The 144,179-nt window shown below is 44.9% G+C and overlaps 1 protein-coding gene across 1 annotated transcript; it reads right to left on the bottom strand.

Annotated features, from left to right (window-relative positions):
• Window positions 1-32,813: 32,813 nt before the first annotated feature.
• On the bottom strand, window positions 32,814-139,910 carry LOC124719879 (poly [ADP-ribose] polymerase tankyrase-1-like). The gene is made up of 5 exons (XM_047245060.1): window positions 139,796-139,910; window positions 130,258-130,493; window positions 82,713-83,289; window positions 73,722-73,844; window positions 32,814-33,306 (listed from the first exon to the last, which is right to left on the bottom strand). The coding sequence occupies exons 3-5, from the start codon at window positions 83,276-83,278 to the stop codon at window positions 32,814-32,816; spliced, it is 1,182 nt and encodes a 393-aa protein (XP_047101016.1). The 5' UTR covers window positions 83,279-83,289; window positions 130,258-130,493; window positions 139,796-139,910.
• Window positions 139,911-144,179: the final 4,269 nt, after the last annotated feature.

The raw sequence follows: 144,179 nt of genomic DNA, 5'->3' as shown, positions 1-144,179 counted from the left end.
AACTTAGAACTACTTAAACCTAACTATCCTAAGGACATCACACACATCCATGCCGGAGGCAGGATTCGAACCTGCGACCGTAGCGGTTGTGCGGTTCCAGACTGTAGCGCCTAGAACCGCTCGGCCACAACGGCCGGCGCTAAATGGTTCCTATTGTACAACATAAAGGGTTAGTTAGTTCCCAGATAGACCTCTCCCCGACCAAGTGTTGGTAGTGGTGTATATCAGGTCTGATCTTATAGCGTTCCACTGCGTCGTGTAGTGAGTCTACTCAGCTGACACCCAAGTCTTGGGAGAGTGCACGGAATTTTGTTGATTGTAGTTGTGGGAACAGTTTCTTTCGTAAACTTTACTGGGGTGAGTCCCACGTGAGCCCGGTTTAATTGGGAGATTGATTTGTTAGGTGCTGAGTTTTGTGGAATCGGTGTGACCAATATCACGTCTGCATTGTATGTTGAGTGGTCACGAAGCGCCCGGAGGTAATTGGGTTGCTTGTCGTTTTTATTGAGGTGGTTTGGGTATTGTGCGTGTGTGTATCGAGAAGGGAAAGCCTCGAACACGTGTTGGTAGCTGTATTTTCAAGACCACTAGCTTGCAGCAGACAGCGAATTGGCTCATAGAACGACAAACTGTTTCACTATACGGTGATGGTGTGCACGTATCACTGAGTAGACAAGCGATAGTGAATTGAAGGAACCATTTAACGAGCTACACGTAGCTAAACCAAAACTTGAATCATCAAAGTTCAAGAATGGTTCAAATGGCTCTGAGCACTATGGGACTTAACATCTGTGGTCATCAGTCCACTAGAACTTAGAACTACTTAAACCTAACTAACCTGAGGATACCACACACATCCATGCCCGAGGCAGGATTCGAACCTGCGACCGTAGCAGCCGCGCGGTTCCGGACTGCGCGCCTAGAACCGCTAGACCACCGCGGCCGGCGAATCATCAAGGTGACGAGTGGCCAATTTAAGTGTTAGGGAACTTAGCGGGTCGCGTGTGGCCAATGCCTGAAGAGGTCAAGATTTGCTTTCAAGTTGTAACTTAGGGTTAGCTGAAAAGTGGCGGTGACATTTAGGATTTTTGTTTGATTTTTTTTTATTTCTTGTGTCCGTATTGTGGGGAATGATAATATATTTGCTGGCACTCGTTCACTGATGATAACCAAGGTGTATTGAGATACCTAGAAGGAAAATAAATCAAATTTTATTGGGGTTAAAGGAAACCTTCCAGTCTAATTAATTCGTATCTAGTGTGAATATATCTATATCATTTTCGGAAGTATAAAAGAGTGTAATTCAGAGATATTGATACAGTGGAGTCTATATCACGTATTCTGTGGTGTTCTTAAATGTGCTTGGTAAAAGGTTCTTGAACGAATGAAATTATAAATAATCTACTGATAGTAGATCTTCACAATATTAAAGAAAAGATTTCAATTAAGGGAAAAAGTTTTCTAAATGACGAATAAGTTTAATTGAAGTAATTGAATTATTCACGGAAAGGCCAAAGATTTTGCTACTAACAAAGATTCGTTATTCTGTGACGCATGCGAAGTCTCATCACTTACATATTATCGCTGCGTCGAGTTGGAAAAATATTTAAGGGTGAATTAAAAATGTTTTAATTCCTAACAGAAGTGATGGAAGTGTCCATAAACAGAATAATCATTTCAAGACGGTAGACAGATTGGTATTTTAGTAAAGGTAATAAAATAGTTCCGAGTTTATGTCAGAGAGTACGTACTGCGTTGTGAAAAGCTCGTTGCGAAAGATAACAATTGCTAGTTGCATGTCGCATTTTTCATCACGCAAGATAATCAGGTACTGAAATTAAAGTAATTTGTTGCTCTGACGAGATCAGTATCGCAGACAACGAGAGTGGTTCATTAAATACGCCCATTTATTCACTACTGCTTAACTTCAGTAATCATTGGTGTGTGAATATTGTTAACTGATTATTTGTAGTTCCCATTATTTGGCAGACAGGCTGTTTGCATGGTCAGCGGTTGAGGTGGCTGCAATATCAACTGTACTGAGGCTGATTTCGTGTCCGATTAATTCATTGCCAGTGTGATTGCGGCGCGGGCTAGATTCTTGTCGTCATCAGGGGCTCGTCTCCAACTGGAATCTTTTGCAATTAGAAAGCGTTCTGCAGTCTTAACATCTACTTAAAAATAAGAAACTGTACCTAATTAAAGGTGTGGTGGTCGACTGGTGGCCTAAGGATACTCTGCAGTAACGGCACAGAGACGTTGGTACAGTACGATCCCTTGTCGTTGTCAGTCGATCTTGGGTACTGCCAGTCACGGATCAGTACACTGAATAGGTCGTCAGATAACAGTCTAAGCCTTAACATCACAAAGGTTCATGGACTGACGTGTCAAAAGTTGTGGGATAGTGACACGACACACACAGATGATGCTAATACCCCCCCCCCCACACACACACACACACACACACACACACACATACATACACACTCAAACACACATGGTATGAAGCGGATGAGCTGTCATTTGTACTAAAGTGATTCTGGCACGATTGTGCCCACATGAGGGAATTAACAGGCTTTGATTGTGGAGACATTTCATTTCGGAAATCGTTAGGGAATTCAATATTTCTAGATCTATAGTGTCAAGAGTGCTGAGAATACCAGATTTCAGGCAATACGTTTCACCACAGACAATGAAATAGTCAACAGCCTTCACTTAATGACCGAGAGCAACTGTGTTTGTGTAGAGTCGCCAGTGCTAACAGACAAGCAACGCTGTTTGAAGTAACTGCAGGAATCAATGTGGGACACACGAAGAATATATCCGTTACAGCAGTGTGGCGGAATTTCGTGTCAATGGGCTACGGCAGCAGGTGACCGACACGACTGGCTTTGCTGACAGAACGGCGTCGCCTGCAGTGTCTCCCTGGGGCTCGTGCCTGTGTCGGTTGGACTCTGGACGGCTGGACGACCACGGCCTGGTCAGATGAGTCCCAGTTTCGGTTGATACGAGCTGATGGCAGGGTTCAAGTGTAGAACACACCCCACAAAGCCACGGACCCAAGTTGTCAACAATGCACTTTGAGAGCTGGTGGAAGCGGCATAATGGTGTGGGCTATGTCTATGTGGAATGGACTCGGTCGTCTGGTCCAACTGAACCAATCATTGACTGGAAATGGTTACATTCGGCCGCTTGGAGACAATTTGCAGCCATTCGTGGACCTCTTGTTCCCGAACAATGACAGAATTTCTGTGGATGACAATGTGTCGTGTCACCGAGCCACAGTCGTTTGCATTTGGTTTGGAGCACATTATGAACAATTTGAGTGAATGATCTGGCCTCCCAGGTCACCCAGTATGAAGCCTGTCAAACATCTATGGGACATAATCGAGAGGGCAGTTCGGCTAAAACACTGTACACCTGCAACGCTTTCGCTGTTATGGAATTCTATTGCCATCCAGCACGGTTCGGTGTTCCTGCAGTGGACTTCCGACAACTTGCCGAGTCCACGCCACGTCGAGCTGCCGCACCCGCCAGCCAGGAGGAGGTCTGACACACTGTTAGCAGGCGTCCCGTGAGTTTAGTCGTCTCAGTGCATCGTCCAGTATCAAAGAAGCAGTAATGTCCTTTTAGCGCCACAGGTAGGCATTCGTGTCATGCACCAAATGAAGCTCCCTGCGCTGGCCGGAGTGGCCGTGCGGTTCTAGGCACTACAGTCTGGAGCCGAGCGACCGCTACGGTCGCAGGTTCGAATCCTGCCTCGGGCATGGATGTGTGTGATGTCCTTAGGGTAGTTAGGATTAATTAGTTCTAAGTTCTACGCGACTGATGACCTCAGAAGTTAAGTCGCATAGTCCTCAGAGCCATTTGAACCATTTTTTGAAGCTCCCTGCTGCAAGTTCCCTGGGTGTCCAGCTGGATAACAGGTTGAAATGGAGTCAACACATGGAAAAACTGGTGCACAAGCGCAGTTCAGCATTTTATGCCCTTAGACGAATCTCTGGTTGTGTTGACCTAAAGGTAAGAGTGTTGTGTTATTCTGCATTTTTTGGCTCTTTTTTGTCATATGAAATTATCTTCTAGGGCTGTGTTCCATTCCTAAATCAAGTGGTTGTTCAGCAGAAGTGAGGAGATGTTGTTGAAAAGTTTGTGACAGTCTTGGAACTCTACAGCCACTTGCCAATAAAATTACTTCTTAAACCGTTCACTTACTAATATTATCCCCACAGCCGAGCTATTTTTAGCATTTACATTTAGAAAAATCAGCATATCTTATATTACAAGTAACCCCTTGAATGCGAACTCACAGGTTCATTCTTCATAAAGGTTCATTTGAAAGTGTTGTGTTAACAATTACGACAGGAAAAATATTAGCTGCTAATGATTTACCATGTGCATGAGCAGGTTGACAGAACACAAGTGTCCAGGAGGTGGAGGAATCAAACTTCTATGGGATGTACGAATCGCACTTCACAAAATGGACATCGTCAACATCTGATTTATGTTCTGAACAAACCGTCAACTCACAACATGAACACCGAATGGAAAATGGCGCACCACGTTGATCACAAATGTTCACAACATCAAGATTGAAGGCGACCTCCAGGGAAGTTCCGAACCTTGCAGGACGTTCAGCTACAAATCTACTCTTAAGAAATGTATATAAAGTGATATTAGTGTAACAGGGTGATGACAACTGATGGAATGAGGTTTCATGCAACCAAATGCAAAACAGTCTGTTGTAGATTTTATCATGGAACTCGCCATCTTTTAAGGCATAGCTGCAGATAGTGCGATAATACGTGTAATAGGCACGGAAAACAACAAACATTCCTCCAGTGGGTCTAGATCGTGTGAACTGCGATGTCACACACTTTTCATGGCGATAGTTTGCTATAAGGGTGTACGATTTTTATACGTAGAGCAGGAATCGGGCAGAGCAAGGTACTTTGACCATGCCTTGCCCAGGAGCTGTGCTCACACCACACTAGTTGTTCTCTTCCACTCGTTTTCCCACTCTCTCACTGCTGTGGTGTAAAAACTCCCCGCTGCCCTTGCAAGATCACGCATAGCAGAGAGAATCGTAGGGAGCAGAGCACCTCTGACGTCTCACAGCACAACAAATGGCTTCCCAGGCAATTTACCGTCCAGATTAACAGACCACATCATTGCATCCGAATACATTGTGGCACTGGAGTCGGCAGATCTTGATACAAGTCTCTTGGTAACCCTAGGTTCCTTTAATATGCATATCCTCTTCAAATCCCGACTGGTCACAGTTGGAAACAATTTCCTTACTGAATGAAGAGATAAACTTACCTCATCTACCAATTTTTGAGCCGATTCCACTGGTGGTGTGCGCTGTCAAGTTGACGTTTTGCTCGAAATTTGGTTATCTTACGTATCGCAGTTCTGTATAACTGTTTGCAGCCATGCGCTGCTTCCTTCAGAGTGGCTGTAAGCTGTATGTCACACCAAGTATGGCACGCGTAACGTAGCAGGTCATTGTCGCGCACATCCGGTAACCTATATCGAACATTCCCGAAATGCGCAAATGCCAGTTTTCGCAGCAAGTGCACCTTGTCCTCCTTCGAATATCCGTAGTTTTTTTTTTTTTACACACTACACGGTCATATTGCTGCAGTCTCATTCGAAAACTGTTCCTAATTGTTTCTTACTGTGCTTCGGACTGTTTCCTGTGTCATGATCATGTTTAGTACCCGCTCCTCGGACAACAATTGTCCTTCACTATGTCTCACCGGATGCAGGCTGTGTGGCTCCCCGCCTGGCAAGATTGATGAACTACACGGCCAGACGCCTGTTTCCACATTACTTTCACTCACTGAGCACGTATCGTCATCACTCAACGCCTCACATACATGGCCCACATAGTAGAGCATATGGGACACCACACACTCCACTGACTTGCAGAAATGATAATATGTCACCGACATCTTCTTTCTCACTCTACGAAGTTCATTGGGTTCCTTTCTGATGAACTGTCAACTTCAGCATCTGTTGTTGTTGTTGTTTTTTTTTTATACAATGCAATGTTTCCTTCGTTTATCGTTGCCATTGCTCTGCTTTGTATCAACACCCCTAGCACTGTTGCACTGTTGTGAGTTACTCGTCGACTAAGCAGTTCGACTACGCTCCGTAGCCTCGAGCTGTGGTGTATAATTGATACCTCTGGTCCTGCCCCCCCTGTTGCCAATGACAGCCAATATTGTGGTTGCACAGTAGACAATACGTGCGCCATCCAATGCCATAAACATCATTCGCCTTTTGTGACCTCGGACTTGAGGGGATCTTTGTTACACTCTTTTCCTAATATTATACAATTTTTTGATAGGAATTCTTTATAAATCTTACCTTACTATTTACTGAAGCGATGAGGAGTGAAGATAATACTGATTTAGAAGTTTTTGTTGATGTGGTATGCCCAGAAGCATTAGATATTTCTTACACACATACCATGTCACTTATCTTCTTCCTTGCTTTAGACACTACACAATTTTTGGAGGGTGTTTTCTTGATGGGATTGGGAGGGGATAAACTAAACCAAATGAGCCCAATTTGATACTTGCAGTCTTATAGGGGAATCTCCATGTTGGGCCATCCACATCTAAGGTAGTCTGCTATAGAGTCCAGCTCTGTTATGTGCCAGCCAGCTAACTGAACTAATTGAAACAATCTTTCTTTTCCCCGTCACTTTGTTTACTAGGATATATTAACTGAAAATCCAACTTTTTCATCAGGTAAAAGAAAATTTCCTTGTATCTTCCGGCATATTTTCTCATACGAAGGAAAGATGACAACTGCCAGTCCTGTGTGTCAACTGCATTCATTGGACTACTGTATTACATAATTTCTCGGGTCTTCTCGACTGGAGTTTTGGTTTTCCCATCAGGTTCTCCTGTTTCTGTCACACTGACATCTACATAGATAGTAGACAGAATATTCCCTTCTTTTTTATTCATCTGCTTCAGAGCTATGAGCTTGTGTGAATATAATACAAGTCTCTCCTTTTTTTAGTTTATATTTTTGGAACTGGTCTGGCATATTTTGCATTGTGGATCTATCTGTTCCTATGGTGTTTGTGCCTCTTTCAGTGAAACTCACAAATAAAGACAGGAAAATGTACCAGTTGTCAACGTGTACTGTCTGACCATTGTCCAAATACAGTTGAACGAGGTCCATAATGCAACAGCTTGACCAGTTGAGATATCTTTGTTGCTTGACTCAGGTTTTTTTCACGTATAAACATCAATTGTGGAATGCTAACCACTATTTGACTCACAAATTTTGAAGAACTCTATTCGAAAATGTGTCTTTTTTGGGGCATTGAATTGGATGTAGCAGAGTCTACCTCTGAATTTCATGAGGCTTTCATCATTTATAATAGCTTCTTCAGGATAATAAACACTTTGGAAATTTTGTTTGAGATGGTCAATAAGACTGTGCAACTTGTCCAGATGATTTGCACGGTTCGCATTTTCATTATCTGCAAAATGAAGAACTAGAAATATGTAAGATTCTTCTATAAATCATGACATCAGAAAAGAAAGGAGTATGAATTGATTTTTTTGTGTACCAGCTGACTGAAGTGTTGGCTCCTTTACTTCTGTCATAAGAAAACATACAGCAAAATATGTTTGAATTTCATCAGATGTAGTAGAAAACCAAGCACTGTTTGAGTTCAAAGTAGGACCTTGTTTATAACAGTCTGTTGCATATCTGTTTCTACCGCTACATCCTCCTCGAAAGACACATGATCTATTTTTCTGTACATATCTAAGGGGGTTTGTTGTTGAGGCAGTTATCTTTGAACTCTCGAATTGATGCCACTAGAAGCAGAAAATGAAATGTTGGACGGTTATCCTTATTTATTTCTCACTTTCATTTTTCTACCTTCTATTATTTCAGCAACACTCGCAACTGTTGCTGCAACATCACTGTCCTTTCAGTTTTGTGTCTCTCACTGCCTCCGTTATTGGAGCTGTGAGAAATGTCACTCGGATTAGCATCACTGCCACTTTTATTCAACAGATTTTAGATTTCCTCAACTGAAAAAAAGAACTTATTACTGTACGGCATTGCTCGCTACTAAACAGCTGGTGAGAAACCCTGGTAAGGATTGCTTATAACTTGAAAAATATTAAAAGAAATTAAATGTGTTGTACACCACTAAATAGTTCGATTTCTGAGCTTTCCATTTGTGTGTAACATGTCATACCATCCATTAGCAGAGAAGAAGGAATGCCCAGAAGTCGGGATACCAGCAGCTGTTAGCCGCGCTCACAGTTGGCTGTGTAGTAACAGACTCGAAATCTGTGACCGGCTGTGAGCCGGCTGTATAAGCAAGCGGGTTAACAGTTTTTATTGCCGACGATAAAAATTGGCTTCTGCTGATTGTGATACACACTGTCACAGGATGAGAGATAAAAGTAATTTTCATGTAGGATTAGCTTCCATTTTTAGGGTCTAGAGTGAAGATATGTCTCTGGTTGGAAGATTTTCAACAAGCTCCTGTCTAACACAGCAAAAAATTGGGAATCTGTGGCAGTTCAGAATTAAATTAAAAGGACACCTCACCAGGCACTCTTTCTGTTAGGTACACAGCAAGCAGCAGTTACTGAAGCGGGTTAAATCGAGACGCTTTCAAAAAGTAATGCAATGTAGTTTCCTTGCCTCATAAATCTCGGTTCAGAGAAATTGTAATTTTGAAACTAGCTGGAAGATTAAAACTTTGTGCCGGACCGAGACTCGAACTCGGGAGCTGTGCCTTTTGTGAGCAAGTGCCCTGCCGCCTGCCATCCGAGTTATCCGAACACGACCCACGGTCCGTCCCCACACCCTTAACTTCTTACAATTCCTCGCCTCCTACTCTCCTGTGAAACTTGCGGAGACTTGAAGTCCTGGAGGAAAGGATATTGCGCCGACATGGCCAGGTCACAGCCTGAGGGATGTTTCCAGAATTAATTTTTCACTCTGCAGTAGAATGTGTAGTGATATGGTAGATTTGGTAGAGCACTTTAATGTGAAAGGCAAAAATTCCTGAGTCTGAGTCTTGATCCAGCACAGAGTTTCTGTATCGGTAGACCCTCCACTGCAGAGTGAAACATTGATCCTGAAACTGTAATTTTGTCCGTCCAATCCAGAAGCCTGAAGCAATCACACAACACAACACTTCAATGAATGCAGTTGGCACAAAGGACCAGCAGTTGTCATCTTACCCTCTTATGAGAAGATATGCCAAATGATACACGGAAATTTTGTTTTCCCTGATGAACAATGGGATTTTCTAAGGATATATCCTTGTAAAAAGAGTGACAGGAAAAAATATTGTTTCAATCAGTTTAGAACTCGGCTGGCTTAGACATAATAAGAGTTGGACGCTCTAGCAGACCATCCTAGATGTGGACGGTCCTAATCGGGGTTTTCCCTATTAGACTGCAAGTAGCTAATTGGCCACATTTTGTTGACTCCCGTGTCATACCATATATTCCCAGTAGCTTTCGGTCCATGGAAGTGTTATCCCCAGTCTTCAAAATGGTATCTGCAACCGAGGTGCATTCCAAGCAAACAGCAGTTACTTTTAAGTTCTTTTGGCAGAAAACCACACCACCACAAATATTCACAGGCATTTATGAAACATGTACGGACACAGGAGAGTTAATGGAAGCACGCAAGTCACTGGGCAAATCGCCTGCCATCGGAAGGGCAAGGAGGAGCCAGCCTCTGTTCCGTGAGACACCTGGCTGGTCTCCCACGAGCTGGCTGTCTGCACACGGCTGGGAGACCCGCAGTGCTGCAACGTGTGGGCCCACTTGTCTGAGGCGATTGATGAACAACAAACAGCCGAGCAACTCAGTGCTCAACTTGACGTCTCTGTTGGCAGTGATGACTCACTTGTCCACTGGGTTTGTGTCGCTGGATTCTTCAAAGCCTCACAGAAGAGCACACAGAGAGGAAAGAAGAAACATCTGCACCAAACTGCTCGCTTGTTACGAGGCTGACGGTGATGATATCTCGTAGAAGGTTACCGCAGGAGATGTAACGTGGCTTCACCACTTTGAGCCTGGAACAGAATGGCCCTGTGTGGAGCGGCACCACACGACATCTACTTACTTCAAAGAGGTAGTTTAAAACAGTACTCTGAGTTGGCAACGTCACGGCCGCAGCATTCTGGGACTCCAAGTTGGCCGAGGCACGGGCCAGTGGAGAGGCAGTGTGGAGGCGTGCCGGCTCCCACACTGATGTGGTGCCAGGCAGCAGAGCTGAACAGAGGCCACACTGAAGTAGGGGGGTTTATAGCCAAGGAGCTGTGGAACAACGTGATGGATGTTTCGAGAAAAAAAATGTTGCATTGCTTGCTGAATGACCCTTCTGTTTTATCTGAGTAATACCACTGTAATCAAGTCAATATTAAGCTACCAACAGCAGACAAACAGCCGCTATGTAATATAACTGAGGAGTTTAACCTCACTACCCCAACAAAATTAATTACGTCACTACATTATTCACCTTGTGAATATAGGGGTACAAGAACAATGTGGGAAAGAGAAAAGTTCAGTACTTAGCTTCGGATGTGAACTGGGTTTGGTCCAAGCTGTTTTACTGAACTAACTACAGGGGCACCTGTATCTATACCCCAGAAACCACTGCGAGGTACATGGCAGAGGGTACATCCCATTGTACCAGATATTAGGGTTTCTTCCTGTTCCATTCACATGCGGAGCGCGGGCAGAATGATTGCTCGAGTGCCTCTGTGTGTGCAATAATTATTCTAATCTTATCCTTGCAATTGCTATGTGAGCGGTACATAGGGGACTGTAGTGTATTCTTAGAGCAATCTTTTAATGTCGGCGCTTGAAACTTTGTTACTGGTAATAGACTTTCTCTGGACAGTTCCTCAACCTTGAAGAGTCTTCCAGCTCACTTCCTTCAGTATCTGTGACTCTCTCACTAGGATTAAAAAAGCCAGTGAGCATTCCTGCTACCCTTCTCAGTATTCTTCCAATATCCAATGTCAGTCTTACCTGCTATGGATCCCACACACTTGAGCAGTATTCTAGAGCCAGATGCACGAATGATTTGTAAGCAGTCTCCTTCGTATGTTGACTGCACTTCCCCAGTGTTCTAACAAAAAACCAAAGTTCACCACCTGCTTCACCCACGACTGGGCCTAAGTGATAGTTCCATTTCTTATCCCTACAGTCTTATATCCATGTATCTGTATGAGTCAGCCGATTCCAACAGTTAGTCTCTGATACTACAGTCATGCCGTACTACATTTTCTCAGTTTGTCAAGTGCACTATTTTACAAATACTGAAGATTTAAAGCAAGCTGCCAATCTCTGCACCACGTCGAAATCTTACCGAGGTATGACTGAATATTTATGTAGCTTCTTTCAGATAGATTTATTATACATAACTGCATCATCTGCAAAAACCCTGAGGTTACTATTAATACTGTCTGCAAGGTCATTAATATAGAGCAAGGGTCCCAAAACACATGTATATCAGCTAAAGTGGGGCAAACCCCGCATCTGAGATGGGGGAGTAGTATACTATGTACATGTATTATACTTAAAAATAGAGTGTTAGAGAAGTTTAGTGCAGTGGCGGTTACCCTAGTTCTGTAAATACGTGACGGGACGTAACTGTGGAAGCGAACTCATAAGGCTGGGCTGCAGTTAGATAAGGACGTGCTGTACAAGTAGTGTTTCTCTTCTACCCTCCGTCACACCTCAAGTCACTTCTACATCTGACAATGACTCTCCATCCAGAATAACATGCTATGTCATTCCTACCAAAAAGTCCTCAATACAGTCACCAATTTCACTTGATACCTCATATCATTGCACTTGTGACAACAAATGTATATATGATACTGAATCAAATGCTTCTCAGAAATCAAGAAATACTGCAACTACCTTGCTGCCTCGATCCAAAGTTTTCATTATGTCATGTGAGAAAAGTGCAAGTTGGGTTTCACATGGTCGATATTTTCAAAATCTGTGCTGGTTGGCACTGACGAGGTCGTTCTGTTCGAGGTGCCTCATTGTGTTTGATTCAGAACACGCTCTAAGAGTCTGCAACAAGTTGATGTCAAGGATATTGGACAGTAGTTTAGGTGCATCACTTTTACTACCCTTCCTGTAGATGGGTGTGACCCATGCATTTCTGCAAGAAATGGAGAGGGTTTTTTATTCAAGGGACCTACAATAGATTATAGTTAAAAGAGGGTCTAACTGAGCTGCAGATTCAGTATGGATCCTGACAAGGATTCCACAGCAGCCTGGAGCTTTGTTTAGTTTTAACGATTTCATCTGTTTCTCAGCACCACTAACACTAATGTCTATTTCATTCATCTTCTCAGTGGTACAAGGCTTAAATTGGGCAATTGTGTTTTACTTTGTAAAGCTACATTTGGAAATGGAGTTAAGCATTTCAGCCTTTGGTTTGCTTCCCTCAATTTCAATTCCTGTCTCAATCACTAGGGACTCGACACTAGCTTGATGTCACTAACAGCCTTTACATACGACCAGAATTTCTTTGGGTTCTGTGAAATGTCACTTGACAATATTCTGCTACGGTAGTCACTCAAGGCATCGCTCATTGCTCTTTTGACAGCCAGACATGTGTCGTTCATCATTTCTCTAGCTCTGTTTCTTTAGAAGTTTCTTTATAGTGGCTATATACCCCGAAGGTTTCCTCACATTACGGACTGCTCTACTGGGTACATATCTATCCAGTGCATGGTCAACTATTCTTTTACACTCGAGCCAGAGTTCCTCTACATGCTCCTGACCTGTGCCGAAAGTTTGCCTACCCCTGATACTGAATCTTGGCCAATCAATCTGCCATGCAACTTTGATTTCTTCCACAGTGAATCTGAATTCACCCCCTCTATTTCCCATATGCATATCCTTTCGATATACATTTAAATTGTCCCCAACATTCTCACTGTTATCAATTTCAGGTTTCAAGCAGCTTTCTGTACATCGTATTGCGTGATCTTCATTGCTTTTCAGCAACGCTTCAAACTCTGCACTTTAAATGCGAATGCTTTGGCAGTTTAACATTAGCATTTTAATATTCTCACCTGCGGGAATCATTTCTTTCGATCTTACACTTATACTTCTGGGTTTCCAACAGCTATTGTTATCTGTATTGGATGGAGAGTCACCTAGTCTGAAGAACCCTTATGTCCACCCCACAGACAGTCAGTTACTTGAGTAGCAGCCTCTGATACGTAGCACAGACCTGACCTGCTTAGGGGGACCCCACAGTTCTCAAACCTGTGCCGTAAGTCCAGAAAGGCACAGCCCAGCTTGTCACAGAACCTTCAGAGTTTCTGGTCCGGTTCTCCCACTCCACTCAGAAGCGAAGGGCCACGATGGCTTCTTGGGACAATGCTGCAAACTGTGAGCTTCGTCGAGACTCTGCGTGCGAGGCTGGTCTTCTCAACCTGTCACTGGAATGACTACAGACGACAGGCATCACTTGTTCCAACGGCAGTCGGTTGCAGCCCGTTCCCTCAACGGCTGCCGGAATAGCCTCCTCAACATGCTGAATGAGGCCCCAGGCATACCCACTGAGTGCACCCGGTGTTCTTTCCTGACCCTCGCTGCCACCTCCCTCAGGGATTCCACCATTTGCTGTACATTGGAACCGCTAACAATTCATAGACCCCTGCCCTTTTGCGTTTGCCTCCTCCTGACACCAGACACAACAATTTCCCAAAAACATGAAAAATGAGTCCCACTGCACCCGTTTCAGTTTCAGTTTCAGTGAGAGACAGTGCCTCAGACTTGTCGGTGAGGGGGGTCGGTAAGACACCCCGAGTCCTCCCTGGTCCCCTTCCACCCTGTACACGGCGCCCGGGTCTGCCACTGACACACCACTCGCAGTCAGGTGCGTGAGTCGTGGCAGGTCCCGTGCTTTCTGCAGGGGAGACGGGCTCCACGGGAGAGGACAGTACTCGAGGAATCTCTGGCACAGGCGTCACGGGTACACCACTCTCAGGGAGCTCTTCCAGCACACCGGTTCGCAGCAGCTGCCATTTGTTTGGCAATAGTCAGGATGATTTCCAGCTGGTTGCGAACGTCAACCAAATCATTCCACGTCTGAGAACATGTATCATAAGACAGCGAGAAAATAACTTCGAATTAAGTGCTCTGATTATCTTTTAATAAAGTTGCTAATCCCCTGTAAGAATTTAGGCAATTACGCGATTTCTGTTAAGGAACACAAAAACCTATGGCAAAAACTACTGGTTTCCCAAACCGTTTTGCGGTTAATTACAGTTGTTAGCAAACTCAACAAAAAAAAACACAGTTGATTTATGATAAATGCAGGTAATACATAGGGCTAATGCTCTTGAAAGGAAAACTAGATGTTAGTTAGTAAATCTGCTACAGTAAATATATCACAAACGTCGATTGTCTACAAATTGTTCGTAGATTAGGCAAAATACAATGATAGCTTCCAAAAATTCTCAAAACTGCACGTTTATTTGCATTGATGTGGTTCAAATGGCTCTGAGCACTATGGGACTTAACATCTGACGTCATCAGTCTCCTAGAACTTAGAACTACTTAACACTAACTAACCTAAGGACATCACATACAACCATGGCCGATGCAGGAATCGAACCTGCGACCACAGCAGCCGCGCGTCTCCGAACTAGAGCGCCTAGAACCACTCGGCCTCAACAGCCGGCTAAATATCACACCGACGCATCCTTTTAAGCGCAAAACAGCTTAGGCTCTGAAAAGATAAACTGTTTCACACGTCCCTTGTCTTCCTAGTACTTTCTGTTCACGATACGTCCTACACCGAGTGCGTGGTTTGAAGGAACCCGTTTTAAAAAATCAAATGCCTCACCAATGCAACTTTTTCACACCTCATTCGCCTTCCTACCGTCTTCTCCAAATGCTTTAAATTTGCTACTTGGTAGTCAGATACCACATGTGTGTGGCTTTTTATGCACAAGACAGCTAGGCCTGAGGCGGTGAACTTTTAACGGTTCGTTTCATTACAGCAGTTTCCGCTGTCGGTTTGGTTGTGTGCTAGTGTGCATTCCAAACTACTTGTTCATTTACGTAGCTCGCAATACCTGTTTCGGAAATTGTTCGTTTTCCCCTCAGATCAGAAAATAAGTTTTGTTTGAGGACCCCGTCTTGTGCGTTATGCGAATCTGATGCGTTCTTCTCGTCGTCATTTCGCTACACGGGACCAGCCGTAGTGCTTCTGGAATCTTGACACGCCGTTTTAGACCGCTGTGAAGTTTCCCTCCCATCTTTTGCGATCCTACTGACATATTCTTGTGTAACCGCGAGGCAGGGAGATTGTAAACGTTGTAATAACCATCTCCAGACTGTCTCGAGCAACAACTGGTCATTTTCAGAGTTCTTCTTCACTGTCACGAAATTAGTGGGGGGAGTGTCACGGATACGATACCGCAGATGGGGTGGCAGAGATCAAAACAGTGGCGCTTTTCCCTGCGACGAGATGTTATCCGAAATTTCGGTCACCGGCTTTCTGATCGCAATACGAAAATATTTTGCTGCCGTGCACCACATAGAGAAAACTCTTTTGAAAGCCTTACTGAGTATTTCTGCAGGTCTTTTCCGACGTTGTACCAGTAAGTACAGATAGCGGAAGTGCTCTCTCCATGACAGACTTTGGTGACGTCACGACAACCATGCAGTAGTGTTTTGGAACATATACTGCACTCGAACACTATGAACCACCTCGAAGATTTACTGAGAAACAGCCAGCACGGAATCAGAAAACAACGCTCTTGTGAAACAAAACTAGCTCTTTATACCCACGAACTAATGTGTGTCATTGACAAGGGACGTCAATTGATTCCATAGTTTTTAGGTTTCCATATCGCTTCTAACACCGTCCCTTCTAGTTAAATAGCGCACCTGTGGAGTTGTGTGACTGGATTCGTGATTTCTCGTTAGAAAAGTCACAGTTGGTAGTAACCGACGGATGGTCATCGAGTAAAACAGAGGTAACGCCTGGTGTTGCCCAAAGCAAGAGGCCCTCTGCTGTTGCTGATCTCCATACACCACTTACGAGACAATCTGAACAGTGTTCTTAGATAGTGTCTAGCTGGTGCTGCCACTTACCGTCATGTAATGTCATCAGATGACCAAAACGAATTGCAAAATGATTTAGACAAGATATCCGAATGGTGCAAGAAGTGGTAATCGACTATAAATCATGGAAAGTGTGAAGTCGTCCACATGAGCACGACAAAGAAACCACTAAGACGATAAATCACAAAAATGTGAGGGATATAAATTCAGCTAAATACTTAGGGATTAAAGTTGTTAAAACCTTAAATTGCAACGATGACATGGATAATGTTGTGCAGAAAGCAAGCTAGAGACTACGATTTACTGACAGAAGAAGTAGAAAACGTGACAGGTACACTAAAGAGACCGCCTACACTACACTTGTACGTCCTCTTCTCGAGTACTGCTGTGCAGTGTGGGACCCGCCTCAGACAGGATTCACGGAAGCGATCGAAAAAGTTCAAAGAGGGCAGGTCGTCTTGTATTACCGCGAAATGGGTGAGACAGCGCTGCGGATATGATACAGGAATTAACATGACAGCCGTCAAAGCGAAGCCGTTTCTTGCTACGGCAGGACCTTCCCATGCAATTTCAATCGCCAGCATTCTCCTCAGAGTACGATAATATTTTTTTGGCGCCCACCTACAAAGGTAGAAATGATCTTCATAATGAATTAAGACAAGTCAGAGCTCACACGTGGAGATGTAAGTGTTTGTTTCTCCCGCAACTGTTCGAGAGTGGAACGGTAGGGGAGTAGCTTAAAGGTGGTTCGATCAACCCTCCGCCAGGAACCAAAGTATGAATTGCAGAGTAATCATGTAGATGTAGATTTGGAATGAGCGGATCAGGATCTGCACGGCCCCTCTTACACTGGAAATGAGCCACACTCTTAGAAAGAATGTTACCACGCGCCTGTTGCTACTTCCATGGCATCGTGCAACACGCCCTTCAGCTGCCACCTTTCTGTTTAGGAGCGCGCAGTCTGTTTTCCGACTAATCGTCCAGTCACCTATGTTTATTGTTTACGTTATTCGCAGTCTGCTCCGAAGTATTTAACGGGTTCGTCTGCCGGCATCTAAGCAGAGTTATCGAAATGAAAGATATCGCATCCTCCAGCCACGCCACAGCACCCTCTAATGTAAAAATTACGAGTCGCAGACCGGGAACATCGAGTACATCAATTACCACGTTACGTGTTTTACGGCGAAGCCTTCCAAGCTTTGGAGTCTTCTGCAAGTAGCGAAAACCGGTAAATACACCTGTTGCACATGAATAATAGTGGTAAATGAAATAAATGGTACTTATTCTCGGTAATTCCTGTCGTTCCCATCGCTAGTGGAACCAACTCGACAATATCAGTCAGCTTTTAGAGTCATTTACCCGATATTTTGGGGGCAGAGCGTGCCCAAGTCAGGTTCCTGATACAGAGAATAATTTTTACCCGATGTCTTACTTACGTTGTGGGAAAGTGTATTTGCCGCTTCTTGGCCTCCAGGATTCTCACCTGTTTTTTGGTTGATTCTTTTACTGGTAATTCAGGGTGTAAAAATATACTTTTCCCCGGGTGAAAATACACTTTTTCCGTGCTAAGTGACGGTAGGTTTCCATTAAATTTTCCCTCGGAACTGTAAAACTTATCAATCCTTTGAATGGTTTACGGTTTATACACTGACGTGGAACTTCCTGGAAAAAATGGAACGGTGAGAGAAGTTTTTGCACGGCCTTTCATTTGCAGCAACATATAGGCCTACGCTGCATATTTTCGTATTGCGAAACTATAAATTTGAATTGCACCAAACACGGCACCCTAGTTTCCGTTGCTTTGAAATCGAGATTGCGATGTCATGGCACCTGACTTGGCCAGCCGATGACAGCAGACATTCAGAGCATAGGACATGCGCTGTATTAAGCCAATAGCAATCACCTATGTAGCGCGAACACACAAATAGGAAAAGTTAGGGGTTTACATTAAAATATGTAGTGTAGCAACAGGAAAAGCCAAGCTTTCACATACAATGTTGGTCTCTAACATTAATAAGCTACAAAGGAAGCTAAGCTTTCACATCTAATATTGATCTTTATTGCGTGTGTTATACTCAAGGTACTTCAGACAAATGTCGCACTAAATTTAAAATAATGTAAATGTCTGGTCTTCTACGTCGAAATTCTTCTACGCAGTTGGTCCTGAAAGTGTTTAGTTTTAAACGAGAGTCAAACGCTCTGTGACTTAAGGAATTCAGCCCACTTTCTCACACGTAACATAATTCATCCTGCGTAGAAGAATATTTACTTTGAAAGTAACACTTTTCAAACCACCATTCGCAATACTATCCCGAGACTGTCACAAACATCTTCGGCTTAGCAGTCGCCAGAGCGCGCCAGAAAACAGGCATTACTGCGTGTGCGCAGCTGCAGTGACGTAGGAAGGCCGCGTGTTTGTGTGTATAAAGCACAAAGAGGTGTTACATTACGCCATAAAAGAAACAGGCCGTCAGAGGATACTCGGAGTGCATCAGAATTTCGTAAACTATACTAACGTGAATACTTCGGTCTGAAGTGCACACTGTTTCATGCAGATTCACAATTAAGTAGGTCCCACCTGACATTAAGCTTTTCGGTGTGGTTTTTGGGACGTAAGTTTTCTTTGAGTAGCAGTACTGTAGCATTTTTTTTTTTCTCTTCATGGCAGAACATGAAAACGTGCCCTTTACATTCAACGAACAGCTGTGGAACGAAACACTTCGTTTCAAATAAATTGACTGCCTCAGCTAAATTTCTTTAGCAAACTGACGATAACTTCATCGTTCTGCAGAGGGATTAATGCTTCACTGCAAAAAACTTTGAAATGAAATCCAGAAAACTGAAACTAATAATATATTTTTGCCTTCAATAAATATGTGAATGCATTTTAATACGCTTCATAGCTCCCGGCCACAGAAATGCGTTGTGTGTTCATTTGATGTGGGAGCTGAATATGAAGAGGAAGCAGCGAAATCACTGAACGCAAACACGGGTCACGTGGACACTACCCCCCCCCCCCTTTCTCTACAACTCTGATAACTCTGCACATGCGCGAATGCGGCAGCCAGGGCGCGCGATACAGCTAACGGCCGGAGCTAGTGATGGGCTAAACTGCGATTTTCCGATATCAGTGATTTCTGTGAACGCTACTTTTCAGTATCTGTTATTCTTAACTGTGATTTGTCGCAGTTAAGGAACCTAGGTCGTGTATCCCTCCGCCACTGCTATTTCTGCGCTTTCTGCTACTTCCGCGACTCCCGCGATTTCTGCTACTTACCACCATATGAAAAAGTTACATCTGTCCACACCGAAAATTGCATCTCAACAAACCTGTCATTGGTAAGTACGTCTTACGTTTGTTCTTCTGTTAGCTTTAATTTTGTATTAAAGAAACAACTGTGAAAATATTAATAGTGTAATTAATATGTAAGTAGCCATACAGTAGCGTAACAGTGTTTATAAAATGAATTCTAACATATTGTTATGTACACAGGTACCCGAACTACATTTCAGTCACTCAGTAAAGTGACAACTCAAAATATCATTGTCAACAGATCTGGAGAAATTGCCACTGCGTCTTCAGACCGTTTTCGTCAGACGAGAGGTTAGTTTCTAAGTGTTTCGATGGACTTGATTACTTCAGTGAGATCGTTCTTGCAAATGTGAAATATACCCCATTGAGTGGCTTTCATTAGAGCAAATATTAGCAATCTACTCTGTCAATTATATTGCTTGTAATTAGTGACAGCAAAAATTATTTAATAATCCTTGTGATTTTGCAGACACAGTTCTGGTTGCTGTACGTATCTATCCATATCAAGGCTGTTGAGAGAGACTCGTGAAGATTCAAGACAGCTCTTAGAAGATTTTGCAGTTTAAAAGTGACATAATTGTGAAATAAGTGTGCAGATGAGTGATTAAACTGTGTTTTATTGAAGTTGTGCGATTTTAAAGGAATAATAAATGTTAAATACAATGAGTGAATAATGAAAATCTCATAAGCCGTCCTATACCCGTAATTTTCCGCCACTTATTTACTGGTAAACACTAGTTGGAGAATGACATTCCCACCCCCCCCCCCCCCTTCTCCACAATCCTGGTACGACACTGGCCCGTAACATATCCCAAAGTCTACAATATGCATTTTGAGGCTGTTGATATGAAAGTGGGAAGTACATCTACATCTACATTTACATCTACATTTATACTCCGCAAGCCACCAAACGGTGTGTGGCGGAGGGCACTTTACGTGCCACTGTCATTACCTCCCTTTCCTGTCCCCGTCGCGTATGGTTCGCGGGAAGAACGACTGTCTGAAAGCCTCCGTTCGCGCTCTAATCTCTCTAATTTTACATTCGTGATCTCCTCGGGAGGTATAAGTAGGGGGAAGCAATATATTCGATACCTCATCCGGAAACGCACCCTCTCGAAACCTGGCGAGCAAGCTACACCGCGATGCAGAGCGCCTCTCTTGCAGAGTCTGCCACTTGAGTTTATTAAACATCTCCGTAACGCTATCACGGTTACCAAATAACCCTGTGACGAAACGCGCCGCTCTTCTTTGGATCTTCTCTATCTCCTCCGTCAGACCGATCTGGTACGGATCCCACACTGATGAGCAATACTCAAGTATAGGTCGAACGAGTGTTTTGTAAGCCACCTCCTTTGTTGATGGACTACATTTTCTAAGCACTCTCCCAATGAATCTCAACCTGGTACCCGCCTTACCAACAATTAATTTTATATGATCATTCCACTTCAAATCGTTCCGCACGCATACTCCCAGATATTTTACAGAAGTAACTGCTACCAGTGTTTGTTCCGCTATCATATAATCATACAATAAAGGATCCTTCTTTCTATGTATTCGCAATACATTACATTTGTCTATGTTAAGGGTCAGTTGCCACTCCCTGCACCAAGTGCCTATCCGCTGCAGATCTTCCTGCATTTCGCTACAATTTTCTAATGCTGCAACTTCTCTGTATACTACAGCATCCTCTGCGAAAAGCCGCATGGAATTTCCGACACTATCTACTAGGTCATTTATATATATTGTGAAAAGCAGTGGTCCCATAACACTCCCCTGTGGCACGCCAGAGGTTACCTTAACGTCTGTAGACGTCTCTCCATTGATAACAACATGCTGTGTTCTGTTTGCTAAAAACTCTTCAATCCAGCCACACAGCTGGTCTGATATTCCGTAGGCTCTTACTTTGTTTATCAGGCGACAGTGCGGAACTGTATCGAACGCCTTCCAGAAGTCAAGAAAAATAGCATCTACCTGGGAGCCTGTATCTAATATTTTCTGGGTCTCATGAACAAATAAAGCGAGTTGGGTCTCACACGATCGCTGTTTCCGGAATCCATGTTGATTCCTACATAGTAGATTCTGGGTTTCCAAAAACGACATGATACTCGAGCAAAAAACATGTTCTAAAATTCTACAAGAGATCGACGTCAGAGATATAGGGCTATAGTTTTGCGCATCTGCTCGACGACCCTTCTTGAAGACTGGGACTATCTGTGCTCTTTTCCAATCATTTGGAACCTTCCGTTCCTCTAGAGACTTGCGGTACACGGCTGTTAGAAGGGGGGCAAGTTCTTTCGCGTACTCTGTGTAGAATCGAATTGGTATCTCGTCAGGTCCAGTGGACTTTCCTCTATTGAGTGATTCCAGTTGTTTTTCTATTGCTTGGACACTTATTTCGATGTCAGCCATTTTTTCGTTTGTGCGAGGATTTAGAGAAGGAACTGCAGTGCGGTCTTCCTCTGTGAAACAGCTTTGGAAAAAGGTGTTTAGTATTTCAGCTTTACGCGTGTCATCCTCTGTTTCAATGCCATCATCATCCCGTAGTGTCTGGATATGCTGTTTCGAGCCACTTACTGATTTAACGTAAGACCAGAACTTCCTAGGATTTTCTGTCAAGTCGGTACATAGAATTTTACTTTCGAATTCACTGAACGCTTCACGCATAGCCCTCCTTACGCTAACTTTGACATCGTTTAGCTTCTGTTTGTCTGAGAGGTTTTTGCTGCGTTTAAACTTGGAGTGGAGCTCTCTTTGCTTTCGCAGTAGTTTCCTAACTTTGTTGTTGTACCACGGTGGGTTTTTCCCGTCCCTCACAGTTTTACTCGGCACGTACCTGTCTAAAACGCATTTTACGATTGCCTTGAACTTTTTCCATAAACACTCAACATTGTCAGTGTCGGAACAGAAATTTTCGTTTTGATCTGTTAGGTAGTCTGAAATCTGCCTTCTATTACTCTTGCTAAGCAGATAAACCTTCCTCCCTTTTTTTATACTCCTATTAACTTCCATATTCAGGGATGCTGCAACGGCTTTATGATCACTGATTCCCTGTTCTGTACATACAGAGTCGAAAAGTTCGGATCTGTTTGTTATCAGTAGGTCCAAGATGTTATCTCCACGAGTCGGTTCTCTGTTTAATTGCTCGAGGTAATTTTCGGATAGTGCACTCAGTATAATGTCACTCGATGCTCTGTCCCTACCACCCGTCCTAAACATCTGAGTGTCCCAGTCTATATCTGGTAAATTGAAATCTCCACCTAAGACTATAACATGCTGAGAAAATTTATGTGAAATGTATTCCAAATTTTCTCTCAGTTGTTCTGCCACTAATGCTGCTGAGTCGGGAGGTCGGTAAAAGGAGCCAATTATTAACCTAGTTCGGTTGTTGAGTGTAACCTCCACCCATAATAATTCACAGGAACTATCCATTTCTACTTCACTACAGGATAAACTACTACTAACAGCGACGAACACTCCACCACCGGTTGCATGCAATCTATCCTTTCTAAACACCGTCTGTACCTTTGTAAAAATTTCGGCAGAATTTATCTCTGGCTTAAGCCAGCTTTCTGTACCTATAACGATTTCAGCTTCGGTGCTTTCTATCAGCGCTTGAAGTTCTGGTACTTTACCAACGTAGCTTCGACAGTTGACAATTACAATACCGATTGCTGCTTGGTCCCCGCATGTCCTGACTTTGCTCCGCACCCGTTGAGACTGTTGCCCTTTCTGTACTTGCCCAAGGCCATCTAACCTAAAAAACCGCCCAGCCCACGCCACACAACCCCTGCTACCCGTGTAGCCGCTTGTTGCGTGTAGTGGACTCCTGACCTTTCCAGCGGAACCCGAAACCCCACCACCCTATGGCGCAAGTCGAGGAATCTGCAGCCCACACGGTCGCAGAACCGTCTCAGCCTCTCAGACCCTCCACTCGGCTCTGTACCAAAGGTCCGCAGTCAGTCCTGTCGACGATGCTGCAGATGGTGAGCTCTGCTTTCATCCCGCTAGCGAGACTGGCAGTCTTCACCAAATCTGATAGCCGCTGGAAGCCAGAGAGGATTTCCTCCGATCCATAGCGACACACATCATTGGTGCCGACATGAGCGACCACCTGCAGATGGGTGCACCCTATACCCTTCATGGCATCCGGAAGGACCCTTTCCACATCTGGAATGACTCCCCCTGGTATGCACACAGAGTGCACATTGGTTTTCTACCCCTCTCTTGCTGCCATTTCCCTAAGGGGCCCCATTACGCGCCTGACGTTGGAGCTCCCAACTACCAGTAAGCCCACCCTCTGCGACTGCAACCTCTGGAACAGGACAAGCAGCCATGTCAGGCCGAAGATCAGTATCAGCCTGAGACAGAGCCTGAAACCGGTTCGTCAGACAAACTGGAGAGGCCTTCCGTTCAGCCCTCCGGAATGTCTTTCGCCCCCTGCCACACCTTGAGACGACCTCCCACTCTACCACAGGTGAGGGATCAGCCTCAATGCGGGCAGTATCCCGGACAACCACAGTCTTAGTCCGATCAGGGGATGCATGGGACGAGCTGGCCGTCCCCGACAAACCGCCATTGGGACACCCACAGTGATGCCCATTGGCAACAGCCTCAAGCTGTGTGACCGAAGCCAACACTGCCTGAGGCTGGGAGCGAAGGGATGCCAACTCAGCCTGCATCCAAACACAGCAGTTGCAGTCCCTATACATGCTGAAAACTGTTGTGCAAAGAACGTCTGAACTAATCTACAGAGAGCGCAAACAAATCGACACAAAATTTAAACGGTTATTAAAATACAAGATTGCCTAGTAAATGCAGTAATGCTGCTACTTGCTCACTGCTGACACTGCTCGGCGGCGGAAGGAGACTACGCGAATTTACACTATTCAGGTACTATAACGCGATGCTACACTCTCAAATACTATAATCTTCTTCTTCAGTAGCTCTACAGCCCTTGGTGAGCCTTGGCTTCTTCAACAATCTTCCTCCACACTTCTCGGTTATTTGCTGCTCTTTTCCACCCCTGGACTCCCATATTGGTGATATCCATTATTACCTCATCGATCCATCTTCTTCTAGGTCTCCCTTTTCGCCTAACTGAATGGATCATACCTTTCATCATTTTCTTTGGAATTCTATCCTCTGCCATTCTCTCCAAGTGTCCTAGCCATCGTATTCGCTGTGATTTCACAAATTTTACTATGTCCCTGCCTTGTATTAACTCTTGTAATTCGGCATTGTAGCGTATTCTCCAGCCTTCTTCTTCCCTTATTGGCCCATAGATTTTGCGTAGTATTTTCCGCTCAATGCTTCTTAGAGCATTTTTATCGTGTTCTGTCAACGTCCATACCTCTGAGCCGTATGTGATAACTGGGCGGACTAGGGAATTATATATTAGCAGTTTAGTTTTTCTTGTAACAAGGCTATTTTTGAAAAACTGCATATTTGCAAAGTAAGCTCTGTTTCCTGCTTGTATTCTTTCTCTTACAGCCTTTCCAATACTGTTATTTGTTATTAGGGCTCCCAAGTAATTAAAAGAGGACACTCCATTGAAGCATTTCCCATTGATGTTTAGGTTTTTAGGGGTTCTTCTGGCCTCAGATTGTGACATTACCATATATTTTGTTTTGTTTTCATTTACTATGAGGCCAATTTTTAAGGCTTCTGTTTCCATTGCCCGGTATGTTTCTAGGAGTGTATTGGTATTTCTTCCTACTAAAGCAATGTCATCAGCGTATGCACATATCTGGCTAGTTTTCATAATTATGGTGCCTCTTTTGTTGATTTTATTTACTGCACTATGCAGGGCTATGTTGAATAGGACAGTGGAGAGACCATCCCCTTGCTTCACACCTTTATTAAAGTCAAAGCTATCACTTGTTCTGCGAACGACCTTTACTTTTGCTCTTGTCTCTGTCATTGTCATTCTGATTAGTCTTATTAATTTAGCACATATTCCAACTTCTTTCAGTACTCTGTATAGTTCTTGCCGATTTATGCTATCAAAGGCTTGTTTGAAATCGATGAATAAGAAATGCAGATCTATATCATATTCATAGAACTTTTCCATCATTTGCCTTATCACAAATATTTGATCAGTTGTTCCTCTGCCTGGTCGAAAGCCACACTGATATTCCCCTAGTATGCCTTCTGCACACTTCTGTATCCTTTCGTTTAATATACTTGTGAAGATCTTATAAGCTGTACTTAGGAGTGTTACACCTCTATAGTTTTCACATGCTGTTCTGTCCCCTTTCTTATAAATGGGGACTATTATTCCAATTTTCCAATTATCTGGCATAGTTTCTGTTTCCCATATATCTGATATTAGTGTGTGCAGTTCCTTTATTACAGCCTCACCACCAGTTTTTATTAATTCAGCAATTATACTGTCTTCCCCAGGGGCTCGATTGTTTTTTGACTTGTGCACAGCCTGGGAGACCTCTTGCAGTGTTGGCTTTCTTGCCTCATTGGTTTCACTGTCTACTTCCAGCTCCACTCTTCCCTCCTGTGCAGAGGTCTCTTCATCTTCTAGGCTGGTGCTTAGTGTATCTTTGAAATACTCTGACCATCTTCCCACTATCTGTTCTTCCTCCCTTATCATTTTCCCATCTTTACTGGAGCAGGCCGTTGTTTTTGGTTGGAATCTATTCTTCATTTTGCCTATGGCATGATAGAACTTATTATTTCACTCTGTTCCTTTAGTTCTTCTAGTTCTTGAAATTTCTTCTTATTCCATTCTCTTTTCTTTCTCTTGCACAGTCTGTTAGCTCTTCTCCTTAATTCTCTATATTGTTCCACATTATTTCTGGTTTCTCTCTGTAGCACTTTTGTTCTTGCCCTGTTCTTTTCCTCTATTGCTGACCTGCTGTCTTCATCAAACCACTCCTGGGTTCTTCTGTTCCTTCTTATGCCTATTATTTCCTCTGCAGCATCCTTAATGGCTTTTTCAAACCTGTTCCACCTTTCATCTACTCCTACTGTGGTCTCTTCATTGCTCAACTTTCTGCTTAGTGTTACTTGGTATTTTTTTACTTCATCAGGGATGTTCAGTTTGTCTGTATTCCATTTCATCATCTTCCCCATTCTGTTGCCCTTTATTAGTGACAGTTTCTCTCTCAAGACTGATTTTATCAAAAAGTGGTCTGAATCACAGTTTGGTCCTCTGCAGCTCCATACATCCGTAACTGACGTGGAGTGGCGTGCAATCACTAAAATATGGTCAATCTGATTGACTACTCCATTGGCTGCAGACTTCCAAGTACCGAGATGGATCCTTTTATGTGGAAAGCAGGTACTTTTAATAATCATATTATTCCTTGCTGCGAATTGGCATAGTAAGTCTCCATTCACATTGTTTTCTTCATGTAGTGAATATTTTCCAGAAACTCCATACGGATGTTCATTCCTCCCTATTTTTGCATTAAAATCTCCTATTACTAGCATCAGGTCATATTTAGGTACTGCACAGCATACTTTTTCCAAGTCTTCGTAGAACTGTTCTTTAATTATATCCTCTTTTTCCTCTGTTGGTGCATGTGCATTAACTATTGATATATTCCTAAATTTACCTTTTAGTCTGAGTCTGCACATCCTTTCATTTATAGGTTCAAATTCTAGAAGGCTTTTCCTAACTTCCCTAGTTATTATAAACCCTGTTCCAAGTTGGCCTGTTCTTTCTTCTGGTCCACTATATACCAATGAGTACTCAGGTTTATCTATCTGCCCATTCCCCCTGCCATCTTATTTCCTGTAGCCCTACAATATCATATTTGAATTTTAAAATTTCATTGGCTATTTCTTTCATTTTTCCAGGCTGAAGCATTGTCCTCACATTCCACGATGCTACTGTTAGATCCTTTATCCGTTTCCTTTGCCGGGGTCGTGATACATGTTTTCCATCCAGTTTCCGAGGCTTCTGTTGAATTTCCATAATATTCTTTTTTTACAGTATGGGGTTATTAGCCCCATGCCCAACCCCCAACCTGGGGGACCAGGATTTGTATGAGGTTTACTCCTCTAGGGAAGCTGGCTTCACTACGCCTCTAGAGCCCTCCCTGCCCTATGTTGTGGGACACACTTTGTCTGGCTCCTCTGTCGAGACCAGTCCGGCTTGGGAGACCCTGCCAGTAGCTATGCTACCACCGGTATAGCTCTCGACTTCACCGAAGCACGCAAACCCTCCCGCCCGGCACTGAAGGTGCCTACTATAAGGCGGTGTCCCCTGGGAGGGTCAAATACTATAATACGCCTGTAATTTATGAATTAAACAAAGCAAGTACCAAAAACACGCAAAGAAATTAAGATTTAAACTATGTAACAACTGAGTGAGCTAGGAGTATACGACTTGCTTCTGCAGCTGCTTATCCAACGGCGGCAGGGAGCACATCTTCCAGTTAAATCAGGAATAGCTTAAGTGCATTACTTGAAAGTAACACAGGAAAAGCTTACTTATGTAGGTGGTAGTAGTTACGGCAAAAAGTTCTTGTGTGTGAAGTTGCCATGTAGAACATCAGGTGTAAAACTGTTATCCCGAATTTTGAACTGTGTCGGAACAAAAGTGAGGCATTCATATGACTCAATAATACTGTTTTCATTTCACTACACTTATACAGATGTCTGAGTTCTGCTATGTTAACATTGCAAAGTGCTGTAGGCATGTGAAGTATTAAGCAAAACTGTCATATCGGAAGCAGAATCAAACACATTTGTTACATTACTTGATATTTTCAGGAGAAAAAGGCAATGTTGCTTCTTATTAATATAATACATTCAGAGTCACAGCTGTGTTTGACCAACCATAACTGGTGCTGAATGTGCATGTCGTCATATGATATGAACGGCTTACTTCAATAGTGGTACAAGTCCATTACCTCCACTTTTCTGTCTATAATGCTTCTGAAATTAATGATCCAAACAAACATAAATAAAGGTTCATCTCTAGCAAGAAGCCATATGCTTGAATATTTCTGGTATCTCAACTGCACATTTTTCAGTTGCTCATTTAACTTTACGACTCTGTATCTCAAAATGAAATGGAAATGCCGTGTGGCTAGGGCCTCCCGTCGGGTAGACCGTTCGCCTGGTGGAAGTCTTCCGAGTTGACGCCACTTCGGCGACTTGCGTGTCGATGGGGATGAAATGATGTAACACCCAGTCATCACGAGGCAGAGAAAATCTCTGACCCCACCGGGAATCGAACCCGGGACCCCGTGCGCGGGAAGCGAGAACGCTACCGCAAGAGCACGAGCTGCGGACATCTCAAAATGAACAAAAATGGACTTGTACCACTATTGAAATAAGCCCTTCATATGCACACACAGCACATCGATCTCGTGAGGCACAAGGCTCTCATAACGAAGTACGTACGTCGGTCAACAGATGGCACTAGGAGAAGAATGTTAACTGCGCTTCTTAGTTGCTACTTGCGACTCTCAGTTGCGACTTGTCACGGAAATCGCAGTTGGACTCGATAGCGTGTCGCAGAGATGAGCGTAGTACGTACGTTGGCCAACAGATGGCACTGTTAACTGCGCGTTTTAGTTGCTACTTGCGACTCTCAGTTGCGACTTGTCACGGAAATCGCAGTTGGACTCGATAGTGTCTCGCAGAGATGAGCGTATTACGAACGTTGGCCAACAGATGGCACTGTTATCTGCGCTTTTTAGCTGCTACTTGCGACTTCTAGCCGCGACTTGTCACTGAAATCGCAGAAAGCAGTACGGAATTCGGCCAACAAATGGCTCACGGCGTTGAATGTGAAATGCTACTTGCGACTGCTAACTGCGACTGAAATCGAAGTTAGATTTTGTAAAGTTGTTATTGTGATATCTGTGACCTCTCAATCACTGTGATTTCTAACAGATACGCCATTTCCTGCCGACCACTAGCCGGAGCAGTCCGAGCAGCGGTGGGCGGGGGAAGGTACTGCTCGCAGGCGAGTCAACTGCGCATGCGCATCAGCCCGCTGGCGACTTCCCAGATGAACCTGACGTAAGCAGCTGTGACGTCACGCTCACAGAAAGGAGTGTATTGTTACGAAGTATCACGTCGTCTTCGCTCTAACGCCTTTGACATATTTTTAGCTGTATTTTCTTGTTGTAAATGGCGCATTTCCTTTGCAACTAAAGATTTATTTTTTCCTCTCGTTTTTGTTTCATTGCTGCAGTATTATTTTCCAGTAGCGGGATACAGTAGCATTCTTTGCCAGAAAATCAGTTCCTGGCAGCCAAAATTACAAAAATTTATCTGAAAACTAAAACAATGAAAAATTCCCGGGTTCTTCCCAGATTTCCGATTGTCCTGGGTCGTATACAGCCTGTAATTTTTCAACACCCGTTCTTTGTACAAATATTTACTCCTTCTCTTCCGAACGCTTTTTTACGCGCAAGACCCCCATTTGGTACGAAATCTCCGTACATGTTTCTGAATGTAGCCACGACTGCGAAGAAAGCAATAAACACACCGTAACTTCCCACCCGAGACTACTACACTTAACTATTTCCTGTACGATGTTAATGAGCCGACGCACTGCAATCCCTCCTGATTGTTCTTCGTACGTCTCTAGCTGATATGGCCACTTGGGCAGTTCTTGCAGCAGAAAGGATAGCTATTTATATGCAAGCAGGCGATCTGTGTGTCTAATTTGGTGGTGAGAGTAGCTAAACCATTTGCAATATATTCCAAGACACCATCAGAGTACATTTATTAAAGAATGCAGTAAAACAGTCAGCATTTAAATAGGCGAAACGGTTCACCACATGAAGTTACAAAAATCGGGACGTGTGTGTGTGTGTGTGTGTGTGTGTGTGTGTCGGAGGAGTTTAAAGTTTGGCATGTGCCGAGATGAAATCTTTATCAGAGCCAAAAGGCGACACTGCAGTTGCGAAAATAACTTTTACAGTCAACGGCGAATATATACATATATTATTGAAAACAGGTTCCCGTTTATGCTGAAACACTAATTTCTCTTGTTACCCAAACATGTTTCGGCACCCCTGTGCCATCCAGAGTGAGATCTGGTTATTGTAAGCTGTAGAAAGTGAACGTATTTTATGTTTTAATTGATCTAACACAGTGAGGCATAAAGAAAGTTTTTGTTCACTTTTCTCCTTACCGAAATTTTCATATTACACAGTTCTGCACGACTATCTGTATGGTGTCCTGCAATGATTGCTTGGCATCTGCAAACCAAACGCTGGAAATATGAAATTTATCAGCAAGTTAACACATCTCTTGATTATTAAACGACTTGATTTTGGCGTATAAAAATATTTTGCTTACATATTTGTTATTAGTCAGGTTTTGTTGCGACATTCTTCTTTTGCGTTCTGAGGGCACTACACACACACACACACACACACACACACACACACACACACACACACACACACATTGTTGTATTTGCTAACACCATTGGCGTTCATTCGTTGTCGAGAGTATTTGGCGACGAATTTGACTTTTGTTTACACTATCTCTCTCTCTCTCTCTCTCTCTCTCTCTCTCCCTCCCTCTCCCTGTGTGTGTTCCTTTTATCTCTACTAATTTGCTGGTTTAATTTCTTGATCATATGAGACTTGCCACTATTTTCCTCAGGTATATGTTATTGTGTGTAGCTGCTTTGTGTGATGGTGTTTGCTTACGGATGTTCTGTTCAGTCTGTACAGTCAGAATCTGAAGATTGTGCGCCACCGGGTGACTCGACAGTTTGTGAACGGCGATGCTTCGTGGCTGTCGGTTTCCCGAATATTGTGAAGCCATGTGTGGCGTTTCTCTTTCGGACGGCGAGATTCAGAAAATTTTGTGTGTTTTCTGATTCCGATCATAGCCTGGTGTGAATGTGTGGGTGTAAGTTGTTTGTTTCGCCGTGTAGCGGTTACACACGTGACCGCCTGCTGCGCCACAGGTGGGCCCTGGCGGCCGATGCTGACTGAGGGGAAGTTCCAGGTCCGTCTCGCAGCCGAGTACTGAAAGCTGGCGGGCGCGACTCTCTCTCGCGGCCCCACGGCTGGCTCACGAGCCTCACTCCAGCCACTCACCATCACGCCGCGTGGCGAATCCGTAGCCGGCGCATGCGCGGGGAACGCCTTCTCGCTCGCCACCGCCGCTTTATTCTGCACTGTTCCCTTAGCTGCAGCGTCACATTGAAACCTGAAACCTGGAAAAATAAGTTGGTGTCGATAGGGAAAGGAACCTCACACACTCAATCCAGCCAGTTCATTTTCGACATCAACATTTTAGGAGTCTTTCACATCGCTTGACACTTTATACAAACCTCTTCTGTGCACACTGGACATGTATCTCTTCCCTCTGTGTAGCCACCAGCGATTCGCTTCAGTGTAGCACTGTTGTCACAGGAAACATCTTTTGAAAGTTAGTTGTCGTAGTGCGTTTTGTTTTTGACATCCCCACTACTCGTTCCGTCGCAGACTCAGGTGACAAAAGTTACGAAATAATGACACGCTCATATACAGATGGCGCCAGTGTGGCAAACTGTATAATTTATATCGACAGTCACGTCTACATTTGAATTAACGTAACAGCAAGTCTCTCATTAGAATCTCACCAGCAGTTGGAAGCAGTTACTCGATTTGTGGGCTAAAGTAGAGAATTTTATTTATTTTACTTTTCGTCATAGCGTGACCTCTACGAATCTGCCTGATGTGTGACTCATTCCGTGTGCAGTGTTGCCAAGTATGTGGTGTAACTCTTGCTACCAATGTGCGGTTGCAATTAAAGGCGGCAAGTATTTGCGAACTGCAGATACGCAGGTACACTCGGCGTGAGATCGGAACTGATGACACATTCTGACTGAACAACTTGTGTGCCAGTAATTTGAGTATGGTGCAGTTTATGCTGGTGTAACATAGCACCACACTTGCTGCCAGCATGTAGTTTCCAGTAATGGGGTAATGCAGTGGACTGGTTCGAACAACTAACGTTAATGCAGCTGCATGATGTGGTAGACAACCAACAATATTGCGCCATTCGTGTCTTTAAAAGAGTTTGATTGGTGAAGTTTTGAAATGCAGGCGGTCATGATAGATGTCGGCTGTGTTCTTGTAAGTTGCTTGCATATGTTGTACACCATGAGGAAGACAAGTGGTGTTTGTTAATACTGGAGTGTTTGAGTTGTTGTTTTGAGCTTTTGCAAAAACTGATCATGTAGTATTTTACAGACTAAATCGTCAAAAGAAGGGCTCCTCACGTTAGTTTACAGGTATCTCTCGTCGTTGCAGTTGTCACAGTGTTACCAGAGTTGTCATACACAGCACAAAATGGTGTGTACAAATAAATGAACAAAGGATTCATTTTTGTGTTCTTTATTTGAAAGACCAACAGATATGATGTAACTGATTGTGCTTCCTGAATGCCGTACGTCAGCCTTGTCTCAGCATATCCACCAGCTCCTGCTTTCTGTTCTGCCTGGCGAGGTCCAGGGGGGTCCTGCCGTTGCCATCCTGGGCCCCCCTGTCCGCCCCCGCCAGCAGGAGCTCAGCCGCCGCCTCTGAGTGGCCCCACAGTGCCGCCCAGTGCAGCGGCGTCCGCCCCCACAGAGCCCTGGTGTTGGGGTCAGCAGAGGCGCCGACCAGCAGCCGCACCACACCAGCGTGGCCATTGTATGCAGCCCAGTGCAGGGGCGTCCACTGCTCACAGCTGTCCCTGGCGTCGACCTCCGCGCCGGCGCCGACGAGGCAGCTGGCCGCCGCCACGTGACCCCCGCGTGCTGCCACGTGCAGGGCGGTCCGCTTGATGCTAGACTCCCTCGCCCCCACGCCCGCCCCCACCGCCAGCAACTCGCGCAGCTGCTCCGCCGCGCCCTGCCTGGCCGCCTGTATCAGCCTCCTCCCTCTCTCCTGTTGAGAGAGGCTCCTGCAAAAAACATCGACACTCTCTCACTCTACTACACACACACACACACACACACACACACACACACACACACACCGAATGAAAGAAATCGTCACAGACGCCAAACTGCGAGCAGCCCTCAATACACTTCCGCCCAGCCACGAGTTACAAATCTAGAAATCTTCCCTCTAGGATACAGATCAACCAGCGTATGACAGACACATACCAGTATCCCATTATCGAAATCTGCTGCCGCTTCCCGTTAAAAATTGGTGCACTGCATCTCATTACCAGCTGTTTTAACTTTTTCTCCTAATTCACTCTGAGGAGTCACCTCCTGTGACCTCAGCATCCTGTTGGTAACCAATCTTTGAGCTTAAGAGAAACACACCTCTAACGGTTACTTGTGTGTGGAGCAATCCCTTCCGAGACTCGAGAAGAAAACACAGGCAAGTAATCAGATGTGTAAGTACAGAAATACAACTTCCTCGTCTGTTAACAAAACGTAGGTCGCCACACGGACAATATTAGTGAAAGCGAGAGCGGTGAATATTGGATCCATTGCTGGGTTTATGTATACTGTATACCAATGTTGTCTTCATCAAAATATTTTCCACTATACGTGAATACATTTATTCCAGTGTTTGTTCCGCTGTGTCAAACAATTCTGCAAGTTTTGTTATGATACCCTGTAGTTCTCTCAGCGGTGCACTTCAAATCTCATCTGTGTATGAAAAAGACAGCCCTTTACGGTTGGTCGTAATTTTTAGGAACAAAATTTCACATCGGGTGATCGTACAGCCAAGGGCGTCACCACAGTATCGTTTGTAGCCAAACACTCACGAACACGCAACGAATTCTAAGCAGATGCGTTATCGCAGTGCAGAAATCATCAACTGTTTCGCCACAAATCTATAGTCCGCGAGACGAGTGATTGGTAGTGACAGTTCCGGCGGGCAGACGGCGCTGTTGCCGAACGTGGCTCACAGCACGCGGCGCCCTGTCTGCTACACGCATTCTTTAGCAGCAGAAATAAAAGCGAGACAAAATACAAGTCGTATTGGTACGCGTGAATTTATTTAAAGTTGATGCTTGAAATATATTAACTCGAAAACTGATAAGAGCTATTTAGTACAAGTATCTAAGATGCTGAAACATAATAAAGTTATTTGTTAAACTTCACAACTGAAATGAAAACTATTTTCGCAAGTTGTTGAACATTAGCAGTTTTGGTTTCCATTGTTAAGTATTAGCATTATTAATTTGTTCTACTACAAGTTACAAAATAATTGGTCAGTGTATTAAGAGCTATAACCTGAAGGAAGTACTCACAATATGATGATCTGGTTGTAGATCGATAGCAAACTCCCTCCTTACATTCCTGAGTACGTTGTAGTTACTGTAATGGAAAAACACCACTCACATCACTGTCAGAATCTGATTTGACATTGTCTTCCTCAGCACTACTCCAACTATCACTGCTCTCTCCCAGATGTATAATTAAATTTTCGATGCATTCTTCCACAACCCCTTCGGTTTTGGCCGCCTCTCTGATGGCACTTGCAGTGCTGTTTACAATTTTAGCCCACGTCTCGTTTGTCACTTTATTGATAGCTGCTGGAAGGAGAGTTTCCACTTCAGAGATCGTGAATTTTTTATTGTTAGCAGCAATGTAATTTTTTATCTGCGCCCACACTCCTTCAATTGCATTGAAGTGACAGTGGTATGGAGGAAGCCGAACGATTTCATGCCTGTGCCTTTTAGCAATCTCGTCAATTACATATGTTGGAAATTGGGGTTTCTTTTGTGCCACAATTTCGAGCAGTTTCGCCTTCCTTAAATCGTCTCTGAAATGTACTTTTCGCCGGTTCAACCACTGAATGATATCGTCTTTTTTTTGTTGCCAAGGTTGGTGCCTTATCGTTAACAACGGAATGATAAGGCGCATTGTCCATAACAATCACTGATGGACTTGTCAGATTCGTCATAAGCGATGTCTCGAACCACTCTTGAAATACTACACTGTTCATTTCTTCATGGTAATCTCCTGTCTTTTTTGACCGAAACATTTTCAAGCAGTTTGGCACAAAACCTTTCGATGTTCCTGCATGTAAGACAATAATACGCCCTCCTTTGCCAACAGGCACTGCCATTATCCCCTCGGGCGTTCCATCATTCCAGCCTCTACGTAAAGAATGGCTGGCATTGACCCAAGTTTCATCTAACCACTTTCGAATTCCACACCCATGATCCTACGCAGAAATCTGCACCGCCATGCAACTACATCTGTCCTTTCCATTAATATTTTGAGTCCGTTAAACAGTGAATAGCTGAAGCCTATGTCTTTCAACACTGTACGCAATGAAAATTTGCTCCCTTTAAAAAGATCGTCTTTCTGAAGCGACACCAGTAATTTAGATAGAGTGGGATGTTCCCTTCTCTTATAATAGCTGTATATATGACGACGAATAGCGTCTTTCTGAAAATCGTCCAAAGCTGTCACCTGCTTATTTCTCTGTCGCTTCTTTCCTGGTGTGTGCAGCTTTGTTGTGCCACTCTCGTCACAATCTACACTATACTGTTCTTTCCCTATCTTTACAACAGTGTTCTTACTTATTTTCAATGCTGCTGCAGTTCTCTTCACAACCTGAACAACAGGAATTAAGGGCCCACCTTTGTCCTTTTCTTTCTCAAAGTAATGCCTCACAGAGCACACGAATTCACGGGCCTGGGTGTGTAGCACACTTTTCTTCCTCCGTTTCACTTCTTGTGTTGGGCTGGTGCTACCCGCCGCACTAGACATTGTTTACAACGAAACATAAACAAAGAAACACTAGAAACAACAAAAACGAAATAAACTGCGAATTCAACTTCAGACAAACGACGAACGACCGCACCGCCTGCACGCGAGAGACACTGGTGAGTTTCATGAGCGAGCGCGACTGGGTTTCAGGGCGGCAACGTGGCCCTTGCTACCCGCTCAGTCTCTGGCTGCCTGCCTGCGGTCGCTAGGCAACGGAAAGACGCTACCGAGCTGTCAGTACCAAAGACTCGTCTCCCAGACTATAGAGGTTTTTCTTTTTTCGGATTGCGTCATGCCGCTGGCGTTGAGCTTGTAGGTTTTACTGCTTGCTGACCGTTTCACTGTGTGACAGGAATTTGTGCTGCACCAAACCGTTGACATCGAAGAAAAATTTACACCAGTCGTAAACACTTCCCGTATTGATAGTAGATTCGCGAAAAGCAAAATGTAATGTCTCTAAAGGTTGATGAATTTGACTCCGTTCGCACAGCCAAATTTAATACAAACGCGATAATCCGATTTTACATTAAACAAATAATCGCCAATTCTACTAACACACCAATAACTTTTCCAAGATGTGACAACAGACAAAATATCCCATTTTCCTGATGTACACATACTTTTCCCGCACGTTTACCATCACAACGACAAAAAAGTCGTGCGAATCTCAGTTATAAAAAAAGCAAAATGGCGAGTTCGCCGTTACTTTTGAGCACTACTCGTGTAGCAAGAATTGTTGCGTTTAAGCGGACTGCATCAAAGGAAAGGCTTAAATTCTCCAGTACAGCTGCACTATGTGTTGTTTAAAAACCGTATCGGACGGAATGTATGCGCCAATTGTGGATGAAGTTGCAGACGAACACGCATTCAGACAAACAGGAATCCGCTTTTATATTTCTGAGAGATACGGGAACGCTGACATTTGATTCCTGTTCCCGCGTTAGTGCAATTTACTCCATAATGTCGTGTTTTTGTGGACAGGGCAGTCGCTGAGCTGGGAGTGAGCGGCGCCAGGCTGTGTGGCCAGACTGGGTCGCCGGGACAGCACTGTGGAGCGGAGAGGGCGCACGACTTGACGGACACACTGTACCGCGTCCAGGGCAGAGGGCGGCCAGGGCAGGCGACGCCCCCTACCGCCTGTCGGCGACTGTCGAACACATTTCAGTATGTGCTCCAAGTATTTAAATAAAGTGTATTCCGTCTACGTACAATTGCGACTAGTTTCTAATTTCGACTTGAGACCAGGTGTTTCACCGTCAGGAAGCAAACGCGTGCCTTCAAAGAGAGACCAGGTCGAATGTTAGACTGAGCCGACAGCCGTGTCTGCAGACGCAGGCGGCTGCGGCGTGGCGCACGCGAGCTGCAGGGAGGGCCGAGCGTCGGCCGGGCTGCCCCCTGTACTCGGCTGGCTCGCCTGCAAGGGCTGCCGCCGTCTTCTCTAATGGCCGCACGGCCGCAATTGACAGACTTCGGCTGCGGAACGGCAGTCGGCGCTACATCAGGGTATTTTTAATAATGTGGCATCCAATAGATCGATATTTACTAAAATGTTGATACCGACTCTCGACATCTTGAAAAAAATGTGTGTCGGTGGACAAAATATCCAGACACTCCTGCGTATAAAAATAGCAGCTGCACATTATAAATATACTGCTGGTTGTAGAGTTGTAGAACTATCAACTTATCATTACATGTTCTGTACATCAACAACCTAACAGGGCGTGTACATGGACAAGGAAAAAAATTCACGCATTTTTCCTCGGCTTCTCGGTTAAAAATAGACTTTCTCCCGGGTCAAAATACACTTTTTCCGTGTTAAGCGACAATATACTCTTCCTCCCCACTGTAAAACTCATCACTTCTTTGATTGTTGTACCGACGTAGAATTCCCAGCACTTTAGGAAACTAAATTCAGCGCGGAAAGAAAAAAAAACGTTTTGCAAGACCTTTGATGTCGTGCATATGTTCCTATTATGGAGGTATACATTCGGATTCCCTCAAACACCGCATGTTACTTTCCGATGCATTGAAATCGAGATTGCGAAGAGCTTTTGTAAGCCAGCCATAGCTCATGTCACGTGATCTCGGCAGGTATTGACAGCACAGGACACGCGATATAGTCAGCCAATAGCAACATCACTCTTAAGTAGCGCCAAGACACAAATAATAAAAGCTCATGGTTTAAATTAATAAACACATACAATATTGGTCTCAAAGATTAATAAGCTGAAAGAGAAGCTAAGGCTCCACATACAATATTGATGATCTGTGCGCGTTTTACACTTTAATACACGTCACACTAACGTGATTGTAAAACTTTTAGTAACGACCCAAATGTCTCATCTTCTGGACTCTAAATTCCTCTAAATAGCTCGTCACCGAAGAGTTGATTTTTAAATGAGAGTCAAACGCTCTGTGATTCAATAAATTCATTGTACGTTCTCGCACATAGTTCATCTTGCGTAAAAGGAAATTTACGCTGTACGTTTTTGAAACCACCATTCTCAATATTTTCCCGCGACCTGTTAGAAATATGAGGTTCGTTTCAGCAGCTGACAGAGAGCGCCAGGTGGAAGGAGTCAGCGCGCTTGCGCAGCTACGATGACGCAGGAGGCCCTCATGTTCCTACGTGTGGAACTAAGGATCTTACATTATGTCACGAAAGAAACAAGACATCACATCTTAAGTGTGCCTTTCAGCATTTCATAGTCCTCGTAATTCGGCACATTGTTGTATCTATCTGCTGAAAGAATCTTACACTCGCATACGAGCTCTAGGTATGTTTTATATCAATTTATTGTATTTACGTGCTAGCATTTGTAATTTTGTACAAATGTCGTCCTTAGTAGCCAAGTCTTATAACCCACTGGCGAGATTATAGGATTAGATGAACAGAATGCTCTCTGGTTCGAGGCCAACAATGTATGTGATGTATGTTATGTTCTCGAGTATGCAAATTCTAGACACGCCTTGAAAGATAATGTTAGAGAAAAAGATACCTCACAGTAAAAAAAAAATTGTAGTGTAGCTGTAAGCGGCAAATTTTGTCAATGAAACCGGACTACATGTTAGTGCTAAACTCAACAATGCCTCTCACTGTTAAATTTAGTGATTGGGTGTTTGACGAAGTCTTGCTTTCCATTAGGGCGGGCGCCCAAGGGAGGACTTTTGTCGTGCAACTGTCTCGCCTTTTGCACAGAGTCTGTACAATCATATGTAAGAGCGCACACACACACACAGCGACTCCCCAGAGACAACTTTTCAGTTGCTCCGGCCGCCGACAGAAGGGCGAACCAACAAATTGGTATTCAGCATCGACCCATGCCATCAATACCACAGGAGAGATTTTTTTATAATTAAAAAAAATCTGAGCCAGAACTTTGAAGTTGTATTATTCGAATACGTTTTCCACCTGTATCTTGTTGCAGAAATGGTTTTTTTATAGAACTGTTCAGCCAACAACTCTTCCTCACATTTCTCTGGCATAACCACACATAGCAAAACATTTCATATTTCAGTGGATGTTGCTTTCACTATTTTGCAGACTGTGCTAGCACAAATAAAGTACTTGTATGGAAGATCATTTAAACTTGATCCAGTCGCTGCATACCTGAAAAGTTATGTAACTGAATAATAGTTTTCATTTATATTTCACGAAAATAAATTAACATCTACAACAATGTCAAACATTTCAATTTATTGTCTGTTTCCTAGGAACACTGGTACAACAAAGACGGAAAAATCGAAGGACATGCTCTGCAAGAGAATTGTGTGAGCAAAAATTTGCCAAGTCGGGACAAGCAGCCACGGTAAGCGTGAAAGTACAAATCAACTTGTTTCTTCTACCAACCGTAGAACTACGTGATGCAAGTGGAAATGCTGACACAGTAATAAGCAATGAGGAACCTGAGGAAACAGAACCTTCAAAGACCACGAACCTTCAAAGGCCACCCATTGTTCTATCTCCACATACCTTCTACAATCCAAAGAAGAAGTTAGGAAGAAACTTTACTCGATATACTTCGAGAGAAGAAAGAAACTGCTTCATCAATGGAAGACCCTGCAACACAATTTGCATTGTCTCTTGTAGCTACGCTGAAACCAATACCCACACACCAAATGATTGATGCACAAATTGAGGTTCTTCAGGTAATGAGACTTTTACAGATCACGTGTGTACCAAATGACACATGTGACGGTTTCAGTCGTGGCGTTCGGTGTTCTAGCTTCTTCACCCCTGCATGTGTGTTTACTGGAACATCTACGTCTGACAATTAACCTACTGCCGGAAACAGCTCCTAAACCATCCTTACTACTCCTCATGATTGAGACAGTGTAAACTCATACCCGACAAATTTTTCTGGGCCTCCACATGGATCAGAAACTATGTACGATGTCACTACATGCAACAGTGTTTATACCTGCATTCATTTTCTGCCATTTCCATCAGTTGCTTTGGACATCTTTTATACAAAATGTAATGATTCCTGTTACTAACTGGATTGCTGGAATTAATAAATATCAAGCTAAATAAAAATGTGTAATTTCATGCAACCTACCGTAACGTAACACTGAGCCTCTCTTCGGGTGGAATCACCTGTCGCATTTGTATTTCGGTAGGAGGCGCGCATTTGTATTTCGGTAGGCGATGGCAGGCCGCAGAACTGCGACTAGCTCGTCACGTGACGTTACACTCGTGCGGAACTGAAGGATTTCTCTGGGTAACATCTTAGCTGTTGAAATATTAAAGTGACTTTCTCTTCATTTAGTCTTTCAGACTTAAGTTGGCGAATCCAGTAATTCCTTTCCCGTTTTGTCCTTTGTCGAATGATAACAGCACAAACCACTGCAGTCTCAAAACAATCCCTGTCAGGAAACAGTTGCTCATCTCGTGCGAGCTCTCGAAAGCAGAAGCAACAATAAAGCAACAAAGACGAAATGGTTGCGTGATAGTAAGTCTTCCGTGTACGTCTGCCCTTAGAAAACACGGTTTGGTGAAGAGCACGTTCAAAATTTACATCAATTACTACCTCATCTTGTCCCTAAAAATGAAAATTTGAAACATGTTCCTACTCTCGAAATTATTTGACGATTACTGCGATTACACTTACCGTGTCATCAGAGTGTAGAGAAGAAATTTGCAAAAGCATCACAGTCAGACACCCAAATAGAGAAGAAATGCCGAGGCTCGAGTACAATCCAAATTCGATAAATCTGAACCAAAGAATGAAGGAAAACTTGAGCACCGACTACCACGTGAACTATTTCAATATCGATGATGATGACTACACCCGAGACGAACTGGTTAACGATATCAAATATCTCCGTGAGGCTAAGTTGTTAGCATAATTTTTTAATGGGTCCAGATCTGTTAAAATTGTTGAAAAAATTTCAGAACCTTCGGTGCCACCTGAAGGAAACCCTGGAGGGATTTTTTCTCATCTTCCACCTTCCAGCGTTTTCTCTCTCTCTCTCTCTCGATAATCCGCGACATGATGGGAGCTGCTCCTTCTTGCATCTGTCGCCCGTCTTTAACTGAGGCGGCAGAACACAGGAACAGTGGCGACTCGCTAGCCTGAGGCAGACCAGGGAGCGAGGTCAAGCATTTGCAACTTGTACATACGGTTGGTGCGGCAATGAAGCACTTTCTGAAAGCACCTACAGTCACCTTATTTCTCGCACGAAATGTAAGGTTTTTGCCAGATAGGTGCAGCTCGTCTGAAGAGACCAAACGCAAACTTCAGTTCTCTCTAATTTTCAGCTGGCATGACCGTCCCATCTGTATTTCCGTAACGAGTAAAGCAAAACACGTACTGCAGTAATCTACACGGCGGAAACCTCGGCGACATCTGTTGACGGAAGAGAGCAGCTGCTGACAACGCCGCCACATCCTGCTTCTCTTAGTGTGCCACAGATTACAATAGGGAATGCTTCGCAGCGGTTCGTGCGCACAAACAGTGTTACGAAAACTGAATTAGCAGAAACACGGATTAAAAAAATATATATTGTGTAAGAAAATTCTCAACAATACTATTAAACATGGAAGGAGCAACACTTGGTAACCATTTGGTAGAGTATTACAGTGGTTTTAGAAAGTGCAGATTTTGCTCAGAACACATTTTCAACCTACAGTCCGTAATTCATCACAGATTTACAAAGTCCAAAGATATAGTTGTAACATTTCTATATTTTAAAAATGCATTTGACTCGGTTGATAGGGAAACACTTGATAAAGTGAACACAGAATTTTTTTTTTTTTTTTTTTTTTGTTTGGATTTGGGGCGCAAAACTGCTATGGTCATTAGCGCCCGGTCCGTGACTTAGGAAACAATAAAAAGCCGGAAATGGAAACCAGCAGCAATGGGAACGAAAGTCATAAAATTTGAGAAACTAAAAGCAGAAGGAAGGCTTAAAAATCCACTACAGAAAGGGGTTGGTTGTCCCCAAAAAAAGCTTCAAATGACTGACGTCATTTCACTGGCGCTAATAAACTGGAGAACGCGGTCGGCTGAGCGCGTGTCGTCTGCTAAAATCGACGATATATCAGGCGTTAGCTGTAGACGGGAGCGTAACGGATTAAAATAGGGGCATTCAATTAAAAGGTGTCTTACCGTCCACAGCTGAGAGCAGTGGGGACAGAGTGGGGGAGGATCGCTGCTTAAAAGATGTCGATGGCTAAAAAGACAGTGCCCTATCCGAAGTCTAGTTAAAATTATCTCCTCCCGACGACGCGTTCGGCAGGAAGAGGTCCAAGCACAAGGAAGAGCTTTCACGTCCCGGAATTTATTATGGGGAAGTGTCGACCAATGCGCGTGCCATAAATGAACAACTCTGCGACATAAAACGCTCCGTAGATCGGTAAACGGAAGAGACTGAAGAGCAGGCCGAGGAAGAGAGACTGCAGCCTTGGCCACTATATCGGCCGCCTCATTCCCACAGATACCAGCGTGTCCCGGGAGCCAGAGGAACGCCACCGAGACGCCCCCCCAGGTGGAGCAAGCGCAGACAGTCCTGAATCCGGTGGACCAGAGGGTGCACAGGGTAAAGAGCTTGGAGACTGAGGAGAGAGCTGAGAGAATCTGAGCAGATTACGTACTGTATTCGCTGATGGCGGCGGATGTAGTGGACAGCCTGGAGAACAGCGTAAAGCTCCGCAGTATAAACCGAACACTGGTCGGGAAGCCGAAAGTGATTTGGGGTGTCGCCAACAATATAGGCACTCCCTACATCTAACGATGTTTTCGAGCCGTCGGTGTAAATAAATGTGGCGTCCGTCATTTGTGCACATAGAGCAGCAAATGCCCGACGGTAAACAAGTGAAGGGGTCCCATCCTTGGGAAATCGACAAAGGTCTCTGAGCAAGTCGATCCGGGGACGGAGCCAAGGCGGTGCTGTACCCGAAGTTGTCAAGATGGTTTTAGGAAAGCGGAAGGAAAGAGAATGGAGCAGTTGACGGAAGTGGACTCCCGGTGGTAGTATGGAGGAGGGGCGGCCTGCATACCCGACATCAAAGGAGGCGTCGAAAAAAATGTCATGGGCTGGATTAGCAGGCATAGAAGACAGATGGCTAGCATAACGACTCAGAAGGACTGCTCGCCGATTGGACAGCAGAGGTTCAGCAGTCTCAGCATAAAGGCTTTCCACAGGGCTGGTGTAAAATGCTCCAGACACTAAACGTAATCCACGGTGGTGGATAGAGTCGAGACGCCGAAGAATAGACGGCCGAGCAGAGGAGTAGACTATGCTTCCATAGTCCAATTTCGAGTGCACTAAGGCGCGATAGAGGCGGAGAAGGACCACTCGGTCCGCTCACCAGGAGGTAACATTCAGGACACGGAGGGTGTTGAGGGATCGCAGACAGCGAGCCGAAAGATAGGAAACGTGGGAGGACCAGCACAGTTTTCTGTCAAACATAAGACCCAAGAATTTAGCGACATCTGAAAACGGAAGGTTGACAGGTCCTAGATGTAAGGAGGGTGGAAGAAACTCCTTTCGTCGCCAAAAATTAACACAAACGGTCTTACTGGGAGAAAAACGGAAGCCGGTTTCGATGCTCCAAGAGTGGAAGAGATCGAGACATCCTTGAAGACGTTCAAGAAGGCTTGTCCGTTGAGAGCTGTAGTAGATCGCAAAATCGTCCACAAAGTGGGAGCCCGAGACATCAGGAAGGAGACAATCCATAATTGGATTTATGGCGATGGCAAACAGTACAACACTCAGCACGGAGCCCTGGGGTACCCCGTTTCCTTGGGAGAAGGTACGGGAGAGAGTAGTGTTCACCCGCACCCTAAATGTGCGCCCTGCCATAAATTCGCGAAGAGAAAGGGGCAGCCGGCCTCGAAAGCCCCAAGACAACAGTGTGCGGAGTATGCCTGTCCTCCCAACAGGTATCGTATGCTCTCTCCAGATCAAAAAATATTGCTACCGTTTGGCGTTTCCGGAGAAAATTGTTCATGATGTAAGTGGAGAGAGCAACAAGATGGTCAACTGCAGAACGATGCTTTCGGAATCCGCATTGGGCAGGTGTTAAAAGACTGCGGGATTCCAGCCACCAAGCTAAACGGTAATTCACCATACGCTCCAAAACCTTACAGACACTACTCGAGAGAGAAATGGGGCGATAGCTAGAGGGGAGATGTTTGTCCTTTCCAGGTTTCGGAACGGGAACGACGATAGCTTCCCGCCATCGTCTGGGAAAAGTACTGTCCGTCCAACTTAGATTATAAAGGTGAAGGAGGTAACGCAGACTGGTTGGTTGGTGTGGTCTTCAGTCCTGAGACTGGTTTGATGCAGCTCTCCATGATACTCTATCCTGTGCAAGCTTCTTCATCTCCCAGTACCTACTGCAACCTACATCCTTCTGAATCTGCTTAGTGTATTCATCTCTTGGTTTCCCGCTACGATTTTTACCCTCCACGCTGCCCTCCAATACTAAATTGGTGATCCCTTGATGCCTCAGAACATGTCCAACCAACCGATCCCTTCTTCTGGTCAAGTTGTGCCACAAACTCCTCTTCTCCCCAATCCTATTCAGTACCTCCTCATTAGTTATGTGATCTACCCATCTAATCTTCAGCATTCTTCTGTAGCACCACATTTCGAAAGCTTCTATTCTCTTCTTGTCCAAACTATTTACCGTCCATGTTTCACTTCCATACATGGCTACACTCCATACAAATACTTTCAGAAAAGACTTCCTGACACTTAAATCTATACTCGATGTTAACAAATTTCTCTTCTTCAGAAACGCTTTCCTTGCCATTGCCAGTCTACATTTTATATCCTCTCTACCTCGACCATCATCAGTTATTTTGCTCCCCAAATAGCAAAACTCCTTTACTCCTTTAAGTGTCTCATTTCCTAATCTAATACCCTCAACATCACCCGACTTAATTCGACTACATTCCATTATCCTCGTTTTGCTTTTGTTGATGTTCATCTTATATCCTCCCTTCAAGACACCATCCATTCAGTTTAACTGCTCTTCCAAGTCCTTTGCTGTGTCTGACAGAAGTACGTCATCGGCGAACCTCAAAGTTTTTATTTCTTCCCCATGGATTTTAATACCTACTCCGAATTTTTCTTTTGTTTCCTTTACTGCTTGCTCAATATACAGATTGAATAACATCGGGGAGAGTCTACAACCCTGTCTTACTCCCTTCCTAACCACTGCTTCCCTTTCATGTCCCTCGGCTCTTATAACTGCCATCTGGTTTCTGTACAAATTGTAAATAGCCTTTCGCTCCCTGTATTTTACCCCTGCCACCTTTAGAATTTGAAAGAGAGTATTCCAGTCAACATTGTCAAAAGCTTTCTCTAAGTCTACAAATGCTAGAAACGTAGGTTTGCCTTTCCTTAATCTTTCTTCTAAGATAAGTCGTAAGGTCAGTATTGCCTCACGTGTTCCAACATTTCTACGGAATCCAAACTGATCTTCCCCGAGGTCGGCTTCTACTAGTTTTTCCATTCGTCTGTAAACAATTCGTGTTAGTATTTTGCAGCTGTGGCTTATTAAACTGATAGTTCGGTAATTTTCACGTTTGTCAACACCTGCTTACTTTGGGATTGGAATTATTATATTCTTCTTGAAGTCTGAGGGTATTTCGCCTGTTTCATACATCGCAGACTATGGGTTGATAAATGCAGCAACATTTGGACATGGATACCATCCGGTCCTCGGGCAGAGGAGCGAGAAGAAGAGAGGGCATGTTGGAGTTCCCGCATGGAGAAAACAGTATTGTAGCTTTCGTGATATTGAGAGGAGAAAGCAAGATGTCGCACTTCCGCTGCACGTTTCTTCGGGAGAAACGCTGGTGGGTAATTTGAAGAGCTCTAAATCTCAGCAAAGTGCTGACCCAATGAGTTAGAAATTGCGACGGGGTCCACTAAGGTATCATGCGCGACAATGAGCCCAGAGACCGGGAAGAAACTAGGCGCGTCTGAGAACCGTCGAAGCCGACTCCAAACTTCCGAGGAGGAATTTTTTTTTTTTTTTTTTTTTTTTTGTGGTTTTAGGGCGCCCAACTTCAATGGTCATTAGCGCCCTGACTACTCTAAGAATGCACCGCGAGGCACAAGTTGACCACAACAACTAAAAGGGAAAACATGATAAAAGACAGACTGACAGGCATAGGATTAAAAAACAGCATCATCAAATGTCCTTAGCGAGGTTTGTCAAATTGATAAAACGAAGAACACGAGCAGCTGCTCGTGGGTCATCCGCTAAAATGGCATCGAAAGTATTTGGCAGGTTAAGATCGAGGCGCAGTGTGTTAAGATCTGGACAGGACATTAAAATGTGTCTAACCGTCAGCAAGTGCCCACATGGGCAGAACGGCGCCGGCGCAGCCGTCAGCAGATGGCGATGGCTGAACCGGCGGTGTCCAATTCTTAACCGGGCTAAAACGACCTCCTCCCGCCGAGAAGGGCGTGAGGAGGACGTCCAAGCCACGGGAAGAGGTTTTAAGGCCCGAAGCTTGTTGTCGGTAAGTGCAGCCCAATCGGCATGCCACAGAGATAAGATGCGCCGACAAATCAGCCTGCTAAAATCGGACGAAGGGACGCAACAAGAAGCTGTCCGAGACTGGAGGACCGCAGCCTTGGCCGCGGCATCTGCAGCTTCGTTTCCAGGGATACCGACATGGCCAGGAACCCACATAAAGCTAACTGGAGAACCGACGTCCACCAGCTGCTGAAGAGAGCGTTGGATCCGGTGTACGAAAGGGTGAACCGGGTACGGATCACTGAGGCTCTGGATGGCGCTCAGGGAATCTGAGCAGATGACATAAGCAGAATGTCGGTGGCGGCAGATGTAAAGAACAGCCTGGTAGAGGGCAAAGAGCTCAGCTGTGAAGACCGAACAATGGCCATGGAGCCGGTATTAGAAACTTTGTGCCTCGACAATAAAGGAACACCCGACCCCGTCATTGGTCCTAGAGCCATCTGTATAAATGAAAGTCATGTCGATGAACTTCGAACGAAGTTCCAAAAAACGGGAGTGGTAGACTGAACCGGGGGTGACCTCTTTTGGGAGCGAGCTAAGGTCAAGGTGAACGCGGACCTGAGCCTGGAGCCAAGGTGGCGTGCGGCTCTCGCCCACTCGAAAGGTTGCAGGGAGTGAAAAATTAAGGTGTTGAAGGAGGCGACGAAAGCGAACTCCAGGGGGTAGCAGGGCAGAGACAGACAACCCGTATTGACGGTCAAGAGAGTCGTCAAAAAAAGAACGATAAGACGGATGGTCGGGCATTGACAGTAGCCGACAGGCATACCGACAAAGCAGTATATCGCGCCGGTAGGTGAGTGGCAATTCGCCAGCGTCAGCATGAAGACTCTCTACGGGACTGGTATAAAATGCTCCGATCGCAAGTCGTAAACCCCGATGTTGTATGGAGTTGAGGCGGCGTAAGATGGATGGCCGTGCAGAGGAGTATACGAAGCTCCCATAATCCAGCTTGGAGCGGACGATCGACCAATATAGACGAAGTAGTACGGTTCGATCCGCTCCCCACGACAGACCACTGAGAACACGGAGGATATTTAAAGAACGGGTACAACGGGCGGCCAAATATGACACATGTGGAGACCAGCTAAGTTTCCTGTCAAATGTAAGGCCTAAAAATTTGGTTGTCTCCACGATTGGGAGAGCAACGGGACCGAGTCGTAAGGACGGTGGGAGAAACTCTTTGTAGCGCCAGAAGTTAATACAGACCGTCTTCTCGGCTGAAAAACGGAAGCCATTGGCGACACTCCAGGAGTAAAGACGGTCAAGACAACGCTGAAGACAGCGCTCCAGGACACGTGTACACTGCGCGCTGCAATAGATGGTAAAATCGTCCACGAAAAGGGAGCCTGATACATCAGCTGGGAGGCAATCCGTTATTGGATTGATCGCGATGGCGAAGAGAGCGACGCTCAAAACTGAGCCCTGTGGCGCCCCATTCTCCTGGCGAAAGGTGTCGGACAGGACAGGACTCACACGTACCCTGAACTGTCGATCCATTAAAAAGGAACGAATAAAAAGAGGGAGGCGACCGCGAAGGCCCCATGTATGCATGGTGCGGAGAATGCCCGCCCTCCAACAGGTGTCGTAAGCCTTCTCCAAATCAAAGAACACAGCCGCGGTCGGGCGCTTCCGCAAGAAGTTATTCATAATGAAGGTCGACAAGGTAACCAGATGGTCAACAGCAGAGCGGCGCCTACGAAATCCACATTGTACATTGGTAAGTAGGCGTAGAGACTCGAGCAGCCAAACCAATCGAGAGTTAACCATTCGCTCCATCACTTTACAGACACAGCTGGTAAGCGAGATAGGTCGATAACTGGAAGGCAAGTGCTTGTCCTTCCCCGGCTTAGGAATCGGGACAACAATAGACTCGCGCCAGCATGCGGGAACATGTCCCTCAATCCAGATGCGATTGTATGTACGAAGAAGAAAACCTTTACCCGCAGGAGAAAGGTTCTTCAGCATCTGAATATGAATAGAATCTGGCCCTGGAGCGGAGGACCGTGATCGGCCAAGTGCGTTTTCGAGTTCCCGCATGGTGAATGGGGCATTATAACTTTCACAATTCGAGGAGCGGAAGTTAGGTGGCCTAGCCTCCTCTGCCTGTTTGCGGGGGAGGAAGGCAGGGTGGTAATGAGCGGAGCTCGAAACCTCTGCGAAAAAGCGGCCGAAGGCATTGGAGATAGCCTCAGGGGTCACAAGGACGTCATTCGCGACCTTCAAGCCAGAAACTGGTGAGTGGACCTTAGTGCCAGATAGCCGGCGCAGGCTACCCCAGACAACAGAAGAAGGAGTAAAACTGTTGAAGGTGCTTGTGAAAGCAGCCCAGCTGGCTTTCTTGCTTTCTTTGATAATACGACGACACTGAGCACGTAATCGTTTATAATTGACACAATTCGCCACTGTAGGGTGGCGTTTAAATGTGCGCAAAGCACGTCGACGAGCACGTAAAGCGTCTCTACATGCTGCGGTCCACCAGGGGACCGGTACGCGACGTGGAGAAGGAGGGTGAGGGATGGAATATTCAGCAGCAGCGAGAATGACTTCCATGAGGTGTGCGACCTGACGATCGCAGCTTGTAAAGGTTTGATCCTGAAAGGTCGCCCTGGAAGAGAAGAGCCCCCAGTCTGCCTTGGAGATGGTCCAATTAGAGAAGCACGGAGAGGGGGTATGCTGCAGGAGATGGATAACACACGGGAAGTGGTCGCTCGAATATGTATCAGAAAGTGCATACCACTCAAACCGGCGTGCAAGTTGGGGAGTACATATAGAGAGGTCTAAATGGGAATAGGTGTGAGATGTGTCCGAAAGAAAAGTAGGGGCGCCAGTATTGAGGCAGACAAGATCGAGCTGGTTGAAAAGGTCTGCTAACAAGGAGCCCCTCTGGCAGGATGCTGGAGAGCCCCAAAGGGGATGGTGGGCATTGAAGTCTCCAGTTAACAAAAATGGTGCAGGTAGCTGCGCAATAAGTTGCATCACGTCTGCCCTGGTAACGGCAGATGACGTTGGAGTGTAAACGGTACAAAAGGAAAACGTAAAAGTGGGGAGAGTAATGCGGATGGCAACTGCCTGCAGGCCGGTGTGCAACGTGATGGGATCGTAGTAAATATCATCCCGGACCAGCAACATAACCCCTCCATGAGCTGGGATACCTACCACAGGGGGTAGGTCAAAACGCTCAGAGGTGTAGTGTGCCAAGGCAATTTGATCGCATGGGCGTAGCTTCGTTTCCTGGAGGGCTACGACGAGCGGACGGTGCAAGCGGAGCAGCAACTTCAAGTCCTCTCGGTTGGAGCGAATGCTGCGAATATTCCAGTGAATAAGTGCCATCGTAAGAAAAGGAAGATGAGAGAAGTGGTCACCTCGAAGGCCGCTTAGGGCCTGGCTTCGAGCGAGCACTGCCGCCGCTATCAGTAGGCGGACAGTCATCGTCCATTGGGTCTATAGGGTCATCGGCCATCTCGGGAGGATGGCCGGGAGGGGGAGCTTCCTCCGCCAGTGAACGGCCAGATGTACGGCTACCAGCGGTGCGGCCAGGCGAAACGGATGACGGCCTGGGGTGGCAACCGCTGGGTGGCGCAGGAGAAGAAATGCGCCGTGGCGGAGAAGGAGAACTGTGCTTCCTATGCGCCTTTTTGGAAGGACGGGTAGTGGAAGTACCGGTCGAAGGCTGGGAGGTCGAGGTACGGAGGAAGTCTGCACGGGATGGTTCCTTCTTGAAGGCCCGTGCATCTGACTTCGATGTCTTCGTCTTAGCAGAAGCTGAGGAAGGTGCTCGTGTCTGTGGGGTGATGGGAGGAAGTGGAGACGTCGACCGCGCGATCTTAGCACTGGCCGAACGGACGACCGTGGTGCTGAAGGTCAGATCGCATGTCTGGGTTGCTACCTCCCGGGTAGTCCGAGGAGAGGCGAGGACAGTACTGTATTTCCCCGCTGGGAGCAGCGTGGGCTTCCTACTAGCCAATAGCTTGCGAGCAGCCGAGGTGGACACTTTCTCTTTGACTCGAATTTATTGGATACAGCGTTCTTCCTTATAGACAGGACAGTCGCGGGAGGATGCGGCATGGTCACCCTGACAGTTCACACAACGAGGAGACGGAGGTGGACAGTCACCCTCATGGGCATCCCTGCCACAAGTGACACATTTAGCCGCATTGGAACAAGACTGTCGAGTGTGGTTGAAACGCTGACACTGGTAGCAGCGCGTAGGTGTCGGGACATAGGGGCGAACAGAAATAACCTCGTAGCCCGCCTTCATGCGCGATGGCAGCTTAACACTATCGAAGGTCAAGAAAATTGTCCGGGTCGGTACAAGGTCATTGTTGACCTTTTTCATGACCCTATGGACAGCCGTCACGCCCTGCTCAGCGAGGAATGATTGAAGCTCCTCGTCAGTCAATCCGTCGAGGGAGCTAGTATAGACTACACCACGAGACGAATTCAAAGTTCGGTGGGCCTCCACCCGGACAGGGAACGTGTACAGGAGGGTGGCCCGAAGCAGTTTTTGTGCCTGAAAGGCACTCTCAGTTTCTAGTAATAAGGTGCCGTTACGCAACCTGGTACAAGATTTGACAGATCCGGCTATGGCATCTACGCCCTTCTGAATAACGAAAGGGTTGACAGAGGAAAAATCCTTTCCGTCCTCAGATCGAGAAACTACAAGGAACTGTGGGACAGGCGGTAGTACTTTTGTCACTGTTGGCTGGTCACGTTTCCGTTTTTGGGTCGAAGTCGAAAGAGATGGAGTAGAATCCATTGCGGAGGAATCCCCCATGATTGCCAGCGTCTCCGATGGCGCGCTCCTTCCTTGTGGGGACCCTCTCAGAGGGCACTCCCGCCTTAGGTGAATGTTTACACCTCAGGTCACACCTCCCGAGAAACAGACGGAGGGACCAAGAGGAGGAAGTGAAGGTGTTAAATGAGCTAATAAAGAATTTCCAGCTTGCCTTCTTGCTATCGCGGATGACGCGACGGCATCGCGCACGGAGCTGCTTGTAGCGGATACAGTTGGCCAAAGTAGGATGGTGACGGAAAATGCGAAGAGCACGTCGCCGCTCACGTATTGCGTCACGGCATGCCTCGTTCCACCAAGGAACTGGGGGGCGCCGGGGCAATTCGGAGGTGCGTGGTATTGAACGTTCCGCAGCTGTAAGAATAACGTCGGTAATATGTGTGACCTCATCGTCGACGCTGGGAAAGCGACGGTCATCGAATGTCGCTAGAGACGAAAAAAGTGTCCAATCGGCTTGGGCAAACTTCCAGCGTCGCAGGCGCATATATGGAAGTTGAGGCTGCAGTCTAAGGACACATGGAATGTGGTCACTCGAGTTTGTATCATCAAGGGCGAACCACTCGAAGCGCCGAGCTAGCGGAACAGTACCGACCGCAAGGTCCAAATGAGATAAATTTGTCGTGGAGGCAGACAAAAATGTGGGGACCCCAGTGTTGAGGCAAACTAGATCCGCTTGGTGGAAGACGTCTAGCAATAGGGAGCCACGTGGACAAGGATGTGGAGATCCCCAAAGCGGGTGGTGGGCATTGAAGTCCCCAACCAGCAAATAGGGGGGTGGAAGCTGATCAAGAAGATGAAGGAGATCAGCTCGTGCCATTGGTGTGGACGATGGAATGTATACAGTACAAAGAGAGAACGTGTATCCAGAAAGGGAAAGACGGACGGCGACAGCTTGGAAGGAACTGTTTAAGGGGTTTGGGTGATAATGGAGAGTATCATGGAGAAGAATCATGAGTCCTCCATGGGCTGGAGTGCCTTCAACAGAGGGGAGGTCATATCGGACGGACTGAAAAAGAGGGAGAACAAAGCGGTCATGGGGACGCAGCTTTGTTTCCTGAAAACAGAAGATGACCGGCGAGTAGGATCGTAAGAGGATCGACAATTCATCCCGATTGGCTCGAATGTCGCGGATATTCCAGTGGATAATGGACATAGGGTGAACAGAAAATGGAGGAATGTGACCAAATTTGCTGTCAACTCAACGACTGCTCAGAGCTTGCGACCGACAGCATGGAATGGCATTCAGCTGAAGGCAGAAGATCCTGATCCATAGGTTGGTCAGGAGCAGCTCCTGCCACCAGCGATCGGCCGGTTGACTGGCCACCAGCAGTGCGCCTCGGCGACACAGAAGACGGCCGAGGGCGATTTCCGCCAGGTGGTGCTGTAGATGGGACACGCCTTGGCGGAGAAGGAGAGGAACTGGGTTTCTTTGTAAAAACTCTTCACGAGTATGCTCTTTTTTAGAAGACTTGTTGTCTGACTTTTGGGCTCGAGATTTAGCAGAACCCGACGAAGGGTGAGCCATAGAGTGGGCAGGCGAAAGTGGTGAGGTTGAACGGGCGATCTTTGCGCTGGCCGATCTGACGACCGTGGCACTAAAGGTGAGGTCGCATGTCTGCGTGGCCGCCTCCTTTGTTGGCTGAGGAGAAGTAAAGACAGTGCTGTATTTTCCTGTCTGAGGCACGGTGGGCTGTCGACTGGCGAATAATTTTCGAGCAGCAAAGGTCGACACCTTTTCCTTCACTCGTATTTCCTGGATGAGCTTTTTGTCCTTAAAAACGGGGCAATCTCGAGAGGAAGCAGCGTGGTCACCCATACAGTTGATGCAGCGAGGGGATGGAGGTGGACAAGCACCCTCATGGGCATCCTTACCACACGTAACACATTTGGCCGGATTGGAACAGGACTGGCTGGTGTGATTGAACCGCTGACGCGTAGGGTTTGGGACGTAAGGGCGAACGGAAATTATCTCATAGCCTGCTTTGATTTTCGATGGGAGTTGAACTTTGTCAAATGTCAAGAAGACAGTGCGGGTTGGAATGATGTTCGTGTCAACCCTTTTCATAACTCTATGAACAGCCGTTACGCCCTGGTCAGACAGGTAGTGCTGAATTTCTTCGTCAGACAATCCATCGAGGGAGCGTGTATAAACGACTCCATGCGAGGAATTTAAGGTACGGTGGGATTCCACACGGACAGAGAAGGTGTGTTTGACACCTTTCTGAATAATGAAAGGGTTGACCGTGGAGAAGTCGTGACCTTCGTCAGACCGAGAAACAACAACGAACTGTGGCAACGATGGAAGAACTGTCTGTGGCTGAGACTCAGTGAACTTACGTTTGTGAGCAGACATAGTGGAAGGTGAGGAAACCATTGCGGAAGAATCCCCCATGATTACCGGCGTCTCCGATGGCGCGCTTCTCCCTTGTGGGGGCCCTCTCTGAGGGCACTCCCGCCTTAGTTGATTGTTCACACCTCAGGTCACACCTCCCGACAAACGGACGGAGGGACCAATCGGCACTTTCGGAAGGTATCAGCTCGGGTAATCACCCCTCCCTGGGCCTGGCCGTTACCAGGGGGTACGTACGTTCCTACCTGTCGACCCGGGGCGGGGAATTACGCGTTACCCCGTCACCGGCTACGCATGGAAGTGCGTGGGTCGGCTTTCAGACACGCACAGGGAGGAAAAAAGAGAAAGGGAAAGGAAAGAAGAGGGGTCTCAAACGCCGCAGCGGAGAAAAGGGCAAAGAGAAGAGGGAAGGAAAAGAGAAGGACAGAGGAAGGACGAAGACTTGCAAGTGTAGAAAGCAAGGAATTTGGAACAGTTTCGAGTGTCTGTCTCCGGACGTAGGCACAAACCATACTCCCAGAGGGGGAGAAAGGGAAGGAAAGAGCCAGAGGTGAGGGGGGGGCGAAGATGAGGGGGGTGGGGAAGGATGCGGAAAGGGAAGGTATGCAGCCCGGAAGGGAAGGAGGGCCACATTAGCTCGGGGTCCCGTGCTCGCTATGCACGTGTCCACAAAAGAGTTGTGGACCCCCTGGGGGGATCAGAGAATTTGGCATCAAACCTAAATTAGCAAACCTTACTCGTTCAAACGCTCGCAAACACCACATCAAAAGTAAAGTTTCGGGATGATATATCGAAGGCATTCGACATAAAAACAAGTGGAAGGCAAGGTAATGGCTTGTTTCCACTCCTCTTAACTGTGCACTTGAGAAAATAGTAAGAGTGTGCAAACAAAAACTGAAAGAGCAGAAGCTATCACCAGTCAGACTGGGAACTAAAAACAAAGGTACTGAAATTCACTGTTTAGCATTTGCGAATGATTTTGCCATTCTCTCTGAAAATCTAACAAATGCTGGAATACAAATCAGTCTTACAAGAAATATCCAACAAAGTAGGTTGAATATCTTAGAAAAATAAAATTTATGACAAATATAAAAAATGCTCTCGAATCCCTAGCAACAGATATTGGCCAGATAAAGATGGTAAATAAATTTAAATATTTGCGAGTAATTATTCAAGAAAATGGCTTAGAAAAATTTGTTTTAGAAGGGAGTACATAAAATGGAGAGCACTTGTGAAATAACAAGGAATATCTGCAACAAAAGGTGCCTCTCTAAACATTTGAAGATGCAGCACTACATCACAGTAGAAAAACCAGAGTTTCTTTATGGAAATTAATGTTTAGTACTGAACTACGAATTATACAAAACTGAAGTCCTAGAAAGAAATTCGAAAAATAGTTGGGCACCAAAAAATACAGAAGCAATGAAGAAGTTTATCGTAGCATTGAAAACATAAATGGAACACTACAAAAGAGGCAATTTTTTGGACACTTACACAGAATGAACAGCAACAGGTTTAACCAAACAGGTTTTTAGATATCTTTGGGACAAGAAGTCAACAATAGCCTGGACTCAAGAAGTTAGGAAAGATATTGAAAGAAACAACATGAGTGAGAAAGATGAAAGAGAAAGATTTTCAAGAGGGAAGCGTAAAAAATTGAAGGATTCAAAGGCAAGAGGGAGAAAAAGACAGTGTAAAAATGGCCCCAGGACAGAAAAAGGATATGTAGTGAAATGATGAAAGAATACTAAAGGAAAAAGAAAAACAACAAAGAGGAGGCACTGAAATTGGTGCGTGGTCCTTAGATGAGCCAAATGAAAAAAAAAAATTGAAGGTTAAAGAAAATAAAACTTAAGGAATTAAGAGCCCTTGCGTAAGACCTCAGAATCAAAGGTTTGTACAAAATGAGAAATTATGGAAATTAATGTTTAGTACTGAACTACGAATTATACAAACTGAAGAAAGCAGCATTTGTTGAAGCTATAGAATGAGTTTACCCAGCAGCAAATGATAGTGGTTTGTTTAACTATGGAGACTTGTTTCCGAAAGCTACTCGTGAACAGGGGGGAAAAAAAATAAAATAAATATATATATATATATATATATATATATATATATATATATATATATATATATATATATATATATATAGCAAGGGAAAGTAGGGTCAAAGGTTACTCTGTAGTACATACAAAGAAAGGCCTACTGGACTTGGTGAACTCAGAAAAGGAACGTTTGGAAATAATTTGGCACATTCAATTCTCTAGAGAGGTTTTTGAAGAAAAATAACAGCGCGGCTCCACAAAAACAGGAAAAGTAGGCCAAATGTTTCTGCTCAAAAAAGAACTGTTCACTTCAGTATTGTTAAAGAAATAACGTTTGGTGGACAGCTACGAAAGATATGGAAAGAAACAACATGAGTGAGAAAGACTCAAAGAAAGGTAATCCCGTGTAACAAATGAAAGCTGTCAGAAAGGCTATACACGCAGCTATAAATGCAGTAAGAACATTGCCCGATTGCAAGTAAGGCGACAAAATGAAAATAGTTGCTGAAAATGATTTTAATCATGCAATTTCATCAAAAAGGAATTTAAAAGTCAATGCTTCACAGCTATTGATCAGATTGAAATAATAATAACATCCAATGATCCAATGAAAATGTAAACACAAACAACACCAAATTTTACTTTGAGGTCTACGAAATAGGTCGAGGTAAAGGTTCAAAGGGAAACAAAAATAGTAAATATTACTAAAGATATAATTGGCACGAGAAGTATAAACAAAATAACCAACAACAATAGCCTGTGCTGTCCTCGAGCAATGATCACTAGAAACACACTTGTGCGAGGAACTGACAGATAATGACATTCTCTAGACTAGGAAAGGGAGAGCTCCGCAGGAAGAATTAGCGAAAGAGTTGTGAGCGAGACTCGAAGAACTGTGAAGAAGATTTCAGTCTGGACGATATCGACGATGCAGCAGCTTTTCTTGAATGTTCAGATTAAAGTTTTTTCCGCTGTTAATTTTAACAGGGTTATCCATTCCTCTGGCGGCGAAAAGGGGGCAACACTATTTGTGCTTAAATAATGACCACCACAGTGGCATCAAAAATATGAAGAGTCTTTTAGGCAGAATGTCTATTGCAAGACGTGTGACGAATCCTGCAATCACAAGGACAAATACTTCTGCGAAAAAGATAAAGGAAATGTGTGCAACTTGCGTTTAAGACCAAAGCATGAAGGTAAACAGCCAAGGATTTAATGCAGAAAGTGCAAGACACACAGTAGAGTCTCGATAGTTTGAGGTAAACGGGACCGGAACCACCTCGAACTGTCAAAAGCTCGGGCGAACGAAATTTAAATGGGAAAAAGAAATATTATGATATTCTAAGTAATACAACTCAAATTTGAATTTTATTAAAATAAAAGTATTTACACACGCATTTGCATTGGCAGAATAACAATAATTATTTATTTAGCCAAGTAATAGTTTTTTTTTTTTTTTGTGGTTTTAGGGCGCACAACTTCAATGGTCATTAGCGCCCTGACTACTCTAAGAATGCACCGCGAGGCACAAGTTGACCACAACAACTAAAAGGGAAAACACGATAAAAGACAGACTGACAGGCATAGGATTAAAAAACAGCATCATCAAATGTCCTTAGCGAGGTTTGTCAAATTGATAAAACGAAGAACACGAGCAGCTGCTCGTGGGTCATCCGCTAAAATGGCATCGAAAGTATTTGGCAGGTTAAGATCGAGGCGCAGTGTGTTAAGATCTGGACAGGACATTAAAATGTGTCTAACCGTCAGCAAGTGCCCACATGGGCAGAACGGCGCCGGCGCAGCCGTCAGCAGATGGCGATGGCTGAACCGGCAGTGTCCAATTCTTAACCGGGCTAAAACGACCTCCTCCCGCCGAGAAGGGCGTGAGGAGGACGTCCAAGCCACGGGAAGAGGTTTTAAGGCCCGAAGCTTGTTGTCGGTAAGTGCAGCCCAATCGGCATGCCACAGAGAGAAGATGCGCCGACAAATCACCCTGCTAAAATCGGACGAAGGGACGCAACAAGAAGCTGTCCGAGGCTGGAGGACCGCAGCCTTGGCCGCGGCATCTGCAGCTTCGTTTCCAGGGATACCGACATGGCCAGGAACCCACATAAAGCTAACTGGAGAACCGACGTCCACCAGCTGCTGAAGAGAGCGTTGGATCCGGTGTACGAAAGGGTGAACCGGGTACGGATCACTGAGGCTCTGGATGGCGCTCAGGGAATCTGAGCAGATGACATAAGCAGAATATCGGTGGCGGCAGATGTAAAGAACAGCCTGGTAGAGGGCAAAGAGCTCAGCTGTGAAGACCGAACAATGGCCATGGAGCCGGTATTAGAAACTTTGTGCCTCGACAATAAAGGAACACCCGACCCCGTCATTGGTCCTAGAGCCATCTGTATAAATGAAAGTCATGTCGATGAACTTCGAACGAAGTTCCAAAAAACGGGAGTGGTAGACTGAACCGGGGGTGACCTCTTTTGGGAGCGAGCTGAGGTCAAGGTGAACGCGGACCTGAGCCTGGAGCCAAGGTGGCGTGCGGCTCTCGCCCACTCGAAAGGTTGCAGGGAGTGAAAAATTAAGGTGTTGAAGGAGGCGACGAAAGCGAACTCCAGGGGGTAGCAGGGCAGAGACAGACAACCCGTATTGACGGTCAAGAGAGTCGTCAAAAAAAGAACGATAAGACGGATGGTCGGGCATTGACAGTAGCCGACAGGCATACCGACAAAGCAGTATATCGCGCCGGTAGGTGAGTGGCAATTCGCCAGCGTCAGCATGAAGACTCTCTACGGGACTGGTATAAAATGCTCCGATCGCAAGTCGTAAACCCCGATGTTGTATGGAGTTGAGGCGGCGTAAGATGGATGGCCGTGCAGAGGAGTATACGAAGCTCCCATAATCCAGCTTGGAGTGGACGATCGACCGATATAGACGAAGTAGTACGGTTCGATCCGCTCCCCACGACAGACCACTGAGAACACGGAGGATATTTAAAGAACGGGTACAACGGGCGGCCAAATATGACACATGTGGAGACCAGCTAAGTTTCCTGTCAAATGTAAGGCCTAAAAATTTGGTTGTCTCCACGATTGGGAGAGCAACGGGACCGAGTCGTAAGGACGGTGGGAGAAACTCTTTGTAGCGCCAGAAGTTAATACAGACCGTCTTCTCGGCTGAAAAACGGAAGCCATTGGCGACACTCCAGGAGTAAAGACGGTCAAGAGAACGCTGAAGACAGCGCTCCAGGACACGTGTACACTGCGCGCTGCAATAGATGGTAAAATCGTCCACGAAAAGGGAGCCTGATACATCAGCTGGGAGGCAATCCATTATTGGATTGATCGCGATGGCGAAGAGAGCGACGCTCAAAACTGAGCCCTGTGGCGCCCCATTCTCCTGGCGAAAGGTGTCGGACAGGACAGAACCCACACGTACCCTGAACTGTCGATCCATTAAAAAGGAACGAATAAAAAGAGGGAGGCGACCGCGAAGGCCCCATGTATGCATGGTGTGGAGAATGCCCGCCCTCCAACAGGTGTCGTAAGCCTTCTCCAAATCAAAGAACACAGCCGCGGTCGGGCGCTTCCGAAAGAAGTTATTCATAATGAAGGTCGACAGGGTAACCAGATGGTCAACAGCAGAGCGGCGCCTACGAAATCCACATTGTACATTGGTAAGTAGGCGTCGAGACTCGAGCAGCCAAACCAATCGAGAGTTAACCATTCGCTCCATCACTTTACAGACACAGCTGGTAAGCGAGATAGGTCGATAACTGGAAGGCAAGTGCTTGTCCTTCCCCGGCTTAGGAATCGGGACAACAATAGACTCGCGCCAGCATGCGGGAACATGTCCCTCAATCCAGATGCGATTGTATGTACGAAGAAGAAAACCTTTACCCGCAGGAGAAAGGTTCTTCAGCATCTGAATATGAATAGAATCTGGCCCTGGAGCGGAGGACCGTGATCGGCCAAGTGCGTTTTCGAGTTCCCGCATGGTGAATGGGGCATTATAACTTTCACAATTCGAGGAGCGGAAGTTAGGTGGCCTAGCCTCCTCTGCCTGTTTGCGGGGGAGGAAGGCAGGGTGGTAATGAGCGGAGCTCGAAACCTCTGCGAAAAAGCGGCCGAAGGCATTGGAAACAGCCTCAGGGGTCACAAGGACGTCATTCGCGACCTTCAAGCCAGAAACTGGTGAGTGGACCTTAGTGCCAGATAGCCGGCGCAGGCTACCCCAGACAACAGAAGAAGGAGTAAAACTGTTGAAGGTGCTTGTGAAAGTAGCCCAGCTGGCTCTCTTGCTTTCTTTGATAATACGACGACACTGAGCACGTAATCGTTTATAATTGACACAATTCGCCACTGTAGGGTGGCGTTTAAATGTGCGTAAAGCACGTCAACGAGCACGTAAAGCGTCTCTACATGCTGCGGTCCACCAGGGGACCGCTACGCGACGTGGAGAAGAAGGAGGGTGAGGGATGGAATATTCAGCAGCAGCGAGAATGACTTCCGTGAGGTGTGCGACCTGACGATCGCAGCTTGTAAAGGTTTGATCCTGAAAGGTCGCCCTGGAAGAGAAGAGCCCCCAGTCTGCCTTGGAGATGGTCCAATTAGAGAAGCACGGAGAGGGGGTATGCTGCAGGAGATGGATAACACACGGGAAGTGGTCGCTCGAATATGTATCAGACAGTGCATACCACTCAAACCGGCGTGCAAGTTGGGGAGTACATATAGAGAGGTCTAAATGGGAATAGGTGTGAGATGTGTCCGAAAGAAAAGTAGGGGCGCCAGTATTGAGGCAGACAAGATCGAGCTGGTTGAAAAGGTCTGCTAACAAGGAGCCCCTCGGGCAGGATGCTGGAGAGCCCCAAAGGGGATGGTGGGCATTGAAGTCTCCAGTTAACAAAAATGGTGCAGGTAGCTGCGCAATAAGTTGCATCACGTCTGCCCTGGTAACGACAGATGACGATGGAGTGTAAACGGTACAAAAGGAAAACGTAAAAGTGGGAAGAGTAATGCGGATGGCAACTGCCTGCAGGCCGGTGTGCAACGTGATGGGATCGTAGTAAATATCATCCCGGACCAGCAACATAACCCCTCCATGAGCTGGGATACCTACCACAGGGGGTAGGTCAAAACGCACAGAGGTGTAGTGTGCCAAGGCAATTTGATCGCATGGGCGTAGCTTCGTTTCCTGGAGGGCTACGACGAGCGGACGGTGCAAGCGGAGCAGCAACTTCAAGTCCTCTCGGTTGGAGCGAATGCTGCGAATATTCCAGTGAATAAGTGCCATTGTAAGAAAAGGAAGATGAGAGAAGTGGTCACCTCGAAGGCCGCTTAGGGCCTGGCTTCGAGCGAGGACTGCCGCCGCTATCAGTAGGCGGACAGTCATCGTCCATTGGGTCTATAGGGTCATCGGCCATCTCGGGAGGATGGCCGGGAGGGGGAGCTTCCTCCGCCAGTGAACGGCCAGATGTACGGCTACCAGCGGTGCGGCCAGGCGAAACGGATGACGGCCTGGGGCGGCAACCGCTGGGTGGCGCAGGAGAAGAAATGCGCCGTGGCGGAGAAGGAGAACTGTGCTTCCTATGCGCCTTTTTGGAAGGACGTGTAGTGGAAGTACCTGTCGAAGGCTGGGAGGTCGAGGTACGGAGGAAGTCTGCACGGGATGGTTCCTTCTTGAAGGCCCGTGCATCTGACTTCGATGTCTTCGTCTTAGCAGAAGCTGAGGAAGGTGCTCGTGTCTGTGGGGTGATGGGAGGAAGAGGAGACGTCGACCGCGCGATCTTAGCACTGGCCGAACGGACGACCGTGGTGCTGAAGGTCAGATCGCATGTCTGGGTTGCTACCTCCCGGGTAGTCCGAGGAGAGGCGAGGACAGTACTGTATTTCCCCGCTGGGAGCAGCGTGGGCTTCCTACTAGCCAATAGCTTGCGAGCAGCCGAGGTGGACACTTTCTCTTTGACTCGAATTTATTGGATACAGCGTTCTTCCTTATAGACAGGACAGTCGCGGGAGGATGCGGCATGGTCACCCTGACAGTTCACACAACGAGGAGACGGAGGTGGACAGTCACCCTCATGGGCATCCCTGCCACAAGTGACACATTTAGCCGCATTGGAACAAGACTGTCGAGTGTGGTTGAAATGCTGACACTGGTAGCAGCGCGTAGGTGTCGGGACATAGGGGCGAACAGAAATAACCTCGTAGCCCGCCCTGATGCGCGATGGCAGCTTAACACTATCGAAGGTCAAGAAAATTGTCCGGGTCGGTACAAGGTCATTGTTGACCTTTTTCATGACCCTATGGACAGCCGTCACGCCCTGCTCAGCGAGGAATGATTGAAGCTCCTCGTCAGTCAATCCGTCGAGGGAGCTAGTATAGACTACACCACGAGACGAATTCAAAGTTCGGTGGGCCTCCACCCGGACAGGGAACGTGTACAGGAGGGTGGCCCGAAGCAGTTTTTGTGCCTGAAAGGCACTCTCAGTTTCTAGTAATAAGGTGCCGTTACGCAACGTGGTACAATATTTGACAGATCCGGCTATGGCATCTACGCCCTTCTGAATAACGAAAGGGTTGACAGAAGAAAAATCCTTTCCGTCCTCAGATCGAGAAACTACGAGGAACTGTGGGACAGGTGGTAGTACTTTTGTCACTGTTGGCCGGTCACGTTTCCGTTTTTGGGTCGAAGTCGAAAGAGATGGAGTAGAATCCATTGCGGAGGAATCCCCCATGATTGCCAGCGTCTCCGATGGCGCGCTCCTTCCTTGTGGGGACCCTCTCAGAGGGCACTCCCGCCTTAGGTGAATGTTTACACCTCAGGTCACACCTCCCGAGAAACAGACGGAGGGACCAATCGGCATGGTCAGAAGGTATCAGCTCAGGCAATCACCCCTCCCCGGGCCTGGCCTTTACCAGGGGGTACGCGCGTGCCTTACATGTCTACCCAGGGCGGGGAATTACGCGTTACCCCGTCACCGGCTACGCGTGCGAACGCGTGGGTCGGCCTTCAGGCACGCACAGGGAGGAAGGAAGAAGAGGAAAAAGAAGAGAGAGAGGGAGAAAGAGGACAGACTGTCTCAAACGCCGAGGCGGAGACCAGAGAAGGCAAGGAGAAGAAGGAAATGAGAAGGCAAGGAGAAAAAGGCAATGAGAAGGCAAGGAGAAAAAGGCAATGAGAAGGCAAGGAGAAAAAGGCAATGAGGAGGCAAGGAGAAAAAGGCAATGAGAAGGCAAGGAGAAAAAGGCAATGAGAAGGCAAGGAGAAGTCAAGGGAAAGAGTAAGGAAGACAGTGAGGTGGAGAAGAGCAAAGAAAGGAACCAACAAAAGGAAGGAAGAAACGAGAAGTGAAAAACCAAAAAGACCACGATTATAGGTCGTGGAACCGTCCGTCTCCGGACGCAGGCGCTAACGACCCCCGTGAGGGGGATGGACTCCTTTTAGTCGCCTCTTACGACCGGCAGGAATACCGCGGGCCTATTCTAATCCCCGGACCCGCAGGGGGGCCAAGTAATAGTGAGGTGTCTGCGACGTTTGCTCGCGGCAGTGTGACGCCACCGGTGTCGCCTCAGGCTGCTGTTCCACGGAGCATATGGCGGCCTCGAGGGCAGCGCAGCCATCGGTGTGACTCACCACCTGTGCAGCCGCTGCCTCGTCACCCTCGCACTGCCGTCGAATGTTAGCCGTGTCAATTACAAAAGAGTCTGTCACTTCCAACTGTTGGTCCGGATTAAACAACTCGCCTCCTTCCACCTTTTCTGCCTCTTCACAGCCTGGCAATCTTCTGATTAAATTACACAGTGGCTGATCGTCGTCCTCCGGTGAATTTTCAGTTTCTGTGTCCGGCATACTTTCCTATAGAATTTTCCTCCACGGCTTAGAAATTGTTTCTGACTATTTCGCTCTAAGACTTGCTAATCCAGTACACGACGTCCTTCAAAGTCACTTTCTTCGAAGCTCCTACAATACTTTCGTTGTCTTCCGAATGCAGCACTGACTGTAGCAATCGCCGTCGATACTTTTTTTTTAGACATTCCAGAACGCCCTGATCCGTGGGCTGAATGAGACAGGAGACGTTTGGTGGGAGAAACAAGGCGCGGATACCGTCGCACTGCAGTTATCCTGCACTCTGACATGAGGACGCAGTATCCGTGAGCAAAATTGCTTTGCATGGCAGTCCCCTTCCTTTTAAAAAATTCTTGCAGTCAGGTACAGATGAGTTAAAAAACCAGTTCTTGAAGATTTCCTGGTTCATCCAGGCATTATTCTCATGTGTATACACAACTGGAAGAGCTGAGATGGATACATTCTTGAATGCTCTTGGCTTGCCAAACTTCCCATTCACAACTAGTATTAGTTTGTGGTTTCCAGTTGCATTTGAAGCTGCCATAACTGTGAGCCGCTCTTTGCTATTTTTGTGCCCAGGAGCACTTTTTTCTTCACAAGAAGCAAGTGTTCTCGTTGGTAACATTTTAAAATTTAGCCCAGTTTCGTCACAGTTATATATTTGTTCATTAGACAAATTTTCGACACTTATGATTTTTTAAATTCTACAATAACAGAACACACAGTCAACAAACAAAACGACACACAGCACTGTACAGTACAGGTGCTGGGAACTACAGCAGCGTATGAACTGCCCAGTTTTGATCGGTAGCAGCCGGCAGCAGTCGGGGTATTTCGTGCCATACTGACGACAGATGTTCGTGCAACATGGCAGCGAGCTAACTGTCGGTGTTGACTGAATTGTTGTCTGCTTCGTCACTGAGCTGTACTCTCTCATTATTTATCATGTCAGTGAAAAAAAGAAAGTAGATCATGGCAACCTCTATTTTTTTTCTTTTTTATTAAAGAGGCTCGGATTATTGGAAACTCGCACTATCAAGCCTCTACTGTATTGTTTTGGTAAAGAATGCATGGGTAATCACAAGTGAGCGTGTGAAAAGATTTTAGAGTGCGAAAAGTGTAAAAAAATAACACAGAAGCAGCCTCGGCAGACAACTGGCTTCTCTGATTGCCAAAATTGCGGCGATGAGCGTGTGAAGGTACGTGAAAACAAATGCTACATGCAAAGGAGAAAAAGATGTGGTGGTTACTGCAATAATAAATATACTTGCAATGGGAGTGGCACTAAAAAATTTAAAAATGCACTTACAAAGAAAGGTACTACTTTTCCGATTTCAAAGCAGAACAAGACACAGGCATACACACGCCAAACTTTGTGGCTGTGCAAGACTTCAAAGGAAACACATACGAATTTAGAAACAATAAATTTTGCGAATGGTTGCTGTCACACAGTAACAGGGGCTATACGTGTATAGCACACAATACAAAGACTTATGATTCGTACTTTATTTTACAGTATTGTGTCAATAACGGAATTAAGATCAAAACCATTTACCAAGGAACGAAGATTGTAGTGCTAGAAATACCTTCCCTAAGGCCTCAAGACAACAACAAGGCTCGGAATAACTGACAGCATAAACCTTACCGTATTCAGTCGAATCTAATCCAAGCCGCACTCGAAGAATGAGACTAAATCAATGAAAAAAAAAAATTTCCGAATCTAAGCTGCACCTGAAATTTGAGGTTCTAAATTCAAGGGGTGAGAAAAGTTTTTGACCACCCTAATTTGAGACACAATTGAAGCCGAATAGATGAAGATACAGCTACAGTAGTGTGGTCCGAGTCGTAGGCTTAACAGTTAAGCTTTACCAAGTAGCCATTGCTACGTCAATTAATCAAAGCGACACTCACAGCCACATTATTTTGTCGCCAACCGGTTTCAACCTGAGATGGGGTCATCTTCAGGGCAATTTACACTGTAAAGCTATAATATCAGTAAGTAATCATGTACAAGCAATCGCTGCTATCTCCACGCAACTATGTTCTCTAAACATTCATTGCTGTGTGTCAGGCATTATACAGATACCCTTCCTTTTTCACATATTTCGTCTGATTTGAACGGATTGCTTATTTTGCTTTGATCTGATGAGTGCTGTTCTCTTTGTTATAGGTGTTTAAGTCACTCTAAGCTGGAAATGCATTTTTGTACTGTGTCATGCATTGTTTGTCGCATACTGATAATGAGTGTTTACAACCAGTCGCCGCTTGCGGCATGGCTTGCTTTTGTGCGCGCTTCCGTGGCTTACAATAAAAAAGAAAAAGAGAAATTGTCTCACACAGGAAACAATGGCAAGAGACTGCTATTTGTTGTTACTTACACTGCTGCTTTGTTTGGTAAATACCAACAAGAACGAAATAATAGACAGCGTATGAGAGAAGATGTTGTGAACTGGAGTTTAGCGAAAAATTTTCTCCGTTTGAAAATCTTGGCAGACGCCTCTTTAGTGCATTGCATTCTGCACAGAAATCAAAGTCATCTTAGATTTAAAAATCTAGTCAGTTGCTGAGATTCATTTCTGACTATCACTATTCAGCATAAGAATAATACGAATATAAACATGACATGATATGTATATTCTTCCGCATTTGCTGTTGTCTCACTCTAGCTTCGTAGTTTATTAGGCAGACAGAATTTCAGTGAGACAGCAGCAAACACAAAGGAATACATGGCATAATGTTCACATTCTTCTACCTTTTCTTTTAATTTATTTACGAACGCAGAGGTTTTGGCACCAGTATTTATCTTTGTGCCTGCAAAGCATGCCTGAGTAGCGCTACATATATTTGACGGCAGAAGTTAGTTGTGGCGGTACCTACCAATATTTTTCAGAAGTTCCGCTTACTTTGCACTCGATTCTAGGCCGCAGGCGGTTTTCTGAATTACAAAAACCGGAAGTACGGCTTAGATTCCAGTAAATATGGTATCCTAGGAAATCTCGCGAGGTTTTCCAAGACATTCAGTCTGAAAGAGCTGAAAAAAAGGTTACTTTCCACACTTCTTCAATAAGCAAATCAAAATTACGTAGGGCGACTTCCAGCAAACAAGTACTATGGTGTTGACATTGTGATATGTAAGGCTAGAAAAGCATTCTTAGAATGGCACGCTCAGGAAGTGGGTGAAAATTATGGGTTTGACTTCCAGAAGGAATTTTCAGAGTATTTCCATTCTGACGACATATTGCGCCGCAGCTGCCTTGAATTTAGGAGATATTTCCTGGATATTAGAAACATTGATCCTTTCCAGTACATAATTTTTAGTGTTTCTATGACTATTTACAGGTCAGAATACATTGAACCCAATTGCTGTAGTCAAACATCAAAAGAAGGAAATGTTCAGCGAAGAGTAAATTGTGTGGTTAAATTCGTTTCCTAATGTACGAAATGCATTGAGCTGTGGAGAAGTTACAAAAGGTGGCGGAAATGTTGACAGCTAGTACGCAAACACAAAAACAGTTTACCAGTATCACAATTGCTTCTGGCACAGCTGTCTAGTGTGTTATTCGCCCGATACTATCGACAACGGTCAACAATGAAACCATGTATCTCTTAGAACTCACACAAGAGTTAGGGTACACCAGTTGTAACTGTGTCGAAATATGGAGCTTTAAGTGGAATAATTCTAAAGAGAACGTAAATGTCATAGAACCCCTGAATCCTAGAGATGTCTTTTTTGGAGCAAGAACAAACGCTGCTAAATTCAAGGTTTCAGGCAAGAAGCTGCGATATATAGACACGGGCAGGCTATATCCGACAGCGATGTTTTACGACGATTATATGTTGGTCATCCCGTACAGATACTGAGGCCACAAAAATATGACGACGAATGATTTCGTTTTGTTAAATGCAAAGTGCTTGTGCTTCACGGCTTGTACCACTCTGTGCTTCCAGTTGCTCTATGTTCGAAAAGTGTAGAAGAAAAGCCTGATAGTAGTTGCAACCATAGTGACTATGAGTGAGCATTCGTACGAACTTCATGACAACTATAGAGCTCAACAAAGCCATCAAGAAGGCTGCACAATACAGGAAATTTACGAGGTGTGGCACTTTGAATGGGAAAGTAATTGACTGTTCACAAACTACGTTAAAACCTTCATGAAGGTCAAACTAGTCCTTGGGATGGTAATGAGAAGTCTAAAGAAGAATACGGTCGAATCATCGAGGGAAAGCAAGACATCACGCATGACATTAACAATACTGAACCGAACGCTGGCAAGCGGGCTGTGGCCAAAATGTGCAATTCCCTCAGCAGAAAATTCGGCCAGAGACAGAATGTGTCAAACAGAATTTATAGACAACACTGAGCAATTGTACGAGCTCTTACTCGAAATAAAAGAGAGAGAACTAATGTCATACCGATCAACGAAGAAATAACACAGGTCTGCAAAAAAATATTTTTTTGGAAGTTGCTTGAAATTTGATAACTGACTTATGTACTTTTCAACGCCAATTTCAAAAATGCAATCCAATTTTTTCTGTAACGTCAGGTTTTCCCAGAAAAAGGAGTATTTTTAAGTATAGTAACAATAAAATTTTATTTTATTTATAAATAAGTTCTAAACTATATTTCCCGCACACTTCCACTTCTCTTTAATCTCACAAGTCATTATAATAACGCTTTCGCTTTCTGTCAAAGCTCCTCTTATTGCTTCTCCAGCTGTGGGCTCGTTGAGGATCACCACTTATCACCCAGTAGTAGTCCGCTATCATGTTGACATTCAATCTTCCTTGATATATTCTTTCCATTTCTTGGATGTCTTGATGGAATCTTTCGCCCTGCTCTTCACTTACATCACCAAGGTTTGCAGGGAAGTAGTCAAGACGCGAGTGGAGGAAATGAACTTTAATGCTCACGTTACAGCCCAGATTCTTAAAGTTGTAGAGCATGTCTGCGACAATTGTCTTTTAGTTTGGATCTCTCGTGTTTCCTAGGAAATCTGTAACACCTAATTTAAAAGATGTCCATGCTGTCTTTTCTTATGTTTCCATTTTGTCCACAAACTTGGGATCTGTCATTAGTTTCCTAATGTCTGGTCGGACAGAGATTCCTTCCTTTAGCTTTGCCTCTGATGAACCAGGAAACTGTCCACAAAGCTATCTGAAGCATTCCCCTTCTTTTGGCAATGTCTTAAATTGTTTCATCAGTCCCAACTTAATGTGAAGTGGTGGAAGTAACACCTTTTTGGGATCCACAAGGCTTTTCCTATCAGCGTTCTTAACCCTTACCTGTAAGGTTTTTCTGAAGGGCCAACCTTTTTTGATGTAGTGTTGCTTTCTATCTCTCCCATTCACAGAAAAAGCAAGGGAACTTTGTAGAGCCCTTTGTTGACCAAACGGCATTGAAATCGCTTTTAAATCCACACGTAATGTCAGTTTGTGGTCTGAATAGCAGTGTTTGCTTGAAGCCAGTTCAAGGCCTGCGCAACATTGTTTTAAGTAAACCGAGTGCCCAACTGGTATAGAAGCATACTTATTGCTGTTGTGTGGAAGTACTGCTTTAAAGCTTTTTTGTTTTGAAGAATCAATAAAAAGTTTCCACTCATCAGGAGCATATTCTATTTTGAAACATGCCATAAGTCCAGGGGGAACATCACTGCAAAACACCATGTCACCTTCTCGAGGGAAGAAAGATACAAACTCTTTTTCCCTCGATCGATACGAAGAAAAGGATCTACCTGGTGCCAATATATGTTTATCTTTCAATCTAGATCCTAAAACCTCTGCCGATTCTTTAGAAAGGCCTAGGTCTAAATCGTTCAGTTCAGTTTGTGAGAATGGAACGGGATCAGTTGTGCCAGAATCGTAGCGATCTCTGTCTTCTTGCACTGCAAGAACAAAAATAGCAGTCATCACTACGATATTTGGGCTCCTCAAAACCATTGGTATTCCAAAATGTACGGACTGCTTTTTACGTTGAAACCACTGCCTCAGTTCTTCAACACACACTGAACAAACTTTGTGTGGGGTCCAAGGCTTATCTTGATCACCTAACTTTATACAAAAATAGGCGAACTATACCTTTTCAGCAAAATCGGAAATGTTTCTTTGTTGCTTTTTAACGGTATAGTTACCACAAATGTAGCACAAGCGATGTGGCGAATTTATATATCCTCTGGTAGCCATTGTCCATAGAACAACTTCACAGCACAAGGAAACAGTCACTAACTTAAAGCACCAGCAACAACATCACAGAGTGAAGAGGTACTGTGAACTGGAGGACAACAGCAGAAGCTCACTGCTCGGTGATGGCGGGGGAAGGGGCATCGCGGCAGACAGGCACTGACATGAAAATACTGCTGGTTTCGCCTGATTACTCTTATTTTGCGTACATCTAGTATAAAAACGGCTAAATAACAGTTTACGGAGACCCTAAAAACCAAAATTCAAACTCACTAGAGTGCTGAAATATCGAAAAAAGCTAAAACTAGAGAAGACGTTTGTGAAATAACTGTACGTGATGGAATTTTTTCACCAATTTCCCTGAAATCGATGTTGAAAACACTATGAAAACCACTTGATAAATTTGGAACGATTTTTATGTCGCAGACCTGTGTAATCCAAGTTATATATCAGTACTATGTCTAAGATTGTACCAACCTATTTGTGTCCACTTTCACCACTTCCAACACTAGAATGAGGCCGTACGATATGCTCGATAGATTAGGTGATAAAATTGTATCCTACAACACCGACACTTGTTTATCTTGACGATGGTACGAATACTGTAGAAACAGGTTGCACACTTTGTGAATTGACTGACGAGTTTGGTAAAGATGATTACGGTATTGAATGGATAGGAACAGGACCAAAAAGTTGTGCATACAAAACGTACAGAGGTAAACAGACTACCAAAATTACAAGGCTTCACTCTTAACTACCGTAGTGCTGAAGGTTTTGAATATGGAAACAATGGCCGAGCTGGTACATGGTTCACAAGACAAAGTCATAACCAATGATATAATACCCATACACAAGAAAACAAAGAACTTTGTAAGCACAGCTATAGGTAAGGAATTTAACTGTAACTACGATAAGCTTATGGCTTTAGAAGAGATTACAGAATAATCGATACACTTCCCTGGGGGTTATCAATTAATAATGAAATAAAATCCGCTTGTATAAATAGAATACAGCTATGCTTTCTGCGAGATTACAGAATGCATTGATAATACTGATTGTTGGTACAGATTGTTGCTGGATGATAAAATAGAGATAACTGAAGAGACACCTATCAACCAGTAAATAATTGAGGTGACTTAAGCACATCACAACTGTCGAGTGTTGTTTCAGATAGTCGTTGCAAAAATGCGCTCGCAAGAAAGTGGTAGCTAAACAGAGACCACGAAAAAGTGCCTGCCGAGTGACGACTCGAACGCTCCTTGGAAATGTCAAGAAAGTGGCCACAAAAGAGTGGATGCGAAAAGTAGTTGCAGAAAGGTGGCTGTCGTCTTTTCGTCTAAAAAATGTGGGTTCGTGCCATACCGCTGCCCTTACTTAAAATCGCCACAATTTCGCAAAAAAGTGACTGCTAAAAAGTGGCTGCCATCTTTTGCGCAAAAAGATGTGAGTTTAAAGAGAGGACCACACTTTTATACAAAATGTTTTAAAATTTGCAGTGGGAAGATGTGGAAATTTTTTATGCGGAAACTGTAAATATTTTTACGTGTAAAACATGTGAAAATGATGAAAATAGTCTTGTCGATACAGTTTTCTCAAGCCGAACGGCGAATTTTTAAAAAGGAAATTGGAAATATGTAACAGAATATTTAAGTGGAAATTTTATAAGACAAAAATATTTTTTACAAAATATATGTGGAAACGTTTTTCCACAAAAAACCTTTGTGGAAATATTTTTCCAGAAGAAACCTTCGTGGAAATATTTTTCCAGAAGAAACCTTCGTGGAAATATTTTTCCCGAAGAAACCTTCGTGGAAATATTTTTCCCGAAGAAACCTTCGTGGAAATATTTTTCCAGAAGAAACCTTCGTGGAAATATTTTTTCAGAAAAAAACACGTCTAAATATTTTCAAGTCAAAAACACGTCTAAATATTTTCAAGTCAAAAACACGTCTAAATATTTTCAAGTCAAAAACACGTCTAAATATTTTCAAGTCAAAAACACGTCTAAATATTTTCAAGTCAAAAGCACGTCTAAATATTTTCAAGTCAAAAACACGTCTAAATATTTTCAAGTCAAAAACACGTCTAAATATTTTCAAGTCAAAAACACGTCTAAATATTTTCAAGTCAAAAACATGTCGAAATATTTTCAAGTCAAAAACATGTGGTGTCCCATATCAAAGCCTATACTACTGGCATAGTTTGAAACAGTGCTATAAAACTGAAAAAAATCAGGTAACGAAATTTCAAATACTCACACCCTGTCCTCACAGCTTTACTTCCGCCATTACCTCGTCTCCTACCTTCCAAATTCTGCACACTCCTCTTCAGAGTGAAAATCTCACTCTCGTAATATCAATGCCTTAACACAGCAGTACACAACCATGTCGAATGTTAATCTAGTCGGTAAATTTGTTGGAAATCTATTTGTTGTGCTGCGACAAGCTGGAGGTGCTCTGCCCCCTACGATTGTTTCTCGTGTGCGCCATCTTGCAAGGGCAGTAGGTAGTAGTTACCTCAAAGCAAACGAGAGCAGGAAAATAGGCATAAGAGAACTACAAATGCAGTATGAGCACTGCTTCTGACCAATGACTGGTTAAAGCAAGTTTCTTTTGATCGTTCCTGGTCTGCGTATAAAAATGATAGTCCCTCAGAGTAAACTATCCCTCCTGAAAGGAGTGCAATATTGTAATTTGTATCACTGGAAGATTTTGCCTCTAGATGTTTTGTTTGTTCTGTGCCTATAAAACGTATTATCGCATTATCTGAACGTGCACCTCGAAGGAAGACCAGTTTCACGGTTTAAGGTCCACGACAGTGTTCACCTTCGATCTCGATGGTGTGAACCTTTGTGACCACCGGGACACGCTGTTTTTCATTTGGTGCTTGTTGTTCAAGTTAATTATCTGTCCTGAACATTTCTCTAATGTCGACGATGTCTATTTTGTTATGTGTAATACGTGTGTCTCATAGGAGGTTTATCTCTGTACATCATGGACACTCACTTTCTGTAGCCCTCATGAAGATTGTGAAACATTAGCAGCTAATATTTTTCCCCATCACAACTGTTAATACTATCTGATGAGCCTCACTGAAGACTGAATTTGTGATCTCGCTCTCAAGAGGTTCCCTGTGAGAACTTCCATACAGTTGTATACTCATTGACGTGACATGTAGGTTTCAGTGAATAACAGTGCACTGACAGTGGCTACTAGCCCACTTCCTTCGGAACTAATTTCTAAGATATGTAAACACCATCAAGAGCAGCAGTTACATTAAACACACCTATTAAATGAAGAAATAGTGTTTCCTGACAACTGTAAGTTCAGCTTTATCGGAAATTTCAAAAATGCTTAAATTAGATCTTTTTAGTGTAACATTTGGTTGATGCGGCACTGAGTGTACAAGTCGGCAGCACTCACCGCAGGCGAGAGACGGCCGCATCTGGTGGCGGCGGAGTGTGGCGGGCAGCCGCGGCAGGAGAGCGTCCGGGGTCGCCGAGTGGCCGCGTGGCGGTGCTGGGACTGCTGGAGCCACGGCCCGCGCTGCAAACAGGGGGCGACTGTTCAGAGTGGGGCGCGAACCACAGCCCGAACATAGGGGACAGCGACTGTGCTGCACTGACAGGGCAACTGCCGAGCAGAACTTTGGAAGCAGTTGAAGTCAGCCAGCTGTGACTTGCTTGTGAGTTTATTTGGAACCTAATGTATGGAAGCTGAATATCAGTAACAGGGGGGAGAGGGGATGGGGACATAGGGGAAACAATCGGTCAAGTTCTGTTAACTTACGAGGGTCGTTCATTTAGTAATGCCCCACTTTTTTCCCCATAATGGGGGGAGAGGAGGGGGGACATAGGGGAAACAATCTGTCAAGTTCTGTTAACTTACGAGGATCGTTCATTAAGTAATGCCCCACTTTTTTTCCCCATAATGTATTTATTGTTAAGAGTCAGAATTTGGTGACATACATCGACACGTCTTGCTCGTGTCCACTGAAAGACTGACACACTCGTCCTCTTCAAAGTCTGTTCTCCGTAGAAAATCTTTAAGCAGCCCAGAGAGATGGAACTCCAAGGGTGCCAGGTCCGGACTGTAGCGTGGATGAGGCAACGCGTTCCCGGGCTCTCGGACTTGTGTGTGGGCGTGCATTATCATATTAGAGCAAGATTTCTGCTGGATTCTTGTCCGATTGAACACATCGGTAACGGTTCTCGTGTTCGAGTCTTCTCATATGGCCCTGAATTGATGGTTGACCCTCTTGGCATCACATCCACAGAAATGACGCCATCACAATCCCAGAAGACTGTCACCGTGACTTTTCTGGCAGAGGGGTTTGTCTCTAATGTCTTGTTTTGTCACTAATAAGGTCGACGCCACTGCATGGACTGCCTTTTTGTTTCTGCCACAAAGTGGTGCTCCCAGCTTTCGTCCCCCGTAATAATCCGTTAGAGAAAGGCGTCTCCGTCGGTCTCGAAACGCTCTAATAGTTCAGATGAAATGGCCCTTCTTTGAATCGTGTAGCCCGCAGTGAGCGTTAATCGAATCCATCGCGAGCACCTCTATCTGAATAGCCGAGAGTCCTGATCATTGCAGACGCACTTCCAATGCTGACCGACAACTGTAGAGCCAACTGTCAAGGTTTGATGCACCAGTCGGCACGAATAATGGCATCTGCACGATTCAGCATGTCTGGAGCAGCTGCTGTGGCAGGACGTCCCAAGTGTGGCTGATCGTGGAGCTTGTTTCTGCATTTCCTGAGCGTGCAACTTTCACCACCTGTTGCCCAACTGTGCTATCAACTGCAGCATTGCCACGCACTGCACACAAACGTTTATGGATGTTCACCACGGTTTCTTTTCTTGCGCACAAAAACTCAATAACAGCATGCTGCTTGTAATGGATCTCATATGCAGACGCCATTTTGACGCTGTACTACTGCTCTGCCATCTGCCAGAATGGTTCGAAACTGCAATGGCACACAAAAAACATCAAATGGGAGGCACCAACAAGGACATCTGTCTATGTATATTAATGGCATTTTTAAAAATTTTTAGGCATTGCTTATTGAACGACCCTCGTACAATGAAAAACACATGAAGCTTGTCACAGATACACAGGAATTGTTTGATAAACTGCCATTTAGATTAACAGTGGATAACTAACATGCAGTATTTTTTGACGCCTGAGGGAATGAAGGAGATGATGGCCAGGAATTACAACAGCTACACTGTAAAACTTACAAAAGAGTTGTTTCAAAATTTGCTTCTGACTAAAGCAGACAGAACCATATATGCATGTAATGTCTCTTGATAGCAGAGGTGATGTACTTCTTCCTCAAACATCAATTTTCATGTTAAATTAAGCTGGACAAAACAGACATAGGATTCCAGTACAGGCTACCACTAGAAGAAAAAATGGATTACACAGGCTAGGCAATATTGTTTCACGAACAATGTTTATAAATTGTTGAGTTACCAGTAGTGTAACACATTCAAGAAACTCCAAAAAGAAAAGGAAGTCCTAATATGAAGCATATGAATCTGAGAGGCAGAGGGTAACAAATAATACTTGGATCTAATCGTCACACCAATACTGACAGTGTGGAACATGCTGGAGACTCAAATAGACAGATAGGAAATATAATCTGCCGCATCCTAGTGCGAGGAAACTAATGTGATTCACTGGAGTGGTCTCCAGTAATGTCGGAGAGAATTGCAGCCCTGGCAGAAGGGTAGACATTTGACACCTGCCCCTCCAGCATCAAGTACAGTGAGGTAACTAGAGCACACCATACCTGGAACAGAGACGAGATTGTGATTGTCAGGCCCAGCATTGTGTGTGACCACGGTACTGTGCTGACTGAATTACTGTCTCCGCTCACATCTTCTGTACTGGATATCTGACTGGATGGTTATTGGTTGATTAGGGTTGAAGGGATCAAACAGCAAGGTCATCAGTCCCTTGTTACAAATGTGGTCCATTCAGACAGTTTGACATCTCATAAAAGTCAGAACGATAAAAGGGAAAAGGCTAAAAAATGTAAAAGAGCAGTCATGTCATCAATGGTAAAAACAAAATGAGTGCAGTCAGCAAGAGAGCGACCCCATGGCTATGCTAGAGGCAGGAAATATCCCACGTCTGAAGCAGCAGGGGCAAGACTACCTGCTATTTGAAAGCATTCAACCGCTAGAATGTAGAAGTGCATATGGCAAAAGGAGACTAACAAATTCTAAAAAGTGATAAAAACAGAGTAAAAGGGGGAATAAAAGAGGATCTTGGCCAAGGAGGGGAGTCGGGAATCTCCAAACACAGCTTACAGTGGGAGATACCCCAACCCTCACTGTCATGCCCCAACACCAAAGTGAGATTGAAAACCTTAAAATTGAGAATAAAAACCACTTTCCCAGTGGAAACTGAGAACCAGTTCAACTATCCAGAAATCCTCATCCAAGGTTAAAGGTAAAGCATGGGGAAATCTGTACTTAGTACAAAAGAAGGGGGCATTGCACCAAAATGTGGGTTACGGGCTCCACAACCACAAAGTGAGGGTGGCTCATTACGCAAAAGAAAACTGTGGGTCAGCCTGGTATGGCCGATGCAGAGACAACACAGTGTGGTCGAGTCCTTTTGAGAGAGGCGGAAGGAAGAACGCCACGGGCCAGGTGTCACCTTAATCGCACGAAGTTTATTAGACATGGAGGTAGCCACCCAAGAGTTGGCCCATGATTGTGCGAAGTTGGATTTGATGTGAAACCGTAAATCCACTGCAGGAGTTACAGAAAACTGGGGGGGAGTGACTGCTCCCCCAGCCAAACAATCAGCAAGGTCATTACCTGGGATACCCACATCACCAGGGACCCAAAGGAAGTCAACGGAACAAGCAGCACAGTGAAGATCAGCGAGACGGTCATGGATGGCCGAGACCAAGGGATGGCGGGATAAACTCTGGTCAACAGCCACAAGGCCACTCATTGAGACCGTAAATAACAAAATGCGGTTGTGCTGGGACTGTTTAATAAAGGTAAGGGCCTGGGAAATTGCCATCAATTTCACAGTAAACACCCCACATGTAGGTGGCAGCAGATGATTTTCCGTGCAAACAGAGGACATGAAATCATATCCCACACGGTCAACAAATTTAGAGCCATCGGTGTAAAAAACAACATCCCGAAACTCCCATAAAATTTGGCGGAAAAACCAACAGAACACCATGGGGGGGGGGATGGACTCTTTTGGACCTCAGCGGAGATCCATCCGAATTTGGGGCAGAAGAAATAACCAAGAGGGGGTGGTGGGAAGGGAGCATGGAAAACAGGACACAGAAGGAAGCTGAAAATCACGGTGAAGAGACGCAAGGGGGATCCCAACCGGTAAACCTGCCAAGAGGGCGCGAATCAGATGGGTGACATCCATGAGCTGGGAACAGGATAGAAAAGGAAGGATGAGTGGGAGAGGAACAGACAGCGATTGCATAAGAAACCAGAAGCTGGGACCACCAAACAGAAAGGGGGGGGATCCCAGCTTCAACCAGGAGACTATCAACAAGGCTAGTAGGGAAGGCAACACTGGCCACACGGATACTGCAATGGTGACCGGATCCTGCAGGTGCAGTGTGGAAGGAGCAGCCAAACCACAAACTTGACAACATAGTCCAAGCGAGACAGCCCAACTTGACGACATAGTCCAAGCGAGACAGCCCAACTTGACGACATAGTCCAAGCGAGACAGCCCAACTTGACGACATAGTCCAAGCGAGACAGCACTAAAGCACGATAAAGGCGGATAAGGATGGAGCTGTCTGCACCCCAAGAGTTGTGGGCAAGGAAGTGAAGGACTGAGTTTACGGAAACATTCTTCAGAAGTCTGATATGAGGCAGCCAAGTGAGCTAGTTGTCAAAAAGATGACCTGGGAAACGAAACTGTGGGACCACAGGTAATCGTTGTGCATCGAGATAGAGCTCTGGATCAGGGTGGATCGTACTACGGCGACAGAAGTGTACCACCCGTAATTTTAAAGGAGAGAATTGAAACCCGTGTGAGAGGGTCCATGCAGAGGCATGCCGTATAGCTCCTTGGAACTGCTGCTCTGCAGAGGCCATTGAAGAGGAACAAACCCAAATGCAGAAATCATCCACATACAGAGCAAGGGCGACCTAAGGACTGACAGAAGCCACAAGTCCATTGATAGCAATGAGGAAAAGAAGTACACTCAATACAGAACCCTGTGAGATGCCAGTCTCCTGGGTCCATGGAGAATTAAGAACAGTACCAACCCGAACCCTGAACGATCGGTAGAACAGGAACTGGCGGATAAAAATCGGGGGGTGGACCCCACTGATTAAGTGTAAGGAAGACGTAATGGCATCAAGCCGTGTCATAAGCCTTGCAAAGGTCAAAAAATACTGCAACCAAATGGCGGTGCTGGGAAAAAGACTGTCGAACTGGGAATTCCAAGCTTAATAAGTAAATGATCGATCGGAGACCGTCCCTCTCAGAAGCCACACTGGTAACATGACAATAGATTCCGAGATTCGAGGACCCAATTGAGCCGACGGGCTACCATCAGTTCAAATAACTTGCAAACAACATTTGTCAGAATAATTGGCCGATAGCTTACGACAAACAAAACCATGATGCTATCCCTCCACTGAGAAGGAAAGTCACCCTGGAGCCAAATAAGGTTAAAAACTGGACAAGATGTTGCCGTTGTGGAGCACTGAGATGTTGAAGCAGTTGGTTATGAATTGAGTCTGAGCCAGGAGCTGTATCATGAGAAGAAGAAAATGTGAAAAGAGATTCCCATTCATAAAAGGTTCATTGTAAGATTCTGACTGACAACGGGTAAAATGTAAGGTGGAAGCTTCGGACCACTGTTTCTGGTGCAGGAAAGATGCTGGTTAGGAGGTTGATGATGATGATGCTGTTGCAAAATGGGTCGACAGATGTTCCGCGAGAATCAGCGGGTCCGTACGAAGACCATCTGGGACCACCTGTGAGGGTGGACTGCCAGTGGCAACCTTGGAGAGAGGGAAGTGTAGCCCATACCCGTGACGTAGGGACAGTAGGAGCGAGGGAAGAAACAAAGCATTCCCAACATATCCGTTTGCTCTGTTTGATTAAGTAACGAGCTTTAGCACGAAGGCGTTTGAAGGTAATAAGGTTGGCAATGTAAGGGTGCCTCTTAAGGTATTGCAAAGCTCGACGCCAATCACGAATGGCAATGGCAATGGCCGTACTTCACCACGGGACTTGCTGGCGGTGAAATGGTCCAAATGAGCGAGGTACAGCAAAACTAGCAGCGCAAACAATCACGTCACTCTTCATGTAGGACATCATCAATACAACCTGACAAAGAGGGAGAAAACACAACCTGTGCAGTGTATAGACGCCAATCGGCACGTTGGAAAGACCAATGAGGTAGCCTGCCCATCTGGGAGCGGGAAGGGAGTGAAAGAATCAATGGGAAATGCTCACAATCACAAAGGTCGTCATGTGGCGACCAGTGTAATGAAGGGAAGAGGGAGGGAGAAGAAAGAGAAAGATCAATGGCAAAAAGGTACCATGACTGGCACTGAAATGAATAGGGGAGCCATCATTAAGAAGGCACAAGTCGTGGTCTGCAAGAAACTGGTCTATGAGAAGACCTCGTCTAGATGGAAATGCACTGCCCCAAAGGGATGGTGAGCATTAAAATCCCCTAGAAGGAGGAAGGGAGGAACAAGTTGCAGAAGAAGGGCTGTTATGCCAGCAGGTGTAGGTGTTGTCAGGGGGGATAAAGATTGCAAACCGTCCAGGTGGACTTTAACAGCAACCGCTTCCAATGTAGTTTGAAGAGGAATCCACGTGCTAGCAACGTCTGTACGGACCAACGTACAAACGCCACCAGTTGCCCGCACAGGGCCAACCCAATTTCGACAGAAAACACGGAACCCAGAGAGGGTTTGTGAGTGATCATCAGTAAAATTATATTCCTGTAGAACCAAACAAGCTCCAGAGTAAGACGAAATAACGGATTTCAACTCCGGTAAGTGATTGTAATACCCATTACAATTCCATTGGATAACCATAGAACAATGATTCAAGCTAAAGCCAGTCACCAACTGTCACCGACAAGGAGGGGGTGACATCCATGAACAACAAGTCAGAATCGGGTTGCGAAGCCAAGGATGGGACCTCTGGAGACACCAGAGGCTCCTTGTCCCGGGACTTATGTTTCTTCTTCTTTTCTGTTTGAGATCGAGGAGAGCTGAGTGGCATAAAGGAGCCAGCTGCAGCAAGATCGGGAACAGAAAGAGATCGGGCAACCTGGGGGCCCCACAAACCGTGGTTCTCGCAGTCATCGCGTGGCAGCATTGGTTGCGTGGCAGCATAATTTTGGCCTGGAAGGGATATCCCAGGAGGGGCGCCCTTGAGCAGCAGACACCGAAGACGTGGGACACTTCTCTGGCTGATATCACCCACTCCAATCAGGGGCTCTCCTCACGTGCGCCACCCAGCCACAGCGAGGGCCGTCTGGCACAGCAGCCATTGCCGGGAGATCGAATGCACCAGGATGACAAGCTACCACTGCTAGCCTTACCTGAGGTGGTCACAGCACAGATATCAGAAGTGTGATCCCTGTGTGTTCAGGGGGCTCAACCAAAAGGGTACTAGCGACCCCACCACACGGGCTGGCTACCGAGCAGGCTATGCACCCTATCATCAGACGACGACGTGAAAGAACAGGCTGAATGAACTAGGAGGGCAAACGTCGGAGACACTAGGTAAGGTGCTCTTACCCAAATGGCTCACACGACGCAATAGAAATTTAGTAATGGAGGCCAATCCCCAGAGGGGGACCAGGGAATGCCAAAAGGATGAGGTGATTATGCAACAAAGCCAAATTACAAAACCAACATAACCAGGAGGATAGCGGGACCAACATAAGCAAGGACACCAAGAGAGGGAAAGGAGAGGGCAAAGGAGCAAGGAGAGGAAAGGAGGGTAAGGGCAAGGAAATGCAGCCCAGGAAAGAAGAAAGGCTGCACTAGCTTGGCACCCCGTGCTCACCATGCAAGTACTCATGAAAGAATCCTGAGACCCCCAGTCAACATCTTTGTCAAAAGTGGGTGGTGGAGCAGACAGGTTCAGGACACTCTTGCCATTGGGTTTGGAAGCTTCCACTTAAGGCAGATGAATCAACAATGATAAAAGGCATGAGGATGCAGAAGACAATGGAAACCACTGCATTAGACACATGAAGTGCATCAACAGGAGATGTGGCCGATAACTGACAAAAGTATCATGACGATCTTGGCACCTAGTGCCTATTTGGATACCTGGGGAGACTGCCGTAACCACGAGAAAAAGATTGAATGACCAACAAAATGATGACATTATATGAGTCAAGACGTGGAATGTAATGAGTTTGAATGCAATAGGAAAGCCAGACAATAACAAAAGGGAAATGCTATAGCTCGATCTGGATGTGGTGGTGGTCACTGAAGTGAAATGGAAAGAAGGCAAGGACTTCTGGCCAGAAGAGAATGGGGTAATATCAACAGCAGCAGAAAATGGCGGAACAGGAGTAGGATTCATTATGAGTAGGAAGCTAGGGCAGACAGCGAGCTACTGTGAACAAGTCGGTGACAGGGTTCTTCTCAACAGAATCGACAGGAAACCAACACCAGCACAAGCAACGAGAGTTCAGGTATACATGCCGACATCACAAGGTGACAATGAAGATGTAGAAAAACTATATGATGATACTCAACACTTAATCCAGTACGTAAAGGGAGATAAATATCTAATAGTCGGGGGGGACAAAAAAGCAGTTGTAGGGGAAAGAGTAAAAGAAATGGTTACAGGAGAAGACGGACCTGGTACTAGGAATGAGAGAGAAGAAAGACTAGTTGAGATGTACAATAAACTTCAGCTAGCAATAGCAAATACTCTCTTTGAGACTCACAAGAGGTGGTGGTACACTTGGGAAACGATGCGAGATATGTGAAGATTTCAGTTACATACCATCATCTTCAGGCAGAGATTCAGAAATCAGACACTGGACTGTAAGGTGTACACAGAAGCAGATACGGATGCAGATCACAATTTAGTAGTTTTGTTCAATGACTTTATGCTAAAATCTACATTAGTGGGCTCTACACATGCTTTATAAGAGAACTAATCAAATGTAGACAGATTCCTTAACCATTGAAATTATCCCCTCAATGATTTGTTTACTTAACATAACTGCTAACAAAAAGAGCTGAATATGGAGCTTTGATAAACCAGTCATGACAGGCCAATGACAGCATTGTGAGCTGTAAGGAGAGAGAGTCCAACACACACACACACACACACACACACACACACACACACACACACACACACACACATTATTGTTAAAGACAGAATAACGTCTTGCCCCGGGCTCACCTGGCTTCTGCTGGTGGCTCACGAAGCAGCCGACTGACTTCGACCATGTCTTTTGGGTACTCGAGCACAGCGTCTGCCCAGCCCTGTGTTGCCATTGCTTTGTAGTCGTGGGCCCTTATGAAGTGGACGATGGCTGCAGTTAGGCTGGGGCACGAGTGCCTCACCGCCAGCACAGCTGCAGCCGCCGCCGTCTCCACCTCCAGCTGTGCCGCCACCTGCTGTTCGCAGGCGGCCTTCAGCGCGGACAGGCCGTATTTGTCGGCTGCCATTAACAGCTCCCGGGCCGTGTCGGTCAGCTGGGGTGCCTGCAGGGTGTACATGTAAGACAGCAGCTGCCTCAGCACCGGGCCCTTCACGTCCGCGATTCTGACTTCACCACAGCTGGCCTCCAGCTTGTCGTGCTGGAACATGGCTCGGAACACGGGGCTCCTCTCTTCCAGGACCGCACGGTGCGCCGCCAGCCGCGTCTCTCCTGCCACCAGCATCATGACCGCGCCCTCGCCCGCATCTAGCAGGGCGCCCAGGTCCACGGCCGCCATCCTCTGAACCTCAGCAGCTGACGACATGGCGGAAGGTCCTGAAACACGGCGCCACCGAGCCCACCTTACACAGCACCCTCCACACTTGTACGACGCACGTGCAGACCAGTACAGCAGCTGCAATTTTTTTTTTTTTTGTTGTTTTAGGGCGCACAACTACAATGGTCATCAGCGCCCAGACTACATTAGGAATGCACAGCGAGGCACTAGGTTAAAACAGCAACTAAAATGGAAAACACGATAAAAGACAGATTGACAGGTATAGGATTAAAAAAACAGCAGAATCAAATCTCCTTAGACAGGTTTGTCAAGTGGATAAAACAAAGAACGCGAGCAGCTGCTCCTGGGTCATCCGCTAAAATGGCATCCAGAGTACACGGCAGGCCAAGATCAACGGGCAGTGTATTAAAATTCGGACAGGACGTTAAAATGTGGCATACCGTCAGCAATTCCCCACATGGGCAGAACGGCGCCGGCACAGCCATCAGCAAATGGCGATGGCTGAACCGGCAGTGTCCAATTCGTAACTGGGCCAAAACGACCTCCTCCCGCCGAGAAGGGCGTAAGTGCAGCCCAATCGGCATGCCACAGCGATAAAATGCGCTGACAAATGACCCTGCTACAATCCCATGAAGGGACACAACAAGAAGCTGTCCGAGGCTGGAGGACCGCAGCCTTGGCCACGGCATCTGCAGCTTCGTGCCCAGGGTTACCGACACGGCTAGGAACCCACATAAAGGTAACAAGAGAATCGTCGTCCAACAGCTGCTGAAGAGAGCGTTGGATCCGGTGCACAAAAGGGTGAACCGGATACAGATCACTGAGGCTCTGGATGGCGCTAAGGGAATCGGAGCAGATGACATAAGCAGAATGTCAGTGGCGGCAGATGTAAAGAACAGCCAGGTAGAGAGCAAATAGCTCAGCTGTGAAGACCGAACAATGGCCACGGAGCCGGTATTTGACACTGTGTGCCCCGACAATAAAAGAACACCCGACACCGTCATCGGTCTTAGAGCTATCTGCATAAATGAAGATCATATTAATTAACTTTGAACGAAGTTCGATAAAACGGGAGCAGTATACCAAAGTGGGGGTAACCTCCTTTGGGAGTGAACTGAGGTCAAGGTGAACGCGAACCTGAGCCTGGAGCCAAGGTGGCGTTTGGCTCTCGCCCACTCTAAAGGTTGCAGGGAGTGAAAAATCAAGGTGCTGAAGGAGCCGACGAAAGGAAACTCCAGGGGGCAGCAGGGCAGAGACATACAACACGTATTGACGGTCGAGAGAGTCGTCAAAAAAGGAACGATAAGATGGGTGGTCGGGCATTGACAATAGCCGACAGGCATACCGATAAAGCAGTATATCGCACTGGTAGGTTAGTGGCAATTCAATTCACCGGCTTCAGTATGAAGACTCTCGACGGGACTAGTATAGAACGCTCCCATCGCAAGACGTAAACCCCGGTGTTGTATATGGTGGTGGTGGTGGTGGTGGTGGTGGTGGTGGTGGTGTGTTGGGGCTTATGGGCGCTCAATATCGAGGTCATCAGCGCCCTGACACACATTAAAAGGAACGAATGTGGACAGACCTAAGAAAACTAAAGCACACACTCAAACAAAGCAGGAAAAGAAAGAAAATGCTACCTAAGAAAGTAAAACCTACGGAAAGGGGAAACATGGCAACAAGAATGTCACAGGAAATTGTTATTGGCTGGCCACTTACACAAAATATGGGCGAGCTTGTCACACAGTGAGCAAATTAAAATCCTCTCCCTAAAATCTTTGTAAAAACATTTGACAGGGCACAGAACTTTAAAACTCTAACCACATTCGTCCGAGTGTTGCCTACAAGAGATGGCAGGTCCGCTGGCAAGTCAGCCGCGACCCGCTCGTCAGAAAATAAAACGCAATCCAATAAAACGTGGCGCACAGTGACCTGGACGCCGCAAGTGCCACAAACTGGAGGGTCCTCTCGCCGGAGCAGGAAGCCGTGCGTCATAGGGCTGTGGCCTACTCGAAGCCGAGTGAGAAGAACCTCGTCCCGTCGATGGGGCTGAAAGGAAGTACACCACACACGCGTTGTGGGCTTGACTATACGGAGCTTATTGTCAGTCACTTCCAGCCACTCATCCTCCCACCGACGCATGACCGGTGAGCTCAACAGCGAGGTGAGTGCGTGCAAGGGGATAGCACACTGAGATACTTGTGGGGCGAGACACGCCTCCTTGGCTGCAAGATCTGCCCTTTCATTCCCAGCAATGCCAACATGCCCCGGAACCCAGCAGAAAGCTACAACCTTCCCCAGTCGCTGTAGTTGGAAGAGGGCATCCTGGATGGTCTGGACAATTTTGTCTGCCAGATAGAAACGTTGCAATGAGTGAAGGGCACTGAGTGAATCGGAACAGACAAGAAATTTAGGAGAGGAAGAATGTCTCATGTGCTCCAGTGCCCGCAGGATCGCAAACAATTCTGCATAAAAGACAGTAAAAGTCTGAGGCAGTCGGACCTTGAGGACACGATATGGAAAAACAACTGAGCAACCAACAGAATCCCCTTGTTTCGACCCATCCATAAAAACAGCTACATAGTCGTGGTGCTCAGATAAAATGGCAGAAAATGCTGCATTAAAAACGGTGGCAGGAGTGCAATCTCTCTTGTACTGCAATAAATCTAAAATCACTCCAGGCCTCTTCAGTAACCAGGGTGGCAGGCGGTTAAAACCTTGAATTTGGGGTTGTACAGACTCCACACCGAAGGACTCTAGTACACGTTGCACACAGATCCCAAACGGCAACGTAGCCCGGGGACGGCGGGAAAAAAGGCGGTCCAGAGGTGGATGGGCAACAAGATGGTGAGCAGGCGATCTGGGAGCTGCAAGAAACTTACAAGCCTGGCGCACCAGCAGGAGCTGCCACCGGATGGTAAGTGGCGGTTCGCCAGACTCAGCACAGAGGCTGGGTACGGGACTGGTCCGATAAGCACCCGTGGCCAGTCGGATCCCAGCATGGTGAACAGTGTCAAGGCTCCGCAAATAAGATGGCCTCGCTGACCCATATACTGTGCACCTGTAGTCCAGCCGTGAACGCATAAAACTGTAGGAGACGCACCCTGTCCGCGCCCCAAGGCCTGTGGCTGAGGCACTTGAGGATGTTCAGTGCCTTCAGCGTTCTGGCTTTCAAGTCACGTAGGTGTGGCAGCCATGACAACCTGGAGTCAAAAATTAGGCCAAGAAACCGCACTGTCTCTAAAATGTAGGACAGTATCCCCCATATGCAAGGCAGGCAAAGTAAAAAGATGACGAGAACGATTAAAATGAACACAAACACACTTTTCGGCAGAAAACCGAAAACCCGTCTTTGCAGCCCACTCCTCTAACCGCCGCACTGTTAGCTGCAACTGACGGCTCACGGTTGCAACACTGGAGGAGGAACAGAAAACAGCAAAGTCTTCAAATAAGGAGCACTGTACTGAACTCCTCACCGTAGACGTTATACTGTTGATGGCTATGGCAAAGAGGGTAACACTTAAAACACTGCCCTGGGGGCACCGTTCTCTTGCTCAAAGCGATCAGACAGTGTGTTACCAACGCGGGTCCGAAAAAACCGCTGAGACAGGAAAGACCGGATGAAAATCGGGAGGCGGCCACGAAATCCCCATTGATGCATTTGTGCAAGAATACAGTGTCTCCAAGTAGTATCATACGCCTTACTGATATCAAAGAAGATACCGATACAGTGATGCTGACAGAGAAAAGCCTGCTGAATAGCCGCCTCTAGGAGGGTCAGGTTGTCGACCGTGGACCGAAATTTTCGGAATCCACACTGAAAGCGCTAAGGAGCTGTCAGGTCTCTAGCAGCCAGACCAGACGACGGTTAACCATCCGTTCCAGGGTCTTTCCGACACAGCTTGTCAAGGCGATACTACGATAACTACCGGGACATGTGCGATCCTTTCCTGGTTTGAGGAGAGGGATGAGAATTGCCTCCCTCCACGAGGTGGGGAACACCAGTCTGCCATACGAGATTAAAACATTCGAGGAGGATTTCCTTTGGCGCCGCTGGCAGATGTCGAAGCATGGAGTACCGGATGCGGTCGTAACCTGGTGCAGTGTCAGAAGTCTCAGTAAGTGCCGATTCAAGTTCCCACATGGAGAAAGGGCAATTTTAGGCCTCAGAACTGTTCAACCGAAAGTCCAAGATCGCTGTTTCGACAGTCGCACGGTAGCGACGAAACGCTGGATCCTGATCTGCAGTGGCAGTACTTTGTGCAAAATGCTCTGCCAGCGTCTGAGCAATGGCTCTGGGTGTCGTTTGGAGGCATCCCTGGTTCAGGACAGCAGCTATTGGTAAACGGCTGTGTTTACCGGAAATCCTCCGGATGGCTTCCCATACTCTTGTGGAACAAGTGGAACGGTTGACGAGTCCAGGAACTCCTGCCATGACCTTTTCTTGCTCCCTGTAATGACACGGCGTGCCCTGGCTCTCGTGATTCGAAAGGCGGTAAGATTGACCGCTGTTGGGCGGCATTTAAATCGGTGAAGAGCCGCACGCCTGACCCGGATGGCTGAACGGCACTCTTCTGTCCACCAAGGCACAAGGCGCCGCTTAAGAGTGCCAGAAGACTGTGGTATGGACAGGTCAGCAGCATGATGGACCACAAGCGTGATGTGATCCACCCATTCCTGTACGTTATTGTGGCGGTCAAAGACAGCCAACCGAGTGAACAGTGGCCAGTTAGCCCTGCCAATCATCCACGATGGTGGCCGCTGCTCCAGTGATACACTATCCAGGAAATGAATGCGGATAGGGAAGTGATCGCTGGAATGAAGGTCGTCAATGACCTCCCAGTGAACAGAGTCGGTGAGGGTTGGAGAGCAGAAAGATAGGTCAATGGCTGAGAATGACCCTGTAGCAGTAGAGAAATGAGTCAGAGTACTTGTGTTGAGGATGCACAACACTTGAGATGTTAGGAGGCTCTCCAAAATTCGACCTCGAGCGCAAAGAGAAGTGGAGCCCCACAGGGCATGATGGGCATTGAAGTCTCCCAGGAGGAGAAATGGGCGGGGGAGTTGGTCGATAAGATCTGTGAGAGCGTCTAAGGTCATTGCATCCAGAGGGGGTAAATAAAGGGAGCAAACGGTAAGCCTCCGAGGTGAATGAATTTCAACTGCAACTGCTTGCAGGTCAGTATCCAGGGGGAGAGCAGAGGAGTGGTGGTCATTATTGACAAACACAGCGACTCCGCCTTTGGCCCTTTCTCCAGTCAGGTCATCTTTGCGATATGACGTATAGCCCCTTGGTACAGGGGCATCAGATGGTTTTAAATGCGTTTCCTGTAAACACAAGCACAGGGGACGTTGCCGTGCTAGGAGGTTCAGTTCCTCCACATGTGCCCGGAATCCATCCATGTTCCACTGTATAATGGGAGCCATCTATAAGGGTGGGAGTACCTTCATTCTCACTTTCTGTTGGGGAGCAGAGCCCACAACAGGTGGAGGCTCAGTTTTGGGGCGAGATGATTGCCCCAGTCTGACATCAACCTACATCGCCTCAGAAGAGGAGTCGAGAGAGACGTCAGAGAGAATGACATCCACATCAGGAGACTGTATAACTGCAGTCTCCTTTAGTGGGCGAGTCTTCGTCTTTGGCTTCGATGTTCTGGACTGAGGTGGCATTGGAGCCAAAACCTCAGAAGCAGTAGGGGGTGTAGCAGCACTGGGCAGTGCACAAGACTGGCCCCGGGAAGGGGCAGGAAGTTCCATGATGTCAGCTACCACGGCCTGGTCAGAAGGCCGGGGGGGAGCAGCAGGCTTCACAGGAATGGCAGCAGCAAACGTACATTGACAAGCGCAGGTGCTAGTGCTGACAGTAGCAACCTCCGTTTGTGTAGCGGCATCAGTTTTCAAGACTGGTTGTTTGAGAACGGAAGAAAAGGAAGCAGCGAACGTGGGCGGCTGCATGGACTTTTAGATTTTCTTCGCCTCACCATATGGGATGCGTTTTGTAGTTTTTAGTTCCTGGATCTTCCGTTCCTCAAGGAAAACTCTGCATACCCTACTCCACACAGGGTGATCCCCAGAGCAGTTGACACACTTGGGAGGAGAGGAGCAACCAACTCCCTCATGGGCGGATTTACCACAATTCCTGCAAGTGGCTTCCCCTCTACAGCCGAGAGTAGTGTGTCCAAAGTGTTGGCATTTAAAACACCGCATGGGGTTGGGGTAATAAGGCCGTACACTGAGACGTAGGAAACCTGCCTTCACATGCTCTGGCAATTTGGTGGTGTTAAATGTAAGGATAAATGAGTCAGTCTTTATGAGAGCACCATCCACCCGTTTCATAATGTGTTGCACGTCGACAATTCCTTCCCGGGACCATTCAGCCTTCAGTTCGTCTTGGGGAATGTCAACGATATCTCTGCAAGTCACAACACCCTTGCTGTAGTTCAAGGTGATGTGAAATTCTGTCTCTATCGCAAACTCCCCAAGAAATTGTGCCTTCTGAAGGTTCTGGACTTGCTGGAAGCTAGATGTTTCAACCAACAAGGTGCCATTTCGCAAGCGCTTTACAGATTTTAATGTGCCAGCAATACCTTCTAAGCCCTTCTGTATATAAAATGGAGAAACTTTTTCAAAACTCCCATCTTTAAATTATGAAAAACACATTCTGCGAAGCAGCATGCGTTCTGTTACTACTACCTGAATCAGGAGGACTGGCTACACGAGCCCTCTTGTTGGATTGGGTGTTACAACCCACCAGCGGTCCACCCTTTCCGCTGGCAGGAGAAGAATAAAAGTTCGAGGGTTCCATCTCAGTCCCACGAGCAGCTAGGGAACTAGAAGTCCACCTAGACAGAGCCCCGCGTGCCTAGGTAAGCCTTATACAAGTGGGGCGCGGCAGGTGCCCCAGAGGTTGCCCGCTTGCGACTGTTCCACCCCAACAGCCATGCATCTTATAGGCGCGCAGCACACCGTAAGATTGAGGGGTTTTTATAGAGGTTTACCTTCCTCGCAATCCAGGCGGTCAAGCTAAGATTACCATTCCCCGCAGCACACAACATTCCACCGCCGCGCCATGCGGTGGTTGCTGAATCATGTCCGGGGGTTACGGTGACAGGAGACTGGCGGCGCTGACCAGTCCCCAGCTCAGGACCCCGGGGTCGCCAAGTCCGTACTCAGCAAATGAATGCTGAGCCCCTGGGGGGCCGGTGTTGTATAGAGTTGAGGCGGCGTAAGATGGATGGCCGTGCAGAGGAGTACACGAAGCTCCCATAATCCAGCTTTGAGCGGACCTTCGACCGATATAGACGAAGCAGGACGGTTCGATCCGCTCCCCACGACATTCTACTGAGAACACGGATGACATTTAGAGAACGGATATAACGGGCAGCCAAATATGAAACATGTGGCGACCAGATAAGTCCTTACCGAGTCGTAAGGACGGCAGGAGAAACGCTTTGTAGCGGCAGAAGTTAATACAGACCGTTTTCTCGGCAGAAAAACGGAAGCCATTGGCGACACTCCAGGAGTAAAGACAGTCAAGACAGCGCTCCAGGAAACATCTCCGCTGTGCGCTGCAATAGATGGTAAAATCGTCCACGAAAAGGGAGCCTGATATATCAGGTGGGAGGTAATCCACTATTGGATTGATTGCTATGGCGAAGAGAGCGACTCTCAAAACTGAGCCCTGTGGCACCCCATTCTCCTGGCGAAAGGCGTCTGACAGGACAGAACCCACATGTACCCAGAACTGTCGAGCCATTGAAAAGGAACGAATAAAAAGAGGGAGGCGACCGCGAAGGCCCCATGTATGCATGGAGCGGAGAATGCCCGCCCTCCAACAGGTGTCGTAAGCCTTCTCCAAATCAAAGAACACAGCCGCGGTCGGGCGCTTCCGCAAGAAGTTATTCATAATGAAGGTCGACAAGGTAACCAGATGGTCAACAGCAGAGCGGCGCCTACGAAATCCACATTGTACATTGGTAAGTAGGCGTCGAGACTCGAGCAGCCAAACCAAACGGGAGTTAACCATTCGCTCCATCACTTTACAGACACAGCTGGTAAGCGAGATGGGTCGATAACTGGAAGGCAAGTGCTTGTCCTTCCCCGGCTTAGGGATCGGGACAACAATAGACTCGCTCCAGGGGAACATGACCCTCAATCCAGATGCGACTATAAGTACGAAGAAGAAAACCTGCAGGAGAAAGGTTCTTCAGCATCTGAATAGAATCAGGCCCTGGAGCGGAGGACCGTGACCAGGCAAGTGCATTGTCGAGTTCCCGCATGGTGAATGGGGCATTATAACTTTCACGATTCGAGGAGCGGAAGTTAGGTGGCCTTGCCTCCTCTGCCGGTTTTCGGGAGAGGAAGGCAGGGTGGTAATGAGCGGAGCTCGAAACCTCTGCGAAAAAGCGGCCGAAGGCATCGGAGACATCCTCAGGGGCCACAAGGACGTCATTCGCGACCGTCAAGCCAGAAACTGGTGAGTGGACCTAGTGCCAGATAGCCGGCGCAGGCTACCCCAGACAACAGAAGAAGGAGTAAAACTGTTGAACGAGCTTGTGAAAGCAGCCCAGCTGGCTTTCTTGCTTTCTTTAATAACACGACACTGCGCACGTAATCGTTTATAATTAATACAATTTCTATAGAACAATACTGATACTAAAGAGGAAAGGAAGCATGTTAAGCGCGTAAAATGACCATCATTCAATACAAATTCCCGAAAACGCTCAAATACCCCATTACCCGTGTAGGACATTACACACACACACACACACACACACACACACACACACACACACACACACACTCTTGAAATGCATACCGTCTCGGCAGTCCAACTTTTATTTGGCGCCCCTGCATTACCGTATGTTCAGTGATGCTGCACACTCCGCGGGAACTCGATCCAATTCTGTTTTGATTTGTGCGGCAGCCCAACCCTCCTAATGAAAGAAAAAGTTTAACAACAGCACGAAACTTTCTCTCCATTTTCAGTCGCATTCGGTACACTGACCAATTCTGTGAACTGTAAGATGTGCACCGTTGAAATTCTTCACGCCACCTTTGGAATAATCACACTTGCGAAAGCGCCACAAAAAATGTTGCGCTCTTTCGTCGGAGTTTAGCAGACTCGTGAGACGCCCCCGTACACAGAGGGTGGCCCGCAGGACGAGTCCCTCCCTCCCTCCTCCTGCTGGACTCCAGGCTGGACACCGCTGGCCTCCAGGGCGTCGCCGACTCTCCTCACGTCTCACTCACTGCTGCTCATTCACGCCTTTAAGTCGCAATTTATGAATTTCATTTTAGGTTTGTCGTCATTAACCGACACGATTTCGACGAATCTTCAGATAGCAGTTCCGGTCAACTAGCCGTCGTCTGTGTTCAAAACTCATGTTTGAAAGTAGGGAAGAACAAACACCTTTCTTGTGAAAAAGGATGTACGTTGTTATACTTTACATTACTATTTAATAAATTTAGTATTTTTTACGGAATGAAGCGAATTATCCTATTTATAGGTGTATTCCTACAGCAAAACATGCTTCGCGTAATTTACTGCACGCGAGACTCAAAAGTGAATTTTGTTAGCTTTACCGAGGTGACACTATCGTGTTTGTAAATAAGTTGGTATTTCGTCGAATTTATCCGACTTTCTCACACGATTTTGTTCACTGAGTTATCCAACGGATCCCTGAAAACAGTATACAGATTTTGTTTTTATTCATCGTTAACACCGAGTATTTGTGATAAAACAATCAATCCAGAATTTATGTTAAACAAGAAATTACGTAATTTTTCATAAAAAATAAATTAAACTTTTATTAGCCCTATGTTTTCGTATTATGGGACCCATAGTATTCACGCAGGGAGTGGGCTGGTTCTTTCATTTCCTTTCGAAAGACGAAATCATTTTTTATTAATTGCAAAGGTGTTTAGTATATTTCATAAAAAATATTGCACGTTTCTTTAAAGTACTTTTCAATTCTTTGTGAAGCATCATCGTGATCACAACGATTCAATTCACGTAATCACAATCGACAAGAAAAATGAGAAATGAACCGGGCGACAAATGACGACGATTTTGTGGCGATCCCGATCACACTACAGCGCTAGGGGAACAAACGACGACGACACACGGTGTGTCCGTTGCAGTCTGAGGCCATCTGCAGAACGTTTCCCAGAGACTGCTGCACTTCACGCCTCCCCTCGCTGCTGTCAATCCTACCCGTCTACTGTTTGTGGGCCGTGGCGCCCTTCCATCGCCGATATCGATATCCCGTGTGACGGAAGAGTCTCCGGTCGGCGCTGGTCGAGCCAGCTCGCGTTGAAAGCCAACCGGCGTCCCTAAAGCCGTCGGCACACGGACCGTGCACCCCAACGTTGGGCGTGCCGAGTTTCTGACGTCATAGCGTGGAATAGCACGTTCTGGAGTCTTTCCGAACGTGCAGAGCAGTATCTGGCATGTCATATTCTGAGCGTTGACCAATGAGATGTCACAACGCCACCTACGTCACACGCACGCCGTGTCCATACATTACAGAGTTGTGAGGCGCCATATTGGCATTCATTTCAAGCTTATATGTATGTATGCCGTTCCTGAGCACCAGCACATTGAGAATCACTGGAAAACCCGTTGTTGACTGTGTGGTTCATTGCAATAAAATAATGAGAAATATATTCGTGGCAAAAGAATTGTTGTAACTTGCGTCTTATGAGAGTAGGCTATTTGAAGGCAGCGACACACTCAAGATCCACCGAGAACGCATTATTCTTGGTTAAATTTGATATAATTAAACTTTAATTAGTAACATATCTACGATAAGGTTTTCTGCAAGGGGTAACATACTATCATTGCCTACTATGGATCTGTTGTTGGTCTAGCGCAACGAGCAGCGTCATTGTCTAGTATTGTTTGTTGGTTGGGCCGCGTCTTGACATTTCTAAATTTTATTTCCTAACATTCGCGTTTCTATTAGGTTCTGATACTTTATTATTAGTTTAATATAAGTATATGCTATAATATTTCATGTTATGTAAATATAAGTTCACCTTTTTCTGAGCGGTGACTGTTCGATTGGTTTAATCTACAAGACAGCTTGCGCTACTTGTGTAAAGCTATTTTGCTCCTTTTTCTTTTACGCTTCGTAATTCACATGTTGGAAAGCTTTTGCTACTGGGTGGGAACCGTGATTAAGTAAGACTGATCTTGGGGTTGTACTAAAATGTGGGAATGTTTTATCTTATGCGGAGAAGTATTCCAAATTTGTACCGCACTGTTTGTAATGCAACTTTCATAAGCCTGTGTCCTTATTGATTGGACACGGTACTTCCCTTTTCGTGGACGATGGAGGAAACGTGCGTTTTAATAGAGCTAACGTGGGAATTTTACGCGCGCCCACTGAGTAAACAGTGTGATTTACGAACTAGAAACATCCCTCGACTGCCGCTGGAGTGCGTTGCGATCGCATATACCACGTTGGGGCCCACGTACCGTGTGCACAAGTCGCATCGTCGCTGAGCGTTCAGCAGCGCGTTGAACTCGGCACGCTCAACGTTCACGTTCGACAGCACGGTCCGTGTGGCGACGGCTTAACCGTGGTGCACGGCCTCGCCGCGCTCGTCTTTTGTCGCGCCGGATGTACGGTGGCGATCACTGGGCGCCTCGACGTGCGAGTTTTTTGTGGAATTGTCGTCTCACGCTGAACAGCTTCCCAGCTCTTAACTTGCAAGCTCCAAGTTATTCTGCCTTTAACTGGGACGGTTGTTGAAACTTACTGCGGCATGGCTAGCTGCTGGAGATGGTTCTCAACTTGGTTCCACAGTGGCTGTTTTAAGGAGGCTGATGTTCCTCATTTCGCTTCTCATCGTCTGTGGAGTGAGTGTTTTAAGTGGTTTTCATGCAACTTTTAGGCCATACTGGCCGCTTGGGGACTGGTTGCCGTTGTGTAGGCGCCCGGCAGCCGTACAGTTAATGGTTTAATCATTTGTCACGGCAGGATTTGGTATGTTTATTTGATGCTGAAAGTGCCTCAAGGCAACTGGAAGTGATCTCTTAAGTTTCCAGCTAATTTACTGGGAGACGGGTACTTTATAGAGTATTGCTCCACAAGAATTTGGGGGCAAGCTTATTATATATTCAAGTGTGGCTGTGATTTGACCTTGTTTTCGTTGCAGTCTATTTGTGCTGCAGGCCATTTGTTGAGTCTGCTCGTTTCGTGGCGTCGGTAGGGTTTTGGATTCTCGTCAGGACCACTCACTGTGAGGCCGGTCGGGCTATATATATATATATATATATATATATATATATATATATATATATACCGCCTGCTAGTGGGCCCTTGCAGAAGCCGTGGGGAGTGAAGGCTCGGACTGCCTGCCTGCCTGCCGCAGCGCTATTGCTTCCAAATACTGCTGTGGGCCTTAACGCTGTTCTCTAAAGTTGAGTGAGGCCACTTTGTCAATATTAGCGTTTCTGTAAGTCATTTTACTAGTTATTACTAGCTATTCTTATTCAACACTTGTGTTAATTATTTGTGTATATGCAACTCATTGTTCCTGTGTGCCAGTTTTGCGACCTTGGCTGGCCCACTTTGCATGTTTAGTATAAGCATGTTCACTGTGGACCTTTATGTGGGAAGTTCAGTTTTACTAATCTTTAAGATCTTTGTTTTTTTAATGAACTTGTGGTATTATGTGGCTGTGTAACTTTGGGTTGGAAGTGTATACCGTTACTAGCCTTTTGAGATACGGTTAAACAAGAACGATTGTTTATGATTGATTATTCACCGTGCCTGCTATCCATGTTTTGGTTGCGAATGCAAAATATGATTCTATTTCGTGTTTATGCAATTCAGTTACAGTGAAATTTTTTATATTGCATCAGTAAGAGGGCGAATGTCCGAACGGAAGTTTATAAGAAAGTCTGTTTTGAGTGAAACTAAAATTGTGAAACAATCACAAGCTTGTCCACCACCTGTGATCCCGGGCTTCCTATTTCCTTTAAACACCCGCTGGTTGTGTGTGACCGCTCTGTAGTTCCTAACCCGACCATCGTGCTACTTTTTATCCCTTTTAAAAAAAAGTACGTTTCATTTCAAGGCGAGGCTACGCACTAAACTTTATTTGTCTTCAAAACGAATTTAATCAGGGTGTATACATGGACAAGGAAAAAAATTCCCGGATTTCCCGGTTAAAAATACACTTTCTTCCGGGTGACAGTATATTTTTCCTTATCAATCGTTTGAATGGTTATAGTTTTATACATGGGCATACAATTGATTTGGAAGTATCTTTGATGTGCAGCAACATGTACGCTCCGTATCTTCGTATTACGACAGCACACATTGGAATTCCACTAAACACCGCATGTTACTTTCCGAATAATTGAAATCGAGATTTCGATGAGCTTTTGTAAGCGGTTCGTAGCTCATGTCACGTGATCTCGCCAGCCGATGACAGCGGATATTCAGACCATAGGACAGGGGATGGAGTCAGCCAACAGCAACACCACTGTTAAGTAGGACGAACACACAGACAGGGAAAGTTAATAGTTTAAATTACTATACATAGTGTTGCTACAAGAAAAGAAAAGCTTTCACATATAATATTGGTCTCAAGCTGCAGCAGAAGCTAAGCTTTCGCATATACTGTTGATCTTTTATGCGCGTGTTACACTTTACGATGTATCACACATATGTGCCAGTAATATTTTTAATGACATAAATGTCTTATCTTCAGGGTTCAAAATTCTTCTGACTGGCTCGTCATCGAAGAGTTGATTTTTAAATGAGAGTCAAACGCTCCGTGATTTGATAAATTCATGGTACATTCTTGCACATAGCTCAACTTACGTAAAAGGATATTTACTTTGAAAGTAACGCTTTTCAAACCACCATTCGCAATATTTTCCCGCGACCTGTTAGAAATAGGTTCGTTTCAGCAGTTGCCAGAGAGCGCAGATAACAGGCGATACCGCGCTTGGATAGCTATCATGCCGTAGGAAGCCCCTGTATGTGCGTACGTGTAAAACATTGAAAGACCATGCATTATGTCATAAAAGAAACAAGACATCAGAGGATACTGCAAGAGCATCAGAATTTCGTTAACCATATTAAAATGTGCACATTTAAAATGCATACTTAAAGGGCACATTCGTATGTCCAGATTACAAATGAAATATACCTCGACCTCATATTAAGCTTTTCAGTGTGGTTTTCGGGGTGTAAATTTTCTTGGAGCACCAGTACTGTATTATATCATGTTTGGGTCTTTATTATGGCATAATGGCATCCGTGCTAGGAAATGAAAACGTGCACTTGAAATGCAGCGAACAGTTGAAACGAGCCAGTACTGTGGAATTAAAAATTTCGTTTCAAATACATTGACTGCCTCTGCGGGAAAAGTTAACAAAAGCCCAATTTGTTTAGCAAACAGACAAAAATAACTTCATTGTTCCGCAAGGCGATTAATGCTTGAATGTCAGAAAGGTAGAAATAAAATAAAATCCGAAACTAATGACATATTTCAGCCTCCCGTAATTATGTGAATGTGTTTTAACTCACTTGACAGCTCCCGGTCGCAGATATCCGTTTTGTTTTCATTTGACGTGAGAGTAAACGAAGGGGAAACAGCAAAATCACTGAATGTAAACACGGGTCACGTGGAGACTGCCCACTGTAGCTCAGACTGGTCTGCGCGTCAGCCCCGGATGTACGATACCTGCGAACCGGGTCAATAGTTAAAAGAAAAATCGAATTTTCAAAATACGTTCATCTTGAAGCGTACATCTTTCTGAAAAGTCTGAAACATAAAACATATGTATTCGAGGAAATGTAAGACATTATTTGGTCTTAATGTATTCCAAAGTGCAGTGCCAAGCCTCTTCAGAAAGCCTTTTTCTACCGCATGTCCAAACTATATTCAGAAGAGTGGAAATTTAAATGTCCTCTGGTGCCTCTCCAGCTCCCAGTCGGCCGGTTTGACAGCCTGCCCTCGCCTCAAAAAAATCTCACAATTAATGGCGGATGGGATTATTTGTAATCGAGAAAACAAGGACTCTTAAGAAAATCTGAACTCTTTATTGCCTAATAGCTTATAATTTGCTGTTTTGTGTGACATAAAATTAAATATAGGATATATAAAGCCAATACTGACAAGAGATAAGCAAGAAATTACACATTTCTTCAAACCTTAGCTCCTAGAATGTTCTCTCTAATCTTGCTACAGCTTTACACGGCGTGCTTTCCTTTCTGTGAAAGAATCTATTAGCTCAAAGTTCGTCAAACGTTTTGCTACATGAAAAATTGAAATGTCGTTATCCAATACTAAAAAAGTTGTTAATACAAACAATACCCAAGGCTGGTGTGGTTTCTCGATCTGATTACATCTAGTTTGTCACTGTCTGCTGGATAAAACAAAATAAGCCTTTCTAATATGGTAGCAATTTTGTAACGCACCAAATATAGGAGACGCTTTTGGCACAAATGGCATTTTTATAACACGACAGAATATAATCCAATAAGTAACAATATCATATGCCTATTATGCCTAGTACAAGCAAAAAGCTTTATATTAGGAAATAGTTTCACATTTCATTCATACGCACCAGCTTCTCAAGCATGAGATCGAAAAGTAGTATTACGAAATTTTTATATAAATTTGGAATCGTCTTATTCTTCCATAATTTGTGTGATGTCCCCGTTTCTTCTCCTTCCTCGTTCTAACAAACAATCTTGTCATCACCAATTCTGTAGCTATTCCTGCCACTGTCAAAATTTGTTCGTCGATTAACTCCACTAACCCTGCCAGAATCACAGGTTTATTTATCCAGCGATTATTTTCCCGTTTGACCTTATTACGTTTCTAACAACGTTTTCCGCGTTACTTCGAGAATAGAATTTAGGCGGCTGCTAGCCGGGGACTGTACTACTGGTCCTTACTAGTGTAGCGATCTGGTCAAAATTTTCTGTCAAAATTTCGTTTTCTTGGATCCACCGAGAAGATAATACGTAATATTTCTCATCTGTTATTCCTGTCAGTCGTTTATTTCCATTCTGGTACTCTGAATCTATGGATTTCGCTAGTAATTGTGACAACGCTGATCATTCGCAAACCCAATCAACCACATAATCAGACAGCGGTTGGCATCCATCCGTTCGGCTTTACTCCCTTCAGCTCGTATAGCCCCATCCCCTGTTGTCTGCGGAAAGTTTATTTCTAGATGCGACGAGGATTCTCCTGGCAGACACATCACGTACACCATGCACACATTCCAACTTATGACTCATTCATAAATCAATTTAAAATGTGTTCAAAAATGTTCAAAGACCAACAGGGACGCGTTTCAAAATCATATGAATAATCTAGAGACCAACGAGAGCTGGATGCTAGGCGTCTTGTGAAAAGTTTTTCTTGCTCAGGAGTATGAATTTGGCGCCCCCTTTTCCCGGTAGCATCTAGCTGCTTGCTGCGACTGCCTGCACAGCCAACAGCCACATTCCTGTAGCCAGAAGCGGGAGAATCTACTACTCGAACTGCGCATGCGCATGAGCCCGCGCGTAACTGGTAAAACAAATCAAATGTAAACAGTTGCGACTTCACGCTCATTGGTGGCAATTTGTTGTTATGAAGCACTGCATAGTCTTCCTAAAGCCTTTGACATTTTCAATTGGCAGACGCTTGCATGAGCACTGTGTGCCGTCGTTGTAGATGGCGCATTTCCTTTGCAATTTAAGTTATTTTCGTTTTCTTCTGTCGTTTATGTTTTATTGTTGAAGTATTATTCTGAAGTAGCGGGATACAGGAATATCCTTTGTTGGAGTATCTGTTCTCACCAGTCAAAAATACAAAAATTTAACTGAAAACTGCAACAATGAAAAATTCCCGGAATTCTGAAAATATCCCTGGTTTTTCCCGTTTTTCTCTCGGATGAAAAAATTTCCGGGTTTTTCCCGGACCTCCCGGGTCGTTTACACCCTATTAATGATTATTTCACATATTTCGAGTGTCTACTCTCAGATCACAAAACGATCTGGATGTATTCAAATCACAAGTAGGTCTACGAAATTTTTGGAACACGGACTGCGTAAGGGGCTGCACGACTCCGAAAGACGCGAAACAATTTTTCAAACGGAACCACCTTTACTTGGAACTTGAAATAGACTATAGGCAGCGGGCGGGGTTCCAGCTTGTCCAGAACACTCGCGGGGGTTAACTGGCGCCGCCCAGTTCCTGCAGAGTCCCGGGCTCAACGCCCCCCCCCCCACCCTCACACACACACACACACACACACACACACACACACACACACACACACGGTCCCTGGGCCGAAGTCGCGACTGCAGGCGACAAAGCCCGCTGCTCAACTTGCCGAGAGGTATTCTTCCAGTGAAAGCACAGATACGCCTGCATCAGGCCGGCTCGTGTTTGTGCGCACTACACGATCGTATTCCAGTAACAGATGCCTTTTGTTTTCGAAGAGCTGACGTTAGTTCAGTAGGCGTTTATGTGAGCGAACACTGAGAAATCTCTGCCATGTCCACTTAACTACCGTGCTGAGGTTTTGCTATATGCGAAACTTATTTTCAGTCGCCATCTGCCTCATTCACGATGCATTTACAATCGTTGGCTTGTCACGATATTAAATCGTAAAAGTAAAAAAAAGAAAAAGTCAAAGCAGGCAGGCACATAAAGTATATCGGAAAGTTTCAGTATTATTGCCTCAGTTTGACAGAATCTGTAGATTATATTTAAGTAGAAGGCAATACACAGAAGCGAAAGACAGGAAACTTATCGAGAACTTACTGCAAATTCGTATTCCGCACATCAATACTATTAATTCGGTCTCTCACAATCCAACAAGAAATACATCAATAGATTAGAAACGAGTTTAAATCTGTTACCAGGTAAACACAACCCACCATCCACTGGAATCGTGCGTGCCAAACGAACAGCATACACGACAAACTGAAGGCTTGCAGAAACGTGATGGTCAGTCACTCTCCCACCGAAAGTCTGGCAGTTATCCACATATCACATAAAACTCGATCAGCGTATATACTTCCCTCAAATAGACTATCTTGCACTGCAGTTAACGAATGCGTCGCATTACGTATTATTTCTGTGTTGTATTACAGGTCTCTACACTTTACGCAATACGTGAACAGTGCCAGAAATTGAGCTTCGAATTTTACCTACAGTGTTCACTTTATATCAGCTCACACTTGAAAAAGCCCGTTTTTAACGTTTCACTTCAAACTGCGCTGTGGCAACGTTCCGCGTACTTTGTCACAGCCGCGATAATGACAAACCTGCCTCGATTCTCACTATTACTGCACTGCAAGTGGCAAACTTAAATTCTACCGTCGTTATAGGCTGCTCATAAAAATTTGCACTGCACTTTCATCGCGTCATTTGAACGTCAAGTGAAGAAGTCGGTAAGTGACAGCGTCAGAACCGCTAACATTCTTTCGCAACAAAAGATACGACTGATGCGCAAGCACGATTGCAACAACTTCTATGAAGCACTGCAGTACAGTCTGGTTAATTTGCACTCCGTTTTAAACAAAGCCATGTCTCTCGAGCGTCTACATGTTTATGACGTCATATCCCTGACGTGTGTGCCCTACGATGATATAATTTGGCTGGTACTTGCAATCGAGCGTGTGCATAACGCGACGGAAGACACAAAAGCGACCAAAACGGCGGAACAGCCGCGGCTTCCGGAAACTGCAGTCGGGGCCAGCTGCCCGCCTCCCCCTGTACTCCCACGCAGGAGAGACGCCCTGAGGACCTGCTGACACTGGCCGCCTGGCCCCTCCCCCACTCCACGGCTGACCCACGCAAACCGCCGGGGCGCGCCGCGTTGAGTCGTGGGAAGTTAGCGACCCTTTTTCGAGAAATGTAAATTTTTTTCACGCTTCTTGTTAGATGTGCCATAGTTACAGAGTTCTTTGCACAAAATTTCAATAGTTCTGCAGAATGTAACGAAGAAAACAACAATACTCGAAAAAATTTTCGTATCGAAAACATTCTTTGTCAATTTTCGCAAAAATTGAACTCGTACAACAGTTCTGAGGACTGTTCTGAACAGATCCCCAAGAGTTCTATCGAAAATCCAAGTAATATTTCTTTGTGCAGCTAATAGTTTACGAGATAATTGCAATTTAAGGAGAAAATCTTTCCACATACTGTGAAGTTGGCACCCTTTTCTTCATAAATGTCTATTTTTTTTCCAGAGTTCTTGGTAGATATACCATAGTTCTAGAGTTCTTTGTACAAAATTTGAATAGTTCTGCAGAATACAGCGAATAAAACAACAATGTACAAGATAGCTGATTCAGGACCCTTTCCTTATGATACAATTCTCACTGTCGCCACAATAAATCACTTGTGCATAGATTCCAACCGTACTGATCATTATAAAAATATAACCATTGACCAACGGCGCACACTTGTTGCAGCGTTGTACAAAGCATTCAGCTTATCCACTGAAAATACCACACTTGACGCTATTGTAAAATTTACAACATCTTCCGTTCATCTACAGAGTCAGCATCTATCGAATTATATTCACGCAAACGTGATGCCAGGATCACACACTTCCCATTTTTAGGTACGGAGGAAACCAGAGTTCAGTCTTGTGGAAGCCAAAACAGGAACTCTGGGCCGCCCTTCTTTTACTGATAGGACACTCTAGAGAAATCTCAAGCTTGTTTTTCTTCATCGTGCCAACAAAAGAAAAATTCTCCCTTCATAGCTCTTATTATCATTCCAATACTAGTAAACCAGTTGTCCGCTTTCACATTTCGACCTGACTGATATATAGGTTTACACAGTCACAGAACATCAAAATGTTTATTGCTCGGTTGGTAAATATGTATACACAGTGTATATTTCCAAATTTTACAGTTAAAACACTTAAGAATCAACGAAAGCATAGATTTTAAATCCATTCTTGTTTGAAACTTCCTGGCAGATTAAAACTGTGTGCCCGACCGAGACTCGAACTCGGGACCTTTGCCTTTCGCGGGCAAGTGCTCCACCAACTGAGCTACCGAAGCACGACTCACGAAGTTTGGAAGGTAGGAGAAGAGTTACTGGCAGAAGTAAAGCTGTGAGACTGGGCGTGAGTCGTGCTTCGGTAGCTCAGATGAGAGTCTGCCTTCGGCGGTGCTACGGCACGGACGTCTGTTTACGTCCCTGCCGGAGAAGTTCGCGCTCGCGCAGTTGTTTACCTCTTAGGCGTACTCGTGCGTTTAGACGACTCGATATAGAATGGCACATGCATACCGAAAGTCGACTCTCAAGATTAGTTTTTCGAATGAATATGCGAGACCGAAAGCCTACGAAATAGAAAGGTTCCTCCGAGACGAAGTTAAACTTGACTACAACGAACTTATCGGAATCCACCTCTCCATAGTGAGCAGTGTCGTTTACGTCAAGCTGATTAACGATGCAGTATGTGACAGAATCATCCGAGATACTAAACATGGACTCAAATTTCGTCACTCTGATGGACATGTTGGAGAAGTAACTATTGATCATGCAGGACTGGGCTTACGAAACATACGTATTTTCGAACTTCCCTTCGAGGTTCCGTCTGACTTGGTCGTTGACGCCTTACGCCCATATGGAAGAGTGCTTAGCCACGTTGAGGAAAAATGGTCCAACTTCACGACTTACCCCGTTCTCAATGGGGTGCGTCAAATCAGAATAGAACTGACACAACATGTACCCTCGTACTTGTTCATCGGCGGATGCAGAGCTATAGTCATACGATGGACAACCCAAAACATGCTCAGGCTGCGGGAAAGAGGGCCACGTCCGTTCCGAATGTATGCAGCGGAGGATAGTGCAAGTTCCAAACGGCGAACCCGTACCTCCGTCCACGTTGACGCCGCTGCCACTAACGTATGCGGACGCATTTCGAACGGATCCCATCCCGAAGAATGACCAGCTACAGAATCCTGACAGTTTGCGGCAACCGACTGCGGCAGAGACCGCCTCCAGTGACGAAACGACACACACCTCTGCCGCTCCGGCGCCGACGACGCACTTAACCGAGCGGAAGGGATCGGTAGGAGAAATGGAAATTGATCCTGCTGTTGTGCCGACAGCTGCTTTCGTCCCTGACCACCGGGAGTCACTTCCGCACTCGGATACGGAGGCGCACACGCGCAAACAACGATCGCCGAAGCGCCACAAGAAACGACGGCTAGCGCCGTCGGATACCTGCTTACTGCAGTCCACGGCAGACGAACTTGGGTGTAACGTCGATACAGTGCATCCGGATGCGCAACGGGAGGTTCTACCTCCCACACAGCAGTACGACGCGAATCATGTTACACAGGGGTTAAATACAGACACACCGGACGGAAAGCCGACGGAAGGAGTCCCTCCACCCACCGCAGCAACGCCACAGCCTTCGGTCAGCCCGGCCGGAGAGACACGACGGGAGCTGGACCTCCAGCACAGGAACTGGGCCGACGAATCCGATACTGACCCCCACACCGACGACGCACCCGCCATGGTGAGTGCTGCGTCCACCGGATGTTAACCGCGCAGAAGATGCAGACTGCCGCACGGACAGCATGTCACCGGGCAGCGGCACACAAGTTAACATAAGCGTTCATGTGCGCTTTACGCACTGAGGAACAGCGGCAGGCATATCGAACAGCCTCTATTACTATTAATACGATCAGAACGCCTGTCAAATTGCAATTATTACGAGACATGTTGCATGCGTCAGACGTCGACATCGTTCTGCTGCAGGAAGTATGTGTTGAGAGCTTCCCCGACCTCTATGAGTACGATACGTACATTACACCTACTACCGACGGCGGCAGCGGAACAGCGATACTTCTACGTAGCGGCATAGTAGCCGAGGCCGTGGTGTACCTGCCGTCAGCGCGAGGACTGGCGATCACAGGGCTGGGAGTACGGGTAGTTAAGATTTACGCACCGTCGGGGTCAGACAGACGGCGCGACCGATCCCGATTTTACGCAGAGGAGATTGCAACACTATTCTAGGTCGGTATGAACATGCCTTATTTGGAGGCGACTTCAACTGCGAGCTCGCACCAAAAGATCAACACCCACGTTATACTTCGTGCCCGGAGCTGCGGCAACTCATACAGGACATGAATCTCATTGATACATGGGAGAAGATACATGGCGACAGACGTGGATACACCTACGTCACGAGTCACTCTGCAAGTCGTCTCGATCGCATTTATGTAACACGTCGTCTCGAACCTGCGATCCTCGATGCGGAATTGTGGCCTGTCGCCTTTTCAGATCACATAGCATATATATGCACGGTCTCCCTGAGTCGTCAACAAGTGTGGAGGAGTCGCAGTGTTTGGAAGCTGAATACAGCACACCTCAGGGAACCTGAGTGCAGACGCTTAGTCGAAGACACTTGGCACGTGTGTGAACGACGCCTCCCGACATATCCGACGACGTTGCAGTGGTGGCTGGAATGTGCTAAGCCTGCATTGTGCCGAGCGTTAATTGCATACGGAAGGGAGGCGATACACGACGGAATTTCATTTCACGATGCTCCGCGAACTTTCTGTACAAGCACCTTCACAGGAGCGTCGTGCCGGTATAAGACGAGCACAGGCCCAAATAATTTCCATAACGCGCCGCCGACTGGAGGGTGTCGCAATCCGTGGATTGCAAGGGCCTTTGAACGAGTCCGTGGAGAATCCCCGTCGATGTATCACGTTATCAGAGAAAAACAACGTAGCCGCAGAACCTTAATACAGACGGTCGTACTGCCAGATGGTCGCTGCATGACAACCCAAAAAGACACTGCCAACGCTTTCGTGGAACACTACGGTCATCTCTATGAAGAAGCGGAACACGATCAGGCAGCCTTTCATGAGGTCCGACGAACGCTCTCCGCGTGTCTCGACGAGTCGGCCAACCTGGAGTTAACAGGTGAAGTCACAGTTGGCGACGTAATGGAAGCGATTGACAAGGGAGCGTCGCACAAATCGCCGGGGCCCGACGGGTTTCCGTTAGAGTTCTATCGTACATTTAAAGATCTCATGATTCCACGATGGACTGCCATGTACCGCGAATTGATGTCTCCCAACGTGACTCTTCCACCCTCCTTCGTGGAAGGAATGATCATTCCCATCCACAAACCATCTGGCGGCACAGGGATACAGGCCTACCGGCCACTGGCCCTTCTTAATTGCGACTACAAGATCTACGCCAGGATACTTGCAGCACGCTTTAAACGCGTGATACGCCAAGTGATTTCACTCGACCGAAGCCAGCTAGGAGGAGCTAGCAATATACAAACGGCACTCAGCGACTACCGCGATGTTATCGCACTGGCTTCAACATGTCGTCTCCGGGGCGCATTTGACAGGCTGAGTCATGCTTATCTCACGGACGTGATGACGAAAATGAAGTTTCCGGAAAGTTTTGTCACCGTCGTCATGAGACTACTCCACGGAGCCGCATCCAAAGTGCTCATCAATGGACGCTTGGTGGGGCCCCATCACCATCTCACGATCGGTCAGACAAGGGTGCCCGCTGTCAACGATATTGTATGCCGTCGCTGTCGAGCCGCTGCTTTGCGGGCTCCGGAATCGACTCCAAGGAATGACGATAAGGCACACCAAGTTTATATGCCGAACATACGCAGATGACCTAGTGTTTTTAGCACGGTCAGGCGACGAGGCAAGAGCGGCCTTGCATTGGATTAATTTGTATTGTATGGCTACGGGAAGTCGCCACAACATGGCAAAGTCGGGAGCGATGAACATCGGGAGAGGACTCCCGACAGGAAGTGTAGCACCATTACAGCCGATCAACAAGATGAAATGCCTAGGAATTATCTTCACTACAGACGTTCGACGCACGATGGCGCTGAGTTACAGACATCTTCTGCAAACAATTCGTGCGAGTGTCCGAAGTCATAGGTTAAGGGCACTGGATATGATACAACGGGTCACCTTTGCCAACATTTATCTAGCCTCTCGCATCCCCCACCTGGCACAAGTTCTTCCTATGCCGGTGGTGTTGGCCCGACGAATCCTGGCGGCACTAGGATATTTTGTGAGCACAGGTCTGCTTTTTAAGGTAGGATACGAAACCCTCACCCTTCCTCGTAGTCGTGGAGGTCTTGGACTGGTCCACGTACGCGACCGAGCAGTGGCTATTTATGTAACCACAATGATAAAGATGTGGACACGACACCAGACAAGTCTGACGGGCAGCTTGATAGACGAACTCGCTCCACCTTCTCTTTCGGCTCCGGTAGCGGTGGCTCACATCTCACCTTCGCTTGCCCATATGCGAACCTTCTTTGTGGAACACAGTTATGTCCATATGGAACTACCGACTACCAGGACGGCAACGGCACGTGATATAAATCACATCTTGACTCGACGACGGCCGAATAATGCCGTAGAGCGCCGCCACCCAACAGTTACGTGGTCAGTGGTATGGCGTACAGTGCACCACCCACACCTTGATACGGGAACGCGCGCACTGTGGTATCAGGTGGTAAATGGGAAATACATGACTCGTTCCAGGTTGATTACAATTCATATGGCGGACGAGCCACTGTGTCCGCAGTGCAATGTTATAGACACATGGGAGCATCGCCTGATATGCGGGCCTTCGGCGGACGTATGGTGTTTGGTCAAAAAAATGATGGCCTTTCTCCTTCGGGTGGGGCCGCAAACAATAGAACCACGCACACTACTTCTCCCAGACAGGACCATATTATCCCCGAACGAAGACAAACGCAGTGACTTGGATTCGAGGTTTGACTGTGCGTTATCTTTTCGGAGACGGCAGTAAGAATGTGCCTGACTTTTGGGCCTTACTACAGGAACATCACTCCCAGCTTATGAGACATTCGAGATATCGAACATATTACGCAAATTTTTGAGGGTGTGCCTTGCTTGATCCCCCACCCAGTTGGGGTGTCCCGGGTAGGAGAATGTAATTATTGTCTATAAGTATCAGAACAAGAAAGGACCAGGACAGTGGAGAAGATCCACAAATACACGTGAAGACGTACCCGACACCAACGCGAGGTATGACGGGATTAGGGAGGTACGCGCCTAAAAGAGGAACGTAGAACGTTATTGTTTTGTACTGACAGAAGCAGGATTCTATTTTATTTTATTTTTTTTCACTATTATGTAAAAAAAGTCCACTTGTTTACGTTTCCCAGAAAAATTTTATTTTATAAAGTCATCGTCTTATATATTTAAAAAAAAAATGATAGAAGCAGTAAAAAAAAAAAATGGTAGAGCACTTGCCCGCGAAAGGCAAAGGTCCCGAGTTCGAGTCTCTGTCGGGCACACAGTTTTAATCTGCCAGGAAGTTTCATATCAGCGCACACTCCGCTGCAGAGTGGAAATCCCATTCTGGAACCAAACTTGTTTGTTTTGATAGGTACATATTGGCGAAAACTGCACCTTCCCCAGAATCCTTCCAGCTTCTTGTCTACTGTAACATTTTCTCCGAGGGTGTAAGATTTTTGGTAGTTGCGTACAAACACAGTAAACATTTCCCGAATTGCTGTTGGCTTGTCTAATTGTCTCCTTTCATCACGAATAGCGCGACTGTAAAATCTAAGACACCCCATAGTAAATTTGAAACTTTTACGTTCATTTGCGAGGTGAAATTTTTCAATGCCATCCCCATCACCTCCACACAGATCTTCCAGGATTTATCTGCTACTTTTGTTAACAACAATTAAAAACAAGGGACTTATGAAAGCTTTCAATTCAATAACATCTATTGATATTACCCCCTCTCACGCTGAAATGAAGCTTTGATGCTCTCAAAATTCTGATTGGAATACAAAACTACAATAGACAAATATCGTCATCTATGAGGCAATTACAGCATCACAAAGGCTGCTTTGGCTGTGCCAATTGGTCCAGGTAAATTTCGAATGCCCGCATCTCGTGCTCGTGCGGTAGCGTTCTCACTTCCCACGCACGGGTTCCCAGGTTCGATTCCCGGCGGGGTCAGGGATTTTCTCTGCCTCGTGATGGCTGGGTGTTGTGTGCTGTCCTTATGTTAGTTAGGTTTAAGTAGTAAGTTCTAGGGGACTGATGACCATAGATGTTAAGTCCCATAGTGCTCAGAGCCATTTTTTTGAAATTTCGAATAATATTATCCTCTTCGAACAATATGCTTTCGATTTCTTCAACATGATCTAGTATGTTCCACTTAAATTAAAAACATTCCTATAAAATAACGCAACCACGCGAAGTGTATTAATTTGATATTTGACGTTCAGACAACGGACACTGACGATTAGACAGTTCAAACAGAATTTAAGTGCATTTTACATTCTGGATCAGCTTTGTACTACTTACTACGTCGATAAACAAATAAATTAATTGCTGAAATGAAATACGAAATGGCACAGTGGATAAAAACGAGCAATCGGCTCATATCTCATCAGGAGAGCATTAGCGTCCATACTGAATCACACAACAATGAAAGGCATACAGAGAAAGGAAGCTATAGCGAGAAGGCGCCAACACTGCAAATTGTTGAAAAGTAATTTACAAAAGATTCCCACATGTATCTATATGAACAGCTGCGCCCAATGGAAGGATAATAAAAACTATGACACGTCCCTGAGACCTCTCAAGACCAGAAAACAAACGAAGCACAGCAACTATGCAAACGCCGTGGCACTACATCTGGAAACAATGAACACGTGAACTGCGTCTTTTAAACACTCGGCAAGTGACGTCAGCGTAGCAGTTACAATAGAGGTAGCATCAAAGCTAATGACAACAACAGCTGCACTTTTTGGGTAACGCGCGCCGCGTGGTGTGAAGGCGCCCGCCACTGCTGCATTTCGCTCCTTGATCTGCCCCTAATGACTAAACGTAACAATGCTACTCACACTCATGCGAATAATCATTAGGCTCGTTCAGTCAGAACTCTCGTGCAGTCTGTGCCCGTTGTGTAAGTGATATTTATGAACCGAAATACCGATAAAAATGTACAATCTATCAGAATTTAAACGTCTTCTCAGCATGGAGGAATTCAAAGTAATCGATGATAGAGGCATTCAATTGACTCCGTCTCATCCGGTCTTCCAAAAACTGTCCGAAAATGTCTTCAAAACATACTTACACAACAATTAAAGATTGTCATGATCTGATTACTTATGTTAGAAACACCTTCAGGCTGGAATGTTTCGTTGAAGAAAAAGACGACGACAGCAAAGATGAGTCGTGGAATGATTTTGGTTCTTCGTGCAACAAGGGCATGACAAAGCAATTTGACCTACTACTGTCAGCAGAAAAAATGGTCTACCATAAAACCAACAAAGAGGAAACTTAGTAAGCTTTCAAGATTGGAAATAGGGAAATGGACAGATTTGATGGCTGATAAAATTCATGAACATCACAAAATTCCATGTGCCTTTTCTTTCAAATACGCGAAAGTGTGTGAATGTTCTAATTGAAAGTACTTCTCGAAGATAAAAGGAAGATGTAAAGAATGCGGAGCCACTTTCGAAGGGATTGCTCTGAAGAAGCCAAAAAAGGACAACGATATTATTCTAAACTGCAGACTTTCAAACTTTTCGGACGATAGTATTCACCTGAAAAGGCAACTTCGTGGCACGAGAAGACAACAGGTAGCTGCTAAATTGGTTGATAACAGGATGCCTGCAGCTCTTAGGCGAAATGATGAAGGGAAAAATACGTCTTTCGGAGACATGATTCTTCCAAATTTACCCAATGCTGTTGTCTTGAGAAAGGCCAAAGAAGAGTAAAGGGACAAACGATTTGGTATAACAACTAGTAAGCCTGTTGAAAACCTGCAAACCGCAAAACATACAACCCATCGGGACGAAATTCACGCAATCGGATTGGACCCATTCTTCTGTATATATTGGCTGAAAGATCAAAATCAGTTGCACAAATATTGTCATCAAATCAATAGCAGTGAATACGATTCAGTAGATGCTACGGGCGGCGTTGTATTTCGAGTTATATCACGATTTGGGGACCTGTCAAACAGAGCTGACTGTGTGGAAATAAAGTCAAAGTACATATACCTGTATCAGTACATACGCATCCGCGAAGTAAACGTCACTAGTAAAGATCCAAATATCATCAATCAGTTGCCCAAGTTATCAGATATCCTCTAGGCGTGACGCATTATTCTTGTCATTTTTCTTTATGGAAATCGTCAGATCTGGAAATCCCAAACCAAAAATCATGGTAACTGATTTCGGTAAGGCTTTGTTGGTCGCCATTTCTAAAGCAATAGCCAACTGTTCGGACTTACAGATTATTTGAAAAGGTTTTATAGTCATATTGTTTTGCATGAAAGAGTAATTCTGCCCTCGTGTTGTTGGAGAATAGATTTAAACCATATTATGGTCATGATTTCGAGGTGGAAATGCTTCTGAAGAGGTAAATCACAAGTCAAACAACTTTACCTTCGAGTTTTGGCCCATAATTACATGACAGATTTTCGTGATACTGGAAGTGCTTTGCGCTCACTTTTGGTTGTTGCGTTGAGTGAACATAGACAAAAAAATGAGTATCTTACAACATAAAACAAAAAACAGTACGAAAGTCAGAGCGGAAATCCCTAAAATAACAAGACTTGCAGGCAGACATCATGTGCTTACAAGAACCTTATAACAGAAACGGGCAACTGATATGTCTACCAAAACATGCTACCACAATAACAGGCGGTAGTGACTGTAAGGCTGCAATAGTAATTCTAAATAGAACTTATAATTAAGGTAAAACAGTTATGCAATCAACACTTGGTTACCATAGAGATAACTAACGGGAACTTCACATGGGTTATTGCATCCATGTACGCCCAATACAGCCATCAAATAAAGCCGTACGCAGACTACATCAGAGAACTAGTAACGTATGCCAGAGGCAAAAAATTAGAGATAAGTGCTGACATAATTCCAGATCGACCCTCTGGAACTCAGAACAGATGACAGAGGACGCATAATCACTGATCTAATACAAGAAACACAATTACATGTAACGAATACGGGAGGACCTATACCAACATATGCAGGGTTCGAGGGTACGAGCAGTAATATCGACTTCACCCTGGCAAATAATGCAGCAATGGCATACGTAACAAACTGGACTGTACACGACAACATAACCAGTAGAGACCATAATGTCGTAACATACACACTAACTCAGACTAAGAACACTATGACCAAATCACACACCAGACACTTGCTGTTGCACAAAGCAGACTGGAACAAATTAACGGAAATTATCCAACGACACGATCTAGAAAACATCAATGGAAGTATCGATTATAGAGCACACAAGTTAACACAGGTAATACAACATGCACAAAACACTTCAATACCGACAGAAAAGAACACAAATTGCTCACTAGTACCATGGACCAACGAACTCACGAGACTCTCACAAGACAAGACGCAAACGAAAATTATATCAAAGGGCGATAGCAGATAGTGACAGACCAATAAGACTTGAAGCATATAGGCTTGCACAAGACGTATAGACAGACCCTATACAACACGCGTAGACAACAATGGGTGCTATTTGTAACAACAGAGCAAAATATTTGGGGGGAACCATACAAAATACTGACAGAGAAGATAAAAACCCCACTAAATCTGGGAACGCTAAGGCAGGATGACGAGGGGATGGAGGAATACAGCGGAGTTTCTGCTGTATAAACTGCTCTCTGGCGACGTTATCGATACAGACACACAATACCATGCAACACTAAGAGAAAACCTACACACACCATACAACGCTGCAACTGTCACCCGTCGTTTTGTGCAAGAAGAGGTTGCGCTAGCAATCTCAGAGCTCAAAAACAAAAAAGCACCTGGACCAGATGGTATCCACTCGGAAACACTGAAAAAACTAGCACCGCAGATCACCACCTACCTAACAACGTTACTGAACGGTGCCTTACGGCTGGGCAGGGTACCTACAGTATGGAAAACCTCCAAAGCAGTCACTATTAAGAAAGCAGCGGACAGCGATCCTTCAGATCCAAAGACTTACAGGCCAATATGCCTAATAAACACCCTAGCAGAGATTCAGGAGAAGCTACTGTGTGAGTGCCTGGAAACACGCAGAGCTCCCAGGGGTATGAGCCAACACCTGTTCGGCTTCAGATCTGGCACATCAATAGATGATGCCATCAACCACGCCCTGCACATAGTTAACACCACAAAACAGAAATACGCCATGGCAATAATGATTGTCATTGCCGGAGCATTTGATAATCTTTGGTGGCCCGCACTGTTTCAGAGGCTAAGACATCTGGAGGTACCGCTATCACTGTAGACTACTGTAAAGACCGAGCAGTCGAATGGCAGATGGACAGCCGGAAAGTAAGTAAAAGAATTACCGAAGGCTCTCCTCAAGGGCCGATCTGCGGCCCCATCTTCTGGGACATAACAATCGAACCCCTCCTACAACTTCTGGATGGGGATGACAGGTCAGACGGAAATGTCGCCTACGCAGATGACCTTATTAGTTGTAGTCACTGCAAACTGTTTATGTCTCACATAAGTCCAAAATAAAACTGAGAATTTACGATCCGTCCTCACAGCTGTACTTCCAGCACTACCTCATCTCCTGCGTTCCAAAATTCGCAGACGTTATCCTACGAAAATTGCAGGAGTACCAATCCTGGAAGAAAGGATATTGTGACGATATTGCTTCGTCACAGCCTATGGTTCGGGACCCGGTCCGGCACACAGTTTTTATCTGCCACCAAGTTTCACATCGGCGCACACCCACTGCAGACTGAACACACGATCTATTTCATAATCTATTGGCACCACAAAAATGTTGTGACGGTTTTTAAAACAACTCTTTCGGTGCTATCCAGAACTGTCAGCAAAATGGTTGTGCCAATTTATTATAATGTAGACCAAGTGGGTCTCTCGTAAATGATATCTCATTAACTGTTATCCCCACAAAAAATGTTATTACAGTTTTCGGTAGAACTCGAAGGGTCCTATTAAGAAATGCCATCAGACCTTTTGTACGTATTTATTACTTTCACATGACAAAAGTGAGTCCCATATTAATTATCTCATATAATGTCATCGTCACAAAAAATATAGTTTCCAGTAGAACTCTGTGGGTTCTATTCAGAACTCTCGTCAGAACTTTTCTACGAATTTTGTTTTCGTAGAGAAAGTGAGTATCTGATGAAAACAATCATCGCATAAAGTATTATCGCCACAAAAATGTTCGTATCATTTTCAATACAACTCTTCCGGTGCTATCCAGAACTGCCAACAGAACTGTTCCACAATTTTTTTTTCTACATTGACTAATTTTTTACTATAGCAAAATTGTGCCGAGTTATTGTTTTCTTCCCGGAATTCTGCAGAACTATTCGTGTTTTGAGCAGGGAACTCAAACTATTGCATACATATCAAAAACTATGAAAAAAAATTTATATTTCTCGTAAATGGGGTACAAACTTCACGGGAAAAGCTCATAAGCGAGCCTTAATAAATGCCGTTACTACGTAAACAATTACCTGCACAGAATATGTTACTTGTATTCTCTATAGAACTCTTACAATGCTATCCACAGCTGTCATCAGAACGTGCGAATAGACAATTTTTTGTAGAGTAAGTGAGCCCCACAATTAATTATCTTCAAACTATTATAACCACAAAAAAATGTTATGATTATCGATAGAAGTCTTGGGGTGCTATCCAGAAGTGTTCATCAAAACTGTTGTACGAATTTCTTTCTTTCTGTGGAGACAGTGGGTCAAAGATGAAAGCAGTTACCGTATAAACTATCATCGACACAAAAAGATGTTATTAGGATTTTCGATACAGGTCTTTGTGTTCTGTTCAGAACTGTTGTACGAATATATATTTTGCTAAAATTGACAGATTATTTCCGATACGAAAATTTTTCGACTGTTTTCTTCGTTACATTCTGCAGGAAAATTCAAATTTTGTACAAAGAACTCTAGAAGTATGGCACATGTATCGAGAACTATGAAAGAAATGTGTATTTCTCGTGAGAGGGGTGCCAACTTGACACGACTGCGGCGTTGCCAGGTCGGCCCCCGGCAGGCGAGGGAGCGGCTGCGGCAGAGCCGGCGAGGCGTCGACGTCGGTGTCGGCACTACCGGACCGGACCGCCTGCCTCCACCCACACCGGTTTGTCTCGCACTGCCGTATACAGCTGGCAGCACGAACCCCGTCCCCGTTTACATGGCGCTCCCAACGCAGGATACCGTAATCACATTTCCGAATACCGCTTCTAGGTAGTCACGTAAATCTGTTCTGGAAATCCGCCTCCAGTTGCCAATTTTCCGAACTGCGCAATCAATTTTCAGTCCCACGTAAACGCAACCGGTTTTGAAAAATCCTGGGGCTGATAGGTTTCGTCTCTTTTTCAAAAATTTTCGGCTAGTGTGGCCAGAGTGGTTTTCTGTACAGTGAAGGAAAAGTAGAAATATTTGAAGAAAGCTATTTACACCTCGTCTAACTGAAGGGAAATAGCCGCAGAATATTCAACGGGTTGCCTAATATTCCGGTTTTTCGTATCAGAAGTAACCTTATTTTTGATGCTTCACTTTCGTTTTTATTTACTTTTACCTTAGTATACTGTCATAGAAAGTTTAACATTTTCTTCAGTCTTGAAGGCAAAGATTGAATGAAGGTTTATTTAGATCACGGGATGAGGTGAGGTGAGAACAGAACATTTCCCGTCATCGTGTTTACTGCCAGTCACCTACGCGTGAGTTTCGTGATTCGTATCGATTATCTGCTACCGCAGAAATGACGGGCGGATGTAACACGTTTTCGTTAAGGAACGTTATACGACTATCAAGTTGTATTCGTGTTTACAAATTAGCTATTCCCTGCTAAATGACAAATACGCAGTGGATTAAACCGACACGATGTCTTCGCACTGTTATACACAACAGTGAGAAGTAGGCGGCAGTTTCCACACCCGTTTTGGCGTGCTTGCCTCAGTCCGCTGTGTGTGAAAGTAATTCCTGCCCGTTAATATGGGGAAAATAAAGTTTCTTTCTTGAAAGGAGGAATCCTTTACCTGACAAACCGCGAGTACGAAGGTGGTATCTACGCTCTGTCATTCATGTGTTTTCCACTGAACGTTGAGGACTTACCGATACAACGCAGCACAAAGAAAATGAAGCACCTGTTGGCAGTTTCTGAGAGGACTTGTAGCTGCGTCACTTCCTCTGTAAGAACGAATGAACTACAAACACACGAAGGCTAACGCGGAACAAGTGCTGTTTGGGTCCATACCGCAAACCACAATCTTTCTTTCCATTCAATGAACTGCACGACTCTTCTCATCAGAGACCTATTCGAGAAGAAATTCGCATGTTCCAGGACAAAATGCGAGTCAATTTTAGTGAACGTTTTACCGCCTTACGCAATGCATGATGTTCAGTCAGAGATTTCAACATGCTAAGTGTGTGTGTGTCATGGTCGATGAATCAGATCACGAAAGGTTAAGGCTGGTGACGATTCTAGCTAGTTTCACTCCTGCAAAAGCTGTTCGGTGCAAAATACCCTGTCTTCAGAAGACTGGTTAGCTGTAGTCTGGATATTTTTAAAAAGAAAAATATAGGTGACAAGATCGGCACATTTTGTGCACATATAACTGTAATACCAACTTTGGTTCTCGCACAAGAGGGCAGGAACAAGCAATGTTTACTCCTAACTGAACAGTATTCTCAAGACGAACTTTGGAAGCATCGGTCGTGCATCCCACGTGGTACACAGAGAAGCTGAAACACGTGCACACGTTCTTCCCTTTGACACAGAAACAGTAGTGAATTACATTTTTCAATATTCAATGAATCAGTGTTGAGAGCAGCTATGATGGTTAAATATACTGAACTGAATAGTCCCAGTGACCAATTGATTGAACTTTCTGCGTAAAGCGACACTGGCTACATGAATCCGACCGAAATACAAAGACTTTTATTGTAAAATATGTACCATGTGTGCTACATAATGTAAAAGTTACGGTGCTACATAATGTGAAAGTTACGGAGCTACATAATGGACTCTTCGCACGTACAAAATATAAACTGCGTGCGGAATGTGCATTTTAAGTATCGAACAATTTCGACGCTAAATTAGCGACAGTAGAAAGGCCAAAACCTTTCAACAAACGACAAACCCACGAACTGTGTAGGTGCAAACAGCGGTGAGGGCAGCCACAGCAAGGAATAACAACTGTGATACACGGAAAAGACTGAACCTGTAAATAGTACGTAAATTTATGGCCAAAGTCCGTAGCCTGTAGAAATATCGAAGCATTAATGTGAAGTTACATGCAACGTACGAAGCTGTTGAAATATCACATGCATAAAAGTGTTGGATGCAGTGTCAAACTGCAGCGAGTAACGTGTAAACACGGGACATCTGAACGCTGGAAGTGACAGGTGGACAAACATACAACAGAAAACCCTAACGGAACACGACGACTGTATGAATGCAGTGCGTGTGTGACGGGAGGTGTTGACAAGCTATGAGCTTTGCATTTTAGTAAAGAGTGAGGTAGTAGAAGTGTAATCCTAAATGTTGTGCAGTTCTGCACTAGTGACGTTCAAAACAAACTACATACACAAACAACAACCAGGTGACACGGGTGAGGAGTGATTGTGAACTAATCAAAACATTTTGTCAGCTTATGCGTGCATTTACATGTGTAAAAAACAAAAGAGACGTAAAGTGACATGTGTATAAAACATACGTGTGAGAAGTTACGTGTGTTGTTATAATGGTGGTATGACTGTTCGCATACCGCGGGTGTGTTTGGCCCATTCATACCAGGGGGCCTTTGTACCGATACGGGGCACAAAATATTAATTCGTGCGACATGTCGGACACAAAAAGTAAAATAGGAAGTGTAACACTCTGAAAATACGTGTTTAATTAACTGTGATCGGTAATTCGTAACGAAACGAAATAACAATGAAGCAAAAGACCCTATAGAATGTATGTAGCGACGTAATTGTTCTTTTACTCGCTGCCCCAAAAAACCAAAAAGGAAACGCACGCTAATGCGGCGCCTCGCATTGCGAGTTGTGAATTTTAAATAACATATGGTGATTTATGCTGACTGAGCATTTTTCTTTCGTGTGCAGAAGTAAACATATTTGTTGGGTTTTCAGTACGCTGAATAAGCAAGAACGGCCAACAATCGGCCATTCTTGGTCCCCATCTTGCATAGAAATAATTTCATTGTTAACTTCATCGCCGTCATCAACGCACGCTTTACAATACTCGCATCATATAAGTAAATACAAGAAAGTGCATAAATTAATTGATTTCGTATTAAAGCAAAAACTAAACAACATTCAGTTCAGTACATTGACCGCTTCTCGGCAAAACAAAGATTATTCCTCTAAAAATGGAAACTTTAATTCAAAGGTTTCCTTTAATTAAATTTCTCCACGGTAAACGTATCCTGCAGTGATATTTTAATGCGGTGACATGAAATATAATCCCTGAGATTACGTTTCCTTTTTTGTCTCCATGAACTCTCCACGTGGACATCAATTTTAACGGATTCTAAATGCGGCTCACGCAACCCTATATTAACAAGGCGGCGAGTCGCGTGCTGTTAATTAATTAGTGCTCAGAGAACTATTTTACGGAAGTATATATTCCGGTCCCCCATATTATCATTCTATCTTGTGTCCGCTCTGCCAAAGAAGTGCTCTATTCACACTCTTGCCGAGCGTAAGTAGCAATCAAGTTGGGCGTTAAATTATTTTTACACTCTTTTCGTCACATTCATTGAGTATACTTGACTCGGTGTCCGGATCTGGGCGGTAGCCGTACAACTACAATCCGTTCATATTAAGAATAAACCAGATGTAAACAAACACAAACGCTATGATTGGTCAGAAGCCGTAGCACTCTTACATTGGTGTTTTGCTCTTGGAAGTAGCTCCTACTTATGTGTTGGATATCTTATTACTGAGTTACGTTAAACGAAACTTAGGATATTCAAATGTATCAACAGCCATCAACGTTTTTCTTTATCACGCCTTAGCTACGTAGTTTTTATTTAAAAAGTCGTGTAGTCACAGCCTGTGCAGCTGCGTTGTGCTCTGATTATCGCCTTGCTAATGCGCAATACGAAAATGGATGAGCCTACTTTCTGTTCCGTAGTGAAACGAGCGCGTGCCGAGAAATAGGCTGTCCTTAATGTTCTTCGTAAATTTACGGAGAAAATCGACTTTGGAGTTTTCCCAGCGTTCTATATTAGGCAGTTGATAACCACACACACAATAAACGAGTACTGCAGTCGGTAGCGTGATTGTAAAAATGTGAACCAAGTGCCGTTATTCGTGCGTTGGTTCGAAACTCCCAGTATAAAGTTTTTTCTTGTTCAAGGTGAAATACCTACATCTCGTAATTATGAACCTCCTCATTTTTAATGAATGGTGTACGTCTTGTTTCTAATTACATTTTGGACATGAAATTCTTGTTTCAATTTCAAGTACAAATTTTTGATTATCGATGTTTTATGAAAGACTTCATAAAAGTTGTTTAAATGAAGGAAACAAAATAATTTTTAAGGCAAAAATCAAAAACCAAATCCTCTATTTGGAATATGTCCATCGTTTTATGCCACAGAAGTAAGTATCGTAGAAAGATAAAAAACAATCATTTTCACAGCATCGAGCGCTTCATACACACGCTGCATCTTTACATTTGCTACTGTACCATTACAAAATGAACCCAACAGAACCCATCTGGAGCCAAGCTGCGGGATTTCACCGGACAAGTAACAAGACTTAAGCTGCCAGACTTACTGGAAATATCGCACGCAGGTTCTTTACACGTCACTGCCGAACGCTGGCGGGATATAGAACGCCTCCTCATAAAAGAAAATGAGAAAATGCTGCGCATGGTTGGCTTCGTGGATTCTGTTGTTATCAATTTAGCAGGTGACACTTCCAGAACTGAAATGTATTTCTCGGATTCGGATGAGGAAGGAGCTAAGAGATTACCAGACGACTGCCTAAATAATATCTTCAGTGGCTTCAATATTTAACTATACGGTGAAACCCTTCAATACTCTTACGTTACACACAGCTCATGCAGGAAAATTGCCTTTTAACATTCTTGTTTTCAATTACAATATTACGTTGACTAAAAACGATAACGTTGTGCGGTTTTCGTCTAGTCGTCTAAGGAGCATGTTGTGGGAGATTTGCAGTGTATTGTTTCAGTCTGCTTATCATTCAAATGACATACGAAGCTGTATTGCTCCTCTGCTCGTCTCGTTTTACGTGAGACCTGCAGTTGTACCAGCTGGCCGGCCAGCGATGTCCAAGTTAAATGCGCCGCTAAGGCTGTTGTCCCGTATTACCGGCCAGTCGATGTGCGCGTAACACACAGCACAACGTGTTCGCTTATTGTCGTAGTTGGCAGTACTCGAGACAGCTTGGCTGCAGTCCCACGTGAGACGGGAATCCAATGAGGTTCCAGCAAACGCGGAAGAATACATAGTGCAATGTTTACATCGGGTTTATTCGTATGATGAACGGATTACAGTACAATACAGTATTAGCATTCCCTTCATGCATTCTGGAACGTCTGCTTGAAATAACCACTTCTTTTTCTGAGCCAGAGTGTCATTGTCTTCATGTGTGTTTCAACTTAAAACGTTAAATTAAATTCTCTTCGTCACTTCTCATTAAAAACAGTGTTTCAGTTTTATTTTACCTCTTCTCCCGCCTGCCTACTTGAAAGTGGAGTCAAGTCCTGTTAAACTACGTTATCTTCACTTTCATTTTGTTGTCTATTCTCGACATTGTCATGACACCCTTTTTGAGTTCACTTACTCTAGATGACGTACTTTCTGTGAATAGGGCATCATCGACAAATTGGAATATCCCTCAGATCCACCAAATTCCTCAACCGATCTTCACGATCATGTTCCTGGAGGTTGTTTTCTTCGACACCATAGTTAGTCACTGAAGCTCAGTCATTAAAAATGGTCCCTGCCTTCTTGAAACAGTTGTGACTAGCGGGTGTTACTGGTTTTAAGGCTGAAGAAATCCACAAAACTACTAACAGATATTTCAAGTTCATGTCCAGATTGAACACTGTCAATTCGAAACGAACTACGTCAACAATTTCATCCAGTAAAACACTTAGATATTTTGAGTAATTTTCTGATCGAGTGTTTGGGAACATGAAGCTGAATTTGGCGGCAAAAATAATTTCGCATTTTTTAGTGTAGCATCGCAACAGGAAGTGGCATATCCATAAAAATCACCTAGTCCGTGTTTGCATTATACTATCAAATGTCAGCAACCATTCTGCCATTGTTGCTCTCGTCATCCAAGATGGTTTCTGAGCAAACCACTCCACAATGAAATTAATTAAATACCCTTAAAACAACCAGGTTTAGCGGCCTCACCAGTAACTGAAGGTTTTTCAAATTTATCTATCATATTGACATACAATACAGCGGTGAGTCGATCTTTTGGTATTTGCACCGTGAATGTTTTACTAGGAAGAGCTCAAAGACCCAGTCTGAATGCAGTTAAAGATGTTTCCTTCTTCATTAATATCACGAATTGCTGTTACCCAAAATTTCCAGTCTGACACGATGTTTTCGTCCGCTGAGCTGTATCCACCACACACCGTTAGAGAAGAGATGTAGTGGCTACTCCTTAAATTGTCAGGTCAACCTACTGGCTTTAAAATCGATAAGCCGCAACTTCTTGGCGATTCCGAGTACTTTCTCGCGCATCAGAGGTCCACCATGTGGCAAGTTATTGCTGCGAGCACCGCAGGACCATTGAGGTGTGAAATTGTCAAGTTTTGAGCCCGGTGTGTTGGGAAAAGCGCGTTTTCTAGTAAAGTTATCGTTTCCAGTCCAAGATTTCGGACAGCCACTTTTGTTTCTCAAAACGTCACTGATGTGTTTTCCTAGAACAAACCTCGTAGCCATATCTCTACACCAAGCTTTCCCTTTCCGCACGAATTATCTCTACCTTTTCGTTCAGCGTTAGCCGTGTCCGGTTTCGCGGTACTTCAGCACAGCGGTACACGGACTCCCTGGCTTGGAGCCGCACACTAACCTGCCGGTACGCCAGCCGGAGCCAGTAGGGACGGTGCAGTGTGTCTCTGAAGTTGCGTTTTGTGACGTTATTTGTGTGTTGAAGCGTCAGATGGCTCGGCGATTGGTAATCAATCTTGCTAATGTATTGCGATTGGTTGAGATGAAGTTACGAAGAACCCTTCTTCGTGAAGGTGGTAGTGGTGTAGAAGACGAATCATTCGCAAGTTTTCTAGTATCTATTACAGTGCAGAAATATCAGCATAAGTTCCAAACAGATACTGTTGTAACACGAACACATAATGATGATAATAATGACGAACAACTCATTACAAACGGTAGTGCTACGGCAAGTGCGGGAAGAGGCGATGGAAGCAGTGACAATACCAACCGTCTCCCAAGAAGAGGGTTAAAGTTGCAAGTTTCATCACGGCGTTTGATGACAACACACTGGACAACATGTACGATGGTTATTACGTAAGACGTTCGACACATACGACAAGCTTCTGAAAAGATACCCTAAACTGAAGTCTAAAAGCAATACTAAAAACATACTGGATTACGTGGCAAAGAAAGCGGAAGGAAATACAGTTTTCAAAGGAAATCGTACACTGCTGTTGAAGACCATCAAGGAGCGTGTAATGGCGAAATTCGATGCAGCGCGAGAATGCGGTTCCGCAGTTCATTATTGGCATTTACAACATTGGGCATTGGACGTAGCCAGAAATCTCGGGTGTACAAACTTTACAGCTTCACTAGGATTTATTACTAATTTGAGAAAGGAGTTTAGGATAACATCACGCCGTATCACTATGCTCCAAGCACGAAAAGGTAAGGATGACGAATAAGAGTTGATTGAAAGAGCTCAAACGTTTGTTGCTGACGTCAATGAGCATATCACGAGAGAAAACATCGATATTAGAGGGGCAAAGAGGGGCAGTCGCACCCCCTCCCACTTCCAACTAAGGGGAGGGGGGATTCGCTGGAAGACTCATTTCATGTATGGACAGAGCCAGTGAAGTAAATAAGCCGCGGCAAGAAATCTGCGCCGGCCGTTGTGACCGAGCGGTTCTAGGCCCTTCAGTCCGGAACCGCGCTGCTGCTACGGTCGCAGGTTCGAATCCTGCCTCGGCCATGGATGTGTTATTTAGGTTTAAGTAGTACTAAGTTCTAGGGGACTGACGACCTCAGATGTTCAGTCCCATAGTGCTCAGAGCCATTTGAACCATGTTTTGTAGCTGGCTCTGAGTACTATGGGACTCATCATCTGAGGTCATCAGTCCCCTAGAACTTAGAACTACTTACACCTAACTAACCTAAGGACATCACACACATCCATGCCCGAGGCAGGATTCGAACCTGCGACCATGTTTTGTAGTTATATTCTCCAATTTCTCAGAGAGACCTTTATGGGAAGGGGGAGTGGAGCTATGACGTACACGAAAGTTTTTACAAAAAGGTGTCATTATATCCGATGCAGCGGAAATACTTTTGAGTTGAAGGGGGCACCAAATCTCAATCCAAAAGGGAGAAATCGTGGTTGGAACTACTCTGGGGTAATCAGAACCCTCTTGACCATCCGTATCAGCGGCAAACAGGACAGGCCCAAGGATACAAGCAGGAAAAAGCGAATAAATGTTCCAGAAAAAATTAACAACGGTCGGTGAATAAGCATTCCCTGTCACTACAACGAAGCAAGCAGAGGTAAAGATGTCGATAACCACTATGTAACAATATAAGAAAGTCAAACTATATACATGTAACAGTATCGAGAACTATAATGTAATAATTCATTGTAAGTTGCGAGATTACTAGTATTTGGACGCACGCGTTTGAGCCAGGTGTAATATTGCACACAAATCTCTCCATAACACATGGCAGTTTGTCCTGAAATTAGGCATCATGGCTGTGTGAACAGCTCATCCTTTTATTCCACGGCTAGAGAGTCCACTGCTGTTGCAGGATCAGAAAAGTGAGACGTGTGTCCCGAAATGTTAATATACACCAGGTTGTTATGAAGTTCATGGTTCACGACACGCACTGCATTCACATTTCAGTGTGAAAATTTTATTACTTTGCCTAGTTACAAACATCCCCGTTTATGTATCATACGAATACGTAATACACTCACGATCTGACACAGGCTGCTTTGTGTAGCGGCCACATTTCTCAGTCACCCTGCGATAGTAGTTAAGCAATGTACTCAGTCGTGGCAATTATTGCTTAGATAACGTCTTGTGCCGAAAAACAGCCTTCAGTTTATTAAGGCGTTATAGGCAACTTTAACCTCAGTAAGCTCTGATTAATTATCCAGTCTCAGTATCAATTCGTTATCCCTGGATCATAGACGCGGTATTATTGTTGCGGACTGTTTGCAGAAAATATTTTTTCACCCTTTAACATGTAAGAACGCTGGCGGAAACCGAATTTTCGGTCTAATGGATCACTGTTTTATATGAATGGGGCAAAGCTACATCCTTTTCTGATATTAGTTTGTTGGAAAACGTTTTACTATATGCACACAAAAATTAAAGAAATACTGTTTTTGGATTTGCGTGGTTTTTTTGCAAAACGACGTTTCTGATGTCATTTCATACAACAATTGACATATTATAGCCGAACATTCGTGCTTGGCAGTGAAGTCGCTACCTTTTAATTACTACTCAGTTTTTACAATGTTTATAAATGAAGTACCATCACTCACTCAACGAAATTTGAAGAATTTGCAATGGTGAATGACCTCACTGCCTATTTTACACTTTGTGCAGTTTACTTCATACATTATATTGCAGCGTACCAACTTAAGCTAACGCACAAAAAACAGTTTTTAGAGGTTCCGAAAGTAGCTCTTGCAAATCCTACAACTACAGAACCATTTGACATGCTGTTAGCGAAATCCAAAAATTATTCTAAAAACCTAAATATGAAACACACAGACATCTCACAGCCAAGAAAAATTCCAGTGAAATTGCAACACAGAAACACCATCTGTTCCCAAAAATTGTCTTCAGAACGAAAATTTAGGAAGGATTTGTTCGAAATTCTTGATCTCATTCTGAAAAAATTATCGAAGGGCAACCAAGACGATTTAAAAAGACCATCCCATCTTGAAGCGATAGTTATTACGTTCTCCCAAATATGTCCTCCATCTACAAGACGTTTGGAAGAATTGCTTTGAGAAAATACAACAGACTTCAACCTGGACAGGCATTCTGCACAGCTCGAAATGATGCGAACATTTACGACTGGTATAGAACCATGTAACGTACCCTGTATTGGAAGAAAACTTACCGCTGAACCTGTTAGGGTTAAAGAACTCCTCCAGAAAAGTATTTGCCCCATCATTCTGGTTCTGACCGTCACCATCCTCAGAGGTCATTCGGCGCTTTGATACGATTTAAAACTTGCCTCAGATGAATGCTGACTCAATCGAGACTCACCCCTTTACTCCTCTTCCATATTCATCAAGACAGGATTGGAAAAATTTATCTTGCGGATGTCATGAAAAAATCTGTTTACCGAAGCGTAGAAAGGGAAACTACATTTGGAAATGGTAACTAAAATTTTTTGGTCCCATGCGCGGGAAGCGAGAACGCTACTGCAACACCACGAGCTGCGGACAATAAAAAATAAATAAATGCCTTCATTTCAAATTACGTTTTTCTTTTTCCATTATGATGTGATGCACAGTGTTTATCAAATAGTAACAATAATAAAAAAGATTCTCTACCCGATTGTTATCCACAGTCTATAGTAAATAGGTATTCCTTTTCGTAAATGGTCTAAAAAGAAAGTAGGACCAATGTCTTTTTAAAAATTAAAGCAACGAGACAATTTTACAGAGGACGAACCTTAAAACTGGGTCCATATTATTATTAACGAGTTGTTTCTGTAGACGAGCGCTGCGTAGCCAACACCTTCCCAGACGGTCGGTATTTATGTATTCTGAACGGTTTTGCTGAAAGACGACATCAGCAAATGGGTTTGCTTGAACCCCCTCCCCCCAAAGAAATGGTTGGTTCGCCACTGAGTCGTTCTATTAAACTGTCTTGACGTCACAACAAGTCTTCTCTCCTGCGGTTTCCTTTATTTATTTATTTATCTATTTTTGTCTTCACAACACAGCGGACCACGTGAGCAGAACCGTTGTTCCAGCTCCACGTACTGGAAACCCTGTCTTATGCTCATACAGCGGGCCTGGACTGCATGGAAGCGAAGGTGGTTACCGTTTTCCAGTATCTATGCCCATTAAAACGTAACACGAACTTAATTTCGTAGATTACAATTTAATAAGCAACGACTCCGAAACAAGCCACCTAAACTTCGTTAAAATTGAATATAGGCCTAATCTGGCTTCTGTTCCGACTGCTGTTTTCGGCCAATCACAGCACAGGACAACTGTTGCCACGAGAAGAGGCACTGACGTCACACTATTTGTTAATGACGGGAAAATTCTCCGTACAGCTTCGTGTGCGTTATGTGGGCAACAATGAAATTTCCATCCCGACGACAAATTTATTACCGTCTATTCATTTACATACTGATCAGTGAACGTTCTCATCTGAATTCTGGCCTCCCTATAACACTACACATTTGAAGTCAAAGATCATACGGTCAGAAACATGTAAGGAACGACTAGTAAAGATTGTTCTCCGGCTTAGACAGAAAACACATTAAAGTGCACATGATTATTGATGCACGAATTTCCTGAAATAAAATGTACCAGTAGTACTCTACAAGGTGTGGCGATACTAGCAATTCAAAAATATGGTACCTGTTAATACTACCCATCTAGTTTGACCGATCACCAAAATGCCGGATAAAACACTCCCAAAATGCAGTATGCGTGAAAAACCTTTAGCAACAAAAACTAATGTACTCCCCTTACAAGACATTCACATGCTTCGCCAAGTAAAACTCCCCTTTCAGTCTAAGGTGCTTAAAAGTATCAGCACACTGTGCCTTTCAAGCAAGAATGTAGGAGGAAAATAAATGTGTTCTGTCTGTGCACACAGGACGTCCCGTGAAATATCTGACATCGGCAGGTCACTCACGGGAGAATTCTTTTATCGTTCTAACGTTTGCTGAAGTTACCTTGCATTTTAGGTTTTAATTTGGAAGGTGAGTCAGGAGGAAAGGTACGTGTTTCGACGGGTGATGGCATTAGTGATTCTGAACAAAAAACTTGATGTGGATATATGGCCTATTCCTAATGGTTTCCGAGATACAACACTTAAGGTAAATTTCTATTTACATTCTGTATTATCGTCTTAACAATGTACCACAGTAACACAGATGAAGTTGTGACGAGCAGTTTGGTACAGGACGCTTTCGGTCTATCAAGTAGGAAAACTGCCTCAAAGTGGCCTACAAAAAGCTACAGCGCACGCGCGAGATTTTCAATATTCTCGCGATGTGTCTGCGCAAACTGTTAGTCCTAGACAAAACAAATAGGACTTCTTAGCAGCAAATGTAGTTTAATTGTGTACTAACACACGTTTTCCTTGGAATGTGCGCTTTTTGAGTTATTAAAGAAGAACGTACAGAAGTAATAACAAACATTCTATCTCGGAAACCATTCGCAATATGGCAAATGTCCACATGAAGTTGTTTGCTCAGTATCACTTATACTACCGCATCTGAAAGCATGTACCTTTCCTCCTCACTCGCTCTGTATATGGCAAAGTGCCTTAATTACAGTGCAAATGTGGACGTCAGGCGTTGCTGCATAGCAATCCGTTGCCCATTCACATCCAATGGATTACCCGTCTCCAACCATACCGTCTTATTTCAACCTAACCTAGACCTACTCCGTATGTTACAGATCTGTGTATCAGCGTAACCAGGGATTCATGGACGTAGAGAGGAGGTTATATCAGTCCTTGATCCTGAACGTTTGTCTACTGTTCGCATTCCTATTTTTTCGTTCACTTCAACAAAAGACGTTGAAATTACTCTTTGCGTATTAGTATCAAGAGATCCGCTTGCTGTGATATAAACTGTATTGCTTGCTCTACGTAATAACAATACACTTTACATTGTAGGCGACTACAGCTATAAGAATGTATTCTCGTTAAAACCACACTAGCAGTTGATTAATCCTTTATTTAAGCTAATAAAGTGTTACTCAACAACTCCTGTGGCTTTGTTTAACAAGAATATATATGTGAGTCCTCAGTTTCTATCAAGAGAGAATTGTGTCGTTAAGATATTTAAAAAACTTGGAACGAGAAACGTATCTCGCGACGAAGTAAATGTACACGAACCTCGTGTATCACCGACCGCAAAGACGGCGTAAAATTTTATAGTAAATATTAAATTTAATCTTCGTATCAACGAGTAAACTCCTTAAATGTAAACTTCTATGCAATTCATACGGGAGAATAAAGCTCCTTGATTACTGTTGTAATAGGTGGAGGACATACTGTACCACGTAAGTTAGATGTTGCTAATATTGTACGTTAAAGTTCAAATGTGCGTTATTTCGATGTACAGTGAGCCCTCATGTTCCTTGCATCGAATTAATTTTTCTTAAGACGCTTACAGCTCCACTATTTTCGCGGCCTCTGCTTCAACAGACGCCATTACGCGTCGCCCTATAATGCAAAATGATAGCGGAAGCTCAGATCGCCCGCTTTACCATGTAACAGACATTTTTTCACAGCAGTCAGCTGCAGACGAGAGCAAGACTACTTTTGAGATTTTACTTTCCAGCTTACGCCGAGAGCCAGGATTAGACTACCACAGCCTGAACATGTTGCGTGGGTCCAGAATGATTTCAATATTTGAGTCCATGCTCTTAAAGTACAAATACGCCGAAGCTAATAATGCATTCAACAACTTTTGCATCTTGGACCCCACAATTACACTCGCGCGTCTATTTGAAGAGTCCGAACAAATGAGAAAAATATAAATAAATAAATAAATATACTCCTCCCGAAGAGACTTCACAACCTTTTGTTGTCGATCAGTTGACGAGCGAACTGCCAGTTCGTGAGTCCAACGGACATACTGTGAACCAGAAGTTCACCTGTGGACTGCTCCATCACAAATATGGATAATAGTTTACTGCAGTAACATCTGTAATCGTCACACCACGTATTTCTATATCGTTCTGACCAATGAAGAAGACTTTTCAGAAATACATTGAGGACGACTGGTTTTAGCAAAAATATGTTTCAATATAGGTGCTTAATGTGCGGTATTGTTTTCCTCATTCAAATACTTACATTGTTAGAAAAAGGAGTGCTGTTTGATACGTATAAGCCACAGTAAGTCTGAAGATACACGATTATTTACGTACGTGAATACAGTACTAAACCCATAAAGGCGAACATTTTGATGTCAACGTAAGGATTCATTGATTTCTGCAATTACACAAATACAATAAAGACGAAATGGGGCACAACCTTATCTAACTCACTACCCAAGAGGCGGAATTGTTGCCGAAAACATTACTCCACAAAAGTAAAAATATCAACTTGCTGTTTGCAAATACAGGACAAAAGAAACAAGCTCCATTCCGTTACGGTATTCCCCACCTACAAGCAGGGTAGTTCTTTTATACATCAGACGTAACGAGTACAACACAATATTTCGAGAAAACAATTCAACAAAATGGCGCGAAAACGACAAAAAAAAGTAGTCCGTGACAGTGATTTTCATTCATGCCTATAGTCAGTAAAACAGCAGATTTAATTGTTATTTACTGGAATTTCGATAGCGCTTTAAAATACCAAGATTTTTAATGCGAAATTCGCTAGCATTTTGAGAGCATAGTAACCTTCATAGTTTGCTTTATACGCAATAGCCTCGATGGAGAACACTAGAGACCGCACAACTACCACGGCTTTGCAAAAATGAAAAAGAAAATAATTCAACATAGCGGGAACGAATGGAAATAGTCACGTTTACCTTATTAACGATGTCCGTGCGGTAGATGAATTTATCAACTCGGAAGCTGCAGCACAAAATGCGGAGTCACGTCTTCACACTGGAAACAGCTCGCTACAAATGCGGCAGACAACAGAAGGCGCAGGGACTGCCACGCTGTCAGTGCTGCCAACTGCTGAGAGGGCGGCAGGTACCAACTGCAGCCAGCCTCTCACAGAGGGCTGTGGTCTGCTCACGCAGTACTGGCTCTGGAATTTCTGTAACAGTGAGACGTTAAAAAGAATAAACAGAGTAATACGTCTCCATTGTGTCACACAACCATGAAGTACATTATAATGGCGATAGGACTTCTGATAGCTTTTTGTATAAAATTATAAATATAGAACAGAAAAGAAATGTCAAGTGTAAAAAAATTTTTGGTCTGTCATCCCGTTCTGGGAAACGAACGATATGTTAATATTCACTTTAACTGCTCCAAAGAAAATATAAAACCTATTTTTAACAGTCCTACATACGGCTAATAAACACACTCTTCTTAAACCCATCTGCCAGGACCCCTTCTGGTTCGTCCTGTAAACAGTATCAAATCGGTTCTGGAAATGCGGTTATCGATGCCGAATTCCCTACTGTGTTTTCAAGGTAAAAATCAATACGACGGCATTCCATCATTTTACCGTTTTAAGCACATTCATTTTATCAGAGATTGAGTATGTAACTCCTGAGAATGCGGTCAGCACCTTTGTCCCGTCACGTCTGGCATGTATAACGGTGTTGGATGACAAAACCTTGCTCAATCAGCACTGCTCAAGTTATATAAGTTGCAGATACGTCACTGAATGACTTACAAACGTAATGACATTGTTTTGAATTCCAGCACATTTAACTGAACTAGCAGATCGCAGTAACGAAGAAGACGAATTTATTTTTGCGTGAATTCTCCTTGCCCTGCAGCCCACAGAGCTTTGTCGCTGCCTCAAGCGACTGACTGTTGCTGCTAGCGCTCCGGAATGTCGGCAGTTTAACTTCCTCGCGATCAATGGCCGTTTTATGAAGTAAATGAAAACAGGAAAAAATGATGATAAAGATACAAACAGCATTGAGACTTTACATACAGCATGGTAATAAGCAAGTAAACTTGTAAACGATAAATTACGTCGGTGGGGCACACAAAATTGTGATTAGGCTGCGTAAGGTCACATTTAGAGGTATGGCTCCACAGACAAATTCGCAAAAGTTATCTTTCTTCCCAAATGAGGTTACGTATTGTATACTTTACTGTAAAACGACACTGACTTCCACTAACCACTTGTGGCGTCATGTTTGCATAACACTTCCACCTCCCTACAGCAAACAGTTGTGTGCTCTATTACGCAATCTGTCGGCATATAAAAACAGTTCATTAATTTCGCAGTAGTCGTGGACGGGATATAAAAATTTGTCATCTCCTGGCTTCTTAATTATCACGTCAGCATTCAAACGTGTTATTTGAGCGTCGAACAGCGGTTTGTTCACATGCCGTGATAATGATTTATTATTGTGAAACAGCGGCTAGAGCTCGTATGCAGACGTGGAAAGCGTATCGCAAAAGTCGTCGTTCATTCCAGCAGAAACTACCTGCCTTATTCGTCACTAGAAAATTATACTTACTGATGTAAGCGACAATAATTTTTTCTCTCTGCAAAGTTAAATGTTTCCTCAGCTCTTCATTACAATTACATGTTTCCTCAGTTCAAGAGTTTTCAGTTCTTTACCAGTGCATAAACGAACAATTAATAAGACGTGCAATTTATAAAACGCCGTGAAAACAGCAGTGCGCCACAAAATTCCGTTAAACTGCAAAAGGAATATTTCGCAGTGACATTCTTGTGACGCACGCTTTCGGCGTTCTTGCCGCGTTAAACGTGAACAACGAATCAAGATCCGGACGAAACTCTCAGCCGTCTCTTTCTGGACCAGCTGGCTGCAGCCGTGCTGCCAAAGAGGGTGTCGACGTCAGCGACACTGCTTCCACCATGCTTGAAATGTAAACAAGTCTTGGAAATGACCGTAGACTGTTAACGCTAAGACAATAGCCGTCAAACCAACATCGGAGGCGAATTTGCTTACGTAGAAAGCTACTTATGAAAGTTTACATATATTTCAGAACCGACAGAGCTTGGTCTGTTATTGACCTCACTAAGAAAATACATTTAGCATTCGAAAAGTTTCGTCATTTTAGGAAGATAAGTAATTTCAAGAGCGCACTTTTTGTTTGGCTCTAGCATCAACACACTGTAACACCACCTCGCTGGTGTATATATAACCGTTTGCAACTCTGCGGCTTACGTATAATTTTTGTCGCCTTATTTGTGTTTTACAAGCTGACTGCTTGGCATGTTTTCCTTATTACGGCTTCTTCCATTGCCAAGTGGTTCTGTCGCCCTTTACATATTCCGTCCACATATTAATAGGCTGTTATAATTGTCGTGCTGATAATGGAAATGAAAAAGTCGTTATTTTATCTCGTATTATCAAGACCTTAGTATTTCTGCAGTTTCTTTGCGACAGTGCCTGATTAACTAAACATCACGGCAGGCGTCTCTTGTTGCTACACTATGATGACGTCGTAACATCGACACTCGCATCTCATTCATCACGAACGGCTCTGCACTGCCACAAATGCTACCCCTGTAATCGAGAAAGCCTGGCCTTACATTTTTCTTATTAGAATATAAGAACCCCAAAAATATCCGTGCTTCTCTTAGAGAAGAACTTTTTCCCATTTGATACGTCTCATTTTTTCGAGTATAGTCATTCATCCACTTTGAAAGCGTGTAAATTGCCGATATCTCTCCGATCGTGTGTAGCTCACCGGGCATCAGACGGGAAACTTGGAATTTTTATGGCTTTGTTTTCTCCTCTATAAACGGATCACGTGTGCTCTTTTGACAACATGCTAATAATATTTCTGTAGCGTCTTCCATCTCGAAATGCTACAGTAGTGTGTTTCACATTCTTGCTGTATAATAAAACAGTCCCGCAATTTGTTTGATGACCACGAAAACCTATAGTAACCATTTTTATATCATCTTATAAAGTGTGCTATACTTCGCAAAGTTGTGCCACAATTCGGCGCGACAAGTATGTTTACATACTGTCTCGAAATCATTCCTCAGTATAAGTCTGCGAGACATTTGCTATGATACAATTGTTCTCTAGTATTCGAATTTCCGATTACAGTGATATACGTAGGTAGGGAAGCGTATCTGGTCCTCAGTCAGTTTCTGTGAAGGTCAAGCAATGGGACTACAGGGGGCAGTCTCTGCAAACCGATCTGCCAGTGGCAATTCTGCACTGAGGTGGGAATGTGTGTTTACTCGATGAGAAGGTTGGTCGCCACCCCGGAACTCCTAACGTTTTTGTGTGAAATATGCTTCCAGCACTTCTTTCCGCAACCAACATTCTCCTGGTCGCTTAATGAGACCATGCGTGTAAAAATCATGAAGATCAGGACGTCTGTTGACCCTAGTGGAATCGACCAATGTAACAAGGTCACTTAGAGAAAAACGGTTTCCGAAATTTGCGTCACTAATTCATTACAGCCAAAAGGTAAATAAGTGGACTATGGTTTGCTTCCGGTTAAGAGAAGAAATGAGGGCTACTTGGTTCCATAGGTTACTGTGTCGTAGGTATATGACGAGATACAAAGAGCAGCTAATATCAGCCTAGCCGTCAGTCTCTCAGACATCACTTCCACATCGCAGACGCTATAAAATTATAGAGCGATGTGATCGATCAACCCAGCTAAAGTTTCGCTTCATTTTCACTGCTTAGACAGTCGACCAAAGGTGCGCAGTCTTTCCTCTCATTAACACCGATGCTGTAGGCTCTCAGATGTCGCCGCATCGTAGCGGGACCGACACCCTTGTCACGACACTCACTTCTTTACTAGAGGACTTTTTGCAATCAACAAACGTATTTTACGTCTTACTTCGTGGCGGCTTGGTTAAATGTATCGCATTTCCTTTACATAGCTTCCGTCTACTGAACTTTAACGTTATAAATCTCTACCAACACATTCTGTCATTTTGCTGTTTTTGACACTTTCTACCATAGACGAAGTGTATTACACCTCTGAGAATTCGACAATTAGTCTGTCGTGGCATGTCTGGTAGATACAGGGCGAGGAAAAAGAACTAGAGCAAATTTGCAGGGCAGAAAGACAGCATCAAGTACAGGGGTTTCGGCATTGCGAGTTGAGGTGACAGCTGAATATTTACGGCGTTATGCCAACATGAAAACGGTGGTCATACTGAACATTTGCTGCACATACTTCCGTTAATTAAGTGTTGGCTCGTTTTTCACTCATTTTGACCTTTCAAAGACATGTTCAAACATGAAACATGGACGTTTGATTCTCTTCGTCTCTAAAGAAGTGCTGCATGTTGCGTCAGCTTAGTACGATACACGTGTAAATAATGCCGTAAGTTTATATTGTTCTCATCGTGACGGTTGGTTAGTCCAAACAGCCTGTTTACGCACACATTTTCTGTAAATTACCGATCATTTGGAGCAAAGGCGTCCGTGTGTGAGATTTGAATTGCGTCCCCGTAGCGACGAAAATACGCAGTTGCGACCCCCTAGTTGCTGTACTCAAATTCCTATGTTTCACGCTGCCTTTTCGCCCTACACTTTTGGTCAAATTGCTTTTCCGCAACCTGTATAAAGAAGCTGGATTGCAAACCTCGCTCAACCAGCGGTGCTTAAATTACTCATTTTTTACGTACGCTACACAGACAGGGTGAGTCAGGAGGAAAGGTTCATGCTTTGAGGTGTGACAGTATAAGTGATTCTGAATTCTCTCTATTCCGAATGGTTTCCGAGATAGAACAACTTTAATATCACTTTTGTACGTTTTTCCTGAATAACGCGAAAACCGCACCCTCCAGCGAAGACGTGTCGCAGTACAAAATTAAGCTATATTGAATTTCCTACAAAACAGGTCCTATTCGTTTTTTTTCTGTAGAACTAATGGTTTGTGCGAAGAGAGCGCCAGAACGTTGGAAAACTCGCTCGACGCGCATGCACTGTAGTTTATGTAGTTTTTGTAGACGAATTTGAGGCCGTTTCCCGACTTGATAGGCCACAAGTGTCCCGTACCAAACTGTTCGTCTCAGCTTGCTCCACACTACTGTGGTACATTGTGAACAGTGACAATGTATGGTACTACAGCAAATAAATAACAGAGTGTTCTACCTCGGAAACCATTCGGAGTAGTATTCAGTATCACTAATACTATGAGCCCTCGAAGCAGGTACCTTTGCTCCTGACTCATCCTGTATGTCAGTGAATGGCTCCCAACCCGGTCGGCCGACTATATTCTGCCACGTCACAGGAACGCCAGCACACGACACTCAAAATCACGAAACCATCGTCATACCCGCATAATTACACTGTACTAATTTTGAGGACATTTAGACGTTGACCACATTTGCACATAGTTGTAGAAGCTGAACTCCTTTCAGTTAATTCTCCTTCTCCTGCAGCCCACAGAGCTTTGTTGCTGCTGTACCCCATCATAAGAATAAACCTGATGTAAACAAACACAAACGGGATGACTGTTCAGAAGCCGTAGCACGCATACACTGGTGCTGTTACGCTCTTGGAAGTAGCTCCTACTTATGTATCAGGTATCTTATTACCAAGTTACGTTAAATCACACTTTCAAGATATTCAAATGCATTAACCGGCCATCAGCGTGTTTGTTACTCACGCTTTAGCTACGTAGTTTTTACTCCACAAGCCGCGTACAGTCACTGCCTCTGTACTGGTGAGCCCTGGTTGCCGCGCTGTTAGTGGCCGAGGCTGCTTTCTCTTCTGTGGTGAAACACGCGTGTTGAACACAGTGAAGAAGTGCCGAGAAATAGGCTGTTCTCAATGATATTCGTGAATTTACAGAAATAATGGGCTTCCAAGTTTTCCAAGGGACTCTATTAGACACATACAGTTCAGTTTCAAAGTCACACTCCTTGTCGACGTCTATGTCGGCATGGTAGCTCATTGTGTTGCCGGCACGGTAACTCTGCGTGTTCGGTCAAAGGGTTAGCTGCCCCCTGTAATAAAAAAAACTGAGTGAATGGTTCAACGACGAACGGAAACGGGTGTCTTGCGACGTGCGCCCCGAGGAGATACAACGAACAAAAACGAACAAAATGAGATTTAAAAAAGAAAAAGAGTGTTCGGTCAGCGTCGTATCTGCCCTCTGTAATAAAATTAACTCAGTCAATGGATTAACGATGAACTTGAACAAGCGCCGTGGAACGTCCGCCACGAGCAAATACAAGAAACAAAATGGGATCAAAAATATCGGTAACCTAGCAGATTAGTAGTAATTATTCTCTGTATATCATGGTCCACGTGTTCAAGCCTCGTCCAAGTCAATTTTTTTTTCTCGTTCAATTTGAAATAGCTACATCTCGTAATTGTAGAATTCATCATCATATTTTATGAATAATGCGCGCCTTATTCTTTCTAATTACATTATTACACACGAAATTCCTGTTTTTATTTCAAATACAAATTATTAATTATCGATATTCTATGAAGCATTGTTAATAAATGTTAATAAATCATAACAATGTAATTTTTAAGGCAAAAATGAAACGCCAAATAGTCTTTATTTGGACTATCCGCATTGTTTTATGCCACAGTTGTAGATAAGTATCGTAGGAACATGGAAAACAATCACTTTCACAGCATCGAGCACACCATACAAATGCTGCCTTTTAACGTTTTCCACTGTGTCATTACAGTATGAACCCAACAGAGCTGATCTGGAGCCAAGTTGAGGGATTTGTCCAGAGAAATAACAAAACACTGTTAATCTGCCAGACGTACCGGAACTAACAAACGCAGCTTTTTCACATGTCAGTGGCGAACGCTGGAAGGATCCAGAACGGCAGAAAAGAAGAGGAGAAATGCGGCGCCTGGGTGGCTTCGTGGATTCTGTTGTTGATCGACTCGTCGTCAGAGTAGTGAATTTCTCGGATACGGGTGAGGAAGGAGCCAAGAGTCTACCTGACGACTGACTGCAATCAATACCTTCATTAGCTTCAGTAGTCAACATTACGGTGAAATCCCTGCGGTAGGCTTTTGTGTCATACACAGCTCGCTCAGAAAAATTACCCTGTTTACAAGTTGGGAATTTTCATCACACTAGTTTGTAATCGGAATCTTATGTAAGGTAAGAACGAGAGCATTTTATGCTTTGCGTCTCGCCGCCTAAGAAGCGCGCAGCAGTGCCGGACTTTTGCCAGATATTATTTCATTAGTTTTAAAAATTAAGTGACATTTGAAGCTATATCGTTTCTTTGCCCGTCTCTTTCTGCGTCTCAACTGCAGCTGGTCTCAGCAGTGCAGGTTAGTTGGACCGCTAGCTGGCCACTGCTGTCCAAGTTTAATGCGCCGCTGAAGCTGTTGTACCGCGTCACAGCTCAGTCTGTATGTGTGTGCAACACAGCATAAAACGTGTCCTTGTGATCGGACTTGACTGTACTGGACACAGCTTGGCTTCCGCTCCACGTGAAACGAAATCCAATGAGATTCGAGCAAACGCGGAAGAACACATGGTGTAATGTTTAGATCAGGTTTATTCTTATGACGAACAGAGTATAGCGCCGCGCAACGTTGGCAGTTTGAAGTCTCCCGCGAGTCGTGGCGGTTTTCTGAAGTGAATGAAATTTACACCCCAGTGTTGATCGTCGCAATGAGAGTGAATTCCCACTTGACGCGACGGCTTAATTTTTAAAATCCACCCACAGCAGAAGGCCGCGTGTCCCGCGAGATGCGAGACGCGTGTCCCCCCCACGTGTGAATCACACTGCTAGCCGCTGTCCAGTTGCGCCATTTTAGTGCATCCGGACAGAGCTGTTCTGCACTCGACACGTCCCTGCACGGCCTTCTGCCACACAAGCCTCCAGCAGGCGTCACCCTGCACTCCTCTGAAGGGGGAGGCCGTGGGAGGAAATCTTCCGGAAAACACGTCAAAACATACGGTCAAAACGTTCTTGTCCGAGCCAGTTGACGCACGAGATTCTGTGTAATTATGTTCATGTGGATGACACGCGTTATGCGTAATATGCGTAGTGGTAAGGGGGTGGAATGCATTTACACTCCGTGGCTTTGAAGACGTATAATGGCTACAAAAATTCCTCTCGACTCAAGGCGATATCTTAATCACGTACGTGGAGTGACCCCATGTGCTGACACCACCCACCGGTTGTTAAAATTTAACAAAAAAGCTGACTGCATCGTGTGTTTTGCCTCGACACGGAGTATCATCGCAGGGTGAGAAACTGTTTTACTTCGTGGCAGTGTGTGCAGGTGTTGTCCTTCGGCTACGGATGGCATTGTACCTGGTAACGGATAAGAAAAAACATCTGTCGGTGGCCTTCAGACACTGCACGCTTCAGGAGGAGGACCGCATTCGGCTAACAACTAATTTACTGAAAAGATAAGAACAAAAAAAAAAATGACAGTCATTTTATTCCGTCGATAGTACTTGACTGTACTGGACACAGCTTGGCTTCCGCTCGACGCGAAACAAAATCCAATGAGATTCGAGCAAACGCGGAAGAATAGATGGCGTAATGTTTACGTCTCGCCGATCGCGAGAACAAAGCCCACCAAAGCATTATTTTACGGTGCTGGACCGCTGCATCCACTGGTCGTTGGCGTATGTGAAACTTACCTTACACCATGACGATACACACAAAGACGGCACATGCCCCTACCCTTGCTGTGTTAAGGTTCGAAACCGAGTGGATTAGACAGTTACAGTATCTGTAGCTGGAACCAAGCTCTGGTTTCAACAACTGATCTCCCTGTCTTCGTCAGGATAGAGGTCAGGAGCGGAGGGCGTTGTAAAATGAAAATTAATTGAGTGGAATGGACCCAGTTTATTTTTGTAATGATGGTACAGTGGTGCCTACGTAGGGCCGAGCAGCCCAAAGAGTGGTTGCCGTCTGCTCATCAGAGAGGCAGAGGCTGGAGGAGCGACTACTCGGGGCCGAGGTGTGAAGCTAAGAGAGCGCGGGGCTGCTTCCGAGCCGCCCTCGCCGCTCCAGGCCGCGACCCCACGTGATCACACGACTAGTCTCTGATTGGAGGATTGATTCCGCCAACGCGCCATGCTAGTAGCGTACCCCCGTCAGCGCAACCAACCCGTGGGACTTGAGTCTGACCGAGGAGCTCGTGGCAGGAATGTGCCGACGACTGTGGTCTTCCGGCCAGCACCTTCCACCACAGTATGCCCAAGCCGGCTATGGCCGAACATTATGTGTGGAAAAATTTACTTAATAAAATTTTGTCGGCAATGATCCCTCTTGGGGGGTCTCCACCCTGCACATCCTTTCCCCTTCCGAAGAAGGCTCTCTGGATGATAATGCTTATTCTAATTGATTATTCCATTTAAAAAATATATGATCATTATGAAGGGTCCCAGAAATTAACATCCATATCAATATGTGCAAAAGTTACAAAGTGGCCTGAAGGGCCTGATGGAAGGCTCTTGAACAACAACCTTGTGAAGTTGGTGCGACGGCAGTGGGGCGGCGCCGTGCTGTGAGTGTGTGTCGGCGGTGTGAGTGGTGGTGGCGATGAGGAGGGGCAGCGGAGCACAGCACACTGAAACACTCCACCCTCGCGGGGGGGGAGAGAATGCTCCCAGGCCTAACAGTCACAAGGGGGTTTTTCCCCGTAATATAGCCTAGAGTTCTTAAATCTAGGATTACAATGGTAATTGCCCAAGTGGGTGAGTGAGAACATTACAAAATGACAAAAATTTAAAGGAAAACAAAATGACTTACGTGAGGGTTAAGACTCGACAGTTAAATTGTGATTCCATAGACTTTACATAGAAATACAAAACCATTACAAAATTAGTTCATTGACCTGACAACTAGACTACAACTTAATTCTAAGGGGGGGGGGGGGGTCATGCTTGATCGCATGCACCAAGGTTGGCAGGTAGTTTCAGGTGTGATATTCACCTTCAGGTTGTGGGGGTGGTACTACTTCTCGGAAGGAAGTGAAACATTTGCAAAACCCTCTTTTACAGAGTATCCAGGATACTACAATCAGAATCAATACAATGATGATTACCGAACCGGCGCTGGGTAATACAACGGCTGCCAATCAGCGATATGCGAGGCCACTCGGTCAACAGCAGCTTGGTTGTGTTCCTGGGTAAGGAGATGATTGGTCGATGGGAGTAGATCTGAATCATTCGTATTCGGTAAATTCTTTAGCTTCTCATGGTGATGGAGTTTAAAAGAGAGTTCAGGAAGGTATAAGGTAAATGTGGGAATTGTGACATGAAAGGTGGAGTGCAACTGTGCTGATATCATCACGGAAGTATCGCATACGTCACATCTTGGACTATTATACACTAGGCCACTATTATTCAGTGTTAGCCGGTACGATTCAGTCTCTGACATTGAACGGTTGCACACCAGGGTGGCGGCGATAGTCTGTGGAACAGCGAACAGAAAACTGTTGCCAACGGGCTGAATTATTGGTTGACGAAGTGAGACTAGAACACGAGGACATGGAGGTGTAGTAGTTTCAGCTACAAACAGTGACATCTCGCACTCAGTAGTGTTAGCGTGGAGCATGAGTAATGTGTTGTATGGAAGCAACTGGATAGTTCAGCGCGAGAGAGAGTGGCGTGGGTTTGTCGATCCCGACTAACTATTAAAAATTCTTGAGTCTGCCAAACAACATGGTGGTGAAGGGTGGCCCAAGAGACTGGCAAAGTGTGTATCTGATAGCACTCGTGTTCGCAATGTGCGCACGTGGTCGGCGACCTCATTCGCATCCGAATACCGTCCGAATTACGGGTAAGTCGGACCTCCAACGCAGCATAGTAAAAGGGGAGGCTACTTTCCCGCACGGCATAAACCATTTGTTTAGGGGCCAGAATTTGCGACTACACATTGTGTAGGATTTGCAAGAAGGGCTCTTAGGATAACAGATGTGGACTGAGCTTTCCTTGCAGTCCGAGTTGAATGGCCGAGTGTAACATGTGCACGTGTAACTGTGCTGTGTGTATATTAAATAAAAGAATCTGCGTGGTCTTCACAATGTCCAGTGTGACAGTCAGATTACGTAATCCCGAGCGAAGATGAGTCCACTCTTGGTTAAAGGATTGTTCAAGTGCACCATAGTGTCGTGTTAATCTGTCGGCTACAACTTGTATTTGTCTAGTTGTGGCTAACAGGTTATTCTCAAGGTGTGTCAGGCGCACCTGTTGATGTACCAACACTTCGTCATCAACTTGTGTTTCCGAAAGCGCTTGCTGTGTGTCCAAATCCCAGCGTTTTGCGTCTGTTTCGTCCCAAAGACAGATTTTAATAATGTACCTCCAACGGGCAACCAGGCTCGTTTGAAACGAGGCCGTGGTACTGCGTCCCTAATACTGTTCAACTGACTTCGAAGGGTTGAAATAATTCTAGTCACTTCCCACAAAGATCGGAGAAACTCATGTTCCTTCGTCTGCGTCAAGAAGGTTTCATATTTTGACAATTGCTGAGCTGTATCATATAAAGCACGGTCTTCCTCTTCTAATAGTGTTAAGTTGACATCAGGTAACACAATAGCATAATGTAGAGTATGCACCAGATTATGACGACATCCAAAAAGCACACCAGACGTGGGAGGGTAGACGTGAAATGGAGGCGCCATAACGGCGACGACGGCAACCACTGAGGTTAACATGGTTCCCATTGCGGATGATGAATTGACAGCCATTTGAACGGAGGTTGCTTTCAGCTTCCAATATTGGTAACTGTCGACTGCGAGAGAAAGTATTAGTGACCCTACAAGTAAAAATTTCCTGGCTGACTTGACGAGTAACTCAGAGATGACAGAGGGGGTACAATGTTGCAGCAATAATTGCCTGGCAAGTAGCCACGATGGACCCGTTCAGTGACGCTTACTGATGAAGAAGGCCACGAAGTGGAATCACGGCAGGCAGGCAACAGTTTGGCAGCCGTGGTGGCAAGACAATGGTGTAGTTCAACAGTGAGTATCCGCTGATCAATCGCGCGTCAGCAAAAAAGACGCTGAACGCGAAGGCAGGACTACGCAGCGCAGACTAAGCGTAACTCGCTGGAAAAAATTTTCAACCTGCTATGGGACGAAGACCAAGTGTCGTTAATTAATTTGCGATTTTGTACGAAGAAAGTTTTTTTTTTTTAAATGAATAAAATGAGAAGGAATCCTGTGATCGCGGTGTGAACCCGCACAGCCTAGGCACCTCCCACGCATTGGCCACTACGCAGGGGCACCCACCCCGCTAAGGCTCGACACGGCGAGACAGGTGAAGTACTTCATAAATTTCAGAAATAATATTGAGTGGTTTTTCAGCTGTAGAAAACCCGAATGAGGGTAGGACAACTCAAGTTAACTCAATAATCATAGGATCATTAGTTACAGAAGTGGTCAATAGAGAGATTAACTGTACTGAAGTCGGGAATGAATGTTAGCGAGAGCGAGTCTGTTGCTCGTGAATACAGAGGCTGGGCGTGAAGCAGTGGAGGCGGCGCAGCGCAGCTTAATCAGCGCTGAGCCGGCAGAGTGCTGAGCTCAGATAACAGCACCGGAGAGCGCTAGTGGCTCTGCGTCCGAGACCAAGACATTGCAAGTGCAACTTAAAAGTAACAGTTTATTGCAAAGCAATAATAAACGAATAGCTGATGTCACAAAGACGTTTGATTCCATTTTAACAGAACAACTTAAGTGTTCAACAGGTAAATTGATTACGTTGTTGATTAAAAGAAACTGCTACTGAACATAACGTACATACGTACGTACTTCCCTTTCCCCTTCCGAAGAGCGGAGGGCATAAACGATAAAAGCCTTGTTCAGGTACTTAGTATATGACAATAGAGGTCTGGTAACATCAACAAGTTACACCAAGGTAGTGTGGATATGAACAGTGTGAGTGTGTTGTAAGTTGTTATTGGGCGTATGAAGTGTTGTGTAAATGTGTGACTAATGGTAGCTGATGGCGGATACGAATTGAAGGCCAATAGGTGCTATCAGAGATACTTCCAGTCCAGAAACAATGAAAGTTAAAAGGGAATACCGAATATGCCACAAAAATAACGTATAACCATAAAGTGTACTAACATTAATCATAACTATAAATTGATAACAATAAAACATGACATTGAAGTAATAATAATTGACAAGAAATAAAATAAAGGGAATATTTCCCGAACATAAACTTCCGAATCGGATACGAAATCCGTCAGGGGATGTTGTTTTTTAGTCGGTTGACGAAGTGCATAAGGGACTACGTCAGTAGAATCCGACAGTGTGTGTATATAACAACATTGTTCTTAAAAGTGTAGTTTGCACTGTCAGATGGTGAAAAGCAACGAATCCGTTCAGCAACGGAAAAGGCTGCCATTTGGGGAACGGTATCTGAATCTTTGGCAGAATCCGATGATTTTGCAATGGAATTGCCATGTAGAAGAAAGTGGCGTTGTATAAAATGTAATAAAAGAGCGTCTGGGGCTCAGTTCATTTGTGGTTGAGTGCCAAAGGCGTAGTGTGAGCGGTAATTGATGTATGAATTGTTTTGTGGTCAACCGAGGAGCCTAGGATTCGGTGACGTGTCTAAGTGCAAGTTCGCGGTGCGTATGAGCTACCTGCGAGTGACTCGACTAATAAGTTCAGCAGTGCATTAGTGCAATCTGCAGACGTGGATTGATGACTACATAATTTGCAGGGCAATGGAGCAACCTGCGGACAGTGCTAAGGCAACCAGTCTAATAACTGAGGGGTAGGCTGTGCATTGGAGCTATCTGCGATACCGTGGTTCAGCGGGCCTAAGGGCGTCCGTCTGACTTGATAAGAATTAGTGTAGGCACACGGGTCTCCTGCGATACGTGGAATAA

The sequence above is a fragment of the Schistocerca piceifrons genome, chromosome 11 (genome assembly GCF_021461385.2).
Source record: "Schistocerca piceifrons isolate TAMUIC-IGC-003096 chromosome 11, iqSchPice1.1, whole genome shotgun sequence".
NCBI classification, from domain to species: domain Eukaryota; kingdom Metazoa; phylum Arthropoda; class Insecta; order Orthoptera; family Acrididae; genus Schistocerca; species Schistocerca piceifrons.
Note: the sequence above shows the minus strand (reverse complement) of the source record. Positions and strands in the feature narration are given on the sequence as shown.

What these genes read in the sequence shown, in the direction of transcription:
- LOC124719879 (XM_047245060.1), bottom strand. Translation starts at nt 83,278, where the DNA reads ATGTCGTCAGCTGCTGAGGTTCAGAGGATGGCGGCCGTGGACCTGGGC. An exon ending in GAGCCACCAGCAGAAGCCAG is followed by an intron (nt 73,845 to 82,712) that starts GTGAGCCCGGGG and finishes CCCTGTTTGCAG; the next exon opens with CGCGGGCCGTGGCTCCAGCA. An exon ending in GCGGCCGTCTCTCGCCTGCG is followed by an intron (nt 33,307 to 73,721) that starts GTGAGTGCTGCC and finishes TGTTTTTTGCAG; the next exon opens with GAGCCTCTCTCAACAGGAGA.